Consider the following 128,911-nt stretch of genomic DNA (forward strand, 5'->3'; position numbering starts at 1 on the left):
AATGAAAAAACAAACAAAAAAACCTTCCTATCTTCACAATATCCGCTACTGTCAAACGTTGTTACACTTTCCTTTGGCAGAACTTCAAATGCATATTACTGTAGGTTGTTTGGAGATGTTAAGTATAAGCAGCAGCTCCCTCCAGAAAGAAGCAGAGGAGGAAGCAGGTGAGCTGCCTCACAGAACTGAGCTCTGCTTCTGAGCTGATGGATGACCGGCTACCCAGGATGTACAGCCCCTGACACTTCCTGACTACCCCTCCACATGTCCTAAATGCCTTTTTTTTTTTTTTTTTTGAAATAGAGAAGAATGGTCAATATACTACTGACAGTGATGTGTAAAAAAAACACATACACAACATTTATTCTGTCCTTAGAAATACGTTTGTTACAAAGTTTGGTATCAGTAAGAATGTTCAGTGTTGAGCAGATGTCCAATATAAGGTACAGAGTTGGCATGAAAAGAGCCTCATTTTTAGGAATTGGGTAGGTATGAACATACATTTCACATATATAAATTCACATATGCCCATAATTTGCTACATTATGTTTGTTCCAAGTTTTGAAGATTAATTTTCCTGGGAGAATATGGGCAAAGAAGAACACAAAATGAGAAACCAACACAGGTTTTTCAGTCTGGCATTACCATTGCCTCCATTACCCAGGTAGGATTAAAGCTTTATGAAATTTGACCATCATGATACACTGGCAGAAGCCAACTGTCATTTCACAAATAAAGCAGACGTAACTTAATGAAACATGCTCAGCTGTCAGATGCATTTATATAAATGCTTTTTTCCTTGTAAGGATTTTCCTAATTTAAATTGTCATAATCTTTTGTCATTGTAATATTTTAAATCCATTGCACTTCTCTTGCTTAATTTGTGCATTATATTTTTGCAAACGTTTAAGGAATTTGTACTGGTCACTGCACTTAGGTACCACATGCAAATCTGGGGAAAAGAGCTGTTGAGAGCTGTACCAAAGCTGCAGCATTCCTTCACAAGGGTTTATTACAGAGCTAGATCCTTTCCTGGAGGAATTATCCAATAGCACTCTATTAAACGACCATAAAAATTTTAAAGACATTTTATGATTAGGCCGGTGACCTCTACAAGAATTTCTCCCAAAGCTTCCACAAATTTTACCTCAGTGTGGAAACAAAAAACTGCACGGGAGCAATCAGATTTAATTTAAATTAATTTGTAGTTTGGCAACAACAAAAACCCAGTATTTCTAGAATCAGGTGAGCTAAGAGGATTATTATAATATTACATAAAATAATCTTTCTTTTATTCTAACAATAATAACAAAAAAGAAATGAAATTAGATTTCCATATGCTCTCTTTATTCCTGGAGGGTTTGTATTCTTTTTCTCACATATCTGAACCAAACTAGGGAGCATCAAAGTTGGCTACACTGATGCGCAGCAGATAGACATTTTGCTGTTCTGATGCTAACTAGAAGATTAGGAGCTTCCGAAATGGCACCAGCTAAGTGACTGAATTTGATCACCAGCACATTCAGAGAAGGGAGCGAGACAGCTCCTCTCATACACATTACAGACTCCAGGATGAACCAAGGTACACATGAATTTTGTATGAGATAAATTGAAAAAGTTGTATCAAAAGTTCAAGTTGTGATTATTTCTCATTGAAACTTTTTTTTTTGAAGAGTGTCTATCCACCTAACAGAAAACATATTTACTCCTTATTCCAGTGCTGTGCATTCAGAATGATAGCCAATATTTCCCTTGCTATTTCTCCCAAATTCTTCATTTGAAATGCAATTAAAAGATACCCACATTTTCTTCTGAGAAAGACCCAATTTCCTGATTTCAGTTGCTGATAGGTATGAAACAACATCACATGGGGGGAGGGTGGGGGGAAGGAAAAGACAAGAAAGAAAGAAGTCATCCCAACCTTCTGTCAGGCACTTTACAGCATAATGAGCTATGATGAAAAACAAGTCAAACGCTGAAAAAAACAAGAAAGCTTGCAAATCTGATCTTGCTGACAGGATCTGGAGTAATTAATTTTAACCCATGTGACCACTGGATGTCCTCACTGTTCCTTGAATACAGTGCAGACATCATCTAGCTGGCAGATAGAAAAAGCAGCAGATTTGACAAAGAGCAGAGTGTGTGCAAGGACACAGCCAGTGATGACTCCCACAGTAGCCAAATCTCTAGTGCACACAGACGCAAACACGCACACCTGCATGTACAGAAGCAAAGTAGAGAGCAGGGGAGCAGCAGCCCACAGGCACTGAGAGAGAAATACTCTTTGAATACAGTTTCCACCAAATTCACTTGGTGTCTGCTGCATGCTTAATAATGCATCACGGAGCGAGGCTGGGTGACAGATCTGGGAGGGAGCCAGAAAGCAGAACTACTTCTCCTGAGGTGTGCAGGAATACTGGATTGGAGCTTGGTGTGCAGTGCGGCAAACGGAAGAGACCCCAGTGCCATAACAGGTGAGAGTACAGGTGAGAAGGAACAGGGATGTCGGCACCAGACCGCTGAACAGCTGCCAGTCAAAAGCATCCGAAGGAGCCAGAGTAACAAGAGAACACCTACAATGCCATGGAGTGCTCTCCAAATCAAAGTTTTGAGGGCACTGGTGGGATGAAAACTGGACAAAGCAAGGGAAAGGAAAACAAAAAATCCACCAGGAAGCCTGCTTCTACATGTCCTATTTTGAGGTCAGGTTGCATGAGAGGTTTGAGTTCACATAAAGGTGTAGCACGCTGAGGTGATAGCATCAACTCATACTTATTTACTGTGCCATGTGACTGAAGGTCAGATCCAATTCTGCCATCCACACACACACAAAAAAGTTTTTTTTAAAAAAAGTAAGCCTTGCTTATTTCTATGTCAAAAAGGAATGAGATCATGCCATTTTTTCCATGGAAGGAATTTTCTATCAGTAGTTTGAAATCAAATTACAAATCAATTACAAATCACCTATGTCTCTTCTGTGCAGACCTCAAAAGCTCTATTTTTTTTGCAGCAAGAGACTGTGAAAAAGAAATCCCCCCCAGTACCCCAGGTCCTTCCTCTATCCCCACATCCTTCCATTTGTTGATGTTAGGCATTGAGCTGAAAAGCTGTAGGAAGGCAGCAATTACTCATACAAAACAATATTTGAGGAGTGAAAGTAAACGGTTTGTGCATTCCCTCTTCTTCTCTGTGATTCCTACTGCTTCTAGAAGTCTGAGCAGCGATAAGGTTTGGCTGCAGTTGACTTCAAGAAAAAAAAAAAAGTATGGAAACCACAAGAGCACAGGTAGCTAGCAGAGAGATACTGAAAACAAATTTGAACAGTAAACTGCACACTGCACTGGAACACAATCAACTTGAAAATTATATAAGGTACAATTATCATCGGTATAATGTTTAGTTATATAAACAGTAGGATGACCAGAAACACAGAGCTTGGGGTAACTCCTTCAGCCTGAATGCTGGGCAGGGCACAAGTGGGCCATCACCTTCTCCCCTGTGCATCTCCCTCACAGCCTGCTATAAGGATCATGGGGCTGACATAGCGCCGCTATTCTTTTGTTCGCATTTCAGACATTTGCAAACTGAACTGCACTGAAAAGGCAGGTTTTTTTTTTTTTTTTTTTTTTTTAAGGAATATGCCCTGGGGGAGGGAAATGCATGAATATATTTGAATAATAAATTAATTTGAGAATTTCATGGTTTGCAATTAAATTAATTAGGTACTCTGAATTACTGTCCAGTGACTCTTCAAGCTTGTTCTACTTGGTTTGAAGTGATGTAAATACATAACTATGCCAGATAAGCCTTAGACAGCTTTTGTTTTCTCCCCTGGATCTCATCTGTACTATCGGGTCAGTAACTGACCATAATGCATGTGCTTTGTATGAAGAACAAAATGGCTCAAGTGATTTGTTGAGATTCACCAATAATAATAAAAAAATGATACCTGTTAGTCTGACTTCTTGTAGTCAATACTCTCTTCTGAAGCATGTTGTCTGACAGAGAGAATTCATTGTGTGTGTTTCAGCATTCCAAAAATATGAGTTACTATCATGACTCCTCATCCAAAGATCTGAGATTGCTTAAAAATGTCAGAGATGCTTTATGACAGCTGCTCGAATTCTGAGCGGTTTCTTTATAGCTTTTGGCTCTAAAGGTGCATAAGTAACACATCTAATCCCAAGACCTGATTACTTTCCCAGTTTTAAAATGGAGACTGCGCATTCTCATTTTCAGGCTGTCTGCTGGAAAGGCAACTTTCCGGCACCTCATCTGCTCTCAAGGAGTGACATTGCCACTTCAAGCCAAGCTGAAGTCAAGTAAGAGTGCTCTGCACTCTCCAGCGCCCAGCTTTTTGCATCTTAATCAGGTGCTACAATTAGAAAATAACCAAAATCAAGAGAAACAAAAGTTTAGGAAAAAAGCTCAGAAACATTTTGAATCTGTTAAGTCACTTTGGGCCCCCAAATTTTAAGATCCTGTCAACACTCGCTTACCTAGAATCCAGAGAAGGAAGAGTTTGGCCATTAGTTTTATGGCTGTGCCTTATGGCTGGTTCAGAAGAATCTGCTTTAATCTGATTCCTCCAATTTTAGTATGACCATGGTTTGAGAATTGTCAGGTCCTCCTCGGGATAATTTATATGAAATTTATATGAAATCTTCATCCCTTAGGGATGCAAATGAGCTCAGAGAATTAAAGTTAGGGAAACAAAGATAACCCAAAAGCCAAGCCATTGCTAGGTTCCTTCCCAGTACCTCTACAGAGAAAGTTTTGCCCGTGCAAGTTGAAAGATGACTGAATGCAGTAGTATTAAGAGGTGTGCTCAGGCTTAAAGAAAGTCTTAGAACAAATTCCTAATACTTTTCCTCTGTTGTATTTGTTCCTTACCTTTTACTAACTTAGCAGGATGAGTTTGGCCCAGATTTGCTGCAACAAGCTCCGATTAAAGCAGTTTTAGCTACTCTTACATGATAGAAACCACATGCATGAAATCACCATGCAGTCCAGACTGAACTACTTGTAATGCCTGGACAGAGACCCATAAGTGGGATAAACCAGAACAGGACTAGGCGGCAAAACCCGTCTTGCAGTAGAGTCTCACAAATTCAGTTTTAATTTTTGTAAACAGATTGCTTCTTGGGTTGTTATTATTAGTGTGAGCTGGACAGCTTGAATTGGAGAATAATTTATTCCCTGTGCATTTCTAATTACAGAAAAGAGGTTCGCTCACTGACACACTTGTCCGTCTTGTTCTTTCCTGTCTTTCAGGCATGGCTGGTTGCAGTTAAATAGACAGACCAGCGCAAACTGCATAAGAAACACAACTCTGTCAAAAAAGGACTGAAGTGTTACCATTAATTATTCTGGACCATGTGCTCATTTACAACAGATCTAACATGAGAAATATTCTCAGAGGTGTCAAACAGCCTCAGTTTCATAGGTGCATGGGGGTAGCACTGACTAAATGTTTGAGTGACTGGTAGGATGTGACCTGCCAGAGACCCCTGAAGCTTGGGGATTTCATGTGCAATTTGTGTTTCAGCATTCAATAGATAATTTAAATTGGGCCACTCTCTCTGAGCATTTCTGAAGGATCTACATGCCTGAGCCCGCCTTGGAACTGTATGAGAATCTCAAAAAAAAATTTATGAGCATCTGTGCAAGTGATTATTTGGAACTCACTGCATCTTAAAAGGCTTGAAGAAAGAAAGTGAGAATGTAGTTTTCTAAAGAATGTCGAAAGCTAGGTGTAACAGCCACCAGCTGCATAGGAAGATAGCTTGAAAATGCAAACTGCGGGAAAGAACTAAAACAGAATCGCGATGATTTAGTTAACTATCTCAGGAACAGGAGCTAGTATTACAAAAACCCGAGGAGAAAACAGTTCACCCAAGCCATTAACCAGGTGAACTAACTTTGCAAAAGCAATAATCGATCAACTGGTAATTCACTTTGGAACTGGGAAAAAAGAATATAATACAAAAGACTGGGTTTAACTAAGCTATACCCTACAACCATTTCAACCAGTGCTACAGGAGTATCCTTCTTATGTGCAATTTTTGAACTACAAGCAATGCATGAAATAAGCGTTCCCTCTATGCCAGTGTATTTACTTTTATTTCTATTCTATTCTATTTTAAAGCCTCTGTATGTTGTAATAAAAGACGACCTCCATCCACTCTCACATGCTCTGATAAACTAGAATCTCCAAGTAATAACAGAAAACTTTCCCACAACACATTATTTTCAAATCAGTAATAATCACCTTGTCTCCCTGGTATGGTTTGCTGCTCTGTTATTGAAGCTTTTTACTTATTTTTGCAAAATCTGTATAATTTATATATTTGAATCTCTGTGTTGAAGTGTCCTCCTTAAAGCGGTGAACATCCCCTTGCTCTTTTTCATAGAAAATATATGCAGAACTTTTGGTGTTTAAAGTTTTATACAGCATTCCCAACATTAAAGTTTACTTTACAAAGAGTTTAAGCTTTAAAAGCATTTCCATTAAGTGACAACTCTTTATAAGCAGTGACAAAGCTTGTTGAAGAGGTTATCATCTGTCAGCAAGTTATGAAATTATCTCAGGTTTCTATATTTTTCACCTGATACACTGAACATTTTAAAACTAACAGTTTCAAGACAACAAGAGAACTCTGAGACAACGTAAAGAAATGCAAAGTTGTGCACAGTGCTGAATTAGCTTTCAAGCAACACCTTCTGGTAACCTTTGGTTACTACTTAAAATTGCTTTTGAATTCGAGATTTTTGTTTGTTTGTTTCAAAGGTATCCTCTTTCTGCCAGCAAGCCAAGTAGACAGCATTTACATACTGCATTCATTGACCATCCCTACAGCAAAGCTGAGAAAACTTGCCATGCTCTTTAAAAGCACTCCTATAACTATTATCCCCAACCTGAGATCTTCTGAAGTTCACAAGACAGGACAAGGAAAACGTTCAGGATCTGTTTTCAAAAGATGCTTTTTCACAGTCTACAATGCAGGGAGGACAGATGTTGACTGCTAAGGGCTTTTGTTCTTCTGTATGTTTCCTGACAGATTTTTTTTTATTATTAGGTTGTTTGTTGTTTATCTGTGGGTTTTTTTTTTGTTTTGTTTTTTGTTTTTTTTTTTTTTAAGATTTCAAAGCATTTCTTTTTCTGAGTTGAAAATTTTAAAAAAAAAAATTGTATTATTTTTCATTATTTTTCATGTGTTAAAAAACCCAACACACCTTTGTTCAACCTCCATCCCAGAGATGCTCCGCTGGGTATAGAAGACTCAGTTTCCATTCACTGCTCTAATCTAAACTATTCCAGAGGTAGTGCAGCAAGCACTTGAATAGGAGATTCCCACAGTAACAGGAAAGGAGCATAACCCCCAAACTGTAAACTTAATAACTGAAGTATTTTCTAGATATGTGCATTCCAATCATGTAATACTCTTTTGAGAAAAAACAGATATTTTGGTACTACACAAAACTCTGGTGTTTGGAAAGAGGTGGGCTACCCTCCATTCAAACTGTATATATACTTTTTTGTTTTAATTGCAAAAAAAAAAAGTAGGAAGATATACCAGTCACACAGTATTTTAAGAAAATTTCTGCCTATTTTCTGAGTGTGCACATCCGCAACAAAAAACACAAATTGCCTTTATGATTTGTTATCCTTAGTGTGTTATCCAGTCCTCTGCAGAGATGAAGCATTTCCAAAATACAGAAAAATCATTATCAGATAAATTCTTTTTACTTTAAACTCTCACTGTGCATAAGTACTGATTAACTAACTTTAAAAAGCCAGCACCAGAACTAGTAGACTTCATAAGGTTCAGATGTCAATTGCCCCATCAACTTTCTCTAAATTAAGGAAATCTATACTTCAGGTTACAGACAGAGACTGAAGCTGGAATAATTTGAAGAACTAAACCAACAGAATAATACTTCTTCAGTGAGCACTGCTTCAAATCAGGAAGGTAAAAAGGAAGAGGTAATTTGTATTCTATTTAGAGCAGATACACAGTGAGGAGACTCGTGAACCTATTTTTATTGTAAAGAATTAAATAAAAATAGTCTTTCCAAACACACTCTGGAAGGCAGTTATGTCTGTCCCTGTCAAGGCATGTTAGTTTATGTTACAGCAAACAGACACCAAGCTGAAGTCCAAAAGGTTTAATTCTGGGGCCATGAAGAAGACTTCTGACTCCTTCCTACCCAGATTTCCCACAGATGCTGAACAAGAATGAGAAGCTAAGCAAGAGTGGTTTTTTATATCAAGCAGGTCAGGCACCTCTTTCTCCAGAAACTGGAAAAAAAAAGAGCAATTTTAGGAAATGCACACAATCTTTTCAGATGCACTAGTAGTTCCACCTAAAAGAAGGCAAAAAGATATCTAGCACAGACCCGCAGAGATCAGTTTAGTGCTGTAAAATTACATTTTAATCAGACACACTCAGAGCTCCTTACCAAAAAAGAGTTCAGAATGTTATTACTCCTTTCACAGACAGAGAACCTGACTCGGATTAAATAATTTGCACAAGGACACTCATGAAGTCTATGCAGTGCCTGATCCAAGTCCTATCTTCTGACTACTACTGCTGAGCCTTAACAGCTCCTTCTTTCCTCTGCAAAGCTTTAGGCTTCAACAAACAAAGCATTCCTCATAGCTAATTGGTATTACATGGAAACTCAACTGCTCTTATTTACAAAACTACAGATTTATGTCAAGCAAAGCCAATTATGCTTAATGTTTAAACTATTGCAGGTGCTCAATGACATTGTTGCTAGGCAGTAGAAGTGAAATTGCTCTTTTAATGCATCTTGTTCCAACTGGGAGCATGTGTTTTATCATCAGTGCAAACTTAACAGATGGAGATCTTAATCCTCACCAACGAGCTTTCTTCACCCTTCCGCACTTGAAATGGTGTCCCATACATTTAGACTTAACTGAGGTGCTCAGTGAACTGTCTGGGACAACTCATTTTTCATATGTGCATACATGAATACAGAATAAAGCACACATTTAACCCTTAAAACAGCACCAGCAATGCTCAGCACTCCATATGGCTATTCAATGTTAGTTCAATGTTAGTACTGACCTTTCTGAGCACTGCACCTAAGTAGTTATAACCAGATCTGTTAGACAGCACATAAGCAGCTTCTTCCAAAGTCAAGACTGAATCTACAGATTCCTTTATATTAATTTCATTGCTTGTCAGGACAAGATTTGGAAAATTTAAGCAGTAAAACTACAAAACTGAACTGGGATGTTTCTGTTCACCGACAGCCTGTGAACCCCAGTTTGGAGGCAACTTCTTCCACGTATTATTTTGAAGCTTCAGTCCTTTATGATAATGATCAAAACATGCATATCTGCATTTACTTCGTGCATTGCAACATGAACATGTGATCTGAATGTTTTATCGTCTCCCATGAGAAATGTCATAGATCAACAAAATACTGAACAAAAGGCTATTTTAACAATTTACAGCTGCTTATTACGTTATTTCATATGCATGCATGCCTCTGTATTCTCTTCATTTTTCATAATGGATTAACCCAGATGTAAAAGGCAGCATCTTTCAAAGTCAAAACCACAGCTACAAGTCCTTTATACTTATTTCACACATGCTGGGACAAGATTTATAAAAAGTAGGAATGGTCTGAAATTAAAAATAATTCCATTATTTTTGTATACAGCCCCAAATGCTCCAGTGGGAGAAGCATCCCTGTCTGTTGAGGTGTAACTGCTGAATTGCTCTGTCATAACAACAACCAAATATTCACCCTACAACCCATTTTAATTCATGTAATTATAATATCTCCTTATGAAGGATGCCCAATGCTTCACTCTCCATTCCTGCAAGCCTTTCTTGCAGTGCTGCATGATAGAGATCCTTCCTTACAGGGATTTTTTTTTTTTTCAGAATGACAGATCTTTATCAGACAATTAAACTGCAATATTTTATGTTCTCTGCTGTGATCTGTTTTCAGATTTTGATCTCTGAGAAAAAGCAGTCTCACTGGGTACGATCTCAAATTTCCTAAGCATGACTGGAAGAAATACATATGTTCAGAATGGCGAGGATCACCAGAACCACAGGCTTCTAAAAAATTCATCTTATCATCACAGAAGCCAAGTAAATTTTGCTACCGACTAGCTGGGGAGAAGTCACCAAGACAGCACATCAGAAGGCCATACCCAAACTCTAACACTCAGATGTACATGATTTTTTAAGATTAAAGCAGCACAGAAATATAAATTCACAGACCAGGTCTCAGAGACTTGAAAAGAAATCTTCTGCTTCAGAAAGCTCTCTCAAAGAAACCTAAACAAAACAATGCGCAAGCTCAAGATTCTCAGTATATAGAGTCTCTTCTCTTCTGGGACCCATGGAGTCTTCTCCTCTTCACTATACTGGCAAGCAGAAGCCAGGGTGAGACAAGTAGGCAGCCCTCCTCCACTCACTCCTCCCTCCCACCAAAAACCCTCATAGAGCAAACAGCCAGTTGCACACTCAGCTGTGCCACTGAATCACTGTCTCAGTCAGAAAGCACCTCTTGAACATGGACAATAATTACTGACGAGCTTGCATGAAGATACTTGTGTTGGTGGAGATGGAAGAAACATCCCAGGATCAGTTTCCCTTTTATCTCAAAGGACAATATTAAACAAGTTCCACAAAAGCTTACTTGCAGATGGGTACCTCTCTTTTCCACAATATCTGTTGCCATCTGGGCTTAAACTGGTCTCTCAGCCACCTTCTGCTGACTCTCATCTACACAAGTTGTTTCCCTTGAGAAATATGCCAAAGGCTTTACTGAAATTAAGGCGGATCATCTCTACTATGTTTTGTTTAAAAGATGAGTGCTCATTACACACAGGCATTAAGGTCGTCTTGCAAGTCTACCTTTGATACATCAGCATTGCATTTTATTCAGTTTTCCTTTTATCTCATGACTTTAAAAATTCTCTTTTAATTTTTTTTTTTTTTTAAACAAAACCTTAAATACTAGTGAGATCAAACTAACAGCTCTGAGACAATCCTGACTGCCTTCCCTCTTACTTCTTAGATATACTTACAGCATTTTGCTTCCCCCTCACTGCTCCCCACCCCAGCCTATACCTGCAGCATGGTTAAATGGATAACAATACTGTGATTACCTTCATCAACTCTTTTACAGTTTCAGTGCATAAACTACCGTGTCACTTCAAAGCACTGTGTGCATTCAGTGTGATTTCTCCTGTTGTATAGCATTTCTTGTGTCTGGTAGCATTCTGATGACTTAAATTTTCAACTCTATCAACTTTTAATCAAAGTGTTCCTCTAGTTTTTGGGTTTTGTATGTTTCTTTATTACATGATAACCCTAATACTTTCCTCATTATCATTTTATTAATATGACTTAAAAAGGTTTGATCAGCCAGTTTTGGGAGTGCTTAACACTGTTTAGATTTTTAAGATTAATTTCATTAATTCATTAATTTCAATTTTGTTAATAGTTTCTTCCTCAACTTGCAGCTGTATCCACACTTCCCTTAACATCTTCCTAACACCTTTCACCCTCTCCAACTGGATAACAATTAGTTATTTTGATCTAAATAAGTTGTAGCCTCTGGATCTCACACTAGCAACATTACCGTATAACATCCTCTAGGAATGACAAATCCCACAATGTTTCTGTTAAAGTGATGGCTAGATGCCTCAGCACAAGTGTCTCACATCAGATTTTTACAGATTTGTCATTAGCTTATAATATCAGTGAATTCCTGGTAGACCTCAAGGCAATCTCTAGAAAAGTTTAGCATGGCGGTGTCCATTTTCCTGAAAAGGAAACTAAGGTGAAGCAGCAACTTGCTGAAATCAAAGATCAGATAAATATTAACAAGGAATAACACAAGGCTCCCACCTTCACAAGTATGAATTAATACTGCCTACAAAGTTATTTTCAAATGATACTGTCACAGTAATTTGCTAAACAAATATATACATGAATTTATTATTTTTTAATCATTATTAATCATAAATGCACATGAATACCTGTCCTTTTTCCTATACAGATTAAAAGCATCTCTACATCAACCATGCAAAGCAATGAGCTCTCATTGTCAGTGGCATGCATTATGACAGTGCAGCATCCTACAAGGCTAAATCCTAAGACAATTGCTATTTTGTAAACTTATAAATAACATTAGTCCTAAGGTGATTAGTAACTACATTGGTGGTTCTATTAAAGTGCACTACATTATTTTTCATTAGAAAGCTTGCAGTTAACAAGCAAAATTTAATCCAACAAGGGTGAAACTTTTCAGGTTGTCTCCATAGGAGACAAAATGGAAGAATGATCCAGGACACTACCATAGTGCTCAACAACTTTGTCATGCTTCAGACAGACTTCTTTTTCCTCAGAAAGACTTCCTCTGAACTCACTGATATACTCCTGGTTCAGATTGCTGTATCTGGGAAGGAAAACAGTGAAGAAAAACACTAGGGCAGCCATCCTTTCTGGGACTGATTTCACACAAGTTAGAAGTGCCTTCTGAATCCTGAGTTTCTAAGCAGTCAAAGAATATGGTAGCAATGTGCACTTTCATGAAAACTTCCATAACAGAAGGACAAGAAATGCTAAACTTAATGCAAGCATTAATAAAAGCAGTACTTTATCAATGAATAAACAGCAATTAATATCTGGAATTGTGCACAAAAACACTGTTTTGCAAACATGCTTTTCTCAGAGAAACTTCAGTAGACTTTTTCTAATTCAGAGTTATAAATGCTAATATCCTCCTACACTTAAACCAGTGCTTGTATCTGTATAGTCTCATCCTTTTTTCTCCCTTCTGCAAAGTGACAAGTATGAGAATTTAATTTGGCACAAAATGAAACGGTAACATTTAATCCCAAAAATATATTTCATGTTGGTCTCTGTCATCTTACTGAAAAATAAAATACCTCGATATTGTAATGAAATGTCAATTTGAAGTAAAATTAAATATTAAAATTAAATATATACACACAATATTTGCTCCAAAAGTAATGCCTCCTATCTTATTATGTTGGCTCATAATGTCAGATGCAGATATTGATGGTACGGTAGAGGTTAAACCTTCCCATCAACATTTTGTTACATTTTGTTGCCTTGGGATGGATGGCAGCAGAGGGGCAGCCTGACAAAATGGTGTCTGACACTGAAGTGACTACGAAGCAAAGGTGTCTCACTGAATTCCTCCATGTGGAAAAAAATGCATCCATTAACATTTATGAATGCTTGCTGAATGCTTACGGAGACCAAACAGTGGATTTTAGCACTGTGAGGTGGGTGGTTTGTTTCAGCATTGGTGACACTGACACAGCTGGAGCAGATTTTGTATGATCGTAGCTTGCAGCTCTTGTTCATTGCTTTTGAAAATGTACAGCTGTGCATTTGGTGGTTGAAAAGTTTTGTTTTGTAGCTGAAAATTTGCTCTATTAAATGGTGCTATTGTACTCTTTCTAGCTGTTGTAATTGCCAAGAAAGTAATTGGAAGCATTACTTTTGGAGCAGCCCACCTATTTATAAGAAAATATGAGAATTTTGTTAACTCCTAAAAACAATTTAATTTGTAGCAAAGTTATTTGTTGAGCTTAAACTAGTTTTGAAAACCAAAATCCTTCAGTTTTCAACACTAAGTGACACAAATAGGTATTTCAATTTACAGAAGAAAAAGATCTCATTTTATAAGAATACAAGACAAAGTACCTGGAAGAGAAATATTTTCAACCATGATTCAGGTCACAGTTAAAAGAACTGAAGTGAGAACTAGCTACCTGTACAAATGGACACTTGTGTTTCAGGTTACATTGAAGTGATAAGATGCTACAGTAAGTGTTGGTACTGCAAAGTTAGAGTAATATGTAATAGGAAAAGGAGCATTTTTCTTCAAGAGCTCCCAGTGCCTTGGAAATCTTCTATTACTGTCATTATCAAATCACTATTTCAGGTCTTCTGAAAGATTTTCATAGAACCGCAGCCAGATATCTTGAGAGAATGCCATTTACACATGACCTTTTCCCCCCTCATGATAGCACTGCTTCCCTCTCCATTCTTAACCACAAGAATTCCTTATAACACTGACAAACTGATTAAATATTCCAGAATACAAGATGCAGGCCAGCTCTGAAGCCATCCTGGATACAAGGTGAATTGCATCTTGTAATTCCTTGCATTTTACAGGCAATATGTGAGCATTAAACTTTGGCTCTACAGGTGGCATAGACTTGCTTTCTCTTTGGAGGCTAATTGAGCAATTCCATTATATCCAGTAAAAAGTTTCATTCATCTCACTACTCAGACTACTGGAAGTTATTTCTCCATTACTCTGTTGAGACCACTACATCAAGCATTAACCTTTATCTTTTTGCAGCTCTCACTTCTACTGCCTTACGCTAAGGCTCACAGGGATGACAGCAGTGTTTATTGTATTTTGGTACATAAGCAAGTGCACTGTAAGTCATTTTCAGGGTTTTAATACCTTGGTGCTATAGTTTTAATCCCATATTTATGTACTAAAAAGAGAATCCTTTCCTAAAGGACAAGACATTTTGTGTATTAAAAGACTTTTAAGGTATTCAAGGCTAATTATATGCCGTTGGCTATTTATTTTTTTTAAGTCTTACCACAAATTTTCTGTGAAATCTCCCACTTCAGGGAAAGAAAAAGTCCACAGAATTCTGAATCCTGGACAACGTCATACAATCACTACTAATTCAGTACTGCATGCTACTTACAGGTTCTGCAAGAATTTCTGCCCTACCAACAAATGAAACATCAAGTTTACTTCCTCACACATACCTGTGTGCAATGGTCCAGAACCCAAAGGTGTTCACCATCATCAAGGAAGCCAAGAAGAAGAAGAATCTCTCCAATTTACCTTCATGTAGCAAGTGCGGAAACCAGTTGCCTGTCAAAGCAGACATTTGAAGCAGAATTAGTTTGCCTTGCAAGGTGAGACGTAGTTTTTAATGAAAGACGCAAAGAGAAGCTTGTGTAATACACAGTCACAGCAGGTGACCTGAACCCCCCTGTAGCTATTTGCACAGTTTTAATTCACTCTATGTATTTTTTTTTTCCAAGTCTACAGAGCACTTTGCTTCTGATATGCAGACATAAAGTGAAGAATTTTTTTTTAAACAAATCTGAAGCACATTGGAAAGTTAACTACATAGCTATTACAGTCATGACCAGGCCATTATCCCATTAAATGAATGTCAATGCAAAAGTTTTAGGAAGGGTTAGATTTAAGGTGGTTTGTAGAAATCTCTCATGGTTTTAACAGGCTTTTGTTCCAAAAAAAAGAAAAAATTTTTAGTGCCTTGGGTGTTGCTCCATTACTAAGATGCTAGCTGACATTTAACTTTCTCTATGGTTGCCTTTAACTAGGAGTCTGTAACACATTATTGCATTGTACACATAATTTGCAAGAGTCACAGAGCTTTGGCTCACTGAGACTTTTAGCAACAGTGCCTGGGACATTCTGGAAGAAAGACTCCCTTCAACATCAAACAGTACCACCTATAAATGCACACCCAGAGCCTCTGCCTGTATTCTTGCTTTCAGTGTTGCTCATTACAGCCAGCAAATAAGCTCAGGTGGTAAATTATTACTATGGAAATTGAGACGCTTAACAGGAAAGCAAGCCCCAGTCAGACTGAATCTGAAGACAGTCACCTCCTGAAGCATTATAATCAACTACAATGAGAGGTAAAACCAAGGTGAAAAAAGAAATGACTGTAGATACAAAATATCAGAGAGCTGTACAGTGCTATAATGACCTCCTACATTATTTGGGAGCACAGGTTGTTTATTGCCTTTGAGAAAGGAGAGTCTGCCCTCATTAGCAAGTAGTGAAGTTCAAGAAGAGCACTCAGCCATGGCTGAGAACCCAATGCCCGCACTGCACACAGCTCAGAAGGCTGTGTCAGGCTGATTCCCATTAGCAGCTGGAACACAGCCAGCACAGGCATTTTGGGGATTTAGTTTCATCCAAAGGAATTATTATTTTTTTTTTTTGTGGTCCAAGATTGCTGTGTTGCAAATCAATGCACAAATGGAGATGATCAGAAAATACAAGTCAAAAGTACACACCTGACCTGAACTAAACCACCAGCATAAACACACACAAATATGCCTTTCTTTGCTCCCTCAGATTCAGGTACCAAGTCTTTCCCATTTATATGGGTCACTATTCACCACCTGAACTAGCTTAAAAGGGAGAGGAAGAAAACAGCTTTCTATGGCATAACTATCCTGTACAGAGCTGATACCACAATTTATCTTTTGACCACTGAAGACATCTTCAGCCATCCAATGCAATTCTTAGCATGTTAACTTTTTACTAATTAGATTTGGAGAGAGAAAAAAAATATGATTACACACACACTTACATCTTTCCTCCACGTTTTGGCATAGTAAACACTTCTTTTTTTTTTCCAAAGCAGTTACCTCTTTCTCTTCTGGGACTGTCAGGGAACACCTGCCATCAGTGCAGCAGCTCTCCCCCAGCTCTCAGCTGACTCTGTGCCATGTCACCTTCCTGCCTGTCACAGCACAGCACCACCTCACCTCCACGCCTGGTGCCTTTTGTAGCATTATCTCAGAGTGAGCTTTAAAACGTATCACTTAACACTGTCAGTTGACTGAGCTCCTAGGTGCTATAACTTCATTTTAGTAGCTTATAAACTTTTACTGTCATAATTCACAATCAGGTAGTTTTTCATTTTGCATCCCCATGCGGCTGACAGAGCTCACAGAGAGAGCGGGTCTATCTGATGAGAGGGGAAGCACACATGGGGCTTGGTGCTACAGCTTGTCAAAGCAGAGTTCACACTGTCTGCCAGGTTACTTACATCAGCTGGTCTAACTATACGAACAGCAGGAGTTTCCTAATGGAATAGACTTTACAATGTAAACCAAAGAGAAAATATGGACTTTAAAATAGTACTAAGCTATATATAAGGAATTTAGCAGCTTTTGAGAAAAAGTGAAGTAGATTTTGGACACTATTTAACGGTAGGAAAGGAACCATACTGTAAGGTTGAAAGTGAGACTGGTTGGTTCCATCAGGGTGGAACATGCACACGGGCATTAGGAGACTTGAGTTCTGCCTTCGTTTTACCACCTCTAGAACCTCAAAGATCAGGTTGGTCTGGCAATATGTATTTTTACTAGCCAGCATTAATTAATGACTTCCTAGTTTCTGTCACAAATACGTGCTTCTTTTTTTCCTTTTAAAAGTAGGTTGACTTCCCAATGAAGCAAGTGTTATACTTGGGCCACATTATCTTCTGCTCACATACAGTGCACAGAGAGTCCTCTGCTGTCAGGAAGACTTGGGATAACAGCCAATGGTGTTGTAACTTTCACCATGCATTTAGGGCAACGAAACTACCTTTAGGCACCTTGCTCCCTACCCCACCAAAAGCTTTCACAAGCCATATCTAGCATGAATCTAGCACGGACTGGGTTTGGTTCATGTTTTCAGAATTTTATTCTCAGCTATGAATGCTAGGAACTTATTGGGTCTGTTTGTTTGTTTTTGATGGAATAAGATGCCCTTGGCACTACTGCGTTTGAAGAATTCAGAACTTTTTCATCCTTCAATCAGAACGCAATATGCTAACAATTCACTTTTCCCCAAAAGACACTGCCTTTGGGTTCTGTCAATCCTTTACTTTTCTATAGAGATTGCCAACAGAAGTGCCAATTACAAGGTTGGTTTGTCACATAGATAATTGCTCACTGGGAATTAACTTTCTACAACAAGCTCCTGATTTCCATTTTTATTCCAACAATAGAAATACTCAGTAGCATGAATCACCACAGAACCAGAAGTTTCCTTCAGTCAACTATTTTAAAGAGCCTTTTGTTATTTGCTAGAGGTGAACTGGTTATGCATTTCATGGCAAATATAGAAAAGAATTAGAAGACTAAGCCCAGGAAAATCCTGAGTTCCTCAACATTGCTACCAGATGTTGTCAAATTAAAAGTGCCTGGTAAACTTGCACCAACATTCACCAACCTTATCCATTTTGCATCAAAAATGCTCAAATAGAGCAGAGGAATATGATACAACACCAAGAAAAAAACCTGATCCTTCCAACACAGGAGAAAAAGTAGGTGAATCAGTGACTTGTGCTAGTTGTGGTGGACAACCCCATTAGTGACAGACAGTAAAATAAGCTATGAAGGAGAATGTGGAAAGGACATCTTCCAGATGTGCTGGCACACAAGGTACTTGTCACAGTAGCGGTACCCTTGGAGTTCTCAAGGGATTCACAGTGAAGCCCAAAGTCACATAGGAAGGCACTGTTTACTGAATAATACCATCATTTTTAGTACAGGGAAAGTAGAAAAGATAAAGCAAAGAAATCATATGGAAGAGGTTAGCTCATTCTGTACAACTCCTGTATTTTTAACTCTATCCTTCAACATAGAATGTGACTATAGAAAAAAAATCATATCTTAAAAAAGAATTGCACTTCCTATAATTTCATCAAGTTAGCAGGCATATATTCAGTGTTTAATCATATCCGAATTCAAGTCTTGGTCTCTCTGTAATCCTTATTACTTAAGTAAGAACCAATGGACACTACCATCTGGACTACAAGAAATATCCTTTAGCTTTATCATCATTGGTGTTTAGAATCACAAAAAGCTCCAAGCTAGTTTTTTCTCTTTCCAGATATCTCAATACAACTGTGTCAGGGCAGTTTCCTTTCTGACCTTCCCCTCCTCCCTCCCCACATATTTACATTAATATTTTTAGAGAACAGTACTCTGAAATGATTGACATAGGAGGACAGGTTGTGTCTTGCATCTTCTTCCATTAAAATGTTGGGAGAGGTAAAAGATCCAAAAGAAAGCAGTTCCCCAGCTTGTACTGAAAATATCACTGTCACCCATCATCTGTTTGCACTCGTCAGATTTTTTTTAAAAAAAGGTTATATTTCATCATATTCACACCATCCCCCATAAATGTGATTAACAAGTGATTAATGCAGCTTTGTCTGTGACTGATATTTGATCAACTTTGCCAATAAAAATCTAAATAATTTCCTAAACTAGTGACATGAAGTAGTATATAAAAAGGTTTAAATAATATTCTCACTCTCTATGCTTCAAAATATACACTGGAGGATCTTCTTCACTGCATCCTGAATTGCCTCATGGCAATCATGGCCACATTGCTTAAATATGGAAAACCAGAAATAGTTTTGGCATAAGTTCAGTGAAACAAGAATCACTGCATAAAGCAAAAGCATCCATAGCCCAAGAATTACATGCTGAGACTTGTTAAATCCTACAAAAAGTGTTGCATAAACACTGTCATCTTCTTTCAGCAAGAAAAGAATGAATTCCCATCTTAGTTAAATTGGTTTAGCTTTCCAGAGAAAAAAATATCAGAGTCGTTTGTTTTTCTCCACAATTTCTTAAATTGACCAGGTACCAAATGTTTTAGAAGCTCTTTAAACAGCTGAAAAAAATACCAAAAGCAAGAGTATGTCCTTTGAACTTACTTCATTCAGGAGAGGTCACCATTTCGTTCTTTGAAGCTCTGTCATCTTTAGAAGTTTCAACAATTAACTGTTAATCTTTATAACTTAAAGAATTACTACTTTGCTGATCTAAAGCTTTTCATTGGAAGCACAAAGGAACACCTTGAGAAGCACATTATAAAAATTCAGAAAAGTACAGAATATGAATATTTCATAAGAAATGCTTTCATATAAAACAAGACCAACTCCAAGTAATTGTTACACGCTATGTCCAGCCTCAGAAACTAAATTGGAAGCTTACTTTGATTCAAGACACCGAGACAGAAGCCTGGTGGGGTGAGTGCAGGAATACTTCCCTAGACATGCTCAACAAGTGTTTGGATGTGGTACTAAGGGATAAGGTTTAGTGGGGAAACTATTGGTGGTAGATAGACAGACTAGATGATTTTGGAGGTCTTTTCCAACCTTGGCGATTTTATGATTGTACAATGAAAAAAAAGTCTGTTACACTGGTGGAAATTCAAGCAGTTCTGCTCACTGCCACAGATGCCTTTGTACATGATGGCTCTTTGCCTGATTCATCCACTGCTTTTACCCATCTCCAGGCGACGCTTGCCTGCCTGGTAATTAAACTCTAACAGAAGTGTGAGCTTAAAAACCACCCCTATTTCAGATATGTAAACAAAGGAATCCCTGTCCTTCAGCTCAAGGTCTCAAATGCATCCCTTTTCAAATTTACTTATGAAAAAGTCATATGTATTGAACAAAGATCTATCAGCAAAGGAAAAAAACCTTAAACCCTTTGCCTTTCTTTGAAGACAGCATCACAGAGAAAGCTCCAGTTTGGGGGCTTGAACTAAATACTGCTTAGAAGAATTAAACCAAATTACACATAACTCACCTTGAAACATACCAAGTTTTCCGGGAATGGCATTATTTGCCTGAAAAAAGGTGAAACACATGGCAAGACCATGTTGTCACAGAATCTGGTTCTTCTATAATTGAGGAAAGGGAGAGGGGTAAAGACTGCAAGAAAGGAGAAGTGTGTCTGGGGGAATAAATCCCTTGGATAACTTTGAAATGCTCAATCCAACTTCCTTTCCTTTACTACATAGTGAAACAGAAGAGATGTATTCTGCATTCTCTGAAGCAGTAAGCTTGCTGTCATGGCCAAAAGCCTCCATGTAATAATTGTGGTTAACATGAATCACAGAATCACAGAATCGTAGGGGTTGGAAGGGACCTCCAGAGATCATCGAGTCCAACCCCCCTGCCAAAGCAGGATCCCTACACCAGGTCGCACAAGTAGGCATCCAGGCGGGTCTTGAACATCTCCAGAGAAGGAGACTCCACAACCTCCCTGGGCAGCCTGTTCCAGTGCTCCGTCACCCTCACCGTAAAGAAGTCTTGTGCACATTGGTGTGGAACTTCCTATGCTCCAGAACATATGAGCATATTCCTATGCTCATGAACATATTTGTTCACTAACAACAACAACAAAAATACATCCAAGACGATTTATTTTCTAGTATTCCAGAGTAGAATAGAGATTGGAGGTAGGGGCTTCCTGCCATTAGTGCCATTCTCTAATTACTCCACCTATCAAAACTAAGATTACTCATTAAAATTAGCTTTACAACTGTATTCATTTGTTTCCTATCTTAATCCCATTTTAACTGTGAAAGCACATCAATAAAATTTTGGCATTCCCTTCAACTGTGCTGTCTATTGCTCCAGATCAATAATCAATGGGATTAGAAAACTGCTCAGGAACACCAGCGCATATTCTTACCTTGAGTGCCAGTGTGAGCTGTCTGAACAAAGAAAGCTCCCATAAAGCAGCCAGCTCCATTGAAGAGAGTTAAAAAATGCATGGAAATTCCTCGAATTCTTTCCGGTACAAGCCAGAATGATAGCAACGAACCTTTAAAATAGAAGCAGATACAGCGACAGCTTTGTTTTATTTTTGAAATAGCAATGGTGGAAGATATATGAGAAAAATCTCCAGTCTGTGTTAATACGAACTTTGTATATTTTACCCATAAAAGCTACTGCAGAAGGGCAATTACATCTGTTGGCATAAAAGTTAAGAAAAACCCAAGGAAAACTCCATCACAAGATGTGTGAAGAAAGCAGATGTGATTTTTAACTTCAGGACCTCACATGCCAGAGCCAGTGCAGCAAGGCCACTGATGAATACTTCTGAATTTCAGCGTACTGCCTTTAATAGGACACTTGATTTGAGTTAATTTAAGGCTCGGCAGTGCTCCATTTCATCAGACCGAAACCCCAAGGGTCACTAACTACTTTAAAACTTACTGTCCTTCACTTGCTTGCCAGAAGAGTAAACTAGAAAAGAAAACTCTAGATGTGGGAGTGCGCAGCATATAATTTTAGCATGCAAGACTGTAATTCCCCTACTTGTGATTTGGCTAAAGTAAGTTATAGTAACAGCAAACTCTTATAACAATTTTTGTTTCAACAAGTTTCCCTGGTCAAAACTTTTGCTCCCCAATGTTACACCTTGAGCCCTCATCCAGAACAGTTTTCCAAGCCCCAATATCTTCCAGTCTGCTTTATTACCTGAGTTTGAATGACCCCCAGCCTGAGAAGCTTGTCAATGGAGAAGCCTATCTGGATGCTGAGCTGCCTGGAGCATCACTGAAATCAAATGAAACTCCACAGCAACTGTCTTCCATTTTTTTTTTCATTTGGATGTCCAAATTAGACATTTAGAAACATTTTAAAAAAGAAAAAGAAAAGGTACTATGGGCAGTGTTCTTTTTTTCCCCCTCATTTCCAATAGAAGCCAAAGGCCTGAGTGCAGGAGAAAGCATGTGAGCCCAGGACATCATCTGTAGATGGAAAAATATAGTCTGAAACACTGGACTGTCAGTGTCTTAACTACTTTGAGTCTGAGAGCCTGGAAAGCGTTTGATGGGCTTATTTTGTCCCCCTCATCACCAGGCTGCAAAGTATGCATCTTGGCAAAATTCTGCTTGGTAATAGTATCCTACTTAGTAAATTATTCCTGCTGTTTCAATTGCATACTCCATTCCTCACTTCTCCCACAGTGAACAATTAACCAGCTGCTGCATTTCACTCTGGAGACCACAGCATTTCATTGGTGGGTGAAGCGATCCCCAATATATTCTTTAACTAATAGAGCAGTTTGTTACAAGGCTTTCCATTTTTAAGTGCTTGGAGAAATGGTGATGGGCAAAGGAAAGTATAGCAGTGCTACAGCAAACATTGTAAACCTGGTAACTTTGGGCAAGCAGCTACAGAGCACCCAATTGCTCAGATGCTGTCAGTGCAACACAGCTGCTGTGCTCAGTAGGATGTCTCCCCATCACCATCCTCATCTCATGCACTGCAGGGGCAAATGCTTGCTAATGATGCTCCACAGGATGGACTTCTTCCCCCACTTCTTTTTTTAGTGCTAAGCTTTAGAAGAGTAATTTCCTTCTTCAAAGCAAGCTAGGGTAGCAAATTCAAGCTCCCTGAATGTGTGTATGATCTTAAATTCTAACAGTGAAGGAGAGCAGTTATTTTATCATTTCATTATATATAGAGAGAGATTTTAAGCAAGACTTCAGCACTGGGCAAAATTTATATACTGTTCTTACATACTCTTAAAGATCTTCATGCCACCCAAGGCAGGTGATTATGTAAGCCTCCTATCAACAAGATAATGAAATATATCTTATAAACAATTGTAAGTACCAGTGATCAAACAGATAGAGTTTAATATGCCAAACCTAGCTTCTCTAACCAGTCACTCCAGAAATGAGATATCTCCTCTCTCCTCTGATTACAAGTGTGAACATTTCCGTCTTCAACTAGGATCATGTGCTTTCAGACCAAGTGAATTATAATGATAATTGAATTTGACCTTCTGCATAATACAGGCAGTAAAACGTCTTGAAAGGTGAAACAACTATTTCATTGTCTAGGCTGTCATTACCATTGATGTGGATGTAGTGAAGGGTTCCTGTACAGTAATTCAGTTCAGACTGAAATAAAAACCAGTAGGCCAATGAGATGCCAAACACTGCCCAAAATGCTCCAGTGTGCCTCGTTCATCTGCGTGGGGCTGCCTCAGGGCATGCAGATCCTATTGGAGAACCATACTGTACCCCAACAGCTGCTAAAGGCCAGGCAGGTACTATAAAAGGAGCCTGCTTGCCCTGCATGTACATCTTTAATTCTCTATCACACGAGGTGCTAGGACACCTACCTGTGGGCAAAGGAATGCAAGCCTGCATCTCAACTGAAAATAGCAGTAATCTACTGATTCTAGGCACCTACCTTTATTTTTTTCCCATGCAAATCTCAAGCTGACTTAGTACAAGGGTTCTTTAATCACAGTTATGACTGTAGCTTTTAGTGAGATGCTTAGTCTTTATTTGAATGAAAGACAATAGTTTTCTTCCCAATGCATTCTAACAATAATTCTTCAAAAAAAAAAAAGTAAAACTTGGTCTTGTAGGGCATCTTTTTGTTTGTTTTGTTTTTAATCTAATGTCATCTTCCAGTCACTGGACTTGTGCTGTGTTCTACCATGCTAGTTAGGAGCTTTATTCCACCAAAAATATTCTTTTCATGCAGCAGCATAAGACTGTAAGCAAGCCACCTTTTAACCACTTTTTTTGTTAAGCTTAACAGAGAAGGTCACGGTTTTCTGCTACACTTAACCTGTAACCTAGAAACCACACAACCTGCCTAGAAACCTATCTCAATTAAGTACTTGAGAGCAAATCGGATGAAGAGGCATTATGAGGGTGTTAAGTATTTAAAACTAGGGAAAATTACCTTTTTAGTGACAAACCATGACCCACTGTTCTGAGTAGTCTTACAGTGCAAGAATGAAGCCAAAATTTGTTCCTGCTCTTAAATAAAAATTCAGGCATTTCTGGGGTTGTACTGAGAACAGACACTCAACCTGTCAAACTAAATGCTTGTGGAGATCAGCTAGTTAATAACATTACATATATATATTTTTTAAATGAACATTGATTAGTTTATTTTTGTTAATAACTTTTTAAATACATTTTGCAAGGAAAACACCTTGCGATTCTCAGAAAATAATAAGCCTCAAGTGTGTCAGTGTAAAAGTGTAAAAGTAGATTATATGGAAGGGAGAGAAGTTTTAGATTCACAATCGTAAGTGCATCTACATAATTTATGGATGACCAACATGACTTAAGCTCTGCCTGTGCTCTGCAGGAGTGTTTTTTCTGGCTCCATTACACCAACTAAGGCATGATGCTCCGTGGAAGCATCTTCACATGACTTCAGAATGGAGTACAAACAGTAGTCCTGCCTTTGCCTACAATATTTTTCCAGTTATTAGGTCAGTTAAATTGTGGTATCTCCTTGCATATGCTCTATGTCTGTGGAAAAACCACGTGATTTTATTACATGGTTCCTTAAATGAAAAGGGTAAGCTAAATTGCTTCTCCTTGCTATGGCCTGAATGTGCTCAAAAACTGCAACCATGGCTCAGTTATCAAGAGTATTTGTTCAGTCTCAAGAAAATCATCAGGAACAGAATAGTTCAGAACTGAAGGAACCTCAAAAACCCATCTGGACTGGCCCTTACATGAAGCAGCTTCCATTTCAAGTCCTAAGCCCAGAATCCTACTGTCATAATCTCCCACAAGATGGCAAGCAACACAACCCTGGGGCCTGACAAGGCTGCAGCACCTCCCCTTTAACTAGAACAATACCACTACATTACAGTCAGCAAGACAAGTTTTGTTACCCAAAGCAGGTAAAGAATAAATCCACACATTAAGCCTCTGAAACAGAGCCAGGGATAAAATAAAGCCTCTGAAACAGAGCCAGGGATAAAATATTACAAAATAAATTTATTTTTAGGCAGTGGCATTCTTGGCATATCAGGATGCTCTTGCATTAGCCTTTCAGGTTTTACTTACAAGAGGGAGTTACCAAGGCTTCAGCCACTCCAAGCAGGATGTACTGAGGAGCTAAGTGGAAGCAAGGCATGGATGAGACCAGGAGAACCTCCTCAGAAAGGGTCTGTTCCACTTGAGGAAAATGCTTTCGGTGTATTTCAGAGAAGCCAGCAGCCATCACAGAAAGTGCAGCAGATAATTGACCTGCAACTGGGTTAAGAGCAGAGTGTTCACCAAGGTTGCAGTTATAGGAATACCACATACTTACAGTGAAGCAGAGTCCAAGTACATACAAAAGAAAAGTTTTTAAAATTTTAAAAACAAGAAAAGAGATCCTCCTCCATGAATTTGATTCTAAATCTATGGTAAAGAGATACCAGCTCAGCATACACAGAATGCAGGGATGCAGAATAAAGGAGAGATTTTCAAAAAAATATTTTAAATTATTATTATTTTTTAATACTAGAGGAGATGAGAAAAAAAGGCAGGTTGTCCAGATACCAAAAAAGATTGAGTACTAAGAGCAGGGGAAATCCTACAATTCAAGCAGCAATAAATTTCTGAAGTATACAGAAATACCTGTTTTACCTTTTTTTTTTTCTATACAAAAAATAGTGCAGTCAAACTACTGTATTTCTAAAGTAACCACACCATTTCCACAGCTTGAGACTGCTACCTGAGGCAACAGAAACTAACTTCAGCACATACTGTTAACCAACACTTTACTGGAATATACAGCAGCTACCTTTGTGTTATCAGAAAGCCTCCAGAACTGGAAACTGGTAGGTTTCTTTTTTTTTTTTCCTGTCATTTCTAGACAAAGGAACAGAAAGCTCTCATGTCAGAAGTTATGTACTCCTCACTTGGTACTGATATATCTCTCCACATTATCACCTCTTCACTACTCTTACTGTTATTAATGGAAAACCTGTGCCCTCACATACTCGAGTTTGAAATTATCCTTTTATTCAGAATTTAAAGAAGAATTATCTACTCCCTTAACTATCTGTGCCATCAAACAAGCACCAGTGTTAGTCGAAGGGGGGTGATGAAAAGCTTGGCTGTGGGAAGAGGAAAGCTGCGGCAGCCCAGACTTCATGGTCTGAGAGTGTTCTTCTTCACAGTATTTTATGAGAAAACTTGAATTAAGGGACATATACAACAAATACATATTCCATTCTCTGTTGAATTTCCTGTACTAGAGGCTAAATCAAGCAGGAAAAACTCAATACTAAATCTATGTTTTTCATGAAGCGGTCCACCATCTAAATTCACTTTAAGATTTTCATGTTTGCCACATCATACTAGATTTACAAATAAACCAACAATTATAAAGTAACAAATTACAGTTTTCACACAGGTCTTAATAGATAAATCAGATAGTTCAACACTGTCTCATGGTTTGTCTTTGAAACTTATACTCTTAACATACTGAAAGTTCCCAGGAAACTATTTACATTTCTTCCTCTTAAGAAGTTTGCCTTAAAATATAGTTATAAGCTAGCTTAACACTAACATCCTATTTGTGCTTTCAATTTTGTTCCTGAAAATAATTGTGAATTTAATTAACTGTTGGCAAAGATACTGGCACTTACAGGTCTGCCATATTTGCAGGTGCAGTCATATGCTTGGATATCTCAAGCCATTGCCTGTATTCAGAGGCATTTTTTATGCCTCAGGTAATTTATCACCCCTAACAGAAGGCTATTTTAATAAATGAACCTATTAAGAAGAAAACACTGCATATATTCTACTGCTGTTCAGTGTAACAGGATATAACATTAATACTTAGTTTTCCTTAAAACCATGGAAACTTCATCTGAATGTGCTTTCTGTGCTTTAATGCAGATGTTATTTTAAAAACTAGGGTAATTGCAACCTGCTGTGTTATATGCATCTGGTTTGTATAAAACTTAATAACACTCTTAATTAGGCTAATTTAGGCAGATTAATACCTCTATGTGTGTCAGTGCTCACTGTGCTGCATGCCATGGGGCACTGAATTAATAGTAACACACTGAGAAAATAGTCGTTTATAAATATTTTTGTCTGAGGTTTGTAATGCAGGCTGCATGATAAAACATGCGGGAAGTTTAATGAGATCATCTCTGGAAGGGAGTAGCTTTAAGTGAACACAGAATGGAAGCTGTTTTTCTTGTGGAATTGCATGTAGTTGATAACAGAAGACAGTTGCGAATATCCCTCCAGATCTCAGAACAGAGGAAGTCTGAGGTTAGGGACCCCATGGCAAAGGGGACCAGGAAACTGAAGAAGAGTAATGTCAAAGGAAAGCAGTCCAACTTCATCAGGCATCACCTGTTGTAAAGTGTACTAAAATTATCACTGCTTCCAGGCCATGAATTTCCATAAATGAGCCCCAAATCCACATGCCTAAGCTTAAATGCTTACTGTTGGAAGTGTTGGGACTAATAAAAGCAGACACTTCTTCACACACTACTTCTGTGAGGAAAAAGAGCTCTGAAAATCCTTCCTTTCTTTCCTTTATGTAACTGAAGCACATAAGAAGGAATGTGTAAGTTACGTTTTAGATTAATATTTATTAAAATGCTAAACACTTGGACAATAATATATTACATGCTTAAATTAAAATTCTAGTGTTAGAGAGGAAATCTGTACCTCTCCAAGTAATCTTCCACTTGAGAAATGTTGAAAATTGAGAACAGCACATAATGATGCACATTTGTTTGTTTACACAACTAGTAGTCTGTGACTTCAGAACTTGGGAGATTTTTAAAAATAGCTACTGTAGATAGAACTAGACTAACTTTTTTTTTTTACTTCCTATTTGGGATTCAATTAAAGAGTCAGAATGAACTGTAACAGTGATAAGTTCCATAGAATCATCATAGAATCATAGAATGGCCTGGGTTGAAAAGGACCACAAATATCATCTAGTTTCAACCCCCTGCTATGTGCAGGGTCGCCAACCACCAGACCAGGCTGCCCAGAGCCACATCCAGCCTGGCCTTGAATGCCTCCAGGGATGGGGCATCCACAGCCTCCTTGGGAAACCTGTTCCAGTGTGTCACCACCCTCTGAGTGAAAAACTTCCTCCTAATATCTAACCTAAACCTCCCCTATCTCAGTTTAAGACCATTCCCCCTTGTTCTATCACTATCCCCCTTCGTAAACAGCTGTTCCCCTTCCTGTTTATACACTCCCTTCAAATACTGGCAGGCCACAATGAGATCTCCCTGGAGCCTTCTCCTTTCCAAGCTAAACAAGCCCAGTTCCCTCAACCTTTCTTCATAGGAGAAAGAATTCTGGTAAGCTGCAATCCTAATGTCAATACAAGCATAGCTTAAAATATGAAAAGAGCTTATATTTACAACTTAATTATTTAAATCCAAACTCATCATTTTGAGCAACAGAATCTTTTTCAAGAATAAGAGAGCTACCAACAAAGATTAACCCCCTGAAAAACCCCTTTCAAACTAAACAAAGTGTAAAGAATTAGGAAAAAACATATAGAAGGTAACCAGTGTGAAGTAAAATGCAAGCCTAAATGGTTAGTGCTATTTCTTTCACCAGTTCCTTAGGATGACTCTTAGTTTTTTCTCAGTGTTTGTCTCAATACATTTTATTGATCAGAAGAGCTTCAGTCTCCTTCATCAATAAAAACTATGCCTTTTTCTCTAAATATCTAACATTTTTTAGGACCGTCTTTTCTAAAGTTTCTTTGAAATATATCTAGCTCTGTCATCCCAAAACAAATCTATCTTAATATTTATAGTTTGAAATAGCAGTAAAACATACCATTAACTGCTCAGGTTTCTTTTCAAAACAAAAATACATATCAAAACTGCATAAACAGATTTTAGACTTACCAATGTAAATCGTTGGAGAATGTCCACTTCCCTTGGAGCTGAAGAGATATGAGTTAATACATTCCAAAATTGGAACAAGAATCAGTAGTGGCACAATGCTTATCACATTCATTGCAGCAATTGGCAATACAAATCCACTGAAGTTCAAGTTGGAATTCATGGTTTGGAGATAATATCCTGAAGGAATCTGTATTGTGGAATACAAACCAACTTCACTATAAGTTACCTTTTATGGATAATGTTTTTTCCTGTAATGGAAGCTCCTTCAACAAGAAGTCACAGAAAACCAATTACACATTAACCAAAAGGAGTAATCATTCATGATAAAAGCCTTTCAAATAGTGAGTCTCATTCTCAGCTAGGCTTTAACATCATCTACTTATTTCACTTATTCCTCAGTTTAACAAATCTAAGGAGCAGCCCGTCATTTTGTATTAGCTCTAATGAAGATCAAATAAACCAGTCAACATAATAAATTCTCCTGAGTACTTCAGTGACTTCTTACATGTCTTCACAGTGTACAGCAGGACTCTTTTCATTTTAGAATAGCATGATGCAGAGTTATCTTGAATTTCTAATTTTTTTTGCTCTAAGTGGAAGAACATTTTAAAGACATTCTTGCCATCACATAGCTTTAAGAGCTACACAGATTTAGCCATAGTCTTCGAAGCAGCTTAATGTGGCTGACATTAATGTGACTGGCATAGCAGCTATGTAAAGGGCTTCTTTTTTACTTCTGTAAATCAAAACCAGAAAACAATAATCAACTGAGCAACACACCAATGGTAGTCATCAGGATATGAAGTTAAGTAGACTTATAAGACTGTCTTTCACTTCAAAGAGCAAGTAGTTCCTATTTGTTTGGTGATACAAAAAAATCAGCTGAGTTTATTGACACATACACAAGAAAGCCCACAACTGCTTATATCAACCAACTTTTCTGCTTGTGTTTTTTGAGGAGCCTTGGTATACTAAGCACTGAAATTTCACTAGCAACAAGGAGTTACAATCCTTCATTTTACAGACTGATGGGAAAATAAAGAGGTAACTTGAGTAATTCACAGAGAGCAGCCACGGCAGAGCTGGATGTAGAATGGATTTCTTTACTCTCATTTCTACTTTCATAGCATTTTGAATTTCTGAAGTTTTCTACATGGCTTTTTCCATGCTACTGGCAATGCCAAATCCAGATGGAATATTACTTGTAGCTGTCTGAAAATTAAAGTGTAGCTAGTAACCCAGCTCTTCAAGGGTTAATCATCAATGATTATAGTCAACCCTAACCAACAGAATTTCACTCCATGCTAAAGAGTTATTCAAATGCTAGATGTTAATAAAAATACTGTCACCCATATTTCACTTCCCCTCAAAAAATAAAAGATGCAAAAGGATGAATAAATAGAAACAGAATCGTGACAGATCGGACATAAGCTAAGTTATGTTGGTTCCTCATTTCCATTGCCTATTGACAATCAGAACTGACTTCTTATTAGGAATTAAATTATCATCAACATGAAATCTGTTAATCTGTATGGAGAAAATACAATTAATTTTTATGAAAAAATATTGATCTATTGCCTAGTCTAAGAAAAAGCCTTAGACATATCGGAAATTCTGCTTAATGTCATTGCTTTCAGGAGGTGCAAGCAGTCTTTTCCAGATATATACCTAGATATTACAGAGACTATTGATTCCTGACTCATTTCCATCTGGTCATTAACACATAGCCTCAGTCACTTGTGTGTTTGTTTTTATTTTGTCTTCCACTCTCCCTGGCATGGAGCAGAGTGAGAGAAGGAAAGGTGGCAGATGAACGGGAATATTTAACAGTTGCAAGATAATGTCAATGAAATAGTATATGTTACACATTTGTAAGAATTTCCTTAAGCAGCCTATGCACGCATTTTAAAACCAATAACTAAAAATGAATTTCTAAATTTGTTACGCCAGTTGCCAAAGGGTAAGCTGCTTCAAACTCCTGCTTAGCCAGGATCATCCAGTCAGAAATTAATCTGAAGCAATCATGTCAGTTGAAGCAACTCCGTGAAATATTTACATATCATTCATACATTTGGGCTTTGAAAGAACTGTTTCCATAAATGGAAAACTACCCATTTCCATTGTAGATGCAGCAGATATATAAATCTACCAGAACAGTAGAAATATGCAACTGAAACAGCAAAGAAAGATTTTATGCCTTTCCTAAAAATTGAGTGAATATTTAAGAAATTGGAAAGTTACATGTTTCACAGGAGTGCTGAACCTGAATCTCCAGAATGTATAACAGCATGAGGAGCACATGAGTCTCAACACTAGTTATTTCAGTCAAAGGAATGGACAGAAATGAGCAGAAGAAAGGCACAGGAACAACATTGCAGTAAGGCTGATTTTAGTTACGTGATGAGATGAAGACTATTCTGCAAGGTTGATTCTGTTGGTAAAGCAACAGTTAAGAATCATGCTTTGTAACATGGTAGTAAACAGTCTTTTTTGAGATTTGGTTTGAAAAGTTGTTTACTCACCTGCATAATACATGTTCTGTAAAGAATTTGGAAAGCAAACAACGGGAAGAGCCTGGCAAGTGACTTTGTACTTTCCACTTGAGTCTCACTGTACTGACCACCGTGATATTCCTTGGCATGATCTAACCAGCTGGATACATCTCCACTAAAGTAGCGATACCGCACACAGCACATTTTCAGTGCACTACCAATTACCCCAAAAGTTGTCAGAAGGGAACTGTCTGGAAACAATCAGACATAAGGCATTAGTACATTTCGATTTGCTGCCAAAAATAACAGAACAAAGCATTTTGTGAGGAAAAATACAACTTGATATATTGGGAGGTAGTGTATTACCTTCCCTCGTTTTTGCTTTCTCTTGAAAGAATTTAAACTCAAGACACGAATGAAATGTTGCATCTCTGCTGAAGTCCAGCAAGAGCCATGTAGAACTGAAGTGAGAAGTAAAGGGAGCTCAAAGGAGGGCTGATGGGATAGAAAGTTTTGAGGAACATGTTTCAATGTTAGAAATATCTTAGGACTTCCAAGTAGTGTGCTGTGAAAAAAACTTCCAGTCTAGTTGTTGGCATATTAAAATTTGTCCAGAAGTAATTGCTAGCTTGGCTCTCAGACTTCAAAGAAAGAAATATAGCAAGGACAGAATTGTTACCTGCATGCTTGAAGATACAGCTATATTTACCTGTGGTAAGTTGCCCATCCATGAGAAAGAAAGCTATAGCATCTCTCTGCCTTTCTGATATGTTGAAGCACTACAGTAACCATCTATATAGCGTCCAAATATAACATGAATTCAGAAGATACTTCCCTATCAACTCTGCTGTTGAAAGTATTTTCTAGAATGTTCATCTGACACCTATAGGATGTTCTTCTAATACTAAGAAATGGAAATTTAAAAAATAATGACTGTCTAGCATTAACCTGTGGACCGTTGGCACAGTTAAATAAAACCTGAAGTAGAGAATATGACTGAAGCTTCTAAACAGACACTGCATACAGATTTTATTTTCCATGACTTTGCTAGGCTAATATTCTTACCAATCACTGTAAGCATTGCTAAAACTCAGGATCCAGCGTATTTCAAGACCAGACCTGAGGACTAAGAAGTATTCAGACTTTCAGATTGAACTGACTAAGAAGATAATCAGAAAAATGTAAGAGTTAGAGCTCTTGTCATAGCTGAGGACCTCCTTAGTGTTATTTCAATCAATTACCTACAAAAAGTTACGTGTAAGAAATACGGATGTTTCTTACAACAGAATTCAAAGCAGATTAGTAAACAGGAGACTAGTAAATAGTTAAACAAAAGTTGTAGTTCAGTCAGGAATTTGAGTAATACATATACCTATATCAAGAGGATATTGCCAGTTACATATTTAGAATGTGTCTTACTCATTCTTCAGAAGCAAAGTAGTAAATCCCACAATACTACACAGTAGCAAATTTTTCAGATTACAGAAGTACACAGTTGACTAGTTAAACATCATATACTCTTCATTATTATTTCTAATGTTTTCTTAAATGCATTTATCTGTATATATATTAAATTACATATTCCAGAAGGAAATTTCCCCTCTCCATTATACTTAAGATCTTGGTCCTAACACTCTGCTACTATGACCTTGATGTAATCATGAATATCTATATTACTTAATCATAATGAAAAAAATCCTATATTGCACTCTAGATAGAAATACACATTTTTCCCTCCATCTCTGGCCAATCCTAAAATTTTTAGCAATGGAAGAAATGCAAATTAAAGTCCATGTTTGACAGCTAAACATAACTGAATGCATTATCCATATTTGAAAAGTTGCATCAGAAAAAAAGCCCACAAAAATCCTGTAAGGTCTTCTATGGATGTGAATAACAGCTTTGATGTATTTAATGTTTCACTATCTTAGCAGAAGATACAAAGCATATTATATTTTATTTTGACTAAAGAGATAAAAACACATTTTTTCTAGAAATTAGTATTCTGCATAGATGTGGGAAAACACTTAAGTTGAATAACATTCATAGAAAAAACAATACAAGAAATATTCTGCTAGTTTTGTAGATGACTAATATAGCAGAAGATTGGCTAGTATAACACAAGATTGCGTTATTCTTTTTAGTGGTGTCAGACTACTTAGATAAGCAACCAGATTTGGTTCATATGAATCATTCCAGTGCAGGCTAGATGCTGAAGACTGTTCTTAGCTTCTCAGGTTGTAAGACCTGCAGCAAGACCCAGAGAGCTTGACAATTACTATTTTCTCTATAAAAACAACTTAAGTTGACACTAGCGTTTATATACTTCAGTCAGATATGATTTTTTGAAGGGCATTGGGGAAGGGATGCATTTCTTTCTAGTATTTCCATCACATAACATTCCAAGATACTGGGTTCACACATTCTTTCACTGCTAATAGTTTTTCTATTAGACTGAACTGGTAACAAAAACACATCTCAATTTCAGTTTGTGTTCTACTGGAAAAAGTACAGCAAGATTTGGGCACTTCTACAGCCTTATTCTGGTCACTTAGGCTCCAGTTGCATTTCTGTGCTTGATTAAAGGAGAGAGATAGTTGTCATCAAAACATTTTGAAAAGCTGAAGTACTAGTTAGTACTAATTGCTAACTGATGAGACCACAGAAGTATAAGGCCTTCTGCTTTAAAATATCAGAAGTCTGCTTAGGAGCTATTTAGAGCTATTCAGTATTTTCAATTATTTTCAAATGCATACAAATACCCAAGGTTGTATTGGAAAGCACACTGAAATAATAAGCATGAGATATTCTGGAATACTGAGATATTACAAAGCTTTCTGGTTAGTTTAGTAAACTCACTGCTTAATTGCTCAGTTGTAACTTCACACCAAACTCTGGAGCATGCTTATATGTGAAAACAAGCACGTTTGGTGCACCAACACCTCAGCCTCAACACACCTCAACACCTTGGGCATTGGACAAAACACACTGACATTAGTAACATGCAGCATGCATGTAGTGTCTATTCCTGTACATGAAATTCTCTGAACCTATATCTGGACAAGTCAGAAGATGTATACAAGTTCACTAGAGACTGCTTTCAGTTTTTTAGCCTAACTTGAATCTACATATTTATCTTTACAAAGGATGTTTTCTCTTACGCTGACTCCACAGAGGTAAAACCCCTCCCCAGGTATCTACAACTAAACAGGTCATTGTTATGGAAGAACTTACTTAGATGTCCAAAGTGACACTAAAATAATCTCTAGATATACTTCCTAAGAGAAAGTTCCTTCTTACCTGTTTTGGGTTTGTAAATCATTTCTCCACGCACCATGTGAATTGTGATCATGGCCATAAGCACAGACACAAATGGGAGAAGAAAACCAAGATTTCTTGCCACAGATTGCTGGATATAAGAGATGCTGACAAAGACAACTGCTGAATTTAAGTTAATCAGCCAATAAAACCTAGTACACAGAGACAGAGGAGCCAAGATTAGAAGAGCTGAATAATTTACAGCTTTTATATAATGGTATAGTTAAGTACTACAGTTATGAACAGCATCAAGTACCACACACACACACACTTATGCAGCAAAAACATCAAATTTTGCTTGAATGTTTCAGCTTGGTGAGGTAAATGATAAAATTAAGACACTAAGACAGTAGAGCTGAACAAATTATCAATCTAGAGCCAGAAATAAACTTGTGGATAGGAATAATTAAGTGTCAGCATTTACCATTTATACTTTTAATATCTGGTAATAGAAGCTTAATGAATGTAAAATTATGAAATTGCGTTTTTAACATTAACAAAGAAATAACATCGCATATAACAGCCATTCAATTATTTCCTCTGGTGTGAAATAAAACTTCTTCCTAACTTAGGTTTGAAAGAATATTGCACAAACAATATCTACTGGAGCAGTCGACCAAGATATCCCACTTCCCAAGGAAATGCTTTGGACAGTAGGTTTATAAACATGAAAAAGCTGCTTCTCCATGGATTAAACATTACTTTGAGCATTTAAAAAACAAATTCATTTTGAGTAGCCAATTATCTAGCATTCAGGGTACTTGCTTGGCACATAATTCATCTCAGCTCTAGTCCATTTGTTTGGATTATGCAGACTAAATGTCAGGCAGGTGGCCACAGTGACCAAGAGACTTTCCCCTTCACCCTTAGAAGTTCATGGAGGACCTTGATTAAATAAATTCTTTTGAGAGTCTTATGCTTTAAGATCTCTTTCCAAAATGGCAACATATTCTCCGGCAAATCCTTTAAGTAAAATCTGCTTCTGAAAGGGGCAAAATACAAGAGGAATGAATCTGTAGAGCCAAATATCTTGTGTTAAGAACCCAGTGTGTCTAGCCAAGGACTTTACTTTGTATTTGTTTTAGTCTGATCCTGTGGGCTCAAAGTTTGCTATTGGCTTGAGAGTACCAAATACACCATAGACTTTGTGGTTATATATTCTGAAAGAACTCAGCTTCTGCACTCTGATTTCAACTCAAGAGCACATTTCTGATATAAACAAAAACATTATCATGAAATGTCTAGAAAAAAGATCTTACTAGAATATATTATGGGAATATATTCATTACAACAACTGAAGTAGTAATACCCAGGTGACTTAAAAGCATTGTTACTGTACTTGAAAAGCTTTCACTTACTATAACAGTAGTCAGAAAGAGGTCAACAAGTGCTGAACAAAGACAGATCTAGAGGAAAAACACTTGAAAATATTCCAAAATTCAGTTTTGTCACTTTTAATAATTCTGAAAATGGAATATGTTTTCTGTCTCTTATAACACTATTTAATTTTTTTAAATTGATTGAGCCAGATGACTTTAAGTTTCAATCCAAACTCAGACCCAGATATTTCACAGACTTGGACTTGCGGTCCAGTATCCAAACCACATATTTACCTGTACAACTTTTTAGGAGGAGATTAATTTTATTTAGAATCATATCAGAGTTCTCAATAAAGAGAAAGTGAAAAAGATAGAAGGGGTAGAATAATTATTTAATTTAAAGTGTCCTGAATTGACAGTAGAAATGAATTCACTGTAAATGGAAAGAAAAGTGACTTAGAAGAGACTAGGAAAGAAGGGAAATACTATAGTTCCAACATTACCTGCCTTCTTTTGTAGCAGATCAGTAAGACAAGACAACACTGCTAGCTGCCATCCTTTGTCTAAATTGTGTACCCTTCGCTCTTATTCTCTGCCACCATAAAGAATTTAAGAGGGAACAGCCACAGAGCATTTTGGAAGTTAGAAGCAGGTCCTAGATGTGCAAAGCAATCTTCTTCAGGAATTGAATTAAACAGCAGGTAGTTGCAGGTTTATACTTCGCCATTTCATTTAAAACCTACCTTTAACTTAGTAAGTATGATTTTCTTTTAAACAGAATGTGGCTAAGCACATAAGCTCTTACTCATCAGAAGTATGCAATCACCTTTTATATCTATAATTTCAAAATTCAATCCTGTGACAAATATCTACCAAGAAAAAAACACTCTACCAAGAGAAAATGATTATATTCTGAGAGGTCGTAATGAGATTAAGACCACTAAGAATATAACCTCATTTTTAAAATCTTGAGATAGCAATTAAATAGACCCTTTTTCAGATGCCATTGCAAAAAACACACATGTGCCTTTCTTAATATTTCCAAAGCCCCAAGAAATAACCCACTTGGATTTCACCCAAGGAACTTTTTATTCAGATTATGTCTTCTTTGTAATCAACACTGAGAAATGTCACTTTGATTAAACACAATTCTGAATGGCTAAGACCACAGTACAATAAATTCTCCAGCGCTATCTTTCAGAACAACTGATTGCACTCCAGTCTTAATCCCCTAGAGTCTTATTTAATCAAAATGATGTTGCTAATTAAGGATTAAAACTCAGAATAGAGTAAAAAGATTTTTTTTCTTCTCTCCTATGGGCAGGTCAGGGAGGCAGAATCTGCTCTGCAGAACTAAAAAGTCTCATCCACCTTTGGTAAAGCTGCTTTATTCACTGAAGTTTGGATTTAATTCAGAATTCTCTGATACTAACATAATTGGAGGAAAAAAGAACAGCCAGGAGAGCTACTCTCAAAGGAATAAAAATCGGATTCACAAAGATCTGCATTGACTCCTCCGTGTTTTGTTGTCAGTATGACAATATGCTAATTTTGATTTTATTAAGTGTGTGTATATAGGGAAAGGACAGGAAAGGGGACAGTTCTAGACTTTATTTCACTCTGACTCAAAGCAGAAGTCTTGAAGTTCCCACTGATAACTTCTTTGATTCTTCCCTACAGTTTAACCAGAAGGTCCAGGTGAATGTTTAGTGCTACAAAGCAATAAATGAAGGCAAACATGACCAAAACTGATCCCCCGACACAGAAACAAATAATTAATTTGAAAAAAAAAACAAACTGATTTTTAGAAACTATTTTACCTCTTCAATTTTTCCTCCAAATTTTCCTGAAAAATGAGATATTGTAAATGAAATCTAAATGTAAAGTGCTTTATCTGATACCAAATGTTCTGAGTGCAAGATCCGACATATATCATTTTCTTACCACTGATATCAGCAGAGTCTACCAGCAATCTTCAGTTCCAATAAACCAGCAGACTCTATTGCTACCTGTAATTTCTAAAAATTTACTCCAATGCAAATTCTAATATATCACTGAAATTTGTCATAGTCAGGGATTATTAGCAAAATTAAATCAAATTATAGATACATTAGCTGTAGAACAATGTATTCCATTGGTTTTCGTAACAGCAGCAGGACACTAAGTCTGAGTACTTGAGCAAGTTATGCAATCCTGGTTCTTGACTGAAGATTACTACTGAAGATCAAAATAGATGACCGCCAGTTGGTCCTGGGAAGCAAGAACTGTACCAAAGGTTTTTACATAAATTCTCGAAAACTATTCCAAAGCTTAAATGTTCTCCAGTTTAAAACCCAGTAAATAACAACAATAATGCCTTGCAAGTCTACAGGGAATTTCAAAGCAATGCAGTATCATTCTCTACAGATAATTAGCTGTTGTAAAATTACTAACCAGTTGAAAAAAGAAAGAAGTTCCTTCGGTCCGCAGTTCTCAAGGTTGTATGCACTTAGTGGACAAACTATAGCTCTTATGCCCCCTATTCCCAGGCTAGCTGTGAGTAGTGCAAAGTAGAACACTATTTTCTGCTCCTTTTTGGTTAGTGTATGAAGAAGAATATGTCGTTTGTCAATGTAGATATCTTCAAAAGGGAAAGCCACAATGGGTAGCAGGGCTGTGCCTGGAATCGGAAGGAAATCATTATTTGAAATAAAGTCAGACTGATAAATATGAATTTGTAAGCAATTATGTTGAAAAGACGAGAAATCAGAAGACAACAGATGAGAGTGAAGAGGAAGGGCCTTACTTCTGCAGAGAGCTAGAAAGAGAACACCACTATGAGCCTCTATGAAAGCAATTTTCTCTAATTCGCTTGCAAGGATTTAGGTCCTTCAATATACCTAAGAGCTTATCCTGGAAATGAAACTCCTCCCATTGTGCTTTCCCCATTTCTTGTATGTAGAGGGCAGTAGCTCTCCACTAGCCAGCAAGGGTCAGGTAAGGCATGTAACTGCCCAGCAAAGAAATTAAAAGAGCAAAAAAGCCTCCCCGTTGTGGAATAATTAAGATTTTAAAAAATTATTTAAACTGAGTCTTTAATGAGGTCTATGATTTAACAAAGAAAGTCTCAAAGATTTTACTTTTTGTTGTTTTTTTAGCTGTTCTGGTTTTCTGTTGCAGCTTCATGGGAAAAATGTTTTTGGGAACTTACAGAAGCACTGCCATGAATTGTATTTACCAATTTACTAGTCTGCAAAGCAAGTCTGAGATTAGGTCAGCTACAGATTATCTGGGCTTTAACTGGAGACAAAATATAGTGAATTGAAACAACATCAGCTTGACATTAGCCAAGGTTTAAGACTACAGTTGTGCATCAAACCCTTACAGTTTAGAAGCATTCAGTTAACCCAACAAAACAATCACCACTTCTGAAATGCACTGACTGCTGCAAAATGTTCCTATTTAGTTTAAACAGTTTTGGAGATTTTTTTTTGCATTGAAGATCTCCAAAAGAACAGTTGGGGAAGATTTGGATTTCTGATAGAAAGCAAGCTCTCAATATAAGTATTAGGATATATCCTCTCTACTCACTGCAATGTTTGTTTATACTGATGTGTGCTTAAATGCATCTTTCCCACTTATCCAGCTACAACAGTCATGTCTTCACATACAATAGAAATGTTACTACCAACAGCTGGGAAATGCTTTCCATTCTCTTTCTCAAACTCCGTCTAAAACATCACATTTGTCCTAAACACTAGCAACAAAAGATGCAAAAGTTCTAAGAAAGAGCCGAGCAACTGCATTCTTGAGAGCTAAGCCACTTTAGAGAAGTAAAGATTACATACCCACTACTCCATAAGACATACATGAAAATGCTTCTTGGTCTTGCTCTACCTATTACCTCACAAAAATACATAGGCAGAAAACTGCAAAATGTTTCATAGAGGAAAAAAATGAAGTAATTGGTTATGAGCAAAACTGGCCATTAGCTTGGAGAAAATTATTGAATTTCAGCATTCAACAATGCATTTCTGTAACAGAAGTATTGTAGCATTAAAGGACACCCGGGTGTCACCTACCTAGGAAGTGTAGAAACATGCAGATGCACACCAGCTTGATCCGCCCCACAAGGCACTCGGCAAGCCAGCCAGCCAGCACTGGTGTCAGCATGGAGGTGCCCACAAAGCACATATTTACAATGGCAGCCTGGTAGTTGCGATAGCCAAGTCTGACAGTGCAGAAGAGGATCATATTGCAGACGATGCCAAAGAATGTGAACCTCTCACACAGCTCCACCAGCAGCACACAAATAGCCTCCTGGACTTTCTTCTCAGGCAGAGTCAGGTTTCCAGCATTGTTTCTTCTACCAGGTAGCAGGTTTTTCTCCTTTTCGGTGTCAGCTGTAAGCTGCTTCTCTTGAACATCACCACTGCCTGCACCGGGCATGCTTGACTTCTTTGACTAGGACTCAGGAGGACAGCTTAAGTTACAGGTATACTTCTGTTCCCCTCCACTGTAATTAGCAAACTGGTAAGACTCTCACTTTGAATTCCACACTTTACCACTACAATTTCGTAGGGCACCAGTCACTTTTGTGCTATTACATATAGGATCAAAGAGTTTCCAATAAATGAATTAATCAGAGACATACCAACATTTCAACTTCTGAATTTAGCAACATTCAGGAACACAGCCTATTTAATTAATCCGTTCATTAATCCGTTCCCAATGTAAGTTATCTGTTAAATTACCTGAGTCAGTATATACAACTCTATTTGTACGTTAAAGGTAAATTTGTATGTTAAAGGTAAAGGTTTAAATTAAATAAATAAAGGTTTAAAAAGAAAAGCCAACATTATCAGCAGAATTTAAATAATAAATCAATAAAATAATTTGGATATAGTAAACTGGAGCTTTAAATAAGCAACAGATGAAAAATCGCAGTTTTTTCTTAAAAAAGAGTTAATAGCATCTAACTTATTAGATTTGTTATATTTAGTTGAAATTCAGATACGTTAATTATAAAAATAAATAATGCAACTACATTTATGTTAGAGAATCAAATTTCAAAAGGAAATTAGTTGAATGTATTAGCAAAGAATAAAAGTAATCTGAAAGCAACATAAACCAAAACTGCTTTTCTAACCAAATATTGTTTGGCAATACATCGTATCAGACAAGAGCACATACAATTTCTCCCCAGTAAAAGCAATCACTAGCTTAAATAATAGTTCTGATGAGACAAAGCTACAGTGATTTATAATGCTCCTTGTGCCTCTCATCCACAGAAAAGTTTGCAGATTTCCCAAATCAGTTTATTTGTTTCATGGAGCTCATTAAGATGACTATCACCTTTTTGAAACTGTCGCTCCCGAAGAAGTATGAGAAGTACTTTAGATAAACATAAATGCATATGCATGTTGCAAAGCAGTGGTAAATCAGGTGTACTTCTGTAAGAAGATTTCTCAATGCCTCAGCATTTTTGTGTCGTATTTTTCTATATGTCTATATAACTACTTTCATTTTACCTCCTCAGACATATTAAGACTCCTACATCCCCAACCTGATGCACAATAGTATATAACCAGTATTGATAAAGATAGATTTCTAGAGTACCTCCAAATAAAATGCTACTGCCAAATTCTAGTTTACTTCCTTGTCTTGTTTCAAAAGACTCTGAGTTAAACACAAAGCCTTGAAAATTACAAACTTGGGTCTACATAACAAAACATTGTACCCTAAAATAATTCTAAAATATATATTTTTAAAATTGAGTAAAAGTCTAAAGCCAGAATTCAAACACTAAAGAAATTTTTGTCAGAGATGTTCAAATGAGGATGAAAATAGTCATGACATGTAACACAACCAAGAACTGCTTCTGTCTTTTCACCTATAGTAGCTATAAAGATTTTCATTTGGACAAACCCAGCAGAGAAATCCAACCTAGAAATCACCTGTAATTCAGCCAACCGCACTAAAGCCTAATGAAGCCAAATCCAAATCGAAACAAGTAAAAACTGCTTGTAGACCAAAAGGTATGTATGTCTTCCACTGCACAGAGATACTCTCATTTAACTGTTCAGAAAGAAAATATGAAAATGTTATTTCCTTACTTTACTTTTTTTTTTTTTTAGGAAATATAGCCTTTAAGGAAATACTAGAATCAGACAGAAAACACCAGGATAAACACACCCTTACTACCACAGACACTTCAGTATAAAATAGCCTAGTTTTCTACAAGCTATTTTTCTCTTAAAAAGTGCAAAGTTTACCTGTTCTCATGGGTGCTAATAATTCAAAGTGAACCATATCATGGAAACTACTAGAGACAGCAAGGTTGCTAGCTAAAATATCAGTATCTTAGACTTCATGTAGTTTCATTTACTCTAACTTTGGATAACAAACAAGGGAAAGGAAATAATTGGCTGAGCTTTATATATGCCATTGAAAGGAGGCAGTGGTGATTGTTTCCATTGTTGTTTATTCTGAATTACCTTTGCATGTGACTATTAAAGGCGTGGTGATCCTGATAGTCACAGGTAACAATCATCAAATGAGTTAATGACGTCCTCAGTGAAAACACTGTGGTCTTTCTTTATCTAGTTATTTAATCACATCTGTAGCAGATATAGGTGGTCTATTAGGATATTCCATGACATGGTTTTAATTGAGTTCTCCTTGAATCACCTGATATTCTCTTAGCCTACTCTTAATGAAAGATGTAGTAAAACTACATAGAACAAAAATTTAAAATGTAGATTTAATTTCAATTTGAACTGCCTTTGTTTTTTTCTTTTATTTTTTGTCTTTTTTCCCCATATGTTTTTATCATTTTGAGCAATATCTTATTTCATGGGGAGGATTATGAAACAATTTCTGTTTAAAATCTTACCTTAGACAACTATTTCAGAGATTTTTGTGCAGACAGCCTTCAATCAGAACTGAGATGAACTGGAAGCAATTATAGGTTATGATGGTCTTGTTTTGTCTTGTAGTTTACAGCATTTGAAGCCTGCATCTGATGCCTCTGAAGAACTTTGTGAGAATTACTAAAAAGTCAGGATAATGTTTGCCTGCATTTTTGTTTGACTACATACCAGAAGAACAAATGCAAACAAAACCTAAGCACTCTGTAAATAACATAAAAGATCAATTAAGAAAGTGAAATGCAGTCATCAGGAATGAGAAGGCTTATTTGTGAAATCTGTTAGATTAGCAAATCTAATAAAACTCTTCTGTGTTTTATAAAGATCTGTTACACACTGTACAAGTACACTTGTCAGTGTGCACAGACTGCAGGCAACTGGGAGCTCAGTTCTGCCTTGCTGTGGGACAGATGTCATAGCCACTATCTTGTTCTGCAGCAGCTTTTGTTTGTGAAGGGGCAAGACCAAGGTGAAAGATTTAATGTAGAGAATAGCTATGTTTCAAAAAATGTGTTTATTATTTTTTTTTTCTTTTGTAGACATAATTTAATGGTTCTAGGGAAGCCATATTCTTCTTAATTCAGAGTGTAGCACAGAGCTTTGATGTGAAGGTCTTTCTATTCTCAGCTTGTCCTATGAAAGAGTGCTTTAGCCATTTCTCCCTGAGTCCTATTTCTGCCCCTGTGATCAGACTGCCTCTGTGGTTGTACGCAAGCCATGTTTGCTGGGATCTTTCTCTCTCCATCTTGAAAATAGAAATAAATTGAATTACTTCACTGAGGTGCTAAGAGTTTAATTCACTAAAATTTACAGTGGTGTTCTAATTCAGATGTACAGCATTACAGAAAGACAAAATATTTATTTTTATATATTTAATATTTTTATACTATATATATATTATTTATATATTTACACTTATATTTTTATATGTATTTTTAGAAACTATTAAGCCTAACGTGCAAAAGTAGCAAAACAGGTGACAAGGTGCATCATTAAGTACTTAAGGAAGCGCAAGTACAAGAAAGTACAAAAGTGGACACACTGGAGAGAACCCACTGAAGGGTCATGAAAATGATGAAGGGTCTGGAGCATTTTCCTTCAAGAGAGACTGAGAGAGCTGGGACTGCTTGGCTTGGAGAATGCTCAGGGAATTCTGATAAGCGTACATAACTATGTGATGTGGGGGGACTAAATAAGATTGGTCGAGGCTTTTTTTCAGTGGGGCCTGGTGACAGGAGAACGGGCAGAGGACAAAAAGACAAAAACTGAAACATAATTTTGAACATAAGTAAAAAACTGTTGTTCTCAAACATTGGTAGAGGTTACGCAGAAAGGTTGCAGAGTCCCCATCTTTGGAGATCTTCAGAACCCAATGTGACGTGCTGCTGCTTGTGACCCTGATTTCAGTGAGGCTGTTGTACAAGATGATTTTAAGCAGTGACATTGAGCAGAATCTAAGGAAGAAGGTGATAGAGGCAAGAAAATAGTTTTTTATCTTGTTGCTGAGTATGCCCTCTACCAATAGTTAGACAGAAAGATTTGCTAATTTACTTTATTTTTTTCAGGGAAGTGGTTTTAAAATTGCTGATCCTCAAACCCTTGCTATGAATGAAAATTATTTTGGCATGATTACCCTGTTCCATCAAACTGCACATCTTTTATTTTGGGGATTTTGTTCAAACATATATAATTATCTATGCTGAGCAGTTTTTCATATGTTGTAAGGCTCTTGTCTTATTGCACCTATTTGACGGTTTTATAATTCAGGAGTAATTGAATTGCAATTATTTTTCATGATGCATGGTACAGTTTTATATCACGTTGTTGGCAGATATTCTTTATGATGTCGTTTGGTCTAATGGGAAAATTAGAAGTAGCTCTATCATATAGAAATATGGCTTTTTTTTGTGCCATGTTATAGTTTGTGGATGGCACTCAGGATATTTTCTTTTGACATATAGATTTTTAGGTACAGACTGAAATGAGATTCTAAAGCAGGGTTCACAGTTGAGACAATATTATCTGTACATCCAAGATTATTTCAACTATTCTCCCACAGTGACAGTTCATTTATATTCAAGTCCATTTAGCAGTTAGTATTCTAAAATACATACGTAAGTATAACATGATGGGAGAGTTTCTGCTCTAAATTCATCCCTGATTGAACCCAGCTAGTTCCAGAGAAGCCATGAAAAGGTGCTAGCATCTTTTTAGAAGCTAGTACTCATCACAACAGGGGGATTGACAGTAGATCTCCCACCTTGTTAAAGAGCTTTCCATTCAACGCAGTGTTCAGATAGTCTCTTAATCTCTCCTGCTGGAGCTGTAACTCAAGGTGTAAAGCTTTATGAACTGTATGGAAGCTGTCCTTGTAGCTTTGAGATTGTTCTGTGGGTGGTTCTGTAATTTAGGGAGAGGCAAATCCAAGGCTCTGTGTCAATGAATAATTAATTATGTCCACAAAAATGATAGTCCTCAGCAGACAGGAGTTAGTAGACATCTTTTGAAAAGAGCATGTTTTGGCACAATGAATGTAGTAGTAGGAAATGAGAGCTGAATGCTAAAGCCAGCAGGGTATTGTTTTACAATGGGAAAATAAAAGGAAGTTTTCAGTTTTACTTATGAAACAATATTAAGAATTTCACAGATTTTCATGGGATGAGTCAATGGGTCGTATGAAACCGATATCATTTGTTCATATGAAATTCTCATGAACATCACATATAAGTTGATAACAGAAAGTTTCAGATATACAGCCATCTTGAAGTCTTTTCTCTTTCCGTCATGTATTTATACACATTTGAGCCTTGTGAACTGGTACAGGGAAGAATGTCACATAACTTATTTATTCAGCTGCAATGTTGGATGTCCAAAAGCTGAAAACTGTAAATAACGGCAGTCAATAATACCTTGTGTGGTTTGGGAGAAAATGTCAGAGATGAAAATGCATGTTCCTGTAAGGGCCAATACATTCTTATTAAAATTATTATTTTTTAATGGAGAAACAGACATCTTTATGAAAGATGTCAGCTTTGCCAGCAGGTCCAAGGGAGGTGACAATTCCATTCTGTTCTGCACTGGTGAGGATGCACCTAGAGTTTTGGTGACAATATCCTTCATTGTTGGAAATTTGTCTAAAAGGAATAATATTGAAGTTATACTGCTAATCTCAGGTATGAGATTATGCAGTAGCACATTTTCAAAATTCTCTTTTATTCTTGCTTCTGCATTATTAATAGTTTAAGCAAAAGAAAGTTTGAATTTTGTACCAAGCACAATCCAAACTCAGATTTCTTTATTACTAGTTTTGATATAAAAGCTGAATTGAAGACTTGAGTTTGAACAGGTCTGGATTTTGTACCTGATGTGATCTTCTAAGTGCCGACACTTCTTTAAACTTTCTCTAATGTTTGGCACTTAATGTAGAATAGTTTTGGGGAATTCCACACACAGCTTCTGAAAGCATAGCATGTCTGCAGCAGCAGGTCAAACTGCCTTATTTAGTTTCCAAGAAAGTCAGAAAGTGCTTGGGATAGCATACAATATTTGTCCAGTGGTATGTAGTCTAAATTCATTTTCCCTTTTTTTTTTTTTTCCCCCTCTTCCCATTACCTATGTACCAGAGTTTGCGACAGGTTCTGCACAGAATGATAGAATCATATAATGCCTGGGACTTGACAAGATCTTAAGATCCATCCAGTTCTAATCCACTGCCATGGGCAGGGCTGCCACCCATCAGCTCAGACTGCCCAGAGCCCCATCCAACCTGGCCTTGAACAGCTCCAGGGATGGGGCACCCACAGCTTCTCTGGGCAGCTGTGCCACTGCCTCATCACCTTCTGAATAAATAAATTCCTCCTAACATCTAACCTAAATCTCCTCTCTTTTAGTATAAAACCATTTCTCTTTGTCCTATTACTATCAGACCACATAAAAAGTTTGTCTCCCTCTTCTTTAAAAGCCTTATAAGTACTATAAGGCCACAATGATTTCTCCCTGGAACCTTCTCACTTCTCCAGGCTGAACAAGCCCAGCTCCCTCAGCCTTTCTTCACAGGGTAGGGCTCGCTGCATGTGGCTTATATGTGGCACGTGATGCATTGCTTGTGTCTCATGGTATGTGGCTTATATCTTGCACGCTGCCTGCTCATGCCATGAGCATGCTGTCACATGGCTGATGTTTTTTTTTATTGCAAAAGAAAGGGATGTAACCCAAAGGGACACAGACAGGTTTGATAAATGGGCCTGCATGAACTGAATGAAGTTCAAGAAGGCCGAGTGTGAGGTGCTGCAACTTGATCAGAGCAATCCCAGATATGTGTACGGACTGGAAGAAGATCTCACTGAGAGCCTTGATCTCTCTACATTGATATCTGAATGTTAGTCCAGTGGCATATAGGAACCTTAGCAGAAGCAAAATCCTTAGTCCAAGTATGAGCCTTGAAGTGAAAATGACTTGCCTGGTCAGAGGTGCTCAATCATTTCCAGTTTCACACACATCCACGAAAGCTATGGCTGCTCAGTGTCCAAAGATAAGCACGGTATGTATTTAGACATCCATCTTTTTACACCTAATCCTCAAGATTTCAACACAACTTACTTCATCAGTTGATTATTTATGAGATTCATTTATGTTATATCCCAAAGCACTTATGATATATCCCAAAGCATTAGAATCCATCTAATACTTTCTTTCAACATCCTCCAAAGAGATGAGATGGAGAGGCTGACTATGCTGCACCTAGATGAAAGAAGAAAAGCTTGGATTTACTCGATTGCTCTTTGGCTTTTGTTAGCTGCAGTAAGACACAGTATTAAACCACTATAAAGATTACAATACTTAAACCTTGAATTGCTTTTTAATATAGTCAGGTAGCATGCATGCTACTGATTTAATACTGCGGACAAGACTTGTCAGTGTCTGTTACATGCTACAAATGATTTGCCTATCATTTCAAAGCATGCTTTTCATTAAAGATTGGTTGTTTTAAAACCACCAGTACATAGGAAAAAGGAGAGGATTGCCAGATACCAAGCTAATAGAATGAAAATATTGCATTACTTAAGAAAAAAAAAAAAAAGAAAGAATTTTTAAGTGCAAGTCTAAGGAGTCATTATTGCAGATTTCAAAGACTCCCTGGCACTCTCAGTAGATGGTGCTCAGCTCCAACAAGAAGGTGCTCTTGAAAATCAATGGGCATTACGACACTCATAGTATGTTCAATGACTTGCACTGGTGATGTGCAGGACCAAGAAAATATATTTTGTTAACTTGTAAGTATGGGCAGTATCTATATTTAATTCCTCGGGATGTCTTGCCATTGAACATGGCAGGTGAAAAAAACCCTGACAGTTAATTTCATCCTAAACATAGTGGATTAACTTTTCCAACTTCAGTTACTGCTTAACCTGACTGATTTTGACTGAAGCAGATTAAAGAAGGCTCACATAATCCTTCCCACTGATGAAATTGGTGGGTGCTGGGATGTCTGTCCCAGGGTAGCGATTTCTTCAGCTGTAAAGGTTTATGAAGAGAACATCTGTCTATGCCTAAAATGCCGAAATCAATACATCGTGTAACTTCATAGCAGGCTGTACTTCTGGCCTCTGCTGTTTGATGACTTAAATGCACATTTTCCTGACTACTGATGGCAGTTCAAAGACATAACTGAATTTCTAGAAGTATAATTAATTAAACTTCTATTGCACACTCTAAGATCTGAATTTGTATTTGGATTTTTCTTTAAATAATTACTTAAAAAATAATCCACAACCATCAATAGCTGTTATATCTGCTACTCAGTGCTCTTGCAGAATGTCTGTTGTGTTTGATACAAGAATCATCTGCAACATTTGTCTGTGTAGTCTTCAGAACACTAAAGAAATATGGGCAAATTAAACCTAGAAATAATTATTAACCCTCTTTATGTTTGATACAGTCTTCAGATTTGGCATTGCTGCTTCTGTGTGAATTTTAGGGTAGAAATACAATTGTTTACATGGATTACATAGTATTTAAATCTCACCCCCCCCCCCGATCCCCAATTTCTGAGCCATGCAATATAGTCCACTTTGATTTTTTTTTTTTTAGAGAGGTGAGATTGAATATGAGATTCCAAAACAGTATAATCAGACTAAATTGCTTTATCAAAGATAGCAATTCAAAGCTTTTAGTGCAAATGCTTACACTTAGAAATTCTCTTTGTAAGACTGTGTTTACTGACTCTGCCACAATAGGTAAAAGAACAAAAATGTCTTTGATGATTTAGCAGTGAAAAGGGTAGTACTGAAAAAGAGATGAGAAAGAGTAGGATGCAAAACAGTACTGAAAAATAATTGATACTGTTTAAGGAAAAAAGGCTAAACTGAAAAAGAGGGACAAAGAGAGAATATTGAAATAATTTTTGTATTGGGTGCCCATATTTTACAATTAGATATGTAAGGGTTTGTGCATCAGTAAAATGTCACATTCATACCACAGATTGACCTAAAACCACATACACGTTTCTCAGATTTCCTCCCTATTGCTTTCTCCTTGACAGACTTTTTGAAGATCTTAGATATGAAATCTCTGACTGAGACATAGATCAAGTAATTATATTTGTGGCTGAACAGATGAAGGTGGAGGAATGCAAGCCATGTTTAGGTTATCACATCAGGATGTGACAAGAAAAGAACAGCAAAGGGACATCCTAATTTCCTCATTCAGTTTTTCTGGAAAGGTCAAAGAGAAACTAGGTGTGATGTGATGCACAAAGGAACTACAAAGGCTACAGAGTTTAATAATGATACAGCCATATCATCACAATGATTGGCGTTCCCTATGTATAACAGTGAGTATGAATGCTGGACTTCAGGTTTTTAAGAGAAAAATGTCAAGAAGTGGCCCAAGAAATCAGTCTGCAGCTGAGTTTTAGTAGAGATTATATTTAGTTTTTACTGCCACAGAGTCTCTCTGTCTGCTATATGCAATTCCCTTTGGTCCCCTTAATCCAAACAAAATACCACAAACATACTTGAGAGAGCAGTAGGATTTCAAGGCAACTACTTTAAAAATAGTAAGTGCTAAACTTTGGGTGACCTGTGTGGAATCTATGCAGTCTTCTTTTTTTTTTTTTTCTTCTTTTCTTTTCTTTCCCCCAAATTGTGAATAGTCTTTAATTAAGGAATAAAATTTGTTAATAATCTCAAAGTATAAGATGAATTTACTCTGGGGATAACAGGCACGAAAGGAGACTTGTTATAATATTCAGCTTTATTTTTTGCAGAGTATGTGAAGTGTGGAGTGTATGAAGTAAAGTAATACAGATGACTTCTAACCCCAAGTGCTAAACTAAGGAGAACATGTTGGCTTCCACTTCTACCATCCAGCCTCCGTCATTTTTCTTTTCTTTTAATTTCTGTCCCATCCTCTTTATTCTTCTGTCCTGTTTCTATTTTTACTTATCTCCAATTTAACCTGGCCTTTATTTACTTTTCTCTATCCCTGCACATTCTTACTATTCATCTGCAGAGAGAAGCAGGACCTGAGATTTCTGTATTGTTACTCCTCTTCAGTCTGTTCCCATCTTCCTTCTTGTTTCCACCAGCTTACTCTTCATTTTCCCATTCTACATTCAGAATTGCTGCCTTTTCTTTGATGGGAGAGGAGAGGTAAAGGAAGATATGAAAACCAAAAGCTGGTGATTGCCACCATGGCTAGGATCATCAGGCCAATAGCTGGAATTTGGAACAGCTGAAACACACCAGGATGGGAACACTGCTTCCATCTGAGAGAACTTAAAAATTCTGGGGCCTTCTTCCAAAGTCACCATGAGCACAGTTTCAATATATCGACTAAATTTGTCAAGTTGAACTTTTTTTTTCCTTTTTTTTTTTTTTAACCCTTTTCCACTCTGCAGGCTACATGGGTGCTAGGTGGGACAGCTGGGAAATGGAGTTTTACTCCTCCGTGTTCCCATGCCCACAGCCCAACAGTCAAAAGTAGTGAAACAGCAAAACTGCATGTAGGTGCTGTACGGGGTCTGGTATGTGCTTAGGAGAAGGGAGGAGATGGAATACATTCAATTCAAACGAAACCTTCTGAAGATGCAGGTGCTAGCAATCCCACAATCCTTTCTGGACATCTAAAACTGATTTCAAAGGAAAATGCAGTTACTAAATACTTTCACTTTTTTGCGTACTTGGCAACTGTTTCAAGGGATAAGGATCTTTGGTTCCAATGACTTTCCATAATTCAAACTTCATGTTCCATGGAAGACGTGAATTTATGTCTCCCAGATTACAGTACCTCACTGCAGCAAAATAAACAGTGAATTAAGATTGTTTTTTTCATGTCTTCATTGTGGATAGAGCAGATAACATGGTCTGGCTCCTTCTAGAGAAAAAAATCATGCCTCTTGCTGAAAAAAATGGCAAGGAGATCATAATGTGACTGTAACTAACTGATAAAATTCAGGCAGATGATGAAAGAAAAAATAGCAATGTTAGATGCAGAGATGTTGCATTTTGTAAGATAATCTCCAGCACAGTGCTTGCAGCTAATGTTTGTTCACATACTTCAGAGGAATGTTTTCTAATCATCCAAAGAAGTTTACAGTGTTATGTTGAGTTGACATCAGTTGAAATCAGGTCACCAAACAAGAGATCCATAATGAGAAAAGCTGTATAGCATGTGTGTGCTATGCAAGAGGCTACTGCTTCCAGTTTGTTTAGTAATGAAATCATAATTTTTTAATTTTTCAGTTTTGGAATGAAAGATTTTGGTAGTCACACAAGCATGCTTTCATGGAGTTGTGAAGTCCTGAACAGACCTAAGACTGAACTCTACATTTTACAGCTTTTGTCTTCCCATAGTCACAGTGTGTTTTACCTCTGGATTTATTGGTTCCCCTCAGCAGGTATGGCAGAATTCCCTGTAAAAGATGGAGAAAATGGAATATATCAAAAAAGAGCAGGTAGGGTTTTAAGTCCTTAGCACTGGATAAGGGAAAGAGTAAGAGTTAGGTTTTGTAATGTGTTTATGAACGTAGCTATTAATATATTTGCTGCAGTTTATAATTGTGTTTAAAATGCATCATCTTGAGCACTGTTTTTCAACAATTAATTTGTGATTTTTTAAGTGTGACTATATATCCAGAGGCACCTGATTGTCTTCAAAAGCCTCATCTTTCACAGGATATCTCTATCTAGTCACTTTTCAAAACATTGATGCCAATTAAGTCTGACATATTTCTGTCAGATAGTCAGCGAATGTAATTTCCTACACTACAGACTGGCCAACTGTGATACAGAGAATTTGTGGCCCACCTTGCAAATCATCAGTAGGGCTAAATATATAAATGAAGAATCCTAAATAAAATCTGAGGAGAAACTAAGATCCTACATAATGATTCTCCAGAGTTTTTCCAAATTTTCAACAAGCTGTGATACTGAGCTTTTGTATTCCCCAGTCCAGGTCTGTGCTGATCATTTCTCAGGAGATGTTACTATGGAAAGAAATTCCAAGATATACAGTCCCCAGTTGGTGTGCATTTTATGTCTCTGTGGGACAGGAAACCTGTCACCTGGCTGCTTCTTCCTGAATGTCAGGTAGATCCCTTATGTCAGCTTCCCAGAGTGAATAAGAATCTTTTAATGCTTAGGCATTGTCTACCATTTGGGAATAGCTGAAGTATTAGTAAAAACATCAGTTCATTTTCCCTATTCTCAGAAATTCAAAGAAGATGTTAGGGTTTTCTAGAGATGCAGGTGTTTGGTTTTTTTTTTGTATCTACCATCTCTCCCACCAGCTATGTACTTAAGCAGATTAAGTGGGACCATTGAGGAAGAAACCATCACAGAATTCTCGAACTCCACAAGACACCACCACATCATTTTCAAGCAGGCAGTGCACCTAGCAGCTAGGACAGAATATGAGCTTCCCACTAATTCAATGCTTCAAAGAGCATATACATTCAGAAAGCAAGGCTAATAAAATTACAGAGTTGTTGTAACAGCTTTGCTAAAGTTTTAGCACAGTCTACTTTTCTACTCAGCTGATTCTTTCTACTTCAGCTGGTAGTAAGGATCTAGTGCAACTCTAACCTTGAGACAGAAAGATACTGACCAGACAGTGAAAAGCTATCAACCTCAGCAAACCTGCAGATAGTATGGTTCACCGAATACCTAAATTGCATTCATACAGATCTTGGCATAAGAAATATGCTGGGTAAGTTCAGGGGCAGGTTAGCTTGCCATAGATTTATAAACTTTATATATATGTAGAGATATATATTTGCCCTAAATCATTTCTCTAAAAGTCTGCTTTAATGTTCTAAAGCAGTTCTGAAGTAAACTAGATATAATGAAAGCTGTCAGACAGATAATAGAATTCTTTCTTTTCCTATTTCTTTTTTTAACAGAATGGGAAGAAATAAATTCCCCCATTTGGTGTTTCTAAATGCTGATGAGGACAAGTCCTTTCCCGGAGTTTAAATTCCATTAGTCCATTCAGTCTCTCGCCTGCTAACCGCAGCTACCAACAAAGCTTTCTTTAATGAGTGCCAATAGTGATGGTTCTGCAGTGCTGAAGGACCAAAGGGGGCAAAACTTGCTCTGAGAAAAATGTTCAGTTCTCAATCAGGGAGAGTGTCAAGCAAAAAAAGACAGGAAAAAAACAGCAACAACCCTCAACAAGTATTCCAGTACTGAGGGACTTTTATGCCTAGTAAATTCTGAAAGTATTTTAAACCTCATTACAAAAATAAAATTTGCCTATTTCTCCTGTTTCATATACTGTGCAGGCAATGAACATATATGCTGTCACATTCATATATTATGGGCTCTTTTTTTTCTCCAAACCTTCGTACCTCGGACTTGAACTTTAAACTTGTGACAGTGTTATGTTCATTAGAATAAGAATCACTTGCTATTTCCATTGCAAAGCTCCCCCCAAGAGGTTATCTTAGCTGTTTTATAAATCATATCAGGAGGAAAGCTGGCATAAAGGTTGACAGCTCACTCTAGATAATCATTTCTTCTTCTCTTAAGTGACTTTAAGGAGAAAGGAACGTGTAACTTGCCAGCTCAGTTTTAGTGGTCAAGCAGCCACATCTAACCACTACCAACATCCTGACTAAATTAGCTTTTAAGCATTTTACCTCAGAACAGGAAAATCACAGTCCTGCTCATAAGGAGAAAGACTCAAACATTCATCAGCCATCAAGCTGTATTTTCTCTGTCCTCCCAGTGCAGAGCTCATTACACAGAGCTGCATGAACTCCAGAGTCCTTTGACACAGGCAGCACTTGAATGGAGGCTGAGGTTCAGATTACTGTTGATTTATCAGCTTCCTTAAGAGTGAGGCTGATTAGGCTAATGGCTTCTATGGGATATGATTTCAGTGTACAAGTCCTGTATTATGAGGGAAGGAAAATGAAGCAAGTTAGTTCTTGTAGGAAAGAGAACCTACAATTCAGGGCAAGAGCCTATTAATAGAAACTTAAAGAGAGGAAACAGGCTGCTGCAAGAATCCTGGTTTTAGGAGAAAACATTGCCTTCTTCTATATACATTAAATAAAAATCAAATCCTGGAAAGAGAGATTAAAAAAAAAAAACAAAAAACTGCCCCTTTAAAACTTCACTTCGTCACCAAGACATGAATCCAGGCTTTTTCAGAAATCAATAGGGATCTTTCCCCATTTCTATTGGACTTTGGAGCCAGCGTTGCTGGAAGAGAAAGGCTCACTATGGCATCACTATAGTAGGCAAAGTGGGAGGTCACTGACATGGGGGAGATGTAAAGATGTCCTTGGAAGTTGATAGTGAAAGCAGCAAATACTGAGAAAGAAAAAGAATCTGTTAATGCTATTTAAAGTGTAAGCATGACTCATCTCCTAATCACTGCATCTATCCCCGAAACTGTTGTCTCTTATTTGAGTAAGGATAATAAGGCAGTCCTTTATAAAACGGATAATCCTGAAAGTGTGTATCAGTAACTAAGATATAGGGAGCTTATTTTCTCACTGTCTTGTAATACAGAATCAGAAGACAAATTCAATTCAGTGCCACTGGGAAGAATAAAATCCAATTCTGATAAAAACAATACCTTTTTATACAACATATAATTAGACTTTGAAATTAATTTATCTTGGAAGCCAAGAACTTGACAAGATAAAAAAAGGAACTAGATATTTGTGCAGACAATGAAAATATGTAGAATTATCACTTACGAGGAAGAATTGTTTGGAAAAACTATAAAATCATCTATTTCAGCTATTCAACAACTGTAAAATGACCAGCCCAAACTGACCAAGACAACAACTAATTCAATTTCATTAGCTACCAATAAATAGTTAATTGTACTTGAAATAAAGGAACTTCTGAAAGTAGATCAGAATTTGAATCTTACGCAAGAGCTTGAATGGAATACAGCCAGTTAAAGAGATATTGCATAAAGCAATACTGCTTGGAGAGATCACTAATTCTCAGTGTTCTCGTAACTTTAAGCTGATCTTATGACACCCCCAAGAAGCAGAAGAAGTAGTTTAAGAGCCTGGCAGCCTACTTACATTGATAGGGGAGATTATTATTATCACTGAGTTATTTACATGAATAGTTCTTGAAAAAACAAAGGACTTACACAAGAAACTACTCAGTAAAGTGGGTCATGGTTGAAGGCATGTTTGCACACAGGTGGGAGGACGTTGAACAGCTTCCACTGACAGCTCCCTGCTATACTGCACAGCGGCTTTAGTTTCAAGAGCTGTCAGGCTTCCATCCTTAAGTCCACATGAAGATGTTTCAAAATGCACAAATCTTTGCCTGGTGCAAAACCACTGAATAATGTTTACCTGGTTTTGTTATTTTATTTTATTTTCCATTATCGATAGTACAAGAAGTTTCTATTACTAGCAGTAGAGGTAGGTGTGACTTGCTGTTTAATAGGTTTTATTCCTACCTTTCACCTGCTGGCTGAAATGCTGAGAAACGAGACTAGGATGCAAATATAAAATTGGTATTGTGCTTGTTCTAAAAGAAACAAGGAAGTAAAGAAAATCTGAACCAAAGCTGCTGTGTCTTGTCTCCAACTTGTTTTCAGGGTTGTAACATGTATTGCATTAAGTGGTAAATGATAGGCAAAGGTCATTTCATGCTCCTTGAAGACAAATTCTTGAAAATGAAAGCTGGTAGCTATTAGAAATGAGCCCATAATTTGAGACAGGAAGGACCATACCTAATTTCTAGGAAAACCATCTTTAAAAAGTAAGATGTTACGGCTGGCTTTGAGTTTCATGGACCTCTCATACAGATAGTCATTGAGTTCTTCTGTGAGAATCTGGTGGAGCACACATGCAGCTATCCTGAAACTTGGCCCAATGTTACTGCAGTTAAGATTGAAGTGTGTGTTTAACGCACAGATCTTGAAAGTCCTGTATCATTGGGAGTTGCTGTCAATACTATCTTAGACTCCTGGAGATGAGTTTGCCTTGGGACTGGTGTATAGTCCCAGAAAACAATGCACTATGGCTGGGTGCTGAGGTCAGTGCTGAGATTAGGATGCAAAGCAATAGTCATTTGGCTCCATTGTTCCCAGGCACACAAGTGATGTACAGCATCTTTCAAGAAGACAGCATCATTCTCCTCACGCTGGAAAATCAGCCACTCTCTATACTGCCACCTATTTTCAGCTTTGGTCAGAGATGTGAAAAGTCCAATGCGGTATGCACTTTGCTGGTCATTCCTGATGACATGGCTTCATTGCACCTTATATCTCTCTGAGAGAGAGCATTCAAGTGTATTAGTAATTGACTGGGACATTAAGATCCTGGGAAACATCTGTACATGTGGAAGTCTGCTTCAGTGAGAATTCAGTATCAATGCATCTAGAGGGCTATTCCCATTTTGTGTATATTTGGACGCTGGAGATGATCTTATTCTTTTAAGGATGTAGTTTATGCAAAATTCATCAGTGTCTGATACTCCAGCTAACCTCAGTTTTCTGAAAGCACTGCAGTGTGGTGTGGGATGAAAATGTTGCCTGGTTCACTCCGAACTCACCTTAAGTCCCTAACGAATTTTACAGTCTTTCTGCATTTTTCTGTTATAGATGCCAAGCCATTAGTATACATTCTCGCTTGTACTAACCTAAAATTAATACATGAATTGTTTATTACTATGACTGTATTTCATTGTTTCTTGAATGTGGACAGTTCAAGACAATTTCTAACCTGCACATGCTTGCTGCCTGGGGGCTATGAGTCATGTTTGTTTTAAAAGAGGCAGCATTCGCAGACTGTCAGTCACCTGGGTTATTAGAAACAGAGCACTTTAAGAATTACTCTGCCACCTCCTCACCTCTAAATATAGCTAGTGTGTGTGGGTCTAGGTGATTAAGCTACTCTGAGAAAAGGTCTCATTCCAAATAATCAATTAAAAATCCATCGTTTTAAGAACTATATGGGCCTCAGGCCAAATGCATCTTGAATGTAATACCTTTGACTGCTTAATGCTGAAATTAATTATTTGTATTACAACTCCAGGTCCTATCTCAGAATGAGATTTCTTTTCACTAGCAAGTAACGCGACCTGTTCCAAAGAGCTAACTATTTAAGTAGGCAAGATGGACAAAGAGCAGCAGGAGAAAATCATCGTTATGCCCTGCTTCACAGATGGGAAATAGACAGACAGATTCAATGACCTGCTGAGGGTCACACAGGAAAAAAGTAATTCCTAAATCCCAGGTTTTAAGCGATAAGATTTCTTCTCATTCTTTAATCAATAATAAAACATCACAGATGTCTAAGTATCTAATATCTACAGAATTGCTCTAAGGTCTGTAGGCTTGATACAGTTAATTTCATTAAAAGCAATGGGATGTGAGAGCACTCTGTACTGGCCAGAAAAGTAGGCCTTGGAGAATTTGCAGCCTTTTAATACTCTTTTAATAGAGAATGAAAAAAAATCAAGGACAACCTAATTAAAATAAAAAGTAGAGGGAACAATTGCCAAACCTTTGACCCAAGCTAAAACCAAAGTAACTGATTCAGGAAGCAAATCGAATTTTAAAATAATAAATAATAATAATTCACGTCTAGAAAAGGCAGATTCTGTTAGTGAAAATATTACTAATTAATTTTTCTTATTTAAAATAGAGAGTTGTTGGTCAGTGTTATGTGTTCTGTTGGCTTGATTTTTAGGGCTGCACTTGATCATATTTTTTAACTCCCTTCTCCTATATTATCACAAAGTTACTACCAAGAGAAATTCTCATAGGGTTACCTGCCTGAAGGATTTGGATTTCAGGAATAATCTCAGGTGTCAAAGAACTTGCAACATAATCACAACAGTCAATAACACCTAATTGTTTAAGTCTATACCTTCAGGTCGTAAGAAAGAAGTTAAGCACTGTGGGAAAAATTCATCCCTACCACATCTCATAATCCCAGCAGAGTGAAATTTTATTGACACCTGAGCTCCTTATATCCAAATCTCTCAATAGTCTGATTTAACCACCACTCTGTTGTAAGATGCTGTTAGACACTACAATTTAATACTATTTTTCTTACTTCCTGCATTGTATAATGAACTTTGATTCTGTAAGGAAAATAGACAGGGAGCTGATCAGTATTCTTTCTTAAAACTATTGCACAAAAATGCAGGAGTGAAAAATTAAATTTTCTGCTTTGTAAGATACATTTAGGTTCATGGTTGGCATGAACTTAATAGTTGAAAACTTTGTTCCATTAATGTTTATTCTGATAAGATATCTCTAACTGTTGTGGGTTAAAGTTCTTAGGAAATGTATGCCATCACTATCACCACCTGCAGTTGTGAGAGGTAGACTCAGATAGGCCCAACTAATTCACATCCACTCTATGAATTTTCTTCATGACAGGAAAAATTTGAGTTTAAAAGAAGTGCCACTGTTTGTGACTAGGCTTATTCTTCAAAAGGTAACAAATAATTAAGTATTTGCAATGCACTTACATATCACTCATACAGTGACAGAGCATTTAGTTTACAGTTAGCTGTCACACAAGCTTCTCCCTTACTTCTGTGGATGTGGTAAGGCCTCTTATTTCTGCAAGAATGGTAGTCAAAGGACTTGACTTTAAGTGAGTATCAGCCCATTAAAAAATAATTATACTTTATGTGTTTGTAAACTTACAGTAAAAGGTCACAAAACTTTCTAGATGACTCGTTTATTCAATAAAATTTAGTAAGTAAAGGAAACTTGCACTGATGCTCATGATTGAATGGAATGTCCACAGAGTTTAACACCTTCAGTGGAAGCCGGCAGCAGAAAGATCACATTGAAGCAAATCAAACAAACTGCAACATGCCCTTGAACCTTCCTTATGTACCATTAATATCAATCTATCTCCCTTGTCACAGGAAGAGTGTAAGGAATACTAAGTCCCTGAATTTGCTACAAAAGTAGAATGGGTACAGCTTCTGAGGGTCTTTCTAAAGCTTATAAATCAAATGGTGCACCTGAAAATACACAATGAAGTAACTGAAGTAACTTCATGAAAGATTTAAAGAAATCATGGACTATAAGTAATAGTGAACATACACATAATTTAAATATATGGGACCTAGAATGTGCCCTTCGGTTGTAAGGCTATAAGGGAAGGTAAAGGAGTTCATTTATGCTGTTGGATGTATGTTTGCCTTGACTACTGTAGACTGGAAAGGCAGTGAAGAGACTGAGTGCATCATGTATTGTAGTGCTAATAGCTGAGAAAAGTTTGAGCAGGATGGGAAAAAAACTGCATCCCTGAACAAGGGATAGTCACTTTGTTACATGTCTAAGAAGTTAAAGGGTAAAACCTGCAATCTCATATAGAAAGAGCAATTGGTGTCAGCACTGGGAAGGACAGAACTTGGCTTCTGCCCTTGAGTAAGCTTAACAACTTCAAAATCTTGCCCTTTGATAGGGTGGATTAAGTGTTCTAGGAGAGGCTTGCAATAACCACCCCGTGAAAACTAAGGTGTAGTATTTAGCAACAGGCTTCAACACAGGTATTGATATGAGACAGATGTTGGTTTCTGGGTCACCAAGGTCCAGAGGACATGGAGCTAGAAGGACCTTGTAAAATTCATGGACATGAGCTTTCCATTGACTTCAGATATGAAGCTTTATGGATATTTAACATTTACTGAACACAAGGTCTGAAGCAGTTGGTCTTTTCATTGACTCTGGTAGACTTCAGACCACAATCTGAAAGATCAAAAAGCTACTGCACCAAGTATAAAGCCCACAGGTTAGAAGTGGAGCATGAAATTTTCATCTCTGCTATCAAAATGTCAGGATGACTAGTGGCCAAAAGCCATCATCTGACAATTAATTGCTTGGTTGCCTGTTGAAACAAGCTCAGGATCTTAGTTTGCTTCCCAGCAAATGACAGAATGTGACTGTCGCACCAATATTTTTGTCAGGTGTCACAGGAGGAACCAAGAACTGAATTGTCGTTGCTGACTAATTCATCTCTCACCTCTTCTTGTAGTTCACTCAGATTACTGTTGAGGTGGATATAACAAGTCTTTCTATTCCTGTCCTTAGAACAAGGAGATGGGAGCAACACACCAAGTATTATCTGCCCTTTCAGAAAGACCGTCACTCATCTGCCCCACCTCAGATTCAGTTATCTGACTAAGCAGGTAATTCCCTACTCAGTACAAAGCGTTACAAATTGAATTTGGCAGATATGAACTGTATTATGATTTTTGAAACTGTATTATGATTCTTTATCTGTTTGGATCTCATAAGCCACTGCATAAGAGGTATCAGCATGATTGTATGTACAGTACTGCATAGTGTGCACAACTGAGCAAGATAATTATCCTTCATGGTCTCTTGCTGAGTCCGAACATAAAATGATATAGAAACATGAAGTCCCTAAAAAGGGTTAAACTACACTTTGAAAAGCTTCTGTTGGAAAAGATTCATTTGGTAGATGATTACTCTGAGCTCAAATGGGCTATAAAGTTTCAGGAAAAAAAAATATGTAAAAGAAACAAATATGACTGTTATCGAATAGGTTTTTGACAATTGTCAGTAAGCTGATCTCACGAAACAGAAACAAATGAGTTTTTTGACAAGGCAGTAAATGGATTTGAACACACATGCCTATTTTTTGTTACTAAAAGTGCCATTTGCAAACATACTTCCACAAAGAGTAATAGCGTGAGCACACGCACAGAATCTTGAGGGGTCAGTGAACAGAAAATAAAATGCATCATGAAATAAAGAATCCTTTTAACAGAAGCAGTGAAAATAAAATGAAAACTCACCAAAGCAAAGGAATCAGTTCTGAAATCAAGATACATTAGCACTCAGAACACTGCTGGACTGTAGTGCCTAAATATGTATCCATCCAAACATGTTTTTTCCCTTAACACACATCCCATTCTGTCTCTGACTATGTTCTAATCCAAGATTTTAGGAAGGAAAATTACATTTAAAAAACACATCCAGTAGCATCAACAGCATGAGTCTCCACAATTCACTTCTCTTTTTATGTTTCACAGTATATAGTTCCTCAGCCTGTAGCTTCTTGTAGTATCTTTACTTCACTAGAGCTATAAATCTATTTCATGATCTGCATACTCCGAGTTTTCCAGGACAGTATGACATGGACTAGGAAGATGTATGCAAGGCATCTTTGCTTTGTTCTGTTCTTAGGACATAGTCAATCACATTTTCCCCACTATTTCTTCAACAAGTAATTCACCAAAATCCCTTATTCAGCTTAACAACTTTCTAGTGTGAAGACTGTTTATGCCACCATTACAAAACAGTAATCAGATATTGCTTTCTATAGATAAGCATCTGTATGGAAATTAGGTTAGGGTAGAAAACAGAAGGAAGGAAGTCAATCCCAAATACTCTTGCTGGGAAGCCAGTCTTCAGTGGAAAGGGGCAAAAACCTCCTGCCCTCAGTGTGGTAAGCTGGTTACTTTTATTATTATTGATTTTTTTTTTTTTTTTTTTTTTTAAGAATGCTTTCTAATTCTCACTTACTGTACAGCTCCTAGTCATTTTATACATATACTTATATATACTTTTATGAGTCACTATAGCTACTCTCAAGGCCTTTTTTCATTCCCCTCAATTTCAGTATATTCAATATATAGTGAAATGCCTTAGCCAATAGGAGATCTATTCACTACTGATGAAAAAATAAGATTAAAAAAAAAAACGAAGGTTATTACACTACAACCCTTCCTGAGTAAGGAGAGATATTTTTCATGCCTCAGGAAAACAGCAGGAATAAAACTGGCTCTGCTCCATGAAGAAGTTACTGACCCTAGCTCTATACCATCTCACAACGTGGTGGCTCCTCTCCTGCTCTGAATCCAGTACTCTCAGTCAGAGTGCAGGAGGTGGGATGAGGAAAGGGGTGAATGCAAGGTGTTTCCCTGCTGCATGGTAACGAGGCTGTGTGCCTCCTGCTGACCTCCACCCCAGACAAAGCCAATGAAATACTTTTTCTGCAAAGGGCATAAGGGAGTAGTTCAAAGCTCCAGTGTGCAATGCACACAGATAAGAAAAACCTTGCCCTAAATGTAAAATTAAAGATTACAGATGGGAAAAAACTATAATCCAATAAAAACTGGCACAGTAACTAGAACTGTGTTGCTGAGGATGTTATTTGTTATCCATTGTCTAATAGAGTATATATTTGGAAACAGGCTGGCAATTCCATTTCATTCACTTCTCTTTCCTATTCCACAAGTGTCATTGAAAGCAAGCAGCAAAGTCACTCTCTTCATGAATTTCTCAAGCTGAAATGCTCTCTTGAGGATTGTTATCCTGCTGCAATGTGATCTAGTCTGGAAGCCTGCATGTACCAAATTAAAGAGAACTCTATGAATCAAAGCTGCAAGACTCGATACTAAGGTATATAATGAACGCAAGAGCATGTAGGCCCAGTGCTGCTCCCACAGAAATGAGTAGCAAGGGTCTGATTCTGGTTTTGCTTATCTGGCTATAAATCAAGAGCAACTTCACTGAAGCACACATCAGTGAAAAGTGAACAAGCAGTCTTTTAGTACCAAGCCACTAAATTCCCAGCCTATCACACATAGTATATAGTACAAAATACTTCCCTAGCTTGACTTTGCCTGCAGAGTCATCCTGTGAGAAAACACTAAGGAAATGCTCAAACTGTGTCTTAAGAGAAAATTGGTTATGATGCAGTGGAGGAGTGAGTTAGTAGATACTCTTGAACTCCCACTAACTGCCCATCTGCAGAGATCAAGCTAAGCAAGTGTACTTCTTTACTTTAGCGACTGAAGGAATTGGGATTAGGGACTGAAGGAACTGTGGCTGTGCAGTCTGGGAAAAAGGAGGCTGAGGGGAGACCTTGTTGCTCTCTTTCAATATCTGAAAGGTGCTTACAGCAAGAGCGGGGTTGGTCTCTTCTCACTGGTGACAGGTGACAGGACGAGGGGAAATGGCCTTAAGTTGAGCCAGGGGAAGTTTAGGTTGGATATCAGGAAAATCTTCTTTACAGAAAGGGTTGTTAAGCACTGGAATAGGCTCCTCAGGGAGGTGGTTGAGTCACCATCTCTGAATGTGTTTAAAAACCATCTGGATGTGGTGCTCAGGGATATGATTTAGTCAAGGGTTGCTAGAGTTAGGGTACTTTGGTTAGGTTGTGGTTGGACTCGATGATTTTTGGGGTCTTTTGAAGTCTGAGCAATTCCATAATTCTATGATTCTCTTTGTTGTATTGCCAAATCCTTTCTGAGTCCAGAAATGGAGGCAGGATTTGATGACGAGATAGCTACAATGAAAGTTATTAATGAATTCCATAAAATTTTATGTGTGTATGAGTACTATTTATTTGAGCTAAGTAGATAGTGCAGGTGAGTATCCCTTTGTGCGGTGAGACTTAGGACAACATGAAGCATCAAGCTAAGCCACAAATGTGTAACATAGGCCAAAAGATTTTCACAAGGGCTAGTTAGAACTGCAGTGCCAAATAAATTAACTAGTTGCAATAGAGTGTAAAAGAGAGTAACTGGGGAAAGAAAGAGAAATAGTATTTTGGATGTACTCATCAGAATGGCAAGGTTGAAGTTACGAGAAAGAAAATTGCCCATTTTTACCAGAATGAGGAACACTTGATTTTGTGATGTTGTTTTTATATGGGATTGCACCAAAGAACATCATCACTACCAGAGAGAGTAATTGCATCCTGTCTTATCACCTCTTCATCTTTTTAATGAGAATTGGCTGGCAAAGCACCATGTGCTGGGTCACTGCTTTGCCCAAAGAAGATTTGTGTTTTTGTAGTGACTGTGTATGAATTTGTAGCCTATTATTTCTGGGCACTATATGAGCCTCTAAATGAAAAATGGTCCTTTTTCAAATTAACTTTTGAATCAATTGCAAAACTCCTTTTTTAAAAAAAGTTAAAAGATGGAGCAGGACACACACTCTTGCCTTGATGTTGTGGTTTGTTTGTTTTTATTTCCCATCCCAGGGCTTTAGGGAGTGTATCTCTGTTAAGTATTTCTGCAGCTGTTCAAAAGCAATCTTACTGCACAATACAGTATCTGAATAATTGTCCCAGGTGACTATTAAAGTCTAAGGCTGCACCATAAAATCATGAGGAGTAATCTTGTACTGCAGCAGAAAATAACCAACAGCCAGCCCTGCAGTGTTATTCCTGTTAGTAGAGAACTACTGCAAGCAAGTAAAGATTCAGGAAGATAGAACATAGGGGAGGCTCTAGATCTTAAATTGCTCCTTTTCTTGCCAACTAAGCAAAACTTGCTGATGATTGTTAAATATTGAATTGTCTATATTCATCCCTGGTCAACTGAAGTCTGTGGACTTGCATCAAGGATGACTTTAACCCATTACAGGTTTATATACTGCAGCTGAGGAACTCTTTTTAAGCCTAATGTATGGCAATACAGTTTAATTGTGGTTGGTTGGTCTGCTGGGGATAAAATGTACTGGTTCCAAGTCATTTTGCTGATTCTAAAGTTGTCTCAGTACAAAGGGCTGGGGGAAGGGATATACCTAATAAAAATAACTTTGCTACCGGGAAGTCTCCACATACTGCAATGGTGCTGCTGGAGTAGGCCCTATAATTGTTGATAATTGATTTTTTAAATCAGTGATCTTTGACTCACACCAGCTACACAGTTTGCCTCTTAACCCTTAAATAAGAACAACTTGCACACAGATTTAACTCCCAGATGAGCAGACTTTGAGCAGTCACTTCTCACTGAACAGCATATACTAACTTTGCATTTGTTACACAACTTCCAAGCTACGAGCTGGGGACAGCCAAATTGCTCAAGGCAGGAATCTCCAGTCTTTTTTTCTTGCAGCATGACAACAGTTACCCAGAAGTAGGGGTGTCTGCTTCCTCTTGCCACTTCCCTGATCTGTCACTTGGGCAGAATCCAAGAGTCCTACCGCGAAGTAAGAGACATAAAGATCTCATAAAGCCATTTAGCCTATTCACACCCATCTGTGATACAAACCCAGTTAAGAGTGGCAGTCACCAAGAGTTCATACCACAGAACTGTTTAGCATCCTTGTGGAAAAATGAGCTTGCTTCAACTAGCAGGACCTAGCACTTCTACTATTTTACATAAATACCTACATCTACATGAATATAAAAACTTCACAATAAGATTTGAGAGGCTTTCAAAGTTACCTTTATAACTTTACCTGCTTAGCTATAGACAAATACAGGGCAGTAAGCCCTTTCCTAACAACCATTCCAGGATTAATGAAGTAGTGGAAGCTGCAGCTAGCTAGCTTGTTTCTTTCACATCACAAAGGTACCTTTTAAGTGCAACACGTAAGACTACTTCTCAGTCAGGCACTGCTGATATTTTTGGTTTTAAACCATTCTGAATTTCAGAAATGTGACAACAGGACACTCATTCCTGATTCTAAAATCATCACAGCTGAGTCCACAATTAAATGATTTGCCTGTGCAGCAAAGGTATTATACTCTGAAAGCCAATATTAGTGCTCCAGGCAATGAGGAATAGTTTGGAAACAAGATAGCAATAGTGCAGTTGCTATGAAGAGATTTGGACACTTAGGCTTTATGCACAGATAAAAGAATTTCAAGCTTGCAGCTTGTGCCAATTACAAATACTTGAAAATTCATGTAATTCTACCCAAGCATGTCCTAGTAACCTGAATTTTCCAACTTCCAGCCTGCTGCGTAGCAGTCACTGACATTTGAAGAAATTAAATACACTTAGCAAAGTTCCAGCTTGGCATAATTACATTCTATCGATCTAAAATGCTTTATGTAATTTAAATTTCAGATGCTGGAGGTTTCTCCATTTCCCACCTCCAAAGTCTGTCAAAGAAGTGCAAAACAACTAACACTACTTTTTCTTCCTCCTTCTCCTCAATATTAGCTCTAGTTCAGTAGTGTAATACTGAAGTAATTAACTAGTGTGTGAGAGTGTTTTTTTGAGATGAGATTCATCACAGATTCCCTGTTACACCATTAACAGCAGCAATAGAGTTAATGGATGGCATTGCTACATCCCTATCTGTGGCTAAATAATAGACAAGGAATAGCTCTGATAAAAGGCTGCAGCCCAACTTGCTTCATTGTAGATGTTGTAAGAAGGCTAGGAACTGGTTTTTAATTTTTATGGTAGTTTTGCAAAGAAGTGCCAATGGAACTGACCTAGAAATTCCACCTCACAAAGAGTGAGGCAAATTGAATAGCTTTATATGTATTTTTTGAACTTGTGCAAAGAAACCTTGACTTTCTGTGCCCATGCAAAGCTGAGTAACATGCATGGACCAGGAAACAGAAGACTGTAGTCCTCAGGAGTAGACAAATTCTTGATAGTTTTTTGGAGAATTAATATAAATCTTACTCTAGATGCTTCCTGGAAGGCTTCTATTGGTGGCTTTTTCGAAAGTAAAAGCAGTTAGTAAAGACTAGCTGAACTGATGATATGACCAGGAAGAACTTACATATACAACTAAGAAAAGGAGGGAATCCAAACCCAAGACGTAGTGTTGTTCCACAATCCATAAGATACTTACTTTAGTTGCAGTTTCTGTAAAGTTTTTGCTTGCTTACTTCTGGGAATCTCTTGTCTGCAGAGATACTTTGGCATTTTCTGTTTGTATAATTTTTATCAGTGTCTCATAGTAGCTCACTTAAATTGATTGCAAGCTTTCATTGGCTTTGTAACTTGCAGTAATAATTATAACCTCAATGTCTTAAAATTAATTTTACTCTATGTGCTTTGCCTCTTCTCTAGGCCTTGTTTGATCTCTGAAGTAACACTAGATAAGTCTTTCAGCTCTTGCAAATATTTTTTATCTTTCTGCTACTTTTGTATTATTTTAAAAAGATCACATTTTGTTCTTCAGGCTGCATTTAATGCTTAACAAATAACTTTGCATGGGATTAGTTTAAATGTAACTTACCACGCATCTGCAAAATCAGTTTTATTGGCACATCTGAACATTATAATGATAGTGAATCTTTCATGGCCTTTACTGATAAGAAATATCTTGCTTTCCTTACAGAAATTTTACAGATAGCCTCACAAAAGCTGGGGTTACAGCTCTTTTCACTTCAGTACAGCATGGGTCTTTAAACACCTCACCACATATGTACTACTGTCAGCCGCAAAGGTGGTTCTGTGCTGCTGACATATCCTCAGAACTGTTGCTGCTGTATGCACATGCAGCAAAGCAGAAATCAAAGCAAACTGTGTTCCATGATGTTCTTAATAAATAGACCCACTAAAATAGCTCACCTCTATGCTTGCCCAAACTTTTCTGAGCTCTTCCTTAGCTTAGGCATCAAGCTAAGTACAGCATCAGTCTACAAATATTTTTCATGTGCTTGAATATTTCTTTTATGTCCACATCCCGACTCTTGATCCTTGTCTTACGTGTTCATTGTAACAACTGCGCTACTTGATGGAAGACAGTAAGCAACTTCAGAAGATAACCTTTCTCATTGTCTCTTTAACTGGCCATCAAACGAGCTTTGTGGAATTTCTGAATAAGGTCTAACTGAATAGGCAAACAGCAGACATGATCATTCCTGTCCTTTATAGAGATTGTCCCCTTTTGCCTTTTCTTCCTGCTATGTGGTCACCTCCTACTGAAACTGGTCAAATATGTAATCTGCTTTTGTTTCCTTCTCATAAGTGAGTGACTGGAATTCATTAAACAATCTAACTTCTACTGCTGAGAACTGTTGTTCTCCACACAGTCTGATGAATAAGAATCCATTAGGATGAACACTTGTTCAAAAATCAAACAAAAGAACTGATAATGCGTACACCAAATGCCTGTTAAAAAAGTGAGAATATTCTCTTTGATTATTGTTATAAATATATAGAGGTACTGGTGAACAGCCCATCTTACAAATGGATGAGAATGCAGTCAGGCTGGTTCTGGTATAAACACAGAACACTTCCTGCCTCTGGGAGCTCACAATGTGAAGAATGTTGTTCTGTGCTACAGCCCTTACACTAGTAAAACGGGGAACTGTAAAGACATTTTTAATGAAGTAAGAGACATGTATTTTGGTGAAACTGTTTGTGATTTGTTATGTTGCTTCGGTTTCTGTGCATTCATTGTTTGATTTTCTGAGTACAGATCTTCCTAACTGAACGTACTAGAAGAAATGCATGGGATGTACGTATCTGCTCTGGAGTCCTAACTCCAACCAAGAGGCTGCATATGCCAGAGAAGCCCTCACTGAGCTATAACCAGTAGGAAACATTCCTAACTGAATAAAGATCACTATTTTTAGAGAAATTCCCCAGAGAAACTACAAGAGCTTCTCCAAAAGTAAAACCGCCCATGATATTATGTTGGCCCAGAATGTCAGAGATGGTGGTATGGCAGTAGAGGTTGAACCTTCCCACCAATATTCCATTGCTTCTTGTTGCAGTGCGACAAATGGCAGCAGAGGGGCAATCTCACAAAATGGCATCATGGAAGTGCATATGAAGAAAAGTTGTGTCATTTAATTCCTCCGTGTGAAATAATGGCACCCACTGACATTCACCCATGTTTGCTAAAATTTTATGGAGAACAAACAGTGAAGGTGAGCACAGTGAGGTGGTGGATGGTGCATTTCATCAGTGGCAACAGCAACAGTGTGTCACCTCCTGTGGTGCAGGTTTTTTTGAAAGTGGCATGCAGGCTCTTGTTCATTCCGAGCGCAAATTCATAGTTAATAGTGGTGACTATGTTGAAAAACAGTGTTTTGTAGTTGAGAATTCGTGCTATCAAATAGTGCCATTCAGCTGTTTGTAGCTGCTGTAGTTTCCATGAAAATAAACAGGAGGCATTAATTTTGGGGCAACATATATAGCAGTTTGAGATCTTCTGAAACAGATGCATGTGAATCACAGTGAAATTACACAGACGTCAACATTTGATATGGTGAAAGTGCTTTCTAAGCAGAGGAGGTAGATTTTTGTGGACAAAAACTGATTGGTCCATTATACTAAGCATTTATGTAACACTTTGGCATTAAACAGATTTTGAGTTAAAATATGTATTATATCTCACTGTTCATGATTTGTTTTACTCTGTAAATCATTAGTTGTTATAAGGCATGAGGTATTACCTCCCAATTTTACAGAACAGCTACACAACTAATTTATGTTAGCAAGGGGCAAGAGGGTGAGCAGAAGCTTCAGGTGAGGTGAAAAAGTATTGTTGGTACATTCTTTACCAGTCCAATCATGATGAGTAAATGGAGCCACAGAAGGAGACAGGATGGAACAGGGTTGATCAATACATGCTTCTCCTTTGCCTTCCCTGCAGTCAAAAGAGAATGATTATATTTACCTGACCTTATGGGGAAGTATCTATTCCTTCTTGGAGGTTAAATGAAAAACGTGTATTCCTACTTTTATGCTGACCCAAAATTTGTGTCCTGATTCTACTGTCTCTGGCTATATGGATAGTTCTTCAAGTCAATGAGAAAACTGTCGTGAAAAAGTGTTTTTCACATGAATGAGGCTTGCAAGATCAAGCCCTTCATGATTGGTATAACCCTGGGCATTGGGCTGATACGGCATCACTGATTTAGAAGAGTAATCCTATTAGCATCAAAGGGAAAATTCACAAGTAAGGACTGTGAGAATGGGTCCCTCAGGAGCAACTGTAGCCATAGTTATGTATCTCACTTAGATCACAGCAGTTTTCAAATGTTGTACAGGCACTTTATGCTGCTACTGAACTTTTAAGAGAAAATACACCTTGAGCACAAGTTCACTTCTGTTTTACTGACTATAGCCCCAATTTTGCACTCTATTTAGACTCCTCTTCCCCCAGTCTTAAGCAGTCAGTTTTCAAGAAATACTGCCTTCTATTCTTGTTTCTTTTCTTTTTCCCTTCCCTTAACCTTCCTTTAACCTCCCTTCTCCTCCCTTCCCCCTCCTGTCTTCCCCTCCTTGTTCCCTCCCCTCTCCATTCCCTCCCTTAAATTTCCAGAATCCATTAAACAGAAATGAGAAATCCAAAGGAAAGGGTGATTTTTTTTGGTAGAATTTCTGTCTGCGTTTCTGATTCTCTTTAAATCCTACCTATATCTATGGTCTTTCTCCTGGCATTCTGGCATTTCCAGGTCTAGGTCTTGATGAGTAGTGTGTCCCCCTTGGGTCAACACTGGGACCAATACTCTTTAATATCTTCACCAGTGACATCAACAGTGGGATCGAATGCACCCTCTGCAAGCCTGCAGGTGACACAAGCTGTGTGGTGTAGTGGGCACACCTGAGGAACAAGATGCCTAAACAGGCTTGAGCAGTGGGCTCAACAAAGCCAAAAGCAAGGTCTTGCACCTCAGCTGCAGCAACCTTTACTACCAATATAAGCTGGGGAATGATAAGGAAGAAGTCTTTTACAGTAAGGGTTGTCTGCCCAGAGATATGTTTGATGCCCTGTCCCTGGAGACATTCAAGGCCAGTCTGGACCAGGCTCTGAGCAACGCGATCTAGCTTTGGGTGTCCCTGTTCACTGCAGGAGAGTTGGACTGGATGGCCTTTAAAAGTTCCTTCCAACTCTAAGGATTCTATGATTCTATGAAATGCATATGTATCAATTACCAACATTTCTGCACAAGTATAATAATGTGGATTTAATTTAAACCTGTTAACTTATTAGGTTTACTTTCTTCAGACAAGGAGTAGAGTATTAAACAGTAAAAAAAAAAAAAAAAAAAAAAGAGAGAGGTAATATAAAATAATTATATTTTTATCATTATAAGACTAATTAGACCATGTGATTGGGATATATTATGTTAGGTGGCATATAAATGTTTATTAAGATAAAATTTCTGCCTTGAATTAACAGTTATGAGCTGCTGAAACATTTCCAGAATTTTTAGAAATCCATTCCCTGTGAAAAGAAAATCTGCAAAATTTTCATTCCCTCACCTAGAGTATTCAGACTCACATGACTTGCTTTGTTGACTTCAAGTGAAATACAATTTGCTGTGTCACTGCTGGGAACAAAGGTTGTTCAACACAACTCTTACAGTCAGTTAAAAACAGTTTATGAGCTACAATCCTTATACAACTGAGTTTTGCTGTTTGATGATTAATAAAACCAGACACAAAAGGTCTGAAAACACAGGTGCTAAATGTGACAAGAGGCACTGAAATAGCCTCAATTAATGTTGGTTATATGTATACAAGACCAGTTTTTCCATAATGATGCAGCTTTAAAAGTTGTATTCCCTTCTACTTCATGCACAGCTTTAGGATTATTTTTGAAATCCTTATTGTGTACCTGAGTACATTTGTCTACATCTTTTTCAGCTTTGTTTATATAAGCTCAGTCACAAACACTGTTTCAGTTACGAAAAGGAGTGTCAAGGGAATAATGCCTTTTTCTTTGCAGAAGCAGAGGGAGGTTTGCACACCAGGTTTCCTCCTTTCATCACACTCAACTGAGTTGGTTAGGAGAAGCTAATGCCCAGCACTGAAGTTCCTTTATTTTCAGTTCGGCATTGCAAAACAGCACGATGCTTGTTAACTGCAACAGCACTGGTGGTTTCACAACAAAAAGAACTTTGTCTTTGGTTAAAGTTCAGATCCACCATCTGAAAGTAAGGACTGAAAGTGCTAAGATTTTAGGTACTTTAGTAGTTTTTCAAGTAAGCTTTGAGACCATTTAGGAGCTTGTGTCATCACTGAACATGGTGCATCATACACAGCACTGGTGAGGCCGCACCTCAAGTACTGTGTTCTTTTGGGCCCCTCAAGACAAAAAGGACACTGTGACCCTGGTGTGCGTCCAGAGAGGGACAAAGAAGCTGCAAAGAGTCTGGAACACAAGTCTTATGGGGAGCAGCTGAGGGAACTGGGATTGTTCATTCTGGAGGAGGCTGAAGGGTGACCTTATCCCTCCCTACAACTCCCTGAAGGGAGCTTGTGGCATTGTGGCAAGGTGTGAGTTGGGCTTTTCTCCCTGGTAGCAGCGATAGGACCAGAGGCGATGGACTTAGGTTGCACCAGGGGACGTTTAAGTTTGATATTAGGAATAATTTCTTCATAGAAAGAGTGGTGATGCATTGGAACAGGCTGCCCAGGGAAGTGGTGAGGTCACTGTCCTTACAGATGTTCAAGAAATGAATGTGATACTTAGAGATGTGGTTCGAGGACATGGTGGGGATGGGCTGACGGTTGGACTAGATGATCTTGGTGGTCTTTTCCAACCTCAGCAATTCTATCTCTAATGAAGCCTGCTCGGGTTGCAAACTTTGATTTCCCTCCAGGATTTTATAGGTCCTTAGACCCGTGAAAGTTCAAACCAAAGTGCTTTTTGTGGTTTATTTGCTTTTTCCTGCCGTTGTGTTTCAGGTAATGCTGGCAAGGGTCAATCAGGCAAGGGGCCGCCGACAAACCAGTAGCCGGGAAGTTGTAAGGCGACGCCGGGACCCGCCAGGCCCCTCGCAGCCCAACAACGGCCACAACGACCCCTAACCGCTCCCGCCAGCACACAACCCCCAGCCTCCCGCCGCGCCCGCCTGCCCTGGCTACGCGCCCGCCCGAGACCCGCCCCCGCGCCGAGGAGGCGAGGCAAGGCGGGGCCGGACCCCGGGGCTGGGCGGAAGCGCGGTGTCCGGCCGAGAGCGGCAGGCTGGTCGCGGTGTGCGCGTTCTCCGAAGGGAGCCGGTGAGGTGCGTGGGTGCTGCGTGATGGCGGCTCCCGCTGCGGGCTGGAGCGGAACGGAATGTCTCTGCGCCCTCCCTGGGGCTGTGCTCCGCGAAAGGCGGCGGGGTTTCCCCCGGGCAACGCCTGAGGGGAGCGCTGGGGGTTGGCGGGGGGCGGCGAGAGGGAGGCCCGGTGCCTGGAGTTCGCCGCGAGGCCGCGCCGTGGGGAGAGGTGGCCGGGCCGGGGGTATCCGCGGCTCCTCCGTGTCAGAGTTTCGCTTTGGCCTACAGTAGCTTAAACGTGCTTTGAGTTCACAGCTCGCATTTGATAGGGAAGCAGGAGGCCTCGTGGTTTCAGCGTGGCTTGAGCGTTTCCTGACGAGGTTTTGAAGGTGGTTCTGTGGAAAAGCGATTGCGTGTTATGGAAGGGGTGGGTGTAGTGCCAGAGCTCAGGGGTGCAGTCGGGGAGAACAGAGCTTACGTTGTGAAGCAGCTGGGCTTGTCGTGACACTTTGAAAACTGGTGGTACAACAAACGAACACCAAAAGGCCATCCTGGCTGAACTTCAGCTAATGACAACTACATGGGGAACACACAGCCAGTGAGAACATGTGATGTGAATGCCGAGCGAGGACCTGAACATACCTGAAATGTCTTCCCCCCCTCTGCTTTGAAGAGCCTGTGCATGGGATCTAGACTCGTGCGTTTAGCAGACCCAAGCTTCTGTTCATGCTACAGTGAGGTGCTGTATTTCTAGATAAGGCTGCTGGCAGTTTTAGTAGGCTTATCCCTTTAAGTTTTATGCTGTTGTTGAATGTAGTGTGATTTTATTTTATTTTTTTCTTTTCTGCTGGTGTTAAAACTATGAATTCTTTGTCTTCAGTTTTCCATCTTGCATTCCCATAGTGAAAGCAAGGCTTGGGCTTGAGGAAAATTAGAAGATGCTAACCCTACAAGTCATAAAAATGGACAAGTGTGATATAATTCCAGTGTGAAGAATACTCGAATATTCTCATGAACAGCTTCTCAGGACTTTGCATTGTAGTTCTTGAATATATTTTCAGTGTGGCTTTCAAATTCATTATGGAAAAATGCTCTGAAGCCATAGATTTACTTTCTTCTTTTTTTTTTTTCTTTTTTTTTTCTCCCCTATGAAATCACACATACCCCTTTCTGTGACACAAAGTTAGAAGTGACAGTTTCTGTTCACTGCTGAGCAATATCTTTTCTGAGTTGCTGGTTGACCTCAGAGCTGCTGTACTGCAGTGTGAGTGGAAAGAATGGTGCTCCTTGTTCCATAACCATGAGTTCTTGGCCCAGTGATCTAGCCACTCTTCTGGAAATGATAAAGGAGGGAGCAAAATTCCACTGTTACAACCAGTCCTATTCTGGCAAGGCTAGGTTTGTTTCACAGAGCAAGCTGCTGCTTATCTTTGTCCTGCCCTTTTCCCCACCAAGGAGCTGTTCTGAACAAGAATCTTAACACAGCTCTCAGTTGGGCCAGTTTCCCTCTGGTTATAGCTGACAGTGACTCCTTGCTGGAGGCAAAATGAGAGATTGTTAGATCTGTACATAATAATATATATTTTTTTGTGACTATTGTTAAGATATAATAGGAAATAGTGAAGTTAATTGTGACAAAAAAGTACATTTATTTTGGTCTTGAATGAAACGGCTGGGAGCTAAGACATACATTTTATGTAGTCCTGCTCACTGAATGTGTGATGAGTTGGTGAGACTGAAGACTTACTCTGTGCAGATCACAATTTAAATGTGCAAGTGGGCATGCTTTTTATTTTATGCACATTCAGTCCTCAAAACTTTCTTAACTTTATGTTGTTGACAAAAGATACCACCTCCATTGGGTTGTGGGTTTGTTATAGCCTCACTGAAAAGAAATTCCATTAGCTTAAACCTCCCATGATAAATGCATAAATAGTTCTCTGCTCTTTGTCATTACGACTTAATCTTTGCCTGTGAATCATGCTTAAAACAACTTTTAAGAACTGGATCTCAAAGGAAAAATATATATGTTTAACTCAGTTTGATCACAAGTTATTACTGGGTGGGAAGACAGCGATTAGTTTGAAAACTGAAATGCAGTTATAGTTGTGCCATTTTGCAAAGAAAAAGTAGGCAATACTAATTTTCTTCTATAAGCACTATAATATGTATATTGTGTCATCATGCTCTTTGGATCCTGATAATTGCTTAGGGAAATTCACTAGTTTAGGTGATGCTCTCTAACTGGTTGTGTTATTTGAGCAGTATTCTAGTTTGACTAAATTTTGTATTGTACTAAATAGTTTCGTTATTAAAATTGACAGTTTAATAAGCCAATGCAATAGAAGAGAAAAATAAAATGGTAATATAGTTTATCATCTTAAGGTATTAGATCATGTCTTCCTGGAAGTAAATTGGGGAAAAATAAACTTGTTTGAAATGACTTTTTTTAGGGAGCCAAAGTTGTGTTATCATTGCAGTGTGGTGATGCTAAAAAAAAAAATACCCCACCAAATCCATTCTGTCAGTCCTGTTGTCAGAACTTTAGGTTGCTCTAATGTCAGTCTAACTTCAGTATTTTTCAAAGGTCATCTGTGAGAAGTGGAGAAATGGCTAAATCGACCCAGCTAATTGACAATGAAGTCTTCCGTGCTTATGCTACCTATGCAGCTATTGTTCTTATAAAAATGATGCTTATGAGCCTTATAACTGCATACTTCAGAATCACAAGAAAGGTAAGAAATTGGGAATACTGTCTGGCATTCTTATGAGACTGTCTCCTACAGTTGCATTTGACTTATTCTACCCTTCTAAATCATCTCCATTCTTTTTAAATAAGAACTTTTCAGAACTGTGTTTTCCACTGTTTTGTATATAATGTATATCCAGTTTTTAAAGCAAATAAAATGTGATGTGAAGCCATGTTGTGAATAACCATCCAATAGGGTCAAAAAGGGCATATGGGTTAGATTTTTATGCATCTATAACCCTTTCATCCAGTAATTCTAAAGCTTTTTACATTCCCTAATTGTTTTAGCCTTCCCATTTCATGTTGCTCTCCTCCCCCCCGCCCCCTCCCAAAAAAAAAAAAAAAAGAGAGGTGGGCCAAAAGTTTACATGGATTCATGACTAAGCTAGATAAGCATATGAAAAATAGAGTGAAGTTTACAAAGTAATGCAGAAGCTGCATCTTGTTTAGGAGCGGGTGCATGTGAAAAGCATTGTGTAGTTTGCCCTGTTCTTGGTCATTTCTAGGTATCTCTTACTGACTGTTGTTGGAAACACTTGATCATGAGCTGAAAGAGCTTTGGATTTGCCCCATGTGATTGTTCTTAGCAGATCTGCTTCTGCAAGACAGCATATGCTTCAAAGAGTTTATTGCAGTCCTTTTGAGTTCAAATGCAGCTTTTTATTCTTGCTGGGTGAAAGAGAAAACAGCTGAATTATGCTGTTGTTCAGGATGTTACTCAGTGCCTTTGAGGTCCTGGTAGAACGGCAGTTGAGATACTGCTGATTTCAGATAGCTCTCTAGGTCTTCAGCACAGCCTAATATTGAGTCTAGTAGACCACACAGACTGTATTTTGTTCAAAATAGAATGCAGATTTCAGATAATTGGTCAAGAATAGTGAAAAGGGGACTTAGACAGTACAAGCAGTTCTACCTTGGAGGTTCCGATATTCCTTCAGCCCACTGGCATTACTTCAGTCATCTGCCATATCCAGATATATTCTAAGAAGGCATCATCCAAATGCATAAATTGCAGTTATTTGTCAGCATGCAAGCTACACTTGGGCTAGGTTCAAGAAATCAGTAATTCATTCAATTATGTATTGTCCTCTGTGCATTTAAATGCAGGTCAGTTATGTGGGGTTATAGAGGCATTAGTAGAAAGAGTGACCTTTCTATCAAGCTGCCTTGACTAGTAGAAGCATCCTTGCATCTAATGTCACTTGTGTGTTTTTATTTGAAACAGGCATTTGCCAACCCAGAAGATACAGCATCATTTGGTAAAGGTGATAGTGCTAAAAAATTCCTGCGGACTGATGCAGATGTTGAACGTGTACGCAGGTAATGCATGGAAGTATTTAAAAATATTTTAAGTACCAGAATAGTACTAAAACAAAGAATTAATTTCATCATGTTCTCTTTGGCAAGCCTGCGTTTGTTCTCAGTTGCAATATGTAGTAATTTTTTACACTAATTTGTCAAGGTGGACAAACTATTCCACATTCAAATGGTCAGCAATCGTACTAAAAGTAAGAATTCATTATCTTGCTATAATAGCTCATTGAATGAAATCCTGAGTGCATGGGAAAAGCAGTGGGGAGATGTAAAACATGATCGTACATTGATTTAGTATGAATCAGTGTATATTCAGTATAGATCAGTTTTCTATATAATCTGAGCATGAGTTGTAATAGTTACATCTTTTATTAAAGTGTAAGGGAAATAATGGGGGGAAAAGGAATAAAATTATATTAAAGTAGTGGAACTGCAAAGTTGTAATGAGGGCATAATCTGGCAAACGGTACTGTGTGGGAGTCAAAACCTATGTTCTTTTTGCTGGATTGAATTGGGGTTACTCACTGATGTATCAGTTGTATAGAAAAGTTGACCAGCCTTCTGGAAGAATGCTAATAATAGTATGGCAGCGTGCAACCTGCCCTATAAGTGTTTTGTTTTGAAGATTTGTGGCAGAGTGTAAACTGTAGTTCAGTGAGCTAAACGTTATAGTGTATTTAATTTTATTTAGCTATTGGCAAAAATATTCTGTTACCAAGATTGTAAGTTTAGATATAGTGCTTGATATAATTGTGCTAACAAGGGAAGCTTTAATATTAATACTTAATGTTACTGTTATCCCTTAATGAAGCTTTTAGTTTGTTCTCTGTATTCAAGTTTTTACACCAAAAACTTGAATGTTTGAATGTGAATGAGCTGTTCTCATTCAAATCACCATTTAAGAAGATCTAGAAGATAAGGATCACCTCTGATTTCAGAATGTCTCATCCTTGCAGATGTAGTTCTGTGAAGGATAATATATTTCTGTATGGCTCTTTTGGATTAAAATCTGAGAAAGAAGAACCTCATCTCAGTATGCAGTAAAGATGTTCTGAGCTTTCCTTTTATGCCCCTCTATTGCTTGAGGAATTGTTATTTTATTTGCTGGTTATTAAATGAAAATATGCACTTTTTGTTGATGAGTAATCCATTCCTATTTGTAAATTTTAAGAAGGCATCTAAGTCAATATTAATTTTAAGACCAGGTGCCCCTTTGACTCAAATTATTTTGTTAGGGAAGTGACATTCACCTCAGTCTCAGTTGCACAGACTGGAGTTCTGTGAGACTCAAAAGCTTTTGCTGCTGTTTTTCAGTTGCTCATGAAGTCCATTATTTGCAGTCACAGTCAACTGGTTAATTGATGTTTGGTTGTGAGAGGCTGCAAGAAAATTCCAGCTGTCATCATCTTTCTTTTGATGCATTCTTGCACACCAAGTTGCACTCATATGCCTCATGTAAGTCCATAATGTTACTAAGATCCTAGAGAAAAATGGAAACCTAACAGACGGAAGATCAGAAAGGTAAAAACATGGAGTGCAGCACTAGAGACTAGAGCGATGTCAGGTGAACATGTTGGAACTGTTTCAGTGTCTGAATCCAGTTCCCACTGCAGAGAAAGCCAGCAGTAGTGTTAGGGCCTTAACACTTTGTAGAACACTTTGAAGATGCTAAAAAACAAAGGCTCTTGAAGTGATTTATTCAACAAAATGTAACACTATAAAACAATTTTGCTTCTTTCCCCAGAGGCCACCTGAATGACCTTGAAAACATTGTCCCGTTTTTTGGCATTGGACTGCTGTATGCTCTTTGTGGCCCTGATCTGTCCACGGCCTTGCTGCATTTTAGGATCTTCACAGGGGCAAGGATCCTTCACACTTTTGCATACTTGATCCCTCTTCCCCAGCCCGGCAGAGGTTTGTCTTGGGCAGTTGGGTATGCAGTTACCATCTCAATGGCATACAAAGTGCTGAGTAAAGCATTGTACCTGTAGCTGAATCATAGCTTCTGTACATCACTTGACATTCCACACAAAGTTTCCAGTGGTTAGTGTTTTGAATGAGCTGTCATAAGTTTTACAGAGTGACTGGAATTCATTTTTCAATAGAAGTTTTTCATTCCTGTTTAGAAATATTTCTTTTTGGAGGAAAAAAAAAATCCCTTTTCCTGTATTCCCTATTCATGGACTGCGCTGCCAAAATATTAGATTGAATGTTCTGTTTGCTATTTGTCAAGTGCTTATGATTCTAAACATACGATGATGTTGTATTGATAGCATGTGTGGTAATTTTCTACAGATGCACTATTTTTGGCTGTAGCTCTGAAGTCTAAATCAATAAAGACAAGATGAAAAAAAATGTGTTTGAATTTTTGTTTTCATTTTGACACTTCTAACTGCAGCCGGCAAATAGAATGTCACTATGTATCAGAAAGAGATTTCCAATCATACAGTTCTTTGAAGAATGCTTACCTTAATAATAAGATGTAGCCAGTAATACTAGGCTTGTTGTAAAAAAATCTTTGATGGAATTGTTGTTTGTGTAATCCACTTTGGGATTAAAAAATGCAAACCGTTGTAGCTCCATTTCACTCAGATGAATAGATTAAAGAAAAAAAAAAAAGATATTTGGGTTAAACTCTGTTTAGTGACAGTGATGAAATTTTGAAGTAATTATTTTTGTGGAAGTTAGGCCATACCTAGGTTTTGTACTGGATAATGCAGATCCTTTGTAGAAGATCTTTTTTTCATTTTTGAATAAATTCATTGTAAAATGAGTGACACTTCCAAATATCAAGTAATTCAGAAGTGAATATATAATTAGTTTGTATGTCATACAGTCATAAATATGTCCCTGATAGGAAATTTTGCTCTTTGCTTATATCTTTCTATGATGTGTTAGTTTGAAGTATTTTCTTTAAAGGACTCTTCCAGGTCTTGTTCGTTTCTTCGTGTACATATGGCTTAAATGATAGCACAAAATTTCAGGGAAAGGAAATAACCTAGAAAGGACTTTATACCTAGTGTGCTGGTCATTGATAAGTTTTAAATAGAAGAATGGAATGTTAAGACCAGCTATCTTGGGTAGTATGATTTTAACCAAGTCACATTTCCAATCAGCCCTTCCTATTTTAAGGAGAGCTAGTAGTAGCAAGAGAAGGGACCAGACCGGAACCTTGAACTGAGGCCTAAACCAAATTGGTTCTTGCTCTAATTTTTGAATGTTTCCAGTATGCCTGCAGTAGCAGTGGGAAAGCAAAGGTCCATGTGTTCAAATAATTCAGTTGCTAATATACTCCTTATCTTAACCATCTAACAGCAGTGTGATCCAAAGTTTAAAATCAGACATTAGTTCATTTACAGGCATGTTAAGATACACAAATGTCACAAGTTATCCACCAGGAGTGATGCAGTTTAGCTGAAACTGCAAAATATATTCAGGAGCAGCTTTTAACTCCTTTTGCATCAAGCTTCTGTAGAAATCTCATTCTAAAGAGAAATACTTGGAGCCTGTCTTTATTTCTGTGTTCTTACAAACAAAGCTACTTTTAAATCCCTTCCATTTGTTCACTGTTATCAAAGCCCTGAACATACACTCACTATGTGGTGAGAAGTAGGAAAGATAAACAGAAACCCTTAGAAATACCTAGAGTAATTCAATATTATTCTGTGTTTTTCTTGCATTTATTTTAAACTTATATTTTATTTTCCTTTGCTCCCACAAACACCATCTGTGAATCTGGGTGGGGTACACACTCAATCTGTGAGATCTGCCTTAGCAGATTCGATGAATCTTTGACTGCCAGCTATGTGGAAGTATGTTACGTAGGTTGCTCTGAAAGTAATGCCTCCTATTTATTTGCATGGAAACTGCAACAGCTACAAACAGCACAACAACAATTTGTTAAAGGAAATCCTCAGCTACATCACCATGTTTTTCAACTTTGTGACCACCTTTAGCTTTGTATTTTCATCAGCAATGAACAAGAACTTTATGCCATGCTCATAAAAGTTTGTACCAGTGGAGTTGACTCGCTGTTCCTCTCACCACTACTGAAATGCGCCACCCACCACCTCACTGTGGGTCTCTGTAAATGTTCAGCAAGTGTCAGTGAGTGTCCTTATGGAGGAAGTCAATTACACTTATTTGCTTCATACACAATTTTATGTCAGATGACATTTTGTCAGATTGCCCCCCTTCTGCCATCTGACACACAGCAACAAGATGTGATGGAACATTGGTAGGAACCTCTAGTATCATACCTGGGATTATGGGCCAAAATAATAAAATAGGGTTAATTGCTTTTGGAAGAGACCTCATAGAATTGTCCTTTTCACCTGAGTCTTGCTTTGCTCCAGGCCACGTATTCAAGAAATTTGCTGTACCTGTGTCATAGCCAATACATACAGGTGTATACTAATAAAGAAAAAAAAGTTGTTTATTTTCTGCTCTAAATTAAATTTTCACCTTTTAAAATATGTCAATGGGAATTTAGGACAGAGTTTATCAGATTCTGTTGCAAAATCACTAATTGAGATAATTTGTAACTGAAAAAGCAACTGGCTGCTGGCAAGTAGACTGTGTTTGCATTGTTGAAAGTAGCGAAGTAGAAAAAAGGCCAGAATGTAGGAGAGTCAAACCAGTGCCCTGCAGTCTTCATTTTAGTTCCCAATGCTTGTTATTTCTACCACTTGTAGGCAGCTAGAGAAACTACAAGTTTCTTTTCTCTGTAGATTATTCCTGACATTTTATATTCTTACTTTTCAAAAGTACGTCGTGGTTTGAAGTTGTTCTAAGACCAAAAGGTGCCTTAAAATGCTAGCTGACTTATCTTGACCCAGTTAGTTGGGTTCCTTTCTGAGTGAATTTCATGGACTGCTTCATTTTTAGAAGTATAAACATGTGAGCAATTCCTTGGTATAGATTTCAACTCTGTGAGTAAGTGCTTATGTGTTTTTAGATGAAGTTACTTTTCCTTTTGGTTGTGGCTGCAGATAGATGTGCTGTAACCACTTGCTGAGAGGGTTGGTGACTGTCAAAGAGCTCTGAGCTAGGACTTGCCATCTGAGCATAGCTTCATATCCTGTAATAACAAAACAGGTGTTTAAAACTATAAATTATACATAGGATGTTTCCTTGAATTTCTGGAATAAACTCTTTGTCTGAACTACACTGCCCTCAGGGTGCTTACTTCATGAACATGGTCTGGTGCTTCTGAAATTGCATATCATCAAGATAAAGGAAAAGAAAAGCTTAGGCTTGTAAATCATTTTGGGGTTTTGAAAAATATTATAGTCATCAGAAATCTGCATTGCTCTGTGCTTAGCAATGTTTCTTCCTAGTTATTTACAGAAGCTAATTCAGTCTAGATTTTTGATGACCATTGCTTGTAATGTATATCCTTTCTAAAAGCAAAAGATGAAGACTTGAAGAATAGCCTTTAAAAAGTAATTAGAATATTGTCTGTTATTAATCAAACTGGTTTTTTTTAGCATATTTTTCATTCCAAAGCTGAAGTTTAAGAAAAACCTTTCTCTTTTCCATTACTGTACAAACCTTGTCCTCTCATCTGAGATCACAGAGCACATCGAATGCTCTGTGAAAAGTTGTATTGACATACATTACAATATTCACGATTAAGTAGCTCCAGCTGATAGACACTTAGAAAAATATATCTTTGTGATTCACTTTAAGTGAAACAAAATAGTATTAATTAAATACTGATTTTAGAACTTTCCAAACTTGTTTAGTAACTCTTGCTCAGAGATTTTGGAAACTAAAATAGATCATTACCTCCTTCAGCCTGACCTCTAGTGGAAAATATGCCATGGAATGGCTGCCCTTGCGCTGAGGTTAGTTTTAATTACAGCATGTCTTCCAGAAAGGTGTGTGATCTTTAGTCAGAAACATTAGGAAACAGGCATCGATCCACTTCTTTCTTTGACTCGCTTCTCTCTGGAATACATACACACAAAATTTAGTCTTTAAAAACAGGATTTATTTATTTATTTTAATCAAGGCAGTTATAAAATTATTGTGATGCAAGGAAGAACATGAAATGTCTTAAACAGGTGCTTTCCTCCTACAAAGCATCCTGCTCTTCTTTGCTGTTCACTCTCAGAAAAGTAAAAATAAAGCAAAAAGAATTTAGAGCCTCTTTCTACATGCACAAAAATACTACTCTTCTATTTTAAAAGTAGGTATGAAAAATGTGAATTATAACGTCTAATTTTTTTCTTTTCTGTATATTACTATTTATTCAGGCTTAGGAAAGTATATTATGGTGAAAAAGCACACAGAAGACTGTATTCTGCACAAATACATGCAATGTATGAAGTAACTGTGATGACATATGATCTTATGTCATAAATTCTAATAGCATTGTGAGGTAGGGCATCGCTTGCTAGCCCGGAGAGAAACTTATTGAAGTGCATGCTTATAAAAGATTGGAAAATGACATCTCTGGCACACTTTTCTTCAAAGCCTACTGAGGTATATGCTATATGGGTAGGGGAATGGTGGCTGATGTATTAAATAGTCAGCCTCCATTTCTTGACATGGCATTTCCAAATTCTGACCTGTGTGCCAGGTGGCTGCTTCCTTTGCCATGGAAACGCATTTGAGAGTCATTTATTTTTGTACATTAAAGGATGTTATTTTAGCAATGGCTACATAACCTCTGTAACGAAATGCTTTCATCTCTAGTTCTTTGCTGGTAGATCCCAGTGCGCATCACCACTGACAGTTAGCATCTTTCTTTTATTCTACGTCTTACTTGTACTGGTGGACTTTTGAGAGTGGATAAGAAGAGGGAGTTCCAAGAAGCCTGTCTGTCTTAAAAAAATAAAAATAAAAAAAAAATAGAAGAAGGTAAAAAAAAAAGGAGTGTTTGCCTCATGGGTACTACTTGTCCAGTGAGGAGAATAAATTTAGAAGGTAGTGGCAGTCCTGTAGAAACACTGAGGAGAAAAAGAAAGTGATAGGAGAGGGATATTTTTATGATAGCTCAGTGCAGCATGAAGTAGCAGACTCAATGTAGCCTATTAACTGAAGATTAATAGGTTAGGTGTTTTCAGAGAGGTAGACAGCATTCTGCTTCTTCAGTTCTATTTTATAGACTTATTATCTCAAGTTAAAATAAATTCATGTTTAAGGATGTTTTTCCTTGTACATCTAGTCAATGTGTATATCTGCAAAGAGGATTGTTAATACCTGAAATCAGAATGGATATGACCCATTGGCTAGGTAAACTCAATAGCTAGTTCTTTTCAACCAGCTGCCTCTTAAGAAGGCTCTGTGGCATGCAGACCACAGTGAGGAGATAGGAGTTGACAGGTAATTACAAATAATAGCTTATAATACTGTCCTTACGTTAATAGCACTCCTACATCATTGGCAAAGATTATTATTATTATTATTATTTTCATAGAAATTCACATAATTCACATATGATATGTGCTTGCAAATTTATGGTGTTTCCTTTTTCACTGTCATACATTCATGGAAAATCAGGAAAGTCCTTCAAAGCAAGGGTGAGTTTTTCTAGGAGCTGAACAAAAAGAGTTCAGCTCTGTAGGTTGCTCCATGTTCCTTGAAAGAATTTCTGTGCTTCATATCTGTAACCCTCAATTTAGAGAGGAGCTGTAGGGACCAGTGTAAGTGGAATTGTCACAGAAGCGCTCAAGGTAGGTTAAACTTATTACTCTTTAGGTACCTAGTAGACCTCTATATCATTGTTATAAAGCTAGAAGTTCATCTGCTTCATCTTTTGATAGAAAGTGACACCTCAGCTTTCTGTAACTAGTTTGCAGTTGTATTTTAATGTGTGTGTCTGCAGCCATACAACACAAAGTTGCTTACCATGCATCTTTCACAAGAAAGTCATTGTGGTCCAACTCAGAGGCTGTATTTTTGACAAGGAGCAGCTGTCCAGCATGACACAGAAGAGGCCAGTGCAGAAAGTTGCACCTCATCACCACCAATGTCCTTGATTTGTAGCAAAATATGTATACTTTTCATGCCTTAGGCATACTGATATTTGGCAGATTGTTTTATTATGGGTTTTAAGTAAGTTCATTGTTCTCAATTCAGACATCTGTTTCGCTGTGGAAGGCCCAGCTATAAACTGTTTTCTTTTTTTCTTTTTTTCTTTTTTTTTTCATCCCAGCTGTTATCTCCAGGGAATGTCCTACTTCTACAATGTGTGTACTCTTCATGTGAATGTCTCTTCTGTATGCTTAAAGGGTGTTTTTGTAAGAAAGATTCAGTTTGTTACAAATTCAGGTGATCTTTTATGCTGATGTTAACTGGGACTCTGCAGCTAGTGCTACTTAGCTCTACTATTTCTTTCCAGCAGCTTGGAGTTTGCTGTTCATCTCTTCTTGTCTGTTTGGGAAGAGTTTAGTACTACTGACCTGCCTTGCTAGCTGACAGATGGCTCATTGAACTAACGTTCCATGAGCATTTCATGATGATTGTGATAAAATGTTCACTTTTAGAACTGGATTTTATTGTTTGCTCATTTGGTGAGTTTTTGGAAATTCTGTTAAACTGGAATTTAATTTTAGTTTCTGTTGATTGATGCTCAGCCCTTCAGTGCAGTTTGATATATGAATAGATTTTCAAGGTAAATGAAATTAGTTTTCCTGGTCTTAGTTTTCCATGAGATTGTTCTGTTAGTGAAAGACTGAGTGCAGCTTCTTTCTTTTTGTCTGGAATTCTGTGACAGGGATGTTTCTTTAAGAACTTTTCATTTATAATTACTTCATTTTGAGTAATTTGGTTTTCTTAAAACAAATCAAACTTACTTAAATAAGTGATTCTTAGCTCTCCTGTTTTGCTTCAACTTTCTAGTTTGCCAAGATGGAGTTTAGTGTTAAGTATATAGCCATTATTAAGTTTTTGTATGTTAGAAAATGATAGAATGGTCAGGGCTTATAATTGGTATTTCACTTCAGTCTTCTCTTCAACCTTTCTTCATTGCTGATAAGAAACAAACTATTCTCTCAGATCCGTAGTCATGGCAGTAGGTTTTTCCTCCTGCTATTACTTAATTTCATGCATGTTACCACTAGATGTCCCTCTTTGGCTTTTTTATTAGGATTCTGATCTGGGCTTGTGAAGAATAAAGTAGGTGCGTTCTACAACTCTGGCAGGTTGAGTTGTAGGGGAAAAGTATTTTGCTAGCTTTAAGGAACTATTAAGGCTAACTACTGTCTCTTTTTACTAAAAAGCCTTTATGGGGAAAGTGACCTTTGTGAAAACTCTATATTTAACCTATGGCTGAAGCATTAGACTGTTTTGTTTTGTTTTACTTTTTAAATTAATATGCTACCAAATGACTGCAGACTGCAATGTTTAAATTCTTCTATTGAGGTTTCTACACAGCTATGTAATTTAACTTTTATTGGCCTGCTATTGGTTTTCTTAAGTAAATACATGTTATGATTTGTATTTAGTATTTAGCAGCATGGTAATCTGAGAAAGGCTGAGACTGTTAAAAAAACTTAACGTAAGTAAAGAAGCAGAAACAAAACTCAGAAGCTATGTACATGGAGCTGACAGAACCCTGTTACCTGTTCTGCCACAATATCCAAAGGACACAGACAGTGCAAATAATTTTATTGAAAGCATCTCAGTAGTTACAGAATTCAGCTTGGGAATTGAAAGGTGCTATAACAAAATGCTTTTATTTATACAAAACTGGGATGCCCTCTAAAGTAATGTCTACACAGCAGATTTACTTGTCACACCAAATGCCAGGGAAGTGGTGGGGGGCATTTTTGAGTGATCAACTTGGCACAGAGGTGGAGTATAGTGTCAGCATAATGAATGGGACCTTGCTTGGTGGACGGAAAATATTTTAAATTGAGTTTTTATTTAATGGATTTGAACTTTTCATGCCCAATTACTTTTTTTTTTTTTCTGAAAGAGAACAATAATAATAATAATAAAGTGCAAAGGTTCAATCTAGAAATGGGGAAATATGCTTGGAAAGCTGTCAAAAGACACATCAGATCTCAGGAGTATGGAGCAAGTTAGCTAATACTCTGCAGTGGATGTCCATCACCTTCTTTTGTGGCTTTTTATATCCTTGTGAATGGTAATGTGACAGATTGGAATGAGTCATACACAAAGATGGATGACAATTGTTAGGTTACTTGGATAGGATTAGAGAAGGTATGTCCTTGCAAGGCGGGTTATATGATTTTCTTAATTTGTTCAATTAAGTCTTATGTATGCAAGAGTTACAGAGAAACCTGCAAGATGAGGTTAATGGGATTTGAGGAAGCCACTCCTGCATACACAGAAGTAAATCCTTCCCACAAAAATCTTAAACCATCCTCTAGCTGGAATGTAAGGAGCATCAAGAAAAGCAACAACCCCTATTAAATCAGATGGGTCTTTGAAATAATGACCTGTTTTCAGTGAACTTCTATTGTAGGAGTTTTTAATTGTAGGTACATGTGCATCTAGAAAGAGAAGCTTAGCCCAAATGCATGGACCTCTGCTAAATAAAAATATCCTTTTATGAGTGAATGTAATGAGTAAGTACACATCTGTATGTTACTTCTAAGTTCTCATCACCATGATATCTGAGTAACAACATATTGACTACAGAACTGATTCAGAGACCAGTGATTCAGTGAAAAAATTCCCACTGATTTTCACAGGCTTGTGCCTAGACAAGTAGACTCAATCACATTCCCTTCATTTAATGAAGTGTATGCACAATAGAGTCTGCATTAGAATATTTACTGCAAGCAACAGATAAAATATTGTATTGTAAAATCTCAGGAAAAAAAAACAAACCAAAACTGTCAGGTAGTTGCCACCTTACTTCAGGTTTAACTCTGCTATAACTACCTCTAGAAGTGGCTGGTCCATTGTTTACTTATTCTTGATCACAGCAAGAGCTGTATTGATGGTTGGCCTTTGACTTGGCGTTACTGATGGCTCATATGGTGCAATCCTCAGCAGGGAACATAAGAGAGCACCACTTTAAAATGGATCCTGCTGGCCATGTGGCGCTGTTTTGTTCTGAACACTGCTAAAAGGGACACTGTCAACTTGAAATCTAGTCAATTAAAAACAAGCAGGCTAATATGAGCTTCATGTCCCCAAGTCCTTTTGCCATTTTCTAGGGGTTTGCAATCAAGAAGAGACTATTTTAAGTGCATTTTTCTCATTCATGTTTGCCATTTAATTTTTTTTTTTTAATTTTTTTCCTCATATGTGTGCATGTATGTTTGTGTGTAGAAGTATAAACCATGCTAAAAGAAGTACTTGCTACTTCACTGGTATGGAAATGAATGAGTAAATATGAGTAAGCACAAAGAATAAAAAGTAAATAATCTACATTTTCTTTGTGTATTTCACAAAGTAAGAATAAAAGTTATTTTTTCTTTAACTTTCAGTTACTAATATTTTGTGGGTTTTTTTTCCCCTGAAAATTTATATGCTTGGCAGCATGGAATAGATTAACTGAGTGGGATTTTTTAGCAACTAAAAAAATAGTCATTTTAAAAATTGAATAGAATTGTAAGATCTGAATAAACATTTTAAAAACTCCTTCTGAAACAAACTGAACAAAAAAAAAATCGATAGTATTTCTCTGAATAGAGAAATCAAGATGCTATTTTGTAAAACATTACAATTATTTTTACTACAGACACAATAGATATTCTATACATTTAGCTATCCTTATTTAAATTTCTCTGTCATGTAGAACCACCCCATGTGGACAGTTCTGACTTAGTTCTAACTTAGTTCAAACTTTTAAGCATCTGCTTCAATTGTAGTCTGGAGTAGCTCAGGAAGGTCTGAATTCAGCCAGACAATGTGTTGTGTATTGCAGAATGCCACGGAGGCCAGGGAGGGTTCATCATTAGGGGCACCTAGGATCAAGGATTGCAGTGTGGACTGATGGCATTCAGCACTTTAGTGTGAGCATGGTGGTCATATATGGGATACTAAAATACCCTCAGGATGTTTTCTATCCAGAACTCTAGGTGACACCTAGAGATCTACCCCAGTACCTTTCATGAATGCAACAGAACTGGTGGACAACAGATATGACATTAACTGAAGATCAGTGACTGACTGACAAAATTGAGATAGCAATACTAGTCTCAGTCACATAATAAGAGACCCGTCACACAATTGAAATAGTTTCTCAGGTGCTAGTATAACTATTGCTTCTCTTTAAACTGAGATATAAACTTTCTCCCTCATCTCTTTAGAAGTATTGAAGTGAGACTACCAAACATATTGGAGAGTGATGTGAGGTCATCATATTCTCCAAGGTCTCTGTGCTGTCAGTGAACTTGGTGTGGGCAACAGAGGGTCCATTGCAGCCCTGGCAGAACTAGTTGATGGAGTGTTTAATGATGCAGCACTTTTTTTAGTAATGTGTCTCATTCAGACACCACAGCACATCCTGTTTGTATTTCATCTTCTTCCCCTGGTGCTTTATCTATGTCTACTACTTTTGCATTTTGACCCAAGGGACTTTTATTTTAATCATTTGCTCTTACTACCTGAACTTTCTTGTACATACTTAATATTACTTTACTTCTGACTTGAACATATGGAACAGATATTTTTAGATCTCACAGTTAGACTTGATTGCTTAAAAGATATATTTTTCTTCTTTCAAATAAAGCATTTAAAATCTCCTATATTTTCACATGCTACCCAGAAGGATGTTTAGTGTTGACCAGGAATGCATACAAAGTGAAACTTTGATTTTTTTTTTTTTTTTGCCTTTTTTTTTTTCTTCTCCCCAGCAGGACAATAAATAAGCTCAGTGAACGAAAAAGCCCTGTTGAGTGAGGACCCTTGTTTTACAGCCATTTGATTTTACCTGGCCCAGACGTGAAGCTATGCTATGTAGTTCTATTAGAGAAGCACCAAATGCTGACAAGTTGGTTTCATTATCAGGACCTTAATACAGTGAGAATCTGATTGCAAAACAGCTAGGTATCTCAAAGAATAACAATTGCTTGCTTCAGCTCATATAAACTAAGAGCTATAACTGAAGCACTAAAAGGCTATATTTCATTCATATCCCTTTTTTTTTTTTTTTTAAATAAGTCATGTATTATGACAGAATCACAGAATTGCAGGTGTTGGAATGGACCTCAAGAGATCATCAAGTCCAAGCCCCCTGTTGAAGCAGGTTCCTTACCATAGGTTGCACAAGTAGGCTGTCCAGCCTTTCCTCATATGGGAGATGCTCCAGGCCCTTTATCATCTTTGTGGCCCTCCACTGGACTCTTTCTAGGAGATCCTTGTCCTTTTTGAAGTGAGGAGCCTGGAACAGGACACAGTGTTCTAAATGTGGCTTCACGAGGGCGGAGTAGAGGTAGAGGATCACCTCCCTCAACCTGCTGACCACTCTCTTTTTAATGCATCCCAGGATACCAATGGCATTCTGGGCAACAAGGGCATACTTTTGATTCATCCTGTTGCCCACCAGAACACCAAGGTCCTTCTCTGCAGAGCTTGCCTCCAACAGATCATCCCCTAATCTTTACTGATAGATGTGGTTATTTCTCCCCAGGTGAGAGAAACTACACTTGCTCTTGTTAAACCTCATCATGTTCCTTCAGTTTGTCCAAGTCTTATTGAATCGTAGCACAGATTCTGATGTGTCAGCCACTCCTCTCACCTTTGTATCATCAGCAAACTTGCTGAGGGTGGGCTTCATCCCTTTATCCAGTTCACTGATGAAGATGTTGAACAAGACTGGACCCAGCACCAATCCCTGTTCTTGTGTTTCCAATCTCCAAACTTCCATTAATAAAGGAAATATATCTTAATAAAATACTAATTACTAGAATCACCTGTTTGCAAGTTGACTGAGCTGTAGATCAAATGCACATGCTTTCACACTGTCAAATATGAGGTAAATACCATACCTACCATAATGTAGGAGGAGAAGAGACATATTGAGAAAAAGCCAAATAACAAAGAAAAAAGTAAACGTGGTACCTTGGAGTTGGAATCAGGAATGTTGCTCTGCTCTGACATATGACATAAGTTGAGCCGCCTTATTTTCCTTTGATTTTGTTTCTGTCACTTTTATTCTTGCCACCTTAGGCAAGGAACTGTATTTTATTATCATGGAGATTTGTACAGAACCTAGCAAAACAAGGTCATATTTATGATGGAAGCTGCAATTTTAATTTGTTGCTATAGGTGGTACTGTAATATTAATACATAATATTAAAGAAAAGGAAATAATGAGTGTGAACAATCAGTAAAAAGAATGGAGAACAAATGCTGATGTTTCATACTGTCTAAGTTCCAGCTGAGGTGATTTTTAAGATTGAAGGAGATGTAGTGACATTCATGTTATGGCTCTTAAACTAGTGCAAGTCTATTAGATGTTTCGTTTTCAAATTTCCACCAAACCTCCCAGAGCCATGGCTAGAACACACCTTCTTCCTTTCTCCCAACCTTGTAGTTGTCTGTGGTGAATGTCCAAGTGCTGCAGAAAAAACTGGTGAGATGACTAAATAATATTGAGATAAGGCATAAGGAGAAAGTTAGAAGACGCTTTTCAAAATGGAAAATGTTATTGATATACGTAACCATGAAAAGTTTGAATAGAGTGCCATGCAGAATACATCAAGATTTAATCTTCAGTCTTCTTCAGCCCCATCTTGAACAGGCTTCCTCTCATCTAGCTTTCCTAGATCACAGTTTTTTACTCGTAGAGCAGTACTACTTAGTTTTGCTTCATTTTATGGTGCTGATGCTTTAAAGTCTAGTAGTAGTAGTAGTCAGATAGTCCAGTTAGGAACCAAAACATAGCAAGACACAAGCCTCTTTTGAGAGAATTCTGTAAATCTCTCACTTAAAATTATTCATTCTGGTGTATTTTACTTTGGCCAAAAGTGTGAATGTCAGTATCAACCACTCCAGCTTTTCCTTGGTTACTAAATTTGGGAGTGCAATAACATAAATCAGTATTCAAGGCAGCTGGATTTTCTCAAAGCTCCTATTCTGACAGGATAATGCTGACTGATCTTCTATAGTGGCATCCATAATAACACATTCTCAAAGAACATTTACTGTACAATAAAGGTGATTCTTTGGGATGTTGAGGTCAGCATGGGTCTTCTGGCTTGTCCTACAGTGTCAGTACCGGAGTTCTTACATATCACAGGGCCTCTGAATTCCAGGAGAACAAATAATGAAAGACCTGTTTTTCTCTTTATGACTTTAGAAAGAATTAGGAAGGCTATGAGATGCATATTATTAGCAGACATGCTCTGTAGAAATACCTAGTTAACTTACATAGTTCTCCTCTGCACCTTGATGGAAATTTGGACTATTTTCTGTTGGGTAAGCAATGTCGCGGGGTTGGAAGGAATGAATTTTTTAGCATGTCAAGGAAGACACCTGAAGTAAAAAGAACATAACATAGAATCATAAAATAATTTGTGCTGGAAGGGACCTCTGGAGATCATCTAGGGTAACCCCCTGCTCAAAGCAGATCTAGACATGAATTCCTCCAAGGACGAAGATTCCACAGCCTTTCTTGCCAAACAAAAACCTTGTTATCAAAAGGTAGCTACCACCAGAGTTTTTAAAAAATTGTATAATCTTGTCTAAACCTTATCATGAGGCTGCCTAAACTACAGAGGTGCCACTGTGTGTGTGTGAAAGAGCAGGCAAAAGGTGGACAGGAGAAAAGCTAGTGAGGTTTTTAGGGCCTAAGTCCATACCTTAAATGTTTGAGGTGTGTTGCCATGAGACAGAGAACTACACTCTTTGTAGTGCCATAGCATGGAGATAAGGGAATATCTCTTGAGGAGGCTGGTAAATGCAAGGTCCAAAGGAACAGAGCTTATTTCTCATGAATTTGTGCTAAACCATTCGTAGGGAAAATGAGAATGTAAGTTCACTTCCCACCTGAACCACAGCCTTTTGTTTTTTTCCCTTAGCCTGGTAATTTTGGACCTGATTTAGAAACCATGAGTTTCTTAGATTTTCATTGCTTAGTTGGAGTTAGCCTTTGGCCTTCACAGTGACTCGGCCCTTTTTGGTTAAACAAAGATTGCTAAACCTCTACCTGCTTTGCTAATCTTCATTACATGATCTTTGAGACAGATAACTTTGTTAAGTGTACAGTAATTTCCTTGCATGCTACTGTAATTTTAATAATAATAGTAACCATCTTTCTATATGTGATTATGCATTTCTGTATAGACAAAATGTTAATAGAGAAGGTATTCCATAGTGTAAAATGTTTATTGTATAATCTGAAAGGTCTGTCTTTGTGTGGTGTGTGCAGTTTTTCAGATCTATTTATGTTTACTCAGTGCTGCCTATAAAATATATTTTAACCTTCCCTTTTGAAGTACATTCCACTGCATCACTATAATATCCTTGTGAAACAAACGTTTGGATTTTTTTAACAACCAAAACCATCATTTCACAAGGCTTTATACAAATGGGAAATGTAGTTAAGATTTATTTATTATGTAAAATGGCAGGGATTATTATGTTTATTACTTTTAAATTGCACAATGCTTTTACATTAGGATCAATTTTAGAACACAGGATTAGCTACTATAACTACTGGCAGTTTGGGTGCCTTATTACCTTCTATTATATTCTGAAGTAATTTTCATTTATTTAATTTAAACTTCTGTCATTCTGCTTTTTCAAGCCTTAATGTCTCAGTTTCTAAAAATCTAGTTGGTGTTTTCTATCTACACAGTTAAAGAAGTTATTAAGTGATTCGATGGCTTGTTTAGTCCCTTGACTATTCCAAGGCTCACTTTGCTTAATTTAACTACTGTACTTGCAGTTCCCTTTCTTCTCCCCCCTCACCCGCCCCTTTTTTGTTCCTAATTGTTTTCGGAGTACTCAACTTCCTGTGGGGAATCAGTCAGCATGCCAGACTTCAAAGAACTCGTTACAGTAGACCAGTTTGGCAATATGCTAATTTAAGCCTATTTTTATATCATTGTACGTTGTTTCTACGCAAACAAAGACCATTTTGGACATTAGCTAGAGAGCGAGGTCTTTGGAGGTTTTTTATTATCTCTGATCTTCTTGGAGAAAAAAAAGAGAAAGTAACTCTTAGCCATTGGAGATGGAAAATACCTGTTGGATTCCATTTAATACAACCTTCTCTTAATTATTTGCTTCATTTTATTTTCTTTGCCCTGGTCCTTCAAGTGAATCCATTTAACGTGAATTGGTTTTAAGTCAGGGTTACCGAATTACAGCTCTTACTGTATGAACATGGCACTGGAAATGTGGGGCTTACAGGTCTCAGCTATGCAAATCATTCTGGGGGCACAGAATGAAAGTTTGTGAAAAGTAAGGAACACTTAATTAAACAGTTTGGACCTCTGAATTTCTAAGAACAGCAAAACAGGTTCAATCTGTAAAGTTTTTAAGTGTTCTGGGCAAAAACATTGCATATATAATTGCATGCACATTTACTGATACTGTTCAATTAAGCAATCAGGCACCTGACAGGTGACTCTAGGAAATGCGTATGAAAATGAAGTGCAAGTTTATTCACACATGCAATTTCATATGACTGAATTGCTTAGAAGGATCACTGATTCATGTTCCTTCATGGATGAAGTTACAGAGTGGTTTGGGCATAATCCAAGTAAGATTTTATGTGTTCTACTACATCCCACATCATCTCAGTCAAGTCAATGAGGTCATAGTTCCAAGTTCATCCATCGTGGCTGTGAGCACCACTGAATCATCTTACTTTAAAGATTTGGTCTGGATCCATCATAAAGCTGTGATTAGTGTAACTTCTGTTAAAATAACACACAATTTGTTGCCAGCTTTGTGCTTCATGCTGGTTGTAGGGTAGAAGATAGATGATCTGGCAAGAAGTATAACAGGATGACTTTTTTAACAAATTTGAACTGGCAGAACAAGTTTGCTTTAGTTTGGTGGTTTGGGTCTGGAGAGCGTAGCGTTTTTGTAATATTATTAGAGGGTAGTGTCTTGCAGAACCATGACCTTGGATTTATCATCTGCTAATAGTTGAGAATCTTTGCACTGTGATTATTTGATGACAGAGAAAGAAATCCTTGCCAGATTCTATAAATCTTCAGTAGAGTCAGAATCTCATTCAGCGCTGCCACTAGCTTTGTGTAATCGATGTCTTTGCAGTTTTTGATTATGGTAATTTCATTAGTGATACTGTTCCAAAATGGCACAGATTGATTTTTTGCAAGGGGAGTCTTGTATACAAGAAAACGACAGGAATTCTTTTATTCTCATAACCATTTTTCATAATCAAACTGTGGAATGTATTTTCAAAATGCTCTCTCCATTTAAGAAGGCACTTCTGTGCTGGAGGACTTCAGGCATGAAAGGAGAGGCTACTGTGTCAGCAGAGGCTGATGGCAGAGGCAACGTGCTTGTGGAGTGCACAGACAGGTCATAAAATGAAGAGTTATCAGGAATCTCTTGCATGTAACATATAATTTTTCTTTTAGAAGATGGTGAGCGTGAACTTAGCGTAGAGTGCTGAAAGAAGGACCCTTATGTGAAGGCTGTACTTCAGGCAGGGGGGACTACAAAGTGAATTCCTCTGTTTTCTGCAGGGGGAGCGCTGTGCAAATGCTGGAAAGGCCAATGTGAGGACTAGAGATGAAGATTTTCCAGCTACTAAATTAATTCTTGGTCTTGTGGTCCAAAATCAGACTGGATTCTTAGGGGTTTCCACAAACAGAAGTCCGGCCTTTTGGAAAATCACTCAGATTGAACTATTGCTGTGATTTGTAATGCTGCCTTTTTGGATGAGCGCAATCCAAAGGTGGTCTTCTGGTTCACAGACTCAACTGAGAAAAGGAAAAATAGGTTTGGCATATGGAATTATATTTGGGTTTTCCTATTACAAAGGAAAAATGCAGGAGATGCATAAACCTGTATTTTCTTTTTAAATGGGATTTAACTCCTACAGTTCTTATAAGAAGTAATATCTATTTGTGGATTTTAAAGTGAAAGCATGATCTTTAAATATCAGATTGAAAAACCTTAAAACATTTTTAATAGCTTTTCCAGACTATCTTTCAATTATTTTTTTTATAGCCAAAACAGCTATCTTTTTTCCCCTTGTAAACAGTTCCAGACTCTCTAAAATGACATTTCTTGGTAGCTATACTAGATGATGTTTATGTACATTACTCCAGCACAGTATTTCTTTAAAAAATACTCTCATACATTTAACAAAACTTAGAAGGTGGAGTGATGCCTGCATATTCAAAAGATCAAACTATAATAATGTCTTTGGAAATGGAAGATAGCAGACTCTCCAGTAGCCCTCATTAGTGGAATTATATAGTTATAGCTAAGAAAATTATTATCTGAGTACTACAGATGGTTCAATGGCTTCTTAGTGCAAGGACAGAGGAAAAAAATCATAAGCAAAACATGCTGGGAATGACTAAATGAATTTCTTTTTTCCCGATTTCTAGTAGAAACGGCAGAAACGGCTCCAAGTCAAAATGTCAGATTCAGATAGCTGCAGACCTTGAGGCTAATGAGATCTGGATCCGTATTTTGTAGCTTGGATCCATAGTTTAAAGTGAATTTAAGATCTAAATTTATATGTGTGATGCAGTTTAATATCATTTGAGTTTTTGGTTCTGATTCCAAAAAGCTCTTAAACTGATCTGAGGAGCTTCTGAGGAAGGCAGTAGAATATACGTCTCACATTTTGCCTGGGTCTAAAATGAGAAAGATGTTGTATTCTTTACAAACATAAATGTACAAAAGAAATGTCTGTGTTGTAGAAGCATAGGGTAGTAAAACAACTTCTTTCATAGTAAAAGTTTAGGTTTTGTCCAGTAGATGTTTGTTGTTATTTATTGAATTTTGCCGTATTGATTTCTGTAACTCTGACCGTTTATCTTTCTACAGCAACACACATTTCAGTAAAAACTCTTTTGGGGGCAAAAGGCCAGAATGAAGTCTTTGCATGGCTTATCTCTAAAGTAGGAAGTGAGAGACTCAGAAGTTGCACCTACAAAAATCAGTGGGGAACTGTTTGATGTCTCTCTTAATGTGCTGGGTTTAGATTACTTTGTGAGTACAAAAAGGGTGAAAGGTTTGAGGTTACTTTCAACTAACTCTTAGGATCATGATTTGTCCATGGGGTAGTTTTTAATGGAGCAGATGCAAGGCGATGAGCTATCAGATGCAGTGTCTTGAGGCTGAAATTCAGCATCTGTCCACAATAAATGTGTATGATCCAAAGATTCGTGATCTTACTTTCAAAATCTTCTTTTTTTTCACCTAAATAAATAAATAAGTAAGTAAACAAATAAATAAATAAATAAGGCTACAGCACAGGATATATTTTTCCTTCAGCTCTTGAGCTCTGTCAATATATTTTCTATAACACAAAGTACAGCATCTCCCCTTTTAATTTTCTGCTAATTATACAGATGGCCCCAATATGTCTTAATGTGGAACACTAAGTACCATAAAGTGCAAGATAATGTCACAGGAATATACTTGATGATGCAAGGGATTTAGCACGTACCACTCAGTCTTGGGGTCTTGAAGTACATTTAGGAGCATTCTTATTCTGTAACGGTCACTTAGTAGTTCTTTTGTTCACTATATCCTGAATTATCCATAAGTTTCTGCTGAAATGCAGAGATGTATAAAAAGGAGAATTTTAGGGTTAAATCCTTTAATCCAGTTCTTGCATTTTTGCATCTGAGCCCACTAGTTACATACTGGAGCAAGTTGTTTTTCCACAGCAAATGAAAAATAATATGGTAATGTTGAAAGTACAGAGGGAATTTTAAGACAAATAATACTTCTGTGAGTTTTGTATAGGTCAAAGGCACGCAAAGCCAGTTATTGTGGGTCACCTCATTCATGCTAACAGCAATAGCATTATTTAGAGGTCAAGCTTTAGAATGGGGGTAAAATTCTGTCCCTTAGTTCACCTATTGCTTTTGCTCTTGGCCTTCCATCTGTGTAGGATAATAAAATATTAGACTTGCATTGTTCTGACATGCTAACTTAAACCACAGAGTTTTTAATAATCTACCAGTCCTACTACATATTTATTTTTGCAACAGCATCAATCCCACAACTCATATCTTTCACTGTTTGATGTTCCCTAAACACCATTAAGTGATGCTCTTACAGCACTGAGATGATGCTATCCCATTAACGTGGTTGATTAATATATGACTCAGGTGCATTCAATGATATAAGGCTTTAAACTCATAGGTCCTTATTAAGGGGTTCTGTTAAGCTGATGTTACTGCATTGTTCCTGACAAGTGGAAAAGGACACTGAAGTGTGCAAACAAAAAATAGGAAAATTGATTCTTTTAGACTAAATGTTGATAGGAAGCCTAAAGCTCTCATCAAGACTTCCTTTACAACCTGAAATAACTATTAAATCAGTCTACCTCAGATATGTAGCTATGTAGCTTGAATCAGAACCTAGCCTTGAATATTCTGCTTGTTCCTCCACTCTATTCACAAGGGGAGTTGACAATTTCAGCTTTTTTTTTATTATTACTACTTTCATTTCCAAATAGAAATGTTACATTTTCACTGTATGAATAAATGGATTAAGGATTTACCAGGCCAATTGTGCAGCTTGCTTTCAAGAAATTCACAAACCTTTAAAATGTCATATTGCTTTTATACTTCACAGTGTTTTATAAAGATCTACCTAGGGAAAGGATGCATATTATTTATTACTTTCCTATGTATCTTGACTTCAAATATTTAAATCTGCTAATTACTGAGAAATAAAAAGAGCTGTGATTTTTTGAAGTACTAAAAAAATCAAAGAAAATTTACAGGTTAGGAATTTGTTAGTATGGTGACAATGAGGCCTAGATAACTATAGATTGAAATTATGAGCTAATTATATAGGCTGAAATTCTGCCTCTTACATCCATTTTGGACAAACTGTATATATATGTAAGAATCTTCTGCTACCTACTCATATCTTTCTTGTTTGTTACTGTCCTCTTCCTGTACTTGGCACTGGTGAGGACTCACCTTGAGAACTGTGCTGTTTTGGGCACTTCTGTACAAGGAGGACATTGAGGTGCTGGAGCAGGTCCAAACAAGAGAAGCAAGGCTTGTGAAGGGCTTGGAGAATATGCCCTACAAGTAGAGACTGAAGGAACTGGGGCTGTTTAATCTGGGGAAAAGGAGGCTGAGGGGAGACCTTGTTGCCCTCTTTCAATACCTGAAAGGTGCTTACAGCAAGAGCAGGGTTGGTCTCTTCTCACTGGTGACAGGTGACAGGATGAGGGGAAATGGCCTCAAGTTGCACCAGGGGAGGTTTATTTTGGACCTCAGAAAAAACTTCTTTACAGAAAGGGTTGTTAAGCACTGGAATAGGCTCTCCAGGGGGGTGATTGAGTCATAATCCCTGGATGTGTTTAAAAACACATGTGGTGCTCAGGGACATGATTTAGTGGAGGGTTGTTAGGGTAATACGGTCAGATTGCGGTTGATTGGACTTGATGATCTTTAAGGTCTTTTCCAACCTGAGCAATTCTATGATACTATGATTCCTGACTCTAAGAGAAGTGCGAGAGACTTTCAACGTTTTGAGAACTACAGAGGGTATTTCACAGGTGTTAGAACACACGGGGCAATACTGGCTCAGGTCTATTCACAGAAGGATTAACCAAACACTCACAGAAGAGTAGCTAGAGAGGATCTTCCTAGTCTGAAGGAAAATTCTGGACCACCAAACGGTCTTAATTCCCCACAGTGTCATTGCCATTAGCCTATTGGGCTGGGTTTTTTTTGCCTTTTCTTTCCACTCCTAATTATAACGCTTTCGTTATCTTTAAATTTCTAAAATTCTCATGTAGTGGCTGCCATATTCAACGGACAATTTGAATATGGTTTGTTTCCTAATTGAAGCTAAGCTAGGACACTAATTAATCCCTGTTCTACAGTTCTGTAATGAGTTGGCTAGCTTACAAGTACCACTGACCTCTAATGGATGGAATCAGAACTGTTCAGTCATTTGTCATGTCTCATAGCACAACTCATGGCGAATCTGCTTTAAGTTAAATAGTAAGGACTTGTGCTTTTAGGTCAGGAAAATCTAATTTCAAGCTCAGGTGCTGCCAGGAATTTCTGATCTGTTGTGGTCTCCAGCTCACAAGTAGGGTGCCATTAGCCAGCTCAAACTAGTGAGCAGTCACTCACAGGAGTGAGTTAATGGTCTTGTTATTTTGTTCACCACTGTAAGAAAGTTTGCAGTCTGTCCATGGTAACAAATGTGAAGCTGTAGGTGGTGAGAAATATAAACAGAACATTTCTGAGCTATTATAAAACTCGAGATTTTTGGTGAAAAGAGCTCTTTATTATGTCTATGCTCGTTGTGGGTTAGCTAGCAGTGATTCATGGAATATTATTGTACATCTGATTTTAGTAGTTACCCATTACATCATGTTAATATATTTCAGTAAGTAATCAATCCACTTTTTGGTGTGCTGCTTTAATTCAGGCTTCATTCCTTGCCTAGTATTTATTTGGAGAGGGGTGTTGTCCATCTTTCTCTAAGACTGTACTACCCTCTTTGCCATACCCATTTTAGGATAAAATGCTTAATAAGATTTGCATTTAAAAAATGAACTAAAAGAACTGGACCCCCTCCAGCGAGAAACAAGTAATTATATCATTTGTATTGCAAAACAGGAGCAGCTATAAAACATCAGTATACTTTTTAAGAAGATTGATATTCGTAAGAAGCATTACATTACATATAAAATGACAGGAAGGGAGAGGGGAAAAGCTCTCTGCAGGGCAAGTAACCCATAGAAATATAGGCAGAGGCATGGCTTTTACTCTGGATTCCATTTAATCAAGAACTCAGAATTTACTGCTTCTAGTTTTTCCCTTTCTTGATATCCCAATTATGAAAGCTAGTGAGGGACATTATTAGCTTGTGATGAGAATTTTTTTGGGTTGATTTGTCCCAGAAAACCATCCAAGTGCTGCATAACACATACAGAACTCTTTTGTCTGGTTAGTTTATCACAGATACGTTCCTCCTACCCCTGCCAAAAATATAATCATTGAAATTTTTATCCCTATAACTGTGCAAAAGTTGACATAACAAAGGTATACTTTGAACTCTTGGTTAAGATGGCAAAAGATATGGCTTAGTCCATCTTGGCCTTAAAATCTCTTGTTCTAAATAAAAATACAGAAATTGTTATTCCTCTCTGGTTGGGTGACTAAACCAGTTTAAACAGTCTTCAGGCAAAGCACTGTTTGTGCTAAAATTCATGTAACGTTTCGTGAATCTCAAATAGGAATGCTTATCAGTTTTCCAAATACTTGTGAATAATATGTAATCTTGTGAACTAGAATCTTGTGTGTTTGGCATTTTATTAATGAAAATATTCCCAAATCAGTGTCTGTTAGCTTGTTTAAATATTCAGTAAATTATATCCTTTTAGACCATTTGCCAAAGCTGTTAGGTGAGTATTAATGAATTAATATGTTAATTAAATCAGTATCTGTGTATGGCATTTATTGCTGTTTGTTTTGCATCTCTTTTAAATAAGGCTTTTGAGCTTTTATTTTCATGTGTAGCAAACTTTGCATTAAAGTTGGTCAATCTGTTCTCATATTGGCAGAAGGGGATTTTCATTGATTGTTTTCCCTGTATTTGCCTTTTTTTTTTTCCTCCTCTAAGCCCTAGTGCTGTAATGCAGAAGATTTATTGTCAATGATTTATTAAAATGTAATTCTAAGGTGACTCCTTATCGTGAAAGTAATCTGCAGGCTATCTTTGTTTAAACTTGCAACCTGCTTTGTCAAAGAAAACAGCCTATGAAATTTTCATTATAATAGACAGGTTTTTATAATGAACTGGGAAAAAGCTATTATGACCAAAAAACAAATTGTTAGGAAACTTATGCAGGGAAACAATATGCTCATTAATTGTAATTTTTTGGGGAGGGTGAACAATTCTGGGTAATGGTTACATTTCTCAGTCTTATAAATTAGTTTGAATTGCCCAATATAACTTAATTTTTTCCCTAGGAGAGCTTCTGCTTGCCCGAGCAATATTATAACTGCTAATTCAATTACAGTGAAATTGTTTAATACAAAATATAATTGCTTATTCATACAGAATACCCATTAAAGAAGTGCAAAAGCCTATACCCTAGGGTTACTGCATATTAGTACTTTGGGAATTCAGATGGGAATGCTGGGTAGGGAAGGTGCTGACTGATCTTTAATTGTTCATCACCTGCCTCCCAAATAATATGAATGGACCCAAACTAAATGACCACTCATTACAAGTTTCAATTTAGGAGCTTGGCTGGGGTCAGCAGATTGCTTATGCTGATCGCAATGATTTGAAGTTGTGATTACCATAAGCAATTTAAATTTTATTGATCTACCCTTCTGAAAGTTGTAATTGAGCATAGATGTTGGACCCGTAGCTCTCCAAACTAAATTGTACTCTGAAGCCCTTGCTGGATTAGTGCAGGAATCAATAAGCAGTCAGTCACATTAACAATGAAACAGCTCCATTAACATACAGTGCTACTGGTGAAACTTTATTTAGGAGGGGTGTTAGTTCACTTCATTGTTTTATCAATGAATTTCCGTTGTACAGGGAAAAGTATAGCTTGTGTACTCCTAATGAGCTTGCATAATGATAATCTTATATGCTTTAACTATGAGTCTTTCTATGGGAAAGAAAGATTATTTTTTTCTGTGACAGATTTGCTTTATTATGAGCAGAGGAACTGTGTAACTGGAAATACAATTTGTTAACTGTGATGCACTAAAATAACTTGTGTGCCAAAGAATTTTCTGATGTTACATATGTTTACTGTTAGTGGGTTTCAGACAAAAGGCCACGTCTCAATGAAGAGCAAAGACACACAGTGCATTTGTCACTTATATATATTTGGAACTTCCAAGCTAATTTAGGCAAGGGTTTAGGAGGTTGATCACTACAGTTTTCTGCACCTCTGTGGCATTGCTGAGGTGCCACAGAGAAAGGCACGCTGTTCTTACATAAAATAGACTGTAGAAATAAGAAGGTTGTAAATTGCATATCAGATCCATCTGGATTATGAGATTTTTTTTTTTTTTTTTCTATTGAAAAGGTGACTCTAAATTTTGGAATTGGAGTTTTGGAAAGACCAATAATGTTAGAACGATGATATAGCTTGATGAACAGAAGAATCTTTGAATAAAACTCTACTGCATCCCTTCATGATTTCTCTCTGCTTCCCCTGCATCTGCTACCTGAGTTTTTTTCATGACTTTAACTCATTGCAATCTTCTTTGCTACCTAGAAATCATGACCATGCACACCATGGCTCACTTCCCTCACTAGGTTCTAAGTGAGCAATGAACCAATTTTGGTCGACTTGATTGGCATTGATTTGATTGGTATTGTGCTAATTGAGTGGTTTTAATTGAGTAATCTTAGATTTGGGAAAGTGCCATCGTACTCACCAAAATGGTAGTTCTAGAGCCATAATGATCAGCACCTTATGTTCATAAATTATGTAAATTTATATCTCTGTACTATCAAAGGAGCTGTTGATTCCATAATATATCCCAGACACCTCTACTGGTAGCAAAACTGTGATGAAATGAAAGACACTACTATGCTGGGTCTAGATTAGGGTCTGATGAAAACCATAGCCATTAGAAGCTGTAGTTATTTTCAGGATCAAAAGAAATCCCTCCTATTGAAAGGATTCACGTTTTTGAAGAAAACTGATGATGTTACATAACAGCATGGAGAGCAACAGCTCTGGATTAACACCCTTGTATCCCCCTCACTTAAATACTTCTCACAGAACACTGCAACTTCAGTACCTCGATGCTAAAATAAAATTGTAGTCTTGTTGATGTGAGTACTCCACAGTCAAAATGCCTAACATCTATCTATGCAAAGCTATCAAGACTGTGTGTGCAATAAAGCATATTCCTTAAAATTTAGCAGTGCTTTGGCTTTCATAGTCTAGGACATGCTTCATATCAGTGAGGCCACCATAAAGGGGTGTAGGCATCCTACAGTGAAGAGTATTTATAGCTCTTTTCTAGAAATATACTCCTGAATTTTGATATGAGCTTTGCAGATTTTTTTAGTGCAGAGCAGTTGAACCAATTCTTTGGAGTTATAACAACACAAACCAATACTTTTTCTTGATCTAAGGATGTGAAAATATTTCATCATATTTTCGATGACTTTTCAGGAATTCATTATTTTGTCTAGGTTTCTTCCATTATTTCCCACATCCTCATTGAGATGGTTAGCTATTTTTTCCTAGATTTCATTTTCTCCAGGATTCAGACAAATGTGTGTATCTTCTGATCCAGCTCTTGGAATTTCCCTCTTATTTGACAGTGCAATTGATACGGTTCATGTGAGGTTCCTCTTCAGGCCTACATCTAGTTTATAGAAATCCATGCGGAGGATGAATAATATAAGAACACATAAATTGTCATTTCTTCATCTGGGGCAGTGCTGTTATCCCGGGAATCCATGTGTAACAAAAACATATGCTACTTACAGATAATTTTTCTACCAGCTTCTGACATAGAGGAGACACAGACCAATGGAAGACATGACACTGATTCATAAGAAGCTTAATAACACGTTTATAAAGGTAATATACCTTAAAATAGACAGAGTTGATTTTTATATGTGAAATATCAGCAAGAATAATATTCAGTGAGGATTGACTAGTTTAAATTACTATTCTTTAGATAAGACATTATATTTACTAGAAGAATAGTTAAGTATTTATAAACTGTAAGATCATTCATAAAATTGAGAACAAGATACATACTCAGTTTTCAAAAGGGATTTTTTGACACAGTGTTGCTCTGTTAATGTATTTCTTGCAGGAAATCTGAGAAAAACATCGATTGATCTATATCCTATATAAAATGTCATGCATCAAAAAAAATTCACATGTACTGCCTAAGTGTTATATTGAAGGGATGAAGAGTTCTCTGTCGTGATAGCCTGATTATGAGATATATCAAATTACATTGAGGAAAGGAAATTCTCTTTCAGTGTCTGAGATTCTGATCTCTCTCTCTTCTATGTTAAAGAGCTTTGGGTTTTCAGGTCATTTCTGATAGGATCTCTGACCAAAAAAAAAAAAAAAAAAAAATTAAATTCCTTTAATTGAGAGCCCTTTACACTAAAAAACAACTAATTTTTTTGATCCATTTAAATTTTACTTGTTTTAAGCACCATCATAAACATCTGCCACCTGGCAAAGAAATGGCTTCATATGGCAGGTGGGGAGATGAGATATTTAAAACTTATCTTTGATACTTTCCCCTGCTGTATTTTCCAGTGGAGTAATTTTAACCTCGTGCAATTTAAATAACCATTTATTTTCATAATGAAAGAATACAGTTAAAATTACATAAGGTAATTGCTGTCATTCTTGGTGAGAATACAGCAGTAGGCATAACGGAACAAAACCATCTTCAGTCTAGTTTGGTCTCATGCCACAATATTGATCAACACTTAGATCATTCAGAAAATAATATAATGCCTTCCTTTTCTTTTATTAACCTGGCCAAAAAAAAGTTTTCTTTTTCTTTCACTAGATAGTGATTGAAACCTCAGATCAGGGTGCTGATAGTATTCAGTTTTTAACATATCCACAAAATGAAAATGAGTATCATTTTCACAGTATGCACATAGAACCTCCTTCCCATGAGCTCTTCCATATGTTTCCTCCATTACATAATTTTTGTGTATTGCTTTAGTGCTATTGGAATTCAAAAGCAATTTGTAGACAAAGATGAAGCCTTCCCATTGAAACTGCATCAGTGTTACATATCAAACATAACAGTTTGAGGGAAGAATGTGCATGGCAGAGCACTGGAGCAAGCTGCCCAGAGAGGTTGCAGTCTTCTTCTATGGAAATATCAAGAGCCACCAGGACACCTTCTTGTGCAACCTACTGTAGGGAACCTGCTTTAGCAGCAGGAGTGGACTAGATCTCCAGAGGTCCCTTCCAATCCCTGCAAGTCTCTGATTCTGTGATTCTTCTTGTCTCTTCCCTGTCCTGGCATCCTTCATATCATTGCATACTTTTTGCATGGCAAGATAGGGTCAAAGAAAGAAACGTACTTTCTGTTGTCTTCCTTATGAGACTTTTGATCTCTGTGTATAATCTGTAATTGCAAAATTTGAAACTTCTTGAGTAAAGGAACTCATCTCGGACAGTTCAACCTACAGAATTCTTGCTGTATCTTTTAGGTCCATATGAACTAAATGGAAATCTAGGACTATACAAATACTTACGAAAATTTGAAAAAAGATCTGAATGCATTATTAGCAATTACAAAATCATCAAAAATTGCTTTATATGCTTCTGTCACTATTTTCTAACACCTGAGTATGACTGCAAAGCAGTATTTTATATTTATCTCATTCATTTTGATTGCTTTTTTCATTCCAAGTGTTCTTGAAACATCTTCTAAGTACTAAGAGGAAGAGAAAAGAGGGTGACTCAGCTATGGTTATCCTGTGAATTTGGGGTACCTTCATAATCTTTCCCCAACTAATCTAGAGATCAAGATTTGTCTGAGTTATTGGGAAAATGGTTTTGAGAAAGAAATATGTCTGAGGAAAAGAGAAATGATGTTTAAATGGAGGATTCATCTACCCTGATTTGCCCTTTATTATTCTTTTTCTCCAACTTTTTAACTGATGTAAACAAAACTGAACATAAACCATTGCCTTGTATCATTATTAAAATTTCTTGATTGCTCTTTCTTCTAACTTTATTTTTAACTGCTGAGGGAACTGAGCAGATATACTCATTATGGCATTCAAATCAATTCCCCAGTATCTTCCTCAGCGAATTCAGCAATACCAGTTGTCCAAGGTCCACTTTCAAGGACCATTAGTGTGTGAACATAGATTTGTTTTGGCCAGCAACCGTCAGCTTGCCAACCTTCATCTTCTCTTTACTGTCCATTCAGTGCCAGAGCTGAAATTTCCTACAACTAAAAATAATTTTAAATGGAACCATTGTCAAATTAAACTAAGTTCATCATCATTTTCTTTCTTTTCAGTTGAACCAAGCAAAAGCCAAGTTTCAAACTGATTTTGGAGAAAAGCAAGGCCAACCTCTTTTTTATAGGCTTTTGGAAATTTGGATTTAGTTCTCTGCTCTATCTCTACTTTTACTACTAAAACTAAACAGTTCAGACTACATCTTTAATTGCCCAGATTCAAGCATGGCACTGGTAGTTAAGCTATGTTGGTGAATTGGAAAATTTTAGCAAGCACTTATATGCATCCTTCTGGCCCACATTTTTAGATAAATTTTAGTTTCTTTCTTTCTACTGATCTCATTGAGCTTTTGTGCCTCAGTTCCTTACTTGTGATTTGTTACAAATATGTCGTAAGGCTGAAGTCAGATGAGGATATATATATATAAATATATTAATGGACAAAAAAATCTGGATCTAAATAATGCAGAATACTCTGACTGTAAATATGTTCAGATGCACTGAATTTTGCACAGAAGATTCAATATAAATTTTAGTATAACCTGCAGTCCTTGTCTCATTTCCTTGATGAAACCATCATCATGCTAATTTTTGAGCTATATCTGATGTTTCAGAAAATACCAGATTTAAATAATCAGAGATCAGTGTTTTTTTCTTGCTACTAGACAATTTAAAAAATACTTATTTTTGAAATGCAAGACAATTATTTTTGGTACAGTGGTTTACATTTTGTTAAGATAAATGCTTCTTGGAGCAGAAATAATTTTGTTTGTTTTACTACCAGGTGAAAAGTTTAAAATATTTTTTTCTGACCTTACTGTCTTAACTTCTATTTTGCTACTGAATAGCATCTGTTTTATACATGGAGATACTAAGAACATAACTGCTGAAATAGAGTGTTTTATGTGGCAAAATAATCTTGTGCATGTAAAAAACTGTGAATAACCTTATATACAGGCATCTGGTCATTTACTAGATAGATTATTATTATTAATTTATGAGATATTAGATCATTAATAGATATATCAAATTTTGAACTTGAAAATCATAATCTATTTAAAAAAAAAAAAAAAAAAAGCCAAATTCTTTTAGCTGAAATAAATTTTTGTAGGCGCCCTGAAATCACAGTAACTTGTCCGTATCTCTCAAGATCCAGACTTTGGTGCTTTCTGTCCAGTAGGAGGCTGGAGCACCCAGCAAAAGCACTGGGATGATTGCCCACCTTGGCATTTTTCTCCAGTGCTTTTCCTTCTAGGTCACTTAGCTGCTACTTGGGCTCTCCCGTATCCATACCTTGAACATGGCCTCCAAGTCTACAAAACAACCAAAGCTACAGGTGAAATTACTAACTTTAATAGGATTGTTTTTGTCATTTCATCTTATCTTTTAGCTACTACAATGTACCACAAGGAAGACCTTGGGTCTGGGGCCGGAGGAATCCCAGGCATCCCTACAGACTGGAAGGAGCGGTCCTTGAGAGCTCTGTGGAGAAGGACTTGGGGGTCTTGATAGATGAAAAACTTAACATGAGCCAGCAGTGTGCCCTTGCGGCTCGGAAGGCAAATGGTATCCTGGGCTCCATCAAAAGAGGGGTGGCCAGCAGGGACAGAGAGGTGATTGTTCCCCTCTACTCTGCTCTTGTGAGGCCCCATCTGGAATACTGCGTCCAGGTCTGGAGCCCCCAGTACAAGAAAGACAGGGAGCTGTTGGAGAGGGTTCAGAGGAGGGCCACAAAGATGATCAGGGGATTGGAGCACCTCCCCTATGAGGACAGGCTGAAGGAGCTGGGCTTGTTCAGCCTGGAGAAAAGAAGACTGCGGGGTGACCTCACTGCAGCCTTTCAGTACCTAAAGGGAGCCTACAAACAGGAGGGGAATCAACTCTTTGAAAGGGTTGATAACTGCAGGACGAGGGGAAATGGTTTTAAGTTGAGGGAGGGGAGATTTAGGTTGGATGTCAGGGGGAAGTTCTTTACAGAGAGAGTGGTGGGGTGCTGCAACAGGCTGCCCAGAGAGGTTGTGGATGCCCCATCCCTGGAGGTGTTCAAGACCAGGTTGGATGGGGCCCTGGGCAGCCTGGTCTAGCATTAGGTGGGATGGTTGGTGGCCCTGCGTGTGGCAGGGGGGTTGGAGATTCATGATCCTTGAGGTCCCTTCCAACCCTGGCGATTCTGTTGATTCTGTGATTAGGAGAAAGGAAAATAATTGAGCCAAACAAACTTTGGAGAAGCAGTTGATTGAGAGGATATGACAGTGCCTCAAAGAAAGAGGAAGAGGATGATGAAGTAAAATGAATATACAGTTTTTTTCCACAGTGCCTATCATATCTTAATAAAGGTATTAGTTGTGATTTTCCACTGACTTAAGTGAGTATAACTGGTGTACACACTGTGACGAATCTCGCATGGAATTGTGATGATTTCTGCCTTTTGATTACATGGAACTTAATTTTGTGGGCCCAGGGAATGAGCCTAATATCCTATTTGCTGTCCTTTTGTATAACTGCAGAAGACGAAACATTATGACTTGTCTTGAAGTGCCATTAAAAATCTCATTTTTTTATAAAAGTGACTCAATAACTTTTGGTTGGAAATTGCTGGAATTAACCAGAAAAGGGTAAACACTTTAACCAAATTATCTCCAAAGCACTTTTTTGGAAGTGGTTGTCTTAATGCCACAGTGATTGTATAGTGAGTACAGAACTACTGTTTTGTGGACTCCATTAATTCTCCTAAGCACAGTGTTGCCCTTCTTAGACAGTTTTTTTCTCAGTCTATTTTGACTGGTTTAGCCCTTTATATCTCACAGAATTTAAAAACCACAGCCCTGAAATAGATATTCTAGCTTCCTTTTGCTGAGTACTTGTACTTTTTTTCTTACATATAAAACTTAATCTTTCACAGTATCATTTTAGATAGTAAGATACACAGTTTGTTTTAAAGTTAGTTGTGGTAAGTCAGAAATATGAAATATAACTTAGTTAGCTAATTAGATAGCTGTAAATGAAGGGTAGTTCATGATTATGGTACTCCCACAATCTGCCAGCCCAGAGCACAAGAAAAACTTAGATTTGAAATACTAGGAAAGCTTAAGATCTCTGCACTCAATTCAAAGTTTCTAAATTAAAATTAAAAGTTTCTCTTCAGGACTAAGGAGATTGAAATAGAATCTTCCCAAGTGATAAAGTACTGTTTTTCTTCTGTTAGGGGAATTTGTGCGAAATTAATATTCTTACTTTTCCCAACCTACCCTCTCAAATACACATTTATATGAAGAGTTGCCTTTGCTCAGCTATCGTCTGTGATGCTAAAGTAGCTCTGTTATTCCCATGTCTTCTAATGTAAAACAAATGTGGTTCTTGCATCCAGCTGCACTCTTGGGGAATGTACCACCTATGGCAGGCCTAGCTAAAGTAGCTTCTTATGAAAACAGGTGGTGTCAATTGTTCAACTGTTCCTGTAAGACAAAAGATTAAAAGAAAATGTCTGTCTTAGTTAACTTATATTCCAGAACTCTGAGCTAACTGAGCATAGACAATCTCCAGTAGCAGAGATGTCAGAATGACTGTGACCCAAAATCATGTTATACATCAGTAGCAGGGTTATCGAAGAGATACCTTTTGAAATGGAGCGTTGTGTAAGACCAGATGGTGGCCTGATTTTCTATTGTTCCTTTTGGCTCTCTGGTGATATGTAGATTTCTATATTGCTTTGTATATTCTCACAGCTCTGCCAAGTATTTACATTCGGATAGCTCGGATGAAGAAAATGAAAAGGCCAAACATAAAGAAGCTGCAGAAAAATGTTTGTCTCTGAAGTGTGTGTGAGTGTGTGTGTGCATGTGTGAATCCCTGTGTGATATTAGAGGTGTACTAAGTACGTATTAATCTTGTTTTCTCTCTCTCTCTCTTTTTTTTCTTTTCCATTTTACATGAAAGCTGCCACAATTGGGATAAGAGTGAAATGAACATAAGTATGATAAATGATAAAGTGCTCCTGGGAGTAAATATACCACTCAGAAAGAGCATTGCTAATCAAGCATTGCAGCCAGCTAATGCACTCTGAGAGCAAGCACCTCAAAAAGATTCTAAATTTGAAACATTGAAGACTGGCATTTAGCTTGAGTAGTTTCTGGTTTAAGATGAAACTACTTCACAAGGGGATCACAGTAGCATAACAAAATCTTGAAATGGGCAGAGGCATGATGTCTTGTATTAAATGACCAATGAGATAGAGGGGGAAAAAGAGAGCTAAAAGCTAGATTTTCTGTCTGATTTGTACAAACTGATTGTTTGAGCAGTGAATAGAATTAGGGAAAGATGAGAATAAAATCTAGCCCTTTTAACTCTGCAATAGACGTATAACTGCTGGTGTCCACTGGGGTGGCTGAGGTGCTGCGTTGTTACAACATTATCTTTGAGAGGTGTTTGTGAATGCTTTCATAGATTTTGGTAGCCAAAATGCCAAAAGGACTGGCCTGGCACGCTGAATGCATTGCTTTTAGAGAAAGCAGCATATGTTCCACTTGTGAATTTCATCTGCCACCCACTCTTCAGAAGTGTAACACTGCCCACACATCTTGCCTGAATGACTTGAAAAATATATTTTTATTTGCAAATGATGCTCAAAGTCAGAACTATCAAAGCTGTGATGGGTCAAGAAAATCACCCAGAAGAGCTTCTCTTTTAAAAAAGCAGGATGAAAGTACTCCTGACATGAGTGAATTGGATTAACTTTAGAATGTGTTTGGGTAAATATTAGCAACGTATTTTAAATTACCTACCTAAAAAACTTGGTAGTACCTCATGCCTTTGTTGTGAAATTTACAAAATTTCACATAGTTGCAAATATGAGTTTGCTTAAGTTCAGAAAATGCTTTCATTTTGTCCTATGTTTATTCATCTTCACTTACACTAGTGAATTAGTTGTTCAATAACTCCAGGAACACGGGTGACCTTCCTTGTGTCTTATCTAGTCCTACCATATGATATGGAAGGAAACAGAATTGCCTGCAGTAATCAAGATGTGGAGGCACTGGGTCAAGATTATGATGTTTTCTATTTTAATCTGTATTCCTTTCTCAGTCATTCCTGATGTTTCAGTTTGCATTCTGACCAGCACTGATCACTGAGCTGACGTTGCTGAGCAAACATAGTAACTTCAAGATCTCCTTCTGTGTTAGTAATTGTCATTGCCATGTATATAACGATCACTATTTTTACAATATGCATTATTTTGCATTTATTAACTTTTAATTTCATCAAACATTTCATTGTACAGTCATTTAGTATTGTGAGATCTTCCTACAGTCAGTTTTAATTTTGACAGCTCCAGATGTTCCAAAGGATGATTCAGGCCTCAAGAAATCATTAAACTGCCTTTAAAATTATTAATTTGGATGATTTTTACTACCTTCTCCTTAATGCAAACCTTTATGCTTTTCTCTGAAGCAACCAGATCTAAAAACACCATTGCTTTTTAAATAAAATTTTACATCCTCTAATAATCTTTGATTTGGGGATTTGGAGTTTTAAGAAATGTACCAAGTATTCTGAGATCTATGCAAAAATGTCAGGTGTTGGCAACACTGCTCAGACTTTCATCTCATGTCTCTGTAGGGTTCAGGTGGCTGAGCAGTAGCAGAGAACATGTTCGTGTTACAGTTGCACTGTGAGTTACCATAACTGAGCTAACTGGGCATACTTTCTTTGGAAGTCTTCTCTTCAGGTGTACACACATTAGAGAGACAAGTTGCTTCCAAATTGGAACCAGAAATTAACCTCATGTGGGCTGAGCCTCATCCACAGCAGCAAATTTAAGTGATTTTTCCAGCACATCTTCAGAGAGGTACACAGAGCTGAGCATCTGTAGAGGACAATTCCACCCTGTATGCATTCTTTTATTTGCTGATTATCTGATCAGAAAGCAATTACTTGTTATTATTAGAAGTTAACCAAGTAGTTTTAGATTTCAGCAGCTGATTTACAAATATCTAATAATCTAGTGCCCATGAGTGTAGAGACTAAAATGTCTTTGCACGTTTCCTGGGGATGAGAGGGCTTGTTAAGATGATTTTATAGTGAAGTATTATTATTATTATTATTATTATTATTATTATTATTATTATTATTATTATTATTATTTTGTAGTATCTCCTGATGACAGTCTTGGGAGTCAAGTACAGCTTGGTTGTCTGTATTGTCAGATCCTCTCTCTTTCTTCTCTGCCTTAATGTAGTAGAAGATCCCATAACTGCATGGATGGGACACCATTAAACCCCTTTTTACATTTCTGAAGTGAAGCAAACTAACCAGGATCCTAGTAAATGGAGTTATCTTCCAGTTTGTGTAGACTTTCTCAATGAAAAATTATTAAATCCTCTTTCCTTCGAATAAGCTTTAAATGGGAATTCTTAATAGAAACTAGAAAATTTTGCAGCAGTTTAAATATTACTAGTTATATTTTGAACACTTAGAAGTAAAAAAAAAACAAGAGACACTATTTTTTTGTGTGTCTGTGTATCAAAGATAACAGTAAAAGTGCTTATTTTGAACTTCTAGATTTATTTTTATCATTTTCTTAAAGGAGCTTTAGTTCTAGGCACACTCAGTAAGATTATTCCTTCTATACCTCTAATTATGAAAATCTTTACAATATTTTCTCCGTACAGGAAGATCTGTTGAGTTGGAGCACGTTGACATTTTCCAACAGCGTCACTTGCTGAAGTACAGTTGAGAAGGTTGGTGCATGCTCAATTACTTCACATAGTATAGGCTGTTAGTAAGCGGGACCACGATCTGGCAGCCCGTAGCTCGGTATTAGCTTAGTTTGTGTTACAGCCAATTGCTGTCTGACCTCTCCACACTGCAGAGGAAATGCAATGCCATCTGTATATCTCTTAGTCACATTAAATTATGTCATTTATATTACACTGGAATGCAGAGTTTACTTTATGTTTTGCAGTAAAATTAGCAGAAGTAACAAGATATAAGCAGAAGCGCATAGGTGGAAGTTTGAGGGCCCCTTCCCTCTCTGGCTTGCTTTGATTCCACCAGGTGTTGAATTTAGGGAGAGAGGGAGGTTGTTTACATCTATGAAGGTGCTAGCAAGCGCAAATGTTTACGGGGTTTAAAAACCCTCTGATGTCAGACACCTATGTGTTTGATCTTACAGGATAAAGTCTTTACTGTTAAAAAATAACACCCTTAAAAATTTGAGCAGAAGAGGAGGGGAAAGCACACTGAAAATAGAAAATTGATATAAAATTGCTACATATTATGGTATTAAACATGAAATTGTGTACATTAAAAAACAACTTCAAGTTAATACCTCCTGATAAGCAATTACACATACATCACTGTCTTTTTATCAGTCTCGACGAATGTGTCAGGCTCGTACTCTGTCATTATGGTCCTGTTACTATAAGGGGCCAAAAGAAACCAGGATTTCTCTCCAAAGGGCCTGTTTCAACTCCCCTGGGAGTAGAGCGAAAAAACATTGCAGATTTAAGTAGGGCTGGGCCCTACATATAATTTTTCTGTCTTTAATTTCCACAACTGCATCTCTCTGTCAGTATGCTCCTATGGATCCACTATCTGCTGCTCAAATAAAATATTACCCTGCCCAGAATATGAGTTACATTCTACATGGAATAGCTTCCAGAAGATACCTTTTTTTTTTTTTTTTTTTTTAACTGAACTTTTGCGTAAAATGGAAAGGCAATAAGACTGTCAGTTATTTGGTACAGCCCATGCAGGCTGAAACAGGATCCAGCTGCTCTTTGGACATTTATTGCTTCAGTCCTTTCCTGTTAAATGTCCACTGTCATTTTGGTTTTATGTGAAACCCTTCATTCAAAAATATGATCGTAGACTAGAAGGACTTAAAAAGTTTTCTATGTGCTAGTTGATATAAAACTAGACTATCACTGGCTTACAGAAATTTTCATTGTTAATTTCAGTCCAAAGGATGTCAGAAATATTTATAAATGGCAACAATTTATATGAATCTTTGACATAACTCATCTTATATTTTGTTTTATAAACATTCCGAATGTATTCACAAGGAAACAGGATGTGCACTGTCTGAGGAGCTTTCTACTCTTTCCTTAAAAGGATCTGCTACGTGCAAGTTGTACAGAGCTGTTGTATATCACTTTGGTCTTAAAAAAATGTGTGTACATAGAAAGGCCAAGGATGAAATCCTTGAATTCAATAGAAAATGTTTTATTGGTTTAATTGGACCAACGATTTCACCTCAAATCCTCAAATATTGAAAACTAGCATAACTTTATTAAAGATGATGAATTAAGCTGAAGGGTGCTCTAGTTGCATTACAGCTGAGGATCTGGCCCTCAAAAGGCATGTATTCTCAGGGTAAGAAAGCAATCAAGAGGAAATATGTCAGAAGACAAGTAAATGATGCAAATTTGTTCTGCAAGTTTAACCCTGGGCTAAAGAACAGAGCAAGGCCTGTGCTGTAGTTCTCTGCTACTCATTTGTACAGGAGTAACTGTCATTTTAAATAAAATACAATTAAGTAAACCTGTGTTCATGTCAGATTTACATCCTCATTTGCAATACATTAACAAACACAATGAAAATATATTTATACATATTATATAAGCTGATCTGAAATCCTGATGTATGTACCCACAGATTTATAAATTGTAATTGTAAATCAATGTAAATTGCTTGGTCAGAACGTTAATGCCTTACCATCATAGAAATTAGATACAGAAAAGACTGATTCATTTATCTAGTCCATCTCTATGCCAGTGAAGAATTAGTCCTGTTCACTGTAATCTTTTCTAGTGTGTTGTCCAGGGTAATTCTGAAAGATTCAAAGATAAGGATTTTTCTATTTCCCTGTCAGATACAGATTTTATTTCTTTACTTTTTCATAATTTAAACTGAGGAAGGTGGCAGAGTTTAAGTACCCCTGATACTCAGAGGTACTGGCATCAAACATCGCCAAAGCACCCATCCCGCTCAAGAACAGAAAAGAACAGTACAATTAGCACATAAAAATACAGAGAGAAACTGTGAGGCGTGTAATCAGTTCTCTTCATCCATGCCCAGAGCCCCTCACTGGTGAGAAATCCTTTGCCACTGCTTTCAAAAATTGGCTTATTTCCATTTCAGAATATGAGAAGCAAGGAGTTTAATAAACAGGTGCTAAAGTAAAGCGAAACCCATAGTTACGAAATGGAGGTATTATTGTCTTGATTGAGGCTCTTAACATTAAGGGCGTACTTGGTTAAGTTTTATCTCTCTTTCATTTGCACAGAATCCATTTCCCAGCTCCGGATGTACGGGAGATTATATATAGAGATCTGACACCCATCTCTATTTGGCTGTTGAATCTTGGCAACTGAGTCCATTAACCCCATAACGTTGTGTACTCCTGGAGTCTGCTTGAGAGCTGTAAGCTACTAGAGACAGCAGGGTTTACAAGAAAGTGAGTGAATTGTGAGACAAACAGGTTCCACAGTTGTTGCTGACACTGACCACACAGAGGCTTTGTCCAGTCGTCCATTTCATCGCAACAGGAAGTTTTGCTTCTGGCAGTGAGTGACTGATACCTACCGATATCATGAGCTTATCGTGAATTTATGCATAATATGAAAAGTAAAAGAGACAATAGCTAACTGGAAAAATGTGTAGCTGGTTTATCATTTACTGATCTGGCTATCCTTGCTCAGATGTTTTGCACCTATGTGATAACTGCCTGTCAAATTATAAAATGGCCAAATTATAAATGGCTGAGCTAGAAAAAGAATGATGAAAGGTATCGTGATAAATATGTAAGACTGAATCGAAAGATTCGAGCTTTGCCTCTGGTTATGATCAATCTCATTTGGACCTGATTAATGTTTCCAGAAGCGTCCACTGAAGTCCATGGTGCCCAGTTAGGGAATATTGTTAGACATATTTTTCAGAAATTGGGGGGATTCTTTTCTTCCATTAATTCGCTAGATATTTTTTAATGTAACACTCGTCTGAAGTTCTGTTTCTTTTGATATGTTTTAGGAGCTGATGCTCCCAAATAATTTAGGTGATTCTGAAAATGATGTCCTTAATCTTTACATCTTACCTTCTCATTATCTGCAGATTGATATAATGCTTTCGTTAAAGGAATGTGAGGAAGGTGACATAATTCAACGTAGTAAATTGTGTTGAGATCTTCAGATGGAAAGAGAAAAATGCCAACTCTTTATTCTCTGGTTATTTGTTGTTGGTTTTTTTTTTTTTTTTTTCCCCTTCTGTCTGTCTCCACATTTTGTGTACTTTTGAACTGATTTTAACTATCTATCTGGCTTGGGACTATTCCTCTTCCGAGAATTAAGTCATTTAGTACAACAAAATGAGCTTAGTAATGCATACTGTTCTTTGATGGAAGGCTATTCTACTTTGATCACCAATACATCATCATACATTACAATGCTTCATATCTGATTCTCTTTTCATTTATAGCAGCACAAATCAGGAATAACTTCAATGAAGTCTGCGGAATTAAACTGATGTAAGTGAGGATATTCAGACTTTCCTCCTATTCAGACCTCCTTACTCTGACATGTAAATTGACTACCTTTCTACAATAGAAGCCATTTAGGAGTAAATTTCCAACGCGCTGTATGATCATTAGATTGGTATGTAATTCATGTGTGCCATTTTGAAAATGCCAGTGCCCCTTTGAAAGGCTATGAAGGAAAAATGGTTACTTCTATAATGTTACTTAAAAGGCTTCTGTTTATCAAAACCTCACTGTGTCATGAAGGTAGTGTTTGTGCTTAGCACAGAAAAAGCATGCTTGTCTCTGTGACTGATCTACAGAACAACTCTTGAATAATGGAAACTTATTTTGTGCATATAAGAGAGATATATAATCCTCCATCTGCTCCTTGGAAAAACTAGAAAATTTGGCTTTGCTATTTCTGAATTTAATCTTAATCTTCAGAGCACTAAAACTCTCCAGTGGGGCCAGTGGTTGAACTGAGCTACTGAATATTGCCTGCAGAAATTTATTACAAGATTGAATAATACAGTATTTTCTCCATACTGTTTTAACCTCTTGTATATCACTAGGATAGACATTTGGGGGTGGAGAGTGAGTGCTGTCTCTTACTGCACAGCATTTTAATTTTGGGTGCAACCAAATAAGTGATCATAGTTTTACAATCATTTTTTGTCTTTTTCCTCCTTTAAAGATATTTCTGCTGCTGAAGTGACTGCAGTTCAGTTGGTAGTGAGGCTACGGAGCTTCATGTTTTCAAATACAAAAGTAATTGCTGTGGTTGTTAACAGAACTGATTTCATTACATGGAATTATACTCCTTAGGCAAGGTCTCGGCAACTGTTCCACCCACATGGGAGTCTCTATGAAGTGCTGGCTGATCCTTGAGCAAGGCTGGAGCTTACAGTTCCAAGTAATGAATCATGTTTCATCATCATCTCTGATATAATAAACGATCAAAATGGAAAATTGTCTAAAATATACCTTAATTTTGTATTCTTAGCATCGAAGACACGGAGGCCTGCTAGCTAAATACGGACAACAGATTATACAACAAAAGAAGAAACGCACATAAGATACTAGAAAAGATTCCTGGAGCAGTGTAGCTACCACCATCTTCCAGCATATGCACACACCTGCCATATATACATCCTCTTTGAGATACTCATGTATGCAAGAAAACAATAAACAAAGCCTTAAAAAAAAAAAAAACGAAACAGAAAAATGGAAATCCTGAAACAGTCTGAAGGATGCCACGGACCTAAGCTGTAACCTCATTTCATATGAACATGAAGGAATTCTGCTGCTTACAGCAGTGGCTCCAAGGATTTTGTCTGTGGAAGGCAGTATGTTGAAAGTTTTTAATTTTGGTGTATTTCAATGTAGTGGAAAGAGAAGAGTTTCAAAATGTTGGGCTTTTCAGATCATGTTTAGTTAGTGTTTTTTGGTAATTTGTGGATCACTAAGAATTACCTGACTGAACTGTAATTTCTTGCACAAAGACTGATAATCTTCTGGGATTGGACATGATTTGTAGTATGCAGATTTCCAGGATCTCAATCACATGTTGAAAATTGCTAATTGGTATTTTGTTATCAGTTGCCATATCAGCAATTATCTTTTCAGGCTTTCAAGTTAACATCATCTGCAGTGGGTTGCAGGTCCACTAAAGCAGAGCATATGTCAGTAGTGAGATTTCTCCATAGTATGCACACTTTAAATGCTCTCTTTCAAGCAGAACAGCACATCAAAAGCTTTAGGAAGGAGGAAACATTTCACTCCTCTTTTTAACAACATACTACCAGGATATTATGTTATTTACTGACTACCATTCAGAGCTTGATCCAAATAGAACAGGAGCATGTGTTCATACTGCTAGTTTAGGTAACAACATTTCACTTTAAATCTATTTCCCTGATTGTCTACTTGATGTATGTATTGGATTTTCTCCTGAGATCCCTTCTGGATTAACGAGATCTCTTCCCAAGAAAACTTGGGAATGAATTGGCCATTACATTAACTTAAAGTCTGAGCCAATATGTATGTGATGGCACCAAGTCTTGTTCCCTTCATCCAGCATAGTCTTTCAATAGTATCCCAACAAACCCAAAGCCATCACACACCCTTGTACTACAAGGGCTTTTTCCTCGGGTGTGGTACTCCTTAGGATTGTGCTGGCAAAGCACCAGGACACTGGATTTCATTACAGCCCACACATAAAAATAATAAATTAAAGCAGCCTAGATAAAGGCCCATGGTGAGAATACAGAGGCCATGATCATGTGGAAAGCAGTGCATGGACAATTGCCATGCAGAGCACAAATAGTCTTAAATAGAAAGTAAATAGGAAAATACAACACAATCCGCAACAATCTGCCTGTTCTCTAAGGCACAAATCCCTTGAGTCTGGTGATCCAAAGAAGATGATTCAGTATCAACCATGGTGCCACAACATTGGTAAATGAGTGAGTAGCATCTCCCAGTGAGTTACAGGCAAATATTCAGAGTCAACTCTCTGTAATTTATGGACATTTGTTGAAAGAAAATCGTGAAATCATACCTAGTAAAGGGCTCAGTTAAAAGAAGGGAGTTAAAGTTTACTCCCTGTGCAACTAGAAGAGTATAGAGAATTTGTTCGAAAATCAAATCTGAACCCAAAAATTCAAATTATGGAGTTTGTTCTACAGAGTTGTAGGAAAATAACTGATTTTAGTTTGTAAGAGTGACCTAAAATATAGCAGCTGTTTATGTCTCCTGATTTCTTGAAGCTTTGCTTTGACTTTTATGGCCAGTAGCAAAAAGAGCCCTTGTGTAAGAAAATAAATTTGATCTTCTTTCCTTCTAGATACTCTTCTACTTTAGCTTTTTTTTTTTTTTTTTTTTTTTTTTTACCAGGGTACTCTAACTGAATGTAGAAGATCTCAGAAACTGCAGATTCTTTCATTTCACTGTTTGAAAAGATATGTCCAAGTCACTGGCGAGAGTCAGAATTATTCAGAAAGCTCTTTGCTTTTCATTTACTTTTTCAAATAGACATCTTTACACTATGCTGTGTCTCAGGTCACTCTAAAAAGGGCTTTAATATTTGTAGCAAAGAGTACATAGCATCAATTTCTCCTTGATGAATTAATATATGAACTGTGCTGTATAGAAAATGAACTTTGTTTTAAAATAACTTAATGCACCTTTTATTTTTTTCCTATAACCAAATTGTTTGAACTCCATAGTTTGAATGCATTTATGGTTAAATACTCAATGGGTGGGAAATAACCATGCAGTAAACTTCCTTTACTGATGTTCAACTATTACTAGAGATACTTGATAAATAAAAAGATATTTGGTAGTCATAATAATCTTTTTAAATGTTTACAAGAGAGAAGAAACAGGTTAGAAAAGGTATGACCTGAAGTTTGTCACTGACCACTGCTACTTTTATTATTATTATTATTATTTTTTTAAATTCATTGTATAGTAATTTCTACAGACAGTAATCAGGTTCTGTTCTATAGAAGGCCTATGTTACAGCTGCTTGGAATTTTCCACTAAACTTTTCTGATTAAAAATAAAAAGATTATTAAATAAAAATATTAAAATAACAAAACATATGTACTTTCCCAGGTAAAGTAGTGCTGATTTGATGGAAACCTGAAAACAGATTTGTATATTTCTTGGTGGTTTTCTTTTTTTCCTCAGTCACAGACTGAAAGATTTAGGCAGGCAACCAACAAGGCCACAATTCAAAATGGTACCACCAAGGGACTGTACTTTACATGTCATGAGGTCTTATCCTTGCATATGAATATGATGCCATTCACATTGCTTCTGTGCAGCCCAGCTGATTTTGCCCACAAGCTGGCAGAATTTCCCAATTTAGAGGAAGTAGCTTTGTTACTGGATGTGTTAGAGCTACCATACGTGTGCACAGCAGCTGATTTGCACATTGCACAGTAACCCTGGCATGGCCTGGATCCATCACACGTGCTGTGCATGCACAATTGAAATGTGAATATGTGTTAATCGTTGCTAAAAGTAGCCAAGTATATCTTTCTATGGAAATTTTCAAATTAAATTGAGAAAATTAATTTGCTTCTGAGTATCCTGAATGAAGAAAACAAGGTAGCAATGTGAGCTCTGACCAGGCTATTGAAAATGTTATCAGGTGGACCTTTTCCCAAATATAAGAAAAACACTGGCACTTGTGCAGAAGGTACCAGCTCAGGTCACAGCATACAAGTTACAGTATTGATGGTAGTACTGTAGTACACCACTGATGAGAAAACTTTGTACAATTAAATCCTTAACCTAGAGCTAGGTTCAAAATACAGGTTTCATATCCAGATTTCACTCCTGGTAAAGTATGCCGGATTGATTGCCAAGCCCTCTAGTTGACAAGTTTTGTTAGAAATAGGAGCTAACTGCAATATCTGGATATACCATTCTGTTCGTAATTCAGACCACTTTAAGAGAGCAATATCAGCGACTGAGTTTCTCAGAGCAGACAAGTGCCTAAGTTATACATTTTTTTAATGGGATCCTTTCATTAGCCTTAGCTCATATTACTCATAAACCAACCCTTGCGCTACCAGGTTTAATCATTGTCTCGAGGCAGAGGCTTATTAGTGCAAGGTCATTCTATACTTTTTTATTTCATATTTTCCCTTAGAGAAAGTGAGCGATGTCTCCAGAAAAATCACCTACCTCCCGCCTAGCATATCAACATCCACAGACTTGCTGCCAGCATAGATGTAATGCCTCTTGGTCAAAACTCATGTTGCACCAAAACAGAAAGTTTACAGCGAGAGGCAGATAATAAGATCAAGCCTTGAAACTTGTATGTGGGATTATGTAAGCTGTTTAAAGAATTAATGATAAAACTTCTACTAAAAAAGAAAAAAAAAAAAAAAAAGGGAAATGTTTCTTGAAAATATTAAATCTCTCATTGTGAATTAAGTCCTTTTGAAATGCTGGATTAATAATTCTGGAGATCAAAGCCTTACACCTGGCTGAGCTACTGACACGTCCCTATGGCCTTGGAGCACCCCACAGTCGCCCTCGGGGGCAGCAGAGCACTCTGATTCCTGTGCCGCTGTTAGGGAACTGAGGTGCAAAAAGGCAAAGTCACATCTTTAAGCTCACATTAGAAGTCTGTGCTGAAGCAGGGATTTCAGACCAGGCATCTGATCTCCTTGGGTAGCAGTCCAAATGAGGACTGTCGCCTGTCCTACAAAAGATGCAGTGACAGCCAGAAAGCCCCTGATCAAAAAGGGTGGAAGATTTCCCTGTGCCAACAAGTCTCTGGCCCTTCAGCTGAGAAGCACCAAAAAAGCAGAATTAAGACAGAGAGAGCATTTTCAAGTGGCTAATACCAGCGTGGTGGCGACTGGACTGTGATCTAACAGGCTTACATGTTGTAGCGTAGTGAACAATGGCATACAGCAGAATCTTTTTGTAATTCTTTGTTGCGTTAACATTCCTTGTTTTGGAGTGTATTTCCAACTGAATTTCAAATAGCCCAATTCATTGGGAAAGATTTCTGCTCACACAACTTTTAATGGACTGGTTTTAGATCAAAATACATCAATTGCACAGAAACATAGTATCATAAAATCATAGAATCATAGAATGGCTTAGATTCGAAAGGACTTTAAAGATCCTTGAGCTCCAACCCACTGCTATGGACAGGGCTGCCGTGCACCAGATCAGGCTGCCCCATCCAACCTGGCCTTGAATGCCTCAGATGCGACAAATTGGTTTCCTCAGAATTGCCAACTGACCTTTTTCTCCTGCCTGCCTCCCCAGGCTTCTTAGCAGCAACATGGGCTGGGTTTCCAGGCTTCTTCACGCCTTGGTGCCTTTTTGGACAAGTAACCAAGATGCCACGATTTCCCACACCTCTATGTTCATTGCTTCCTGGTTTTTAACTCCTGGAGTCATGCAGAATATACTAAGAGGAATATAGGTTCAGAATCTGCATGACAAATCAAAGGTTTCTGCTTGACAGGAATTGTAGTTCTTTGATCTGAGGTACTGATACTGCTTTGTTCATTTACATCAGTAGGAAATTCAGCCCATTTTTTTCCCCTGTTCTGTGCATACTCCTTAACCCCAAATAATAATAAATAATATTTTAAAAAGAAGAATTAAAGTCTTATTCATAGCCAAGTAAATTGAAAGGGTTTCAACTAATAATGTGAATCACATAATTTAAAATAAATAAATAAAAGAGATATAGGCAGAAAAGCAGCCAACCATATGTTTTCACCATATGCTGAAGCATACTTACTGTCCCTTGTATCCTGTAATCCCTGTGAAAACTATGTACACATATTCACTGATGGGAAAAAAAATAAAGAAAACCTACATGAAATAACTTTAAAGCTACAAGATCAAGTAGTCTGTATTTGGAGTCTGAAAATTCATGAAGTCATAATTTCTCTAATAAATGGATATCATGAAGATATGGTTCTATGGGCTTGATCACACCACTTTTTGCTTGGAAGCTTTCCCTCATTCACTGGAGATGATGTATGGTAGTCACTAAAAGAGTATGAATATTCACATGAAAGCATTGATCTGTATCCTAAAGTTGTATCTTATATACCATCTCATCACTTCTTCAGTAGAGAGATAGTTCTGGATTTCTTTGTGTCTGTATCTGATATCCATTAGATCAGTTGAGGGTTATAGGTATTCCCAGGAAGCAGACCACTTATTCTCATGACTCCAAGATCTGAGTTTGACTTTTACTGCTTTATTGATGGAAATTAAACAGGGGTACCAAGCAGCGTTCACATAGCAATAGGGTTGGTTGAAAACATTCAATTTTTTTTTCACTGAAAAATATATTGCTTGAAAATAAATAAATATTCACCACCTTTCCTTTTACTATAGAAAAATATTATTTAAATTGAATTTTCCATTAGCAAAACCTGAGGTAAACTTTTCATTCCAGCTAAAGTAGAAGTAAGTTCTCTGCCTTTGCACTCCCAACATGCACCAATATGCTAGAAGTCTCAGTACTGGCAGTATAAAAGCCAAAGTGAGCTCTTTGCTGGAGCCCATCTTGCCACAGGATGCTACCCCTGGCACTAAAGCTGTTGCACATCCACTGCAGGGGGCAGAGGATAGTATAGTCCAGCCAAAGACAATAGGATTGCATGGTCCCAAACTCAGCAGGAGCAGTGAGTTGCCACCTCTCCTCAAGGCAAGAGCTTAAGAGTGACCAGATAAAACCCAGTCTATGATCGCAACGTTGGTAGTGGCTGTGGGCTAGATACGTCTTACTTCAGTGACCTTTCTATTGGAAATGCAAGATCCTATTTCTCATATGTTTAGCTGATTGGTTCCATACCATAATTCACTGAGGCAGGACTGAGAAAATCTGTGCAGATCAGATAAAAGTGGAAATTGCTTGTCACTGTAAAATAGAAGAAAGAGTGGCAAGGAGCAGAAATTTTCTTCATCTTGAAACAAACAGAATGGAGTTGGAATTTGAACAGATGAGTTGTGTTTTTATGTTCATATTTTCTGTGTATCCATAATAATCCCAGGAGGCTTCAAATCAACATTTTGAAATCTTTTTTTGATAAACGCATTCACATTCTTATCAAAATTGACTTGTGTTTGGATTTCTCAACTTATACTCAATTAGCATTTGAACCCAACACATTAAGTATATGATATGGTGATGTCTTCAGTGCATATATTTCATTTGAATGTTTCAAACCATTACTACTGCTACTGGCACATGCTATTTTACTTCTAGGGGTTTTCAAGAGCTGATTTTATGATCATTTGGCTTACCCTGAAATATATTTTTTTTTATAATCTACTTTCTAACTCCCATTTATGTCTTTTCAGAAATATAGAAAACAATTAAGATTATGTCAGTGCTGAAGATACTGAAGTCTTAGGTTGAAACCTAAAGTGGAACCTATCTTTCAGCGAAGAACAGGTCAAAAGAGTTAATGGCTAATGTGTGACTTAGAGCTAATTTTGAGGAAAGAATATGGAGCGATGCTGCTATTATTTAATAATTTTGTCTCTTTATTTTTTTCTTACAGTTCTTTATGCAGAACTGAAATGTTCTTTACTAGAAAGATAAATTGAAAAGAAAATAAACCAATAAGTAATATATCCAGTCTGATTATTATACCTGATATAAACTTATATACACATAGCATTGACTTCTTCAAAAAATGATGACCTTCATGTGGTTATATCAAGTATTTTAAATACAAAAACATAGGAGTTTTTCTGAGTTTGTTCCTACTTTTGTAAATGAATGATCCACTACTATTTCTGCGTCTAGCAATATGAAAAGTACAGCAAACTTAAAAGACAGTGACTGTTAAAGGCAGATGAGATCAGGCCCTGTGTAACAGAGGCAGAAAATCTAGAAGTTTGTCACGTTCCTGTGAACAGAAGTTGGTCACAATGAGAGACAACGTGCTCAATTTTGGGCTCTGGTGTAGCTCTCATTGTGCTGGCTCAGCTGCTGGAAAGGAGCCACGGGGTTAGATTGATCGCCCCGTGTGGAATACACCTCTCAAGAAGGATGCTGCATATGTTTGGCACAATGACCCTGCACTATTCCCTTGATTGAGACAGAGGGAGGAAGCATAGAACTCCACTATTCTGGCTGATAAGAAGTCATTCAAAGCCACAGTAAATTAGAGAAGCCCTTCTGAGGTGAGTTAATTTATACTGGAATGGGAAAAGATGTGGACCTAGCGTCCAGGAGATGTAAAAAATGATTTTCTCTGCTCCTTCTCCCTTAGTCCTGGGTTGTGCCTCCTGACAGCTGAAAGCATGGGAGGAGTCATCACAGCTAAACCATTTTTATGACTACGAGACTGCAAGATGAGGAAAACCATGACTATCCATTTAGGTTCAAAGGACAGTGGACTTCTGCCATATTATACCTTTCATCCGTCCTATGAAACTACATGTCATTTCCTCTGCATTTCTCTGAGCAATTCACTCCATGGAATGAAGAGTTACCTTACTCTATAGTGCACTTTGAGATCTGTGGTTGAAAAGGATCTATGTGAATTATAAATTGCTGGTTTTTTCTGTCCCGTGCAGTGCGCGTTTAGCTCTGTATGTAGAATTCAAGCAGCTCCTTGCTTTTCAAAGAAGAACAAAGCTGAGAGGAAGAAGGGAGCAATGAATTAGAATTTAGGAGAACTTTGCTTTGCCACAGGCTCGCTGTGTGACTTTCAGATTTTTATCTCCTTGTGTTTCAATTCTCCATATGTAAACTAAAGATAATAATGCTCCTCTTGGCTTGACCTTTGTCCTATTTATCTACTTTATAAAATTCCTGGGGGCAGTGATTGTCTCTTAGTATGTATATCACCTACAGCAGAGAAGCTCAGACATCATATGGGGCCTCTATGTGCTGTTATAAAACATCCATTAAATAATTAAGTTACGGCAGGCGCTGTCCTGTTTCCTTAGACTTTTAAAAAAAAAAATTGGGTACCAGTAAGCTTTATGCTTGGCATTATTCTTGACTAGACTGAATTGTTAAGGCAGGATTTCTTCTGGAGAACTGTGAGCATTGTGGGGAGAGGTTCTAATCCTGTTAAAATGAACTCTGTAGAAACATAAGCAAACAAGCTTTCCCTTGGAAAGAAAATGGACAGCTTATTCTGGAGGTCATCTTGAAGCAAGTGAAAGAAAAGGAGATTATCAGGAGCAGTCAACATGGATTGACCAAGGGGAAGTCATGCGTGGCCAGTCTGGTAGCCTTCTATGATGTCTTGACTGGCAGGGTAGATATGGGGATAGCAGTGAATCTTTTCTGCCTTGACTTCTGCAATATTTTGAGTCTGTCTCCCATAATACGCTTGTAGGTAAGCTTAGGAAGTATGAAATAGATGAGTGGGCAGAGAGTAGTGGGCAGTGCTCAAAGGATTGTGATCAGCTTGTGCAGAGTCTAGTTGGAGGCTTGTACCTAGCAGTGATCCTCAGGTGTCATCGATACTGGATCCAGTCTAGTTTAACATCTTAATGAGTGACACAGATAACAGGATAGAGTGTACCCTCAGCAAATTTGCTAATGATACAAAGCTGGGAAGAGTGGCTGACGCACCAGAAGGCTGTGTTACCACTCAACAAGACCTGGACATACTGGAGAGTTGGGCAGAGAAGAACCTGATGAGGTTCAGCAAGGGCAAGTGTAGAGTCTTGCACTTGAGGAGGAATGTAATTTAAGAATAGATAGGGGCTAACCTGCTGGAAAGGAGCTCTGCAGAAAAGGACTTTGTTGTTCTCATAAACAAAAGGCTGGCCACAAGTCAGCAGTGTGCACTTGTGACCCAGAAGGCCAATTGTATCCTGCGATACATTAAAAAGACCATGGCCAGCACGTTGAGGGAGATGATCCTCCCCCTCTACTCTGCCCTGGTGAGGCTGCATCTGAAGTACAGTGTCTGATTCCAGGCTCCTTAGTTCAAGAAAGTCAGAGAACTTCGAGGGAGACTCCAGTGGAGGGCCACAAAGATGATTGAGGGCCTGGAGCATCTTCTTATGAGGAAAAGCACAGAGAACTGGTAATGTTCAGCCAGGAGAATAGAAGGCTGACAAGGAAACTTACCAATGCCTGTAAATATCTATCAGGTGGGAACCAAGAGAACGGGCTCAGGCTCTTTTCAGCTATGTCCAGTAACAGGCAGCAGGCACAAACTTGAAGTTCCATATGCACATGAGGAAAAATTTACTCTGATGGTGACAGAGCACTGGAACAGGTGCCCATATAGGCTCTGGAGTCTCCTTTTCTGGAGATACTGAAAATCTATCTGAATGCTTTTCTGTGCA

The 128,911-nt window shown here is 37.5% G+C and overlaps 2 protein-coding genes and 2 long non-coding RNA genes across 10 annotated transcripts; 2 read left to right on the forward strand and 2 right to left on the reverse strand.

Annotated features, from left to right (window-relative positions):
* Positions 1-8,037: 8,037 nt before the first annotated feature.
* On the reverse strand, positions 8,038-42,849 carry SLC15A5 (solute carrier family 15 member 5). 4 transcript variants are annotated; one of them, XM_090145772.1, is made up of 10 exons: positions 42,684-42,849; positions 40,491-41,008; positions 38,863-39,088; positions 35,093-35,262; positions 31,823-32,043; positions 29,301-29,487; positions 25,474-25,662; positions 21,324-21,455; positions 14,829-14,937; positions 8,038-8,302 (listed from the first exon to the last, which is right to left on the reverse strand). In XM_090145772.1, the coding sequence occupies exons 2-10, from the start codon at positions 40,855-40,857 to the stop codon at positions 8,266-8,268; spliced, it is 1,638 nt and encodes a 545-aa protein (XP_090001898.1). In that variant the 5' UTR covers positions 40,858-41,008; positions 42,684-42,849; the 3' UTR covers positions 8,038-8,265. The 4 variants fall into 4 exon arrangements, with proteins under 4 accessions (XP_090001898.1, XP_031445792.1, XP_031445791.1 ...); XM_031589932.2 differs by lacking the exon at positions 8,038-8,302 and adding an exon at positions 10,998-12,456 and having other exon boundaries at positions 40,491-40,872; positions 42,684-42,848; XM_031589931.2 differs by lacking the exon at positions 8,038-8,302 and adding an exon at positions 10,998-12,456 and having other exon boundaries at positions 40,491-40,924; positions 42,684-42,848.
* A 9,336-nt stretch (positions 42,850-52,185) lies between these two features.
* LOC149919666 (uncharacterized) lies at positions 52,186-71,481 on the reverse strand. Its single transcript, XR_016463665.1, has 3 exons — positions 70,901-71,481; positions 70,045-70,130; positions 52,186-52,251 (listed from the first exon to the last, which is right to left on the reverse strand). It is a non-coding gene; the product is annotated as an uncharacterized LOC149919666 (long non-coding RNA).
* A 1,847-nt stretch (positions 71,482-73,328) lies between these two features.
* MGST1 (microsomal glutathione S-transferase 1) lies at positions 73,329-79,911 on the forward strand. 3 transcript variants are annotated; one of them, XM_031589935.2, is made up of 4 exons: positions 73,329-73,500; positions 76,052-76,211; positions 77,451-77,545; positions 79,284-79,911. In XM_031589935.2, the coding sequence occupies exons 2-4, from the start codon at positions 76,086-76,088 to the stop codon at positions 79,528-79,530; spliced, it is 468 nt and encodes a 155-aa protein (XP_031445795.1). In that variant the 5' UTR covers positions 73,329-73,500; positions 76,052-76,085; the 3' UTR covers positions 79,531-79,911. The 3 variants fall into 3 exon arrangements, with proteins under 3 accessions (XP_031445795.1, XP_031445794.1, XP_090001912.1); XM_031589934.2 differs by having other exon boundaries at positions 73,375-73,500; positions 76,064-76,211; positions 79,284-79,910; XM_090145786.1 differs by having other exon boundaries at positions 73,381-73,495; positions 76,064-76,211.
* Positions 79,912-105,114: 25,203 nt separating this feature from the next.
* LOC149919667 (uncharacterized) lies at positions 105,115-119,271 on the forward strand. Of its 2 annotated transcripts, none has more exons than XR_016463667.1 (5): positions 105,115-105,194; positions 114,243-114,311; positions 116,861-116,997; positions 118,048-118,096; positions 119,091-119,271. It is a non-coding gene; the product is annotated as an uncharacterized LOC149919667 (long non-coding RNA). The 2 variants fall into 2 exon arrangements; XR_016463666.1 differs by lacking the exon at positions 105,115-105,194 and adding an exon at positions 113,214-113,459.
* The last annotated feature ends 9,640 nt before the right edge of the window (positions 119,272-128,911 follow it).

Source organism: Phasianus colchicus, chromosome 1 (genome assembly GCF_987193195.1).
Source record: "Phasianus colchicus chromosome 1, bPhaCol1.hap1.1, whole genome shotgun sequence".
Taxonomy (NCBI): Eukaryota; Metazoa; Chordata; class Aves; order Galliformes; family Phasianidae; genus Phasianus; species Phasianus colchicus.

Bases quoted from the DNA above. Each gene is read 5' to 3' on its own strand.
- MGST1 (XM_031589935.2), top strand. From the start codon at position 76,086: ATGGCTAAATCGACCCAGCTAATTGACAATGAAGTCTTCCGTGCTTAT. The intron at 76,212-77,450 runs GTAAGAAATTGG...TATTTGAAACAG, and splicing joins ACTTCAGAATCACAAGAAAG to GCATTTGCCAACCCAGAAGA. The intron at 77,546-79,283 runs GTAATGCATGGA...TTCTTTCCCCAG, and splicing joins GATGTTGAACGTGTACGCAG to AGGCCACCTGAATGACCTTG.
- SLC15A5 (XM_031589932.2), bottom strand. From the start codon at position 40,857: ATGCCCGGTGCAGGCAGTGGTGATGTTCAAGAGAAGCAGCTTACAGCT. The intron at 39,089-40,490 runs GTAGGTGACACC...TTCCGATTCCAG, and splicing joins CATGTTTCTACACTTCCTAG to GCACAGCCCTGCTACCCATT. The intron at 32,044-35,092 runs GTAAGAAGGAAC...GATTGTTTCCAG, and splicing joins GATTTACAAACCCAAAACAG to ACAGTTCCCTTCTGACAACT.